We start from the raw sequence: 144,179 nt of genomic DNA, 5'->3' as shown, positions 1-144,179 counted from the left end.
TCCCCTTATCAGTATGTTGTGGGACGTAGGGGCCAGGCATCCATTGCATTCACACCTGAAAGGAGCAACACCATAGGCAGCAAGCAAGTAAAATCCCAAATCATTCAGGAAAGTAAATATTCCTCTGTCCCTCTTTGTCTTCTCCTCAGTGGTCTCTTTAGTAATAGGTTAGTATAGTAGAATAATGTATGTGGCTGAGCATTTATGAAATGCTAATAACTTGCTTAGGCCAGAAAATGAGCTCGTGCACAGGTTGATAATCCAGCAATTGCTAATCATCACATTAGTTTCCTTTGGGAAGAAACAGTGATTACAGGAAAGCCACACCACACCGCATTAACAAAGCATTCAAAGTGCTTTTAAGAAGGAGGTAGTATTTCACAAATAGTTCTGTAAATATATCCCTGGGCAAGGAGATTCAAATTGAGACTTAATTTAGAGAACACCTCCTTTGATTAAAAAAATATGTTCCTGAGAACAGCTGGAGACATGTGCTGAGATAAATCAGATGCTACTCTCAACTTTTATGGGTTGCTAAACCCATGAAATATATGGTATGTCTAGGATTTGTTGGCTGCATTCTTGTGCTATGAACACAGACACTGTAGTTCGCTAACAAAGAAAAACGATGGACCCAGCAGGCTATGGCAAAGCCATATCTTCTGTTCTCTTTCTTACTGATTAGAGCTGAGAGAAAACTGCTCTGGTGAAACCTCTGGAGCCTTCCGATTTTTCCCATATTAGGCATGAGCTGAAACCAGGCTGGGTCTCCTACTGCCTCTTTTATCACTAGAAAGGAAAGTAAAGGAAATATCACTGAGGTTTTTTTAAGGTAGAGAAGAAGGTTCACTACCTGTTACAAAGACCTGGAAAGAGTAATTGATTTTTTTAGGAACGCTGCCTCATCAGACAGTCTTAGGGACCACTAAGTCCCTCATGCATCTAGCATATCCAAGTTTAGGATAAACACATCTTCTTTTCAGGACACAGCCAACTCATCTAAAGGGAAAAAAACCAAACCACTTATCTTAAAGATGATCAACAGGTTGCAAAAGCAACAAAAGAGGAAATTTATTGCATTTTCTTTCCTCCCTTCTCCCCTCCCATGCAGGATAGAGCATCTCCACAAAAATATTTCTCACAAACAATTGCACCTGAAGACTTTTGGCCAGGGAGCCATGGGGACATGATCTGTATCATCCAGTGGTGAAATTATTTTGGGTGCTGGAGAAAGAAATGATCAAGAATGAGGATGATGTAAGAAAAAAATACAGGCATAAATTAATAAATACAGAAGGCAGGTCTCAAAATACATATGAGGCATCACAAATATGTAATGAAGAGGCACCACAAAAGGAAAACAAAATGCTTTGCTGCTTTGTAATGTAAGTTCAGAGCTCACAGAAAGCTCCACTTCCAAGCATCACTAGAAAAGACAGGACGTAAATGCTCTGCCCAGTTCACGTCTTGTTTCACTTGCCTGAAGGTTGTGTTTCTCGGGTGCGGTGGCTGCAAAGGTAAGGGGCGGACTGCCGTACTTACGGGACTTAACTGAGCACCAGCGAGGTCATAGAATCACAGCATCATAGAACGGTTTGGGTTGGAAGGGACCTCAAAGCCCATCTAGTTCCAACCCCCCTGCCATGGGCAGGGACACCCTCCACTAGACCAGGTTGCCCAAAGCCCCATCGAAGGTGCACAGTGTTTCCTCGTGGAGATCTTGCGTTTCCTCCTTCTGTGGTTTTGCTCAGTCTCTGTTACTATTCATGTTACAGTTGTTGTTCTGCTAATCTGTAAACTGCTTTGAAACGCTCCCAGTTGAATTATCAGCCAAAATTCAAAGTGTTGCTTTTGTTGGCAGCTAGGAGAGAAATCACAACATTGTATTATAGAAAAGCGTTTAGCCTTCTATTCTCACTCCTTCTGTTTTTTTTCCCCCTTTTCTTTGGCCTGGATAGAAAGCAATGGCAAATCTGTTATTAACACTCATGGGGACAGTATTTCCATTGTGAAGTCTCCAGGAGATATTCTATTCAATTTGTGATTTCAATTCTGAACATTCAGACTAATTCTCTTAGCAATTCCTCTAACTTAGCCTCAGGAGGAAGGGAATTGCTCTGAAATTTTTTCAAAAGCCATTTTAGCCACTTTAACTATTACACATGTTTAAAAAGAAAGCGATTTCTTCCTTCCCCCCTAACTCTCCCCATTTTATTTCAGCTGTGACAACTATGTAGCCTTTTGCTGTGTGGAAACGTGCAGTTTCCTGGTGACTGATGCCATGGAAAGTACCACAGGTGAGCTCCAACACGCCTGCAGTGAGAACATGTCTTTCTCCACTTCTGTGCCAAACACAGAAAATTCCCACATTAAACTAACGACACTTTGAAAACAAATAGTATTGTTTAGACCAGTCAAGATTTAACATTAGGGATGGTTTTAAAAGTAGGGTGGATTAAGTTAGAGAGCAATCGCCCAGTTACAGAAACGAGCTATCCGTTTGGTACCTTGTGTTGAAGTCATTAGCATAATTAAAGTTTCCAGAGAACCTTCTAGTGCTAATGGCGCTGTGTAGGGTACGTGTGGACCTGCCTGCTCTTGTGGAGGCCAAGAAACAGGGTGGACTGCACACAGGAAACAGCCTCAAGAAGATAAATCCACACATCTACATTCATACCATTTCTTTCCCTCGTCCACTTGACTCCACTTTCACGAACCAACACACGTGCACGTTCTTCCACCCTTTTTACAAATTGCACATTGACTTATGCTGACAGCAAAGAGAAGCAAGCAGTTCAAACGCTCAGAGAAGTGGTGTATTTTTTCCACCTAGTGGAACAAGGAAACTTAGGAAACACCCTAACAATCCATGCTAACAATAGCAAAGAGTACTAACAATAGACTGCATTCTCCAAAGAAAGATCAGGGCAAGGGGTGTGTTTTGAAGCCTGTGTAGGATGAAAGAAGAGGAGCATTTTGTAAGCCAGATTGTTTCTGTGTTGTGATCATTACAGAAAAGGTATTTTTTCAAAACTCTCGGAAAGTAGGAAAAGGGAAATCTCCATATCCTTCCCACAGTTCCTCCTTCTAGACTGGAAAAAACCCAACATTTGACATGTTTCTAAGCATGAGCTGTGTGCAGTTGTTCTCACACGGGTACAGTGACAGCACCAAAAAGCCCAAAGCAGATGGCGGGCACGTGGGTGGGGAGTGGATTGCTGAGATTCCAGGAGGAACAAAGGGAGAATCGCTGGTTATCAGGAGAACTGCAAATGTGCGCGGGCACAGCGTCACGCGTGTTTAGCCACCCTTTGCTGCACAAACGTGGGACATGAACACTCTGGAGGGCTATCAGCTAGTGGGAGGAATGTGGTGGGACAATAATCTGAGATGATGTATAGGAGCATGGTGAGAGTTGCTGTTTATATCTAGTTATTCTTCTCCCCTGTGTTATGAATCATCTGATGCACCAGAAACTGAGAAGAGCCTGCAGAGGAGTATGAAGCGCTCATGACTGGGTACTGCTAAGTCAGCACAGGCCATGCTGGCACTGCGGTGAGCCCTGCAGACCTGCTCTCCTCCTCTCTCAGTTAGAAGAGCAGTCAAAGTGTGTCACTGCTCCTCTCTGGCCAGCTCATGCAGGCTTTGGAATTTGGGGTGTGGGGGCAGGAGGCTGGTGCATATCCAAGTCTTGACTCAGCCCCAGATCTGGAAGCGGGAAGAATGCGCACACAGATCCAGAAGCTGGGAAATATGCCTAGGTCCCACAGTAAAGACACGGATTTGAAACTGAAATTAGTAGATGGATAGATGAAACAGTAATTCAAACAGCTTTTTTAAAGACTTCCCCAGCATTCCCAGTAGTCTACTTTTCCACCAGTACCTTCGTCAGAAACCTATAGCACAAAGCAGCTTGGGACGGTCTATAGAGCCCGCTGGAGAAAGATGCATTTGGGGCAAAAGAGTGGCCTTCATCCAGTCTAGCAAGAGGGAGAGGAAATCATGTTACTGTCTGGTTTTATACTCCCGTTGTCAAGATGTTTGTGCAGGAGCATAAAAACATAGACATCACAAAGAGATCAGGAATTGTGTTGGAGGTAATGTTCTGGTGGAACAACTGGTAAGGAGAAAGAGTTGAGAGCCTAATCCTGTTTTATATCCTTTTTTCTCTGTCCTCAATGTCTAAAATATCCCATGTGGAGTCCTAGGCAGCATCAATGTCATCCTCTGTCACCAGAGGCAGCAGGAGGTACTTACACACTAAGACCCAAAGACTGGGATCACGACTCTGCGTACAATATCCATTGTCGTGTGCACACACCTGTGCTCAGAGATCTGCCCCTGAAAAAAACACTCCAAATGAAGTCATTGTGAAGAAGATTAATCCAAGCACGGCCAGCTCGCAGTGATGTGGGGCCACTCACGGCAGGGTCTGTGCTGCAAGGCACTGACTTTTTGGGGCAGTGGGATCAGGGTGGGCTACCCTTACACCGGAGCCCAGAGTCACATTCTGTAACATGAAATGTCCTTTTTTTACTTTTTTTACTCTAGCTTTTGCTAGAGGAACTCCCACTTAATACTGTAAATTCCTAACACCAGGAATGTGCCTGTCAACAGGTATTTGAGGAAGGCATATATGAGTCCCAGAGGCACATTGTTTCTGATGATGCTATTTCAGAAGATCCAAGGATATGGACAATATGCAGAATATTATTCCAGGAATATCAACAGCACCGGGGCCAAGAGGTGTCCTGAAACCACTTAGAAGAAAATAAAGGCAATCACTCATTTTCTCTTAGTGCTCATACCTAGTTTATGTAACTTCTCCTGGTCACTATTATTTCTGTCTTCCCATCCTACCCCCACAGCAGATGGTTCATCTTGTGTTAATTTGATTCATAAGATTTCTGGGATAGAGGATGTATCTCGCTGTGCTTGCAGTGTGTACATCTGGCATTTCCTAACTTTCAAGTGCTTGACTATGCAACCTAAATAAATATAGCTTTTGTATAGTGATATTTGTAATATATTTATATTGCTATGTTTATATTAATAATGTATCATTAAACATTGGAAGAAAGTAATTTGAAATGCAAAATGAAGAGAGAGGTGGTTATGAAAAAAATTATAATGCTGTAAAATCTAGAAAATTGCAATATATTCGCAAGATGACTGAATTAGGTGTTGCAGGGGTAACTACATACAGCACTTTTAATTTTCAAGTGTCTGACTTCACAACTTGAATCCAGTTTCTTAACATAATGCTTTTGCACATTTTGGGTTTTTTTTAATGTAATTCCCCAGGTTTTTTTTTCATATAGTGGAAAATTATAAAGAACAAATTATATGTAACTATAGCAACCAACTGCCATTGTGAGAAGAACTCGAACCACAGGCACAGATGTAGAGGATGGGACTCGGCTCCAGACCCAGACATCTAAGTTTAGGTGTTGCTAAAACAGCTGTCTACACGTGAGCCACTTACCTATCCTGCCACTGTACTCTACGGAGTCTGCAGGGGCTTCCCTAAAACGGGCACGTCTGGTGCATTCACAGCTCTCCAGGGTCTACTGAATGGCACCAAGTGGCTCTCCAGTGACAGCAATGGGAGCTGAGACACCCACTGAACCTGCAGATACCCGTACTGCAGACAACTGTATTTAAATGTCTGAAAGCGGAGATGAATAGAAGGGTTGGAATCTGTTCTCTGATTGTAGACATCTGGTCCTGTATTAAATACTCCAGGGAACCCTATTTACTCTCCAGCCACCTCTCCAGAAGATTGTGGGTCTCCTGCTTTTCCTTCAGCCCCACAGAAATTTGCAGGACAGAGGAGGACATCTGAAATAGCACAGGACACTTATGTTTGGACAACTGAACTGAGACCCGAGCGTCCCCTCCAGGCTGGGGAACGGACATATTCCGGACTGCCGTGCTCAGCCTGCTCCTTACTCATGTTCTGGAGACAGGGGGTCTCCGCGGCATGCGCGGAGTGAGGAGCTGAAGGGAGGAGTGGGAACACTTGTGTTTAACATGGTGTCCCAGGAGAGAAGGCGTTCTGCTGCTGCGTACTGGGCTCAGAAAAATGCATGACTGCACAGGGAGAGGGAAAGCCCCGGCCTGTTTTTCTTCTCATCACTGATTGCTTCAGCAGAGCTACTGGGGCATCCCAAGAGGATTGAGATGAGCAGTTTTGCTACAGCCACAGCCCATCCTCAGAAAGCTGATGCTGGCAAGGAAGCAAGTTTTCCCCAAAGATGAAAAGTAAGGGTGATTTTTTGGGGACAATATACTCTTTCACAATTAATCAGCCAAAACCTAACAAGAATTCCACTTTGTCAGCCAAAAGGCTTTGCTGCTGCTGAAAATTCAGCCCCCCCCCCAAGACTGAATATATATGAAAGTTTCTCATGAAATGTCACGATGGTCTTTTGTAATGGAAAACATTAAGCAATGTAAAATGACAGGGCCCTTATCCGCTCCTCTTAAAGTAATCAGTAAGTGGTATAGGCTTTTAAGAGAGGATAATGAGGATAGAGTTGCTTATCACAGACACGATGCCATTTAAATGGGTGCCTGACAGGCAAATCATCTTGGAACTTGTGAGTACCGCTGTGCCAAGCCCCTGCGTTGGCTTGTGTGATGCTCACTGAGTCCGGAATGCAAAAGCAGCTGCTCTAACGGAAGCCGCAACTCTGTGAGCTATTTTCAGAAGACATTGATGAGATTTTGCTTTGGGATTATCAATACATTGGGATTATCAGTACAAAATGGAAAGCCCAAGGAGGATAGAAGGGAAAATTGCTCTCTAGCAAAAATGTAACACAACTACATAGAATAGAGGTTCAGGTTTACCAAAAACTAAAAAATTTGTTAAAAATTAATTTAAATGGGGCATCACCTGACTTGATACAAATCTGGTCTCGTGTACCGGTTTTGTGTACGGACAGCCCTTCTCGGTCATGCAACAGGCAGGCTGTCTGTACCACCACACAGTTTCATGTTCTGTCACATCTCTTCCCAGCTGATGAAGACCTTGTGCCATGTTCCTAAAATGTGCACAGCTGACAGGTGGCCATTTCCCTGACTCTGTCATCCAGAAACATATCCTGATACACAGTCATGCTTGTGTCCTGTTTTACTGTAGATGACACGCTCACCTAGTTATGTTCAGTCCAGAGATGTGACTTCAGCGAGAAGTCATGCCCTCTCTATTAATGGTATACTCGGCCACACGTCACCACAGCGGCTGAAAGCCTCGGCAACTTGTTCAGAACAGGGATGTTAGTACCCAGGTTTTGATTTCTCCTGGGGTGCTAGGACTTTTAGCTTCCAGCAATCAGAGGGTTTGTGTTTTCCTACGCTGCTTCCAAACCGCTGTGTTTAAGAGCTCCTAATGATAGTTTTTTGCACCCTTGTTGCCAGACGTTGGCGTTGGGAGGCTGTGCGGGAGCCGGAACAGACTCCTGGTGGCAGAGCAGCCCGAGTCAGAGGGCACGTCCTCCAAGCTCCCTCAGCACGCCAGGCACAAATAGCTTTATTTTTCTACACGTGTAGCCTCTACACACTCAGGGCTGGAAAAAAATTGAGAAGTGTGTGGGAGGTGGACTGAACAGCGTGCCCTGGCTGGAACGACCCGTGAATCTGTCTCTGCATGATGCTGAACTCAAGCTGGGGCTGAGGTCAAGTAGTGAATGAGCCCGCTCAGGCACCAGGATGAGGATTGATACCTGTGCCTGCATTAACTGCTCCTGTGAGTTCTTTCTCCAGGCTCAGCCAATGTCCAAATACCCTTGTTCAGATTTTTACATAGTGTCATCTGAGATCACATCAGCTTTCCTGATGGACATTTCCCTGGTTTATATCCTGAAGCAATAGCCACTGCACATTTCTGCCCGTATTGTAATTAATTCGTGTCTGACTCCTCAGGAAGTCTCTGGGAAAGTCCCTGATGTTGTCTCCATTTCTACTTCTCTGCTGCCAAGTTTGAAACTTTGGAAGATGAGGCCACGTTATAATGGAGCAACTTGTTATACTGCCTATTAGTGAAAGGCCACTGTGACCCCTGAAGAAAATTACTGCAGTGCTATAAGAAATTCAATAATCTTAGTCATAAAATATGGGTGGGTTAAAAATCCATGGTTCTTTGTTTAAATATTGTGTTTAGGGCAGAGCACAGACTTGCCCATAGTGTGCTATTAAAATACAGTTAGGCAGAATATATACTAATGGAAAACCATAACAGCGATAGCAGAAGAGCTGTGGTATGGAACCAAATCAAAACATGTATTTTGTAACAGCTCAAATGCACCCTGACTCTAGCTGATTACTAAATTACTGCTGTAGCTGCCGCATGGACATGCTGGGAATATACAGAGTTGTTCTGACTGTTACTCAACCCCTTTCCTCTGTGGAATGACAATTTCCCATTTTTCAGTCTCTGGTACTCCTTTCTCTCTGTTCAGATGTGCTTAATTATTCAGACAGAGGTAATTATTTGTGTTACTGTAGCATGATTCATACCCCAAGACTCAACACGGTAACTGTCATACCAGGAAAAAAACAAGATATCAGTGGACATCCTCTTCTGAACAGGTTATCCCTTCTTTTTCCAGTGAAAAACCAGTTTTATCCTCCCAGCAAGATGTGGGCTTTGGTTTTTCAAAGTATTGTTTCTTTTCTGTAGCTAATGGATAAAGTATACAGCTATTTCTGTATCCTGTTTGGTTCCTGTCCTTTACATGTATTTCTCCTTACAAGCAAAGCCCCGCTGCCTGCCATGAGTTCTCCACGTCTTTACTCCTCAGCTGTCACTATTCATCCAATATGAGGGTCTCACGCCTCCCATCCCATCGTAATACATGTGGATATGCAGTATTATACAACAGGGTTTCCTTTTTTTGGGCTCCCATTCGCAGCTGCCTCACTGAGTTTCTAAACACCATCTTGCCTTGTGTGCAGGGCTTCCCCTTTCTGCGGCTGACTCCTCTTTTGCTCGCCGTTCCCTTGGTAGGAGCCTTGCTCGCCAACCTCCGTTCCTCACCCTTAGTATGCAGCGATCCTTCTTCAGTCACGTTCGTCCTCAGCACAACCACTGAAGTTTTATGAAAGACATGACTATGCCTATACATGCACACACAAACCCACGTTAGACTCCACCATCAGTACAGTCAGTGCTGTCCTCGCTGCTGAGTCCAATCTGCTCCAGCATGAGTTTGCAAATGCACAGTGTTGTTATTACACAAGAAATTACCTCCCACTCAGTAAAGTCCCTGTTGGTATTCTGGGTTGCATTAAGAAGAGCGTGGCCAGCAGGTTGAGGGAGGTTATCCTCCCCTCTGCTCTGCCCTGGCAAGGCCACATCTGGAGTGCTGTGTCCAATTCTGGGCTCCCCAGGTCAAGGAAGACAGGGAACTACTGGAGAGAGTCCAGCAAAGGGCTACAAAGGTGATGAGGGGACTGGAGCATCTCTCATATGAGGAAAGGCTGAGAGAGCTGGGACTGTTTAGCCTGGAGAAGAGAAGACTGAGAGGGGATCTCATCAACACTTATAAATATCTAAAGGGTGGATGTCTAGAGGATGGGCCAGACTTTTCAGTGGTGCCCAGTCACAGGCCAAGGGGCAACGGGCACAAACTGGAACACAGGAGGTTCCATCTGAATATGAGGAAAAACTTCTTCACTGTGAGGGTGACCGAGCACTGGGACAGGCTGCCCAGAGAGGTTGTGGAGTCTCCTTCTCTGGAGAGATTCAAACCCCACCTGGACGTGATCCTGTGCAACCTGCTCTAGGTGATCCTGCTCTAGCAGGGGGGTTGGACTAGATGATCTCCAGAGGTCCCTTCCAACCCCTACTATTCTGTGAATCCGTGAATGTGAATCTGAGTCTTAATCTCCTTTAGCCCAGGAGAGACCTCATGTCTCTCCCCAGAGGCTCCATTTCAATGTCCCTTTGTATCCAGGAGGGCCTCAGTGAATCCACTAACCTCGCTCAGAAAAAGTCACATGTGGGGTATTTCAAACCAGTATCACCCATCTGTTACAGGCTTTTCCTCTCTCTAGCCTCACCATTCTCATCCTTCTCAGAGCCACCCCTCAGTGGAGAGAAGAAACCCCTTTCCAGGTATTTTGGCTTTTCTAGGACAAAAAATATTATACAGCTCCCATTTTTTTTTCCCCCCAGAAAAATAACTAACTTTTGGCTTTCTGCATGAATCAAGACAAGGTTGAAGCTACGGCCATTTATCTTGGTCTGCCTCTCTGGCCTCCTCTTCAGGGACTAGGCCAGAAGAACCAGTTGATGGCTTCATAACTTACTACATTTGTGTTTTCTTCCTACTGCTCCTCTGGAAAAAGATGCTGCCTGAGGCAATGAAGGCTTTATAACATTCTGAATCATGCCTCACATGAGGCAAGATCATCTCAAGGGCAACAGTTAGGTTAGGAGACAGTCTGAAAAGCCTCATGGTGCTCTCTCCACTGCAGTATAAACATACTGGTCTCCTTTTCCCTAGGTTCATTTGCAGCAGAAGTTGGTCACTGAGTCTTTTAGATTTTATCTGGTACTCCCTGAACAGTTACTGGCAGTGCACAGATTTGAGAATTTGAGAAACTGCGGGCATTTCTTGAGTTAGTCTCTGTAGACTCACCAAAACTGTCCATAGAAGAGAAATATCCAGTAGAGAAACTTATTATAACCTTTTGTTGCCTGAACATTGATCCTATCTGGTCATAAAGATGAGCAGCTGAGCATGCAACTCCCACCCATTTCCTTAAATCCTCACTATGGCTTTTGGAGTATGATTTTTTTTCTTTTAGCTGGCTACAAATATGAGGACCCTGTTCTCCCTGATTGCTGTAGACACGGGGAAGGAGGTCCTTCTGAATTCTCCACAGAGCAGGAGTCACTCTTCTCAAGAGTGTGAAAACAACCCAGCATACGTCAGACAGAAGAGGCATAATAATGACAATAATCTACTCAATGAGCAAATACAGTCTCCTTAGTGGTGGTCCCCACGGACCCCATAGCACAGGCACTGCTTTTTCTCAGTGTTCCTGAGGGGGCAGGTCAGCACCAAGTGAGTGAAGTGCAGCTCTCTGCCTGTTTCCACCAGTGGACACGCACATGCGCACATACACACACACACACACACACACACGGTCCATGTCATGAGTCGGTGAAGACAGCCAGAGTCCGAGCAACATCCATTGAGCCGAACCATGACTGACTCATATCTGACGACACAGAAACTCTATCATCTGAGCCGTGCACGTAGAGTTCAGCCAAACCCTCAATGAGTCTCAGTCATAAATCATTAAAAAACCAGAATTTATTTTCCTTAGTCTAAAACCTGAAAAGATATGAACGAATTAGCATGAGATCAGAAGACAGAAATAAAATGAGTTTTGAAAATAAGATTTGAGACAGATTAATCTTAAGACCAAATAGTTTCCAGACGGGCAGAACCTCCAGGTAGGTTTAATGTAGCAACTGGTGGGAAAACCACACCGTGCAATGCTAAGGAAGGAAGAGAGGTAACAGGGAAGAAAGAAGGTGCACCAGTGGGTGCACAAGACGGTGCAAATATTTATTGGGTTTCTAGGCATCTAGAGAGTCTCATATTTCTGTAGCAGCCAGCTTCAAGACATATATACCTTTTGCTGTTAACAGAGCCTTCTGTAGACTGAAAGAAATAGGTATGTTTTCTGTACAGACTAAGAAACAAGAGCTAAAAATAGCCCTTAGATTCAAATAATTCTGAATATTCAATAATTAAATTACACTTAGTACTCGCACAATACATTAATTTCCAAAGCAGTGCAGGAACAGTAATTAATAGTCATCATAACAGTTGAAAGTGTGTATAAATATTATCCTTGGTTTATAAATGTGAGAAAAAGGGGAGGGACAATAAATGAATGAGTTCTTAGGAGAGGCAAGATGAGAAAGTGGATATCTGTGGACCTCATCCTCCACTGGTCAGCAAAATGGGTTGTTCTTCACAGCACTGAAAGGCGATCGCAGACTATCACTGGTGGAGAATGGGGGAGCATTACACAGACTGCTGGCTGCTTTGAACGGCTGCAGGCGTGGTAGGCAGCGACACATCGGGTTCTTTGTCTCCTGGTCCCAGGTTCAGATATAATGTCCCCATACATTGCCCTTCTGCAAAGGAAGTATGGTTCAGTTACCAGAAACTCAGGGCAGAACTGGAATCAGTTAACTCTACATTAAAACTGAAAAAAAAAAAAAAAAATCCATGTTAAACATTAATACTGGGAAATATTTTAACTATTACACAACAGCAGAACACAGTAGGAAAGGACTTTATACACATGGGCAAGTTTGTGGACATTAAGTAAAATCCATGACCCACTGAAGTCAGTAGGATCAAGATTTTACCTGCTTGGCTTTAATGAATTTAGCAATTTGCCCACAGGTTCTTGGTCTGAAGACTGTAGAGGACACCATATGGTTCACCACTCCCATTATTAAACAACAGGGAGAAGGAAAAGGATGGAGGACTTCCATTTCCTAGGATAGGTTAGTAATAATAAAAATATTTCCATCACCCTGCAAAGAAGTGACATGAGTGCTTCACTAGCCATCCCTGCTAATCCACACGTTTCTCCTTCCACGCTGTTCTCAGAACTGTTATGGCAATATTTATACTCTGCCAGAATCGCTTCTCTATAAGCAAAAAATGGTTATACAAGCGGACAGCACAGCAGCTAGATGTAACTGTGAGCTCCTCTCCTTCATGTGCGCTCCCAACATTTTATTTTCAGAGGCTGGCTGCGGGGCATCTCTGGCAGATTTCTGCTCTCACGTGAACATGCTGGTGGCCCCGACCACCAAAGCTGAGACCTGTGCAGACAGAGCCCAGCCATAATTGGGCTTTCTAATTTTACAGCCGCACTACATTACCACTAGCCGAATTCTGCAGGGCACTGAAATTGATCTCAGCAGTAAAACTGCACCCACGGATGCTGCCTGTATGACCCTGTTTAAATTGGAGCACTGCAGAAAAGACAAACTATTGTGATTGCTTTTATTCCAGTCTCTACAGCAGATATTTTCCAGCCTGGTGTGTTGATAGGAGGGAGAAGAAGAAGAATCCTTGACTGTCTTAGCTGTGTCAGCAGAAGCCCCTGGTGCAGATCCAGCTATACTGGCAAGAGTTCATGTTTGCTGGGATAGTTTGGCTTGCTCATAAAATACAGCTTTGCTTTCTTTAGAAGCGCAAAGAACAGAAATGGTGATACAGCTACACACACCCAAGCGCGAACCATTTTGTTCAAATCGGTGTACCTACATTACTATAAAGTCCTCCTAGGACCAGGGCAGCTTACGACTGCCACACGTGAGCTTTGAGAAACTTGAGCGCCTGCTTTAATATGTGACCAGCTCCAGCTGTCACTCGCTCCCAGTTGCAAAGGTTATCATCCCCTTAGTAATGTGAGGAGAAGGAAATGTCACCCTTTCCTTGGTTGCTCCAAATTATGGTCCACAGCATTAGCTGAAGGTCTCAATGAGCGGGACTGTGAGTGGGAGCAGATGTAGTTGGGTGCACATCCCCTTCTGCTGACTCTTACAAAGTCATGACTTTGAACAGAGGGACAGAGCGGGCAGCTGGAGGCAATAACATCTTAAACTGCTACAGCAAGGGTTACCATCTGGCAAAGCCGTTTGTAATGAAACGGTATAAACTGAATTGAGAAATATAAATATTAATAAGATATCAGCTGCCAAAGCCCAAGAAATAGGGGGAATATGTGGGAAAATTCCTTTGTGTGCCAGCATTGTCCCAGGATTTCTGTGTCTGAAACCAGGATCCAACCCTGGTGCTTTCCTTTTTGACTCAGTCTCTTGCAAGAGACGGGTGATGGCTTTCAAGCTTTCATGTGCTTGCTGGTAAGGAAAGCTGCAGACTGGAAGGTTTCTGGTGCCCACGCGTGTGGGCAGGGTACAGTACACCCCTGGGACCTGTTCTGGTAGACACCTAAACACGCAAAGACCCTCACTGCTGACCCTGACCCCTCTCTGGCTGGAAGGTGAGGGTGATGGAGCTAGAAGCAGAAGAGGCAAGAGAAAAATGGCTCCAGTTAGCCTTCAAGAAGGTGCAGTTGGTGTCTTGTCCCAAAACACCCTGGATCCTACTCGGTGACCACTTGTGTTATTACTGACGTATTGCAAGGAGCAGAGCCTCCTGCCACTTCCCAGATGGGACTCAGACTCCCTCTGGCTAGCTTTCCTGCTGAGCCCCATGAGGTTTTGGGAGCTAAGCCCCATTAATGATTGCAGAGGGGTCCCCTGTCAACAGGAGAGACAGAGGGTTCCTCATGCTCCCTCCCTGGCTCCCCTCCATGCTGAGGTCGGCATATTCTCATATCAGACAAAACCAGATCTTCTTAGGCTGAGGAAAGCACGGAGCCACGGCTGCTCAAGGCACATTTTACACCCCCTAGTCTTATTACATGGCGAGATGGCAGGGAGAGATAGACGCAGAAAAAGATGTGCTACTGCCACTGCCTTTTCTTTAAAAAGCTGCTGATCCTCCTCAGAAAAGCAGTACCGCTGGTGGAATGAGTCATCCAGCATTTCCTACTCATTTCTTAAATGATCAATGGGGAGAGACAGAGAGATGCTCAAAGATGCTGAATTTGTATCTGGAAGTTTCCAGGGGCATGTCTTTCCGTCTCTTAATGATACAGAGAATTTGCTTTAGGAAGGCTGGAATAAACATTTCTACACCATGGGCTAGAGGCCTAAAAAGTAGACTTGTGCTGACCTAAATTAAATATCTTTGGGTGCTTGTTTGTGCTTGGACAACACTAACTCAGGAGACACAGGAGTACATCTATGGTGCTCCAGTCACTGAAGGAACCTCAGGTCATGGGACAAGTGCAGAGCTGAGCAAAATCCCTGGAATTCATGCAATAAGGATGATGGCTCCTTGGTGTCAGAAGACCACCCCTCAGTCTCCAAGGTCTGCCTCTGCTGCTCCTCCTCCTTGGCTGATGTGGACACAGCCTAAGTCAGCAGTGCTGCAGCTGCAGCAGCATTTATCAGGCAGCACGCTCCCTTCCCTTGTGGCTCATCCTGCTGCTTTTCTCCCTCTTTTACCACTGTCCTCCTGCTCGCTCTTCTCTCTTGCTCCCACTCAGCAAGCTGCTTGTCTTCCAAGGATAGATTTGCCCTCCAGGTCAGAGCTGCTGCTAGTAACTGCTTTATTTCTTATTAGTGTTTGAGGAGTTCCCTCCTTGCCTCCTAGGTCTGCCTGCAATGGCTGTAATGACATATCTATAAAATATCTGCACCTCCAGTCTAATGACACAAACTAGATTTCAAGGCTATTGAACTAACAGGGTATCTTAGCAACAAATATTTATTTTAATAATAGTATTCCCAGCCATGTTAAACAAGCACCTACTGCAACAGTCAGAATGCCCTAGAGCATTTTATTTTGTCCCACAACCCATTTTCTGTTAGCTTACCCTCACTTAAAAGAGTTACTGAAGTCAATTCCATTGTCCCAGAGAGGTTATCTTCAGTGCCCTCCCAACTTTTTAGAACAATATCAGAAGAGAAGCAGACCGCTGTGCTCCTGCTAGCCACCCACACAGCCTTGCTGCGGGGGCTTTCCCTCACCACCTGCTAGAAATTTCTGGTTGTTGCTTGTGGGGATCTGCTCAGAGGAGCGACGTTGAACTGCTTTCTTGCATTGTGTGTTTACTGCATATCCAAAGACTGCAGCACTCCAGCTGCTTCCCCAGCAATGACAGCCAGGCTGATGCCTGCTCTCTTCAGAGTCAATCCTTGACTGATATCCTCTCCCTGAAGTTGTCAGGAAGCAACAACCGACATATCAGCTAACTTCCCTGCTACCTATCGTTCATGCTGCTTACCCAACTCACCACGAGGTTCCCCATCCATTTCCTCTGGCCCTTATTAGAATTCTGGGAAGGATTTGTCTTTAAAAGAAATTTTCTTCTTGAAAATTAGATATAGTAGCAACATTCACACATCAGGAATAATTGCTAACATAACCACCTAGCTTTGCTTTTTTATTGTCGTTGTACATTTTGCAATTACCTTTTTCTCTCCCCTGCTAGCTAAACCATGAGACTGCCTGTGACATCAAACCATAATTTGTATGGTCACCGTTATACATTTTTGAAAGCAAGTAATAGTTTGTCTTATGGAATAAAATAACACAGCGTGAAATTATAGTAGCTTATCTTCGTATTCCTTGGGCAGCACATTGTTGCTCTCTGACGGGTTGAAAGCTCTTGCTTTTGATAAAGCCCACTAGTATCTGCCTTTGAACTCTCCTAGCGAGATATTTTAGTGAGAGAAATACCCAGAGACTTTTTTCTCAGCATATCTCTACGCAGGATAAATCCAGCCCTTCTTATCCCCAGCACTCGCTGGGGTTCAGCTTTGTTTCAGGAAGGGAATACTACAGTCATCAGAAAGCACAGCCTCTCCCAGCACGTATTTTCCTGGGGATTGTCGAGCAGTACATTCTCCATCCATCCTTATTTTTCCCCACATTGCCTCCCATTAATCTGCGTGTCAGCAGCAGTGGATCAAGTGGCGCCTGAGCAGCTCTGCTCCAGGGACTCAGCTTGGGCCAGCCCGGGCCAGCGGGCACTTGCCCGGCTCCTGGGCATGGGCCAGCCCTGGCCAGTGGGCACTCGCCTGGCTCACAGGCACAACCGCTGGCTCCTCGCTCAATCGTTCTTCTGTCAGGCTGACTTCAGTCTAATTATTTCCTCTCTTCCTCCTGCCACCCTCCTCCTCCAGTTACAAATGAGCATTTGCGTACAGCTCAGGGAGAAACACCTTTCACAGTTTCATAAAACTATATGTCAGCCTGCCACTGAGTTAGTCAGGAAGTTCTGATGAGGTCGAAAGCTGTTCAAAAGCTGCCATCATGCATTTATTTAGCAATCCCATCTGTGGTAGGCAGGTAGATCTGCTGTCCTACAAACCGTGTGCATGGGTAGGGGAATTGATAATGACACCCACCACCCCAAAAAAGCCACAAGACTGTAAGAAATGTTACGTGAAGAGTTATTGTGTGCACCCAGATAGCTGCACATAACTTAGGTTGAAAGAGGAGTATCACTCACGTCAGTCATTCTTGCTTGGTAAGGGTCTAAGCCCAAACCAAACACGTGATGTGACCTGTGCTGCTCCCCAGCCAAGCGACAGGAGTGTTTTGGGTCGGATGCCGGATACTTTTGGTGTGAAAGCAAGCAACTCTTCCTCTGACTCACTCAGCACAACTTCATTAGTGACAAGGACTGAGAGGGAAAGTGACAGCCTCATCATTTGATTTGATTGCTTATTGTGTTAGTTGGGTACGGAAGCACTTCGAAGCTATTAATCTGTTGATTCATTCTTACTTGAGAACATAATTTGATTACTGTATTTTTTGCATTTTTATTAGTTTTGTAAATAAACTAAGTAGCATGCTTGCTTCAGTTTATGTTTACTCTATTATTCATTTTGATAAATTCTATAAAAAAGGCCACTGAGCTGGTTTACTCCTTTAGACCACACCAAAGGCCACCTGCCTAATACAGCAAAGGCAAGCCTAGCCGTGTGGGTCTTCTACACCATCTATATACAGTATACACGGCTGTACTCAGTGTCCAGCAGCACTACTCACTCCCCCAGGATACCCTACTCATAAAGCACAACTGGCTACTCCAAATGCATCACGGTCCTCCTTTTTTCCGATTTATGAGCCACATTTTTTTGCAGTTGCATTAACCAACCTTTGCCAGTGTCCCTCCAAGCCTGTAACAGCCCCAAAAGACACGACAGTTTTTCTAGGCGGAGCTCTTCTTTCCATTCACCCAGAGTAACTGCGCATACATACGCACACGCACGTACATCCATATAAACTAGGGCAACCTGAATTCATAAAAGCAGGCAAGCTGTTGGTGGGTTTGTCTGTTTTTAGCACCGCTGCACAGCTGAAGCGGGAAAAATTGATGCAGGCTAGCCATTTAACTTCCTGCTCTCCAAACACAAAGCAGTTTTCACCATTGCAGAGATGTTCATTTCTACAAGAATCTGACACCCGTGGTAAGGCAACACCTCTTGGTATAAACATGCTTTTTATGGGTCTCAAAAGAGGAGATGCCATGTAAGCCATAGTGTTGAGTGCTGCTTCATAAACCGGCCTAAATTTAAGTTTCTTTATTTACAGCCAGAGCAGCAATGCACTTCAAAGCACTGGTCAGATTGTACCTAGGAAATGAAAGATGAAAGATCTGACCTTTAAAAATGTGACCTCTTTGTCTAATGAAAATACAGCCACCTCTTCCTCTCCTCCCTCCTATGGAAGGCACACCTTCACCCTCCAGGCTTTGCAGCATTGGCACCTTCAGTTTCACCCAGGAGAATAAAACATCCTTCTCTCTGGAGACTATAGGTATTCTTTGATCATAAACGCTGACAGTAGGTGATCAGTCAGGTAAGCACTTAAGTAAGCTGGAAATTAGCTGAGAAAACGATGGAGAAAGGTCCCTTCAAGTATTTGTGCCTAAGCGGATAGATGATCCTGCTCAGCCAGGCGTGGATCCCCTTCCTTTGCTTTTCAGCAGACATTTGCACTGCTGCTGCTTGTTCGCAGGGATATTTGGAGAGGGACTATAGTGCATCAGAGCTTGTACACAGGCAAACGAACGCTGTAGAAATTGGTACCAGTTAGGTTTAATCCTCGCCATGAAGGCAAGGGGGTGTTTGGGAGAACGTAAGGAAGCATGAGAAGACCAGGGACCAAAGCAGCCAACACTTTGAGCCCAGACCCACAGGACTGATGGCTGGCAGCAGTGAAGAAAAGGAGGAATTCTTGAAATGTGGTGATGTCCTTGACCAGAGACGAGGTGTTTGTGGTCCAGCTGGTCCAGCCCTGGCGCACAGAGTGAGGTGTCTGAGCAGGAGCTGGGCAGAAGGGTGCAGCTACAGACAAACTCCTCACGTGAACAGCTCTGCTCTAGCTCTGACCTTAAAGATAACTGAAATGGGCTTGTTTGGCTGGAAGAGGGAGAAACTGATAACTATTTAGTACATGGTTCAAAATCTGACTATTCACTGAGCAAAACAGACAGCGACCGGATCTGCTGTCCAGAGGTAAGCGAGGAAGGAGAATTGGGCATCTTGGCAAGATTTCTGCTGGAGCTGAATTCAAACTGCAGTCATTCGCAAACTCTTCAATCCTTATTACCCTCTTTGCTATGTTGAATCAAGGTCCTCTGTCTTCCTGGAGTTCAGTTCTTTTAACTGAGACATTTTATCTGAAGAACAACTCTCCAAATTAGGGGCATGTAATAAATTAATAAAATATTGGTATAAATCATCACTCGTGACTTGGAATAGCTCTGCAATCATTTGAGTCTGTAATGTAATGTTCTGCCATGAGATTTAATTTACCTTGTACAAGCCATTTAGTAATCTAAGCACAGATGTAGAGCCAACTAACACCTATTAAACCAGTATATCCACATCCAATGGGGTGGATTTGTCCATCGCTAGATATTATGGCAACACTATACAGATGATTTTGGATAGATAGCCTCAGCTCTAAACTCCATTTAATTACATTTGCTGTTCTCTTATTGTATTTGTTTTCTGTTGAGCCATGTGCACTGTGAGCTCTCACGAGTTTTCTGTTTACAAACAACTAATTTACATTAAGTGTTTTCTTAGTCATCTATCTGTTTTGTTGTTATCTGGACAGAGTGCCACACTAAGGACTGGCCATTTTTCCATGGACTTGGACTGGGTAGTCATCACTCCAAGAGCTTATGACTGATGTATAAGAAAGGATACCACTGAGGTCACAGAAATCATAGTAGGATGCAGCCACAATTACCCTATATTCAGTTATTTTAATTAAATTGTCCATGACATTCCCAACATACCTTCATGCACTGTCCTTTGTGTGTGTTAGAAATGATATTGCACTTCTCATAAGTTAATAGCAATTAGCAGTATCATGGTTGGCAGTTACTTGAGGCAGTATTATCTCTTAGGTAAGCTCTTCGTTCTCTTCTCAGCAGTCATCAAGGTGGACTTGAATTACTGCGAATTACTTGAATTACTTCTCTCCTGGTTACATCGGTCTTTGACTACAAAACTGGTTAAAACTGGCTTGAGCCCAAAGTAACTTGCTGTAAAAAAGTTCTTTCAGTCAAAAGCAATGGGAAAGCACCCAGTGGTTAAAGAGAAGAATGTAAATGGAATTGAAAAGCGAACCCTAAGAGGGGAGGGTATTCAGCCAAGACCTGACACCTCCCGTACCTAATCTGTGTTTTTCTTCACCATCTTTCTCCAGATAGGAAAAAGTGATACGCTTCTTGCTGTATCACCTGCATGTTACCCAGGGAGATAAAATTCTTCAGTAAAAAAAAAAATGAAAAGCAAGGCTGTGTGCTTTCAGAACTAAGCCTCATTATTTAAATTCAAACTCCTCTCATCTTCAGGAAAAATAGCATGCAGTATTTCATCCACAGACTTATTCCCATGTTTTGAATTAATATTAAACACGAACAACTATATTCCTGGAATAAAAGAGTGAACACCAATGTTGCAGAACGAACTCCTGGATGTGTACAGGTTCCAGAAGAGATCATCAGCATTTCCCTTCCTTGTTTTACTGTGCCTAACTAGAGGAAACTCCCAAATGCTCAGATAAGCCTGGCACCGTATGGCCCTAAACTTGCCTTGTCATCTACCTTCCAGATTTAATTCCTCTCTGCCCTCCCTCTACTGCACTTTAGAATAAAACAGAGCTAAATAACTTATTTTTAATAAGTGTTGATTACAAAATTGCGTGCTCCCATCCTGCTTAGGTTGTGTGAATAGCCTGCTGCTAGACTGTTCTGAACTTGACCCTCATTCTGCATCCAAATTCAATGATGCAGCCATTCATCAGCTTGATTTTGGCAGTGTTATACATGCCCTCTGAAACATTATTTTTGGCAGGCTCTCAAAGCACGAGTGACTTTCAGCATACAAATCTCACTGACTTGCTGCACAGTCTCCTTCACGATCCTTGATCAGCATGAGCTCAAGACCTCGGCTGACTAGCCTAAAACCAAAAATAGGGTGTTTGACAATGCAAGTCCGAGTAGCAATTAATATGCAACCGCAGTGATAGCCATCGGTGTGTGCATCGGCTGCTCTGTGACCGCTTTTCTCAACCTCTGTTCAGCTGAGCTGGTCGGCAGGGAGAAGGTGCCCAAGAGGGACCTGCAGCTGGTCCCTAAGTGAAGCAAATGTTGCCGTAAGTTGACTTGTCCCACCAAGAACAGTCTGGAAATGGTAACTGCAAAGAGCAGGCCCCTGAATTAGCATCTTTTTGGTTAGAGAAGAACTAGTAATGACTGCATATTTCTGTAAGCTTTGGAAAATTTTAGAAGCATTTCTATTCTTTTTGGCTGCCTCTAGTTGAATGTTAGTTAGCCCTGGGCTACCAACAGGGAAATGGCAGCACAGAACAGGGCAGGGGCTGTCCCTGCCACTCAAGTTTAGTACCTGAGGACCAGTTCCCAGGCTTTTTCTAAATTCACTGGATCTCATCTCTTTAAGTTTTCAAAGCCTCCAGAGAAAAGTACAAGGTGCCCTGGGATCCTGGTATGCAATGTGTGAGTGTCCCTGCAGCAGTTCTTTGGAAAAGCAGCAGGAAGTATTTGATTGCTGCAGTGCTTTATATAACCCAGCAGCTAAATACCCATATGCAAAGGCACCTGGCCCACCCATAACTGAAGTGTTGTTGGGACCTGCTCAAGTCCACAAAGGCATAATTGACACCACTGCACCCCAACCACCCTTCTTCAGAAACCCCTGCAGGAAAAAACTGGAGGAGCTACCTGGACCCTGGTGCCATCCTCCACTCCCTCAGGGGGAAACCTCAGGACCAGAAGTGATTCAGCAGAAGATGATGCAGCACAGAACTGATCTGCTTGGCAGCCACCCCACTGCAGGTTCGCTAACGCTGTTGTACAACATCTTTCACTGATAATGAGTAAAGCCAAACCCCTTGCCTTTCATGGAAGGGAGAAACTAAATGTGATGCAGTTTAGCGTTGTCTTCCGAAGATGACATCCTCACCTAGCAAGTAGGAGCCATCCTTCATAACAGCAACCCACACCTCCATTCTTTCAGCCACACCAACCAGATTCTTTGTATTTCTCATGGTCTGGGAGCAGGATCCATCCTTGGCCAGAGCAGGTCTTCCTGCCCCTTTAACCAAAGAGGAGACGTGCGCTCAGACTACAAGCCTGATCCTTCAGTCGGTTGTGCGTATTTCATGCCACTAAATAACTGTAGTGAAATCTGTGTTGTAAGCCAGATGTGATGATGAGGGATCGGGCTCTGTAAAATGTATTCAGAAATTAAACAAGTAAACCAGAGCAAACAGCTCTGGCCTATCAAGGTAATTTATATCCTGTTAACCAGAAAAAAAAAGAAAAAAACAGGCACGAGAGACATCTGGAAGTGAAAATTAACTAAAACCAGACTAATGACATAAACAAGAGAGAAATACAGCCTCCAGATCTGTGTAGCTGAGCCTGATGGATATCACAAGCTAGATCGCTAGGGTTTTTTATTTTTAAAAGAAGACAACAAATCAGGGAGGAAATTTTCCATTTAAGGCCATAACTATTCGATTCAGAGATTTGTGAGGGCATAAAAGACACAAGCACAGAGGAAAAAATTGGCTGCCAACAGTTCTAGATGCGTGTTGGGCCCAGAACTAATTGAATAACAATAACCATTATTTAAGAATCATTTTTGTTGCCAAAATTCATAACTAATATTATTTACAGTCTGCTGTATGACCACCTGGAGATCTAACTGGATTTAAAAAAACCCCACATACTCACATATACACACATAGAGTCACAAACAAGCATTCGCAAAAAATTAGCATAGCATATGCATGTAAAAAAATGCCAGTTAAGCAAGCAAATTCTCCTCCTGTTGCAATACTGTCTTGCCCCGAAGGCATTTGCTCCTGGTAGTGAAGGAATTTCTGGGTTGGTGCATTTCCTTTAAATGTGTGAGAAAGGCTGCACATGCTCCTAGCTGAAGAAAATCTGGCCACAGTTCTTACCTCATCACTGACCTTGAAACCACTTTACTGTTCTCTTGCATATCTAGCTATGAAATCTTCATCCAAACTGCAGTGGGCTCTGCCATCTGTTTGATTCCTCTGCAGATCTGGGCAGAGTCGTTTTATGATCTGCTTTCATGTCTATATAATAGACAGTATTTTTATAAGGGTGACAAATGCTACTACTTAAAAAAAATGGGGGGAGTTGTTTTATTTTTTCTTTTCGATGTTGGCAACAATATCTTTATGAGCTTTTATTTGCTCATATTACCCCCAAAACCCAGCAAAGCAATCATTTGCTAAAATAATGGTAAGCTAAGCAAAGCAGAAATGACCAGGTTTTGGATTATATGCTGTTATATCTTATGCATCAACAAAACTGCTTGCCAAATTCAGAGTCCACAACATTTCTAAGCACAAAAGTAATTTTCAAATCCCAGGCTAGGTTTGCAGTGCTGACAGCTTAAAATACTCTCTTTCTTTACTTAGAAGTTGACCCAATTTGACAGAAAAATCTTTAGGAGAAAGTAAATGTAGAACTCTGTCTTTTATTTGATACCACTTTACCCGCTACAGCAATGCTCTGAATGTCAGTGGTGTTATCCAGGTGCTAAAAGCCGAATCCAGCATCAAAACATGTCCCTGAAACGCGTACCCGGTTCTCTCATTCCTGTATGGAAATGGTGAAGTTCTTTCCCTGTGGTATCACCTCCGTGGTGCATCCACCATGAATCTTTCTTGTCCTGCTCCTGCGCAGGAATAATATCCTGTCAGTGATTCATAAGTATTAGAGAGGCCCTTGCTGTGCTTCTGAAATCACCAAAACCTTGTAAAAAACCAGTATATAATTTAGTTTGGCTTCATGTGTCTTGTGCGGTCCATGTGGCTCCTTTACTCACGTACGTTGTGCAACTGCCACGTGACAACCTCCCCAAAGGTGGCCCGTGGGAGACAAGATCCTGCGCATGTCTGCAGGCTGGGCTGCGACTTGGAGAGGACTGTAAAATGCAAGCTGGAAGGAAAACAAGCAAATTGCTTCCCTGAAATGGAAAAAGAGGAGAGACAGAGAGACCTACTTAATTTTCTAAAGCCTCTAGGTTCTCAGACACCAAAGTGATGAATAAGAGACTTGCTGAGTTCTTCTTCCCCACGGGGGACATTCACACGAGTGTCACTGTGATGCCTGCAGTGACTCCCATGGACTGATGGCACACTATGCTCCCCTCATCCATGAAGCCAGCACGATGGCAGGAAGACACGGGATGTTCTGGTGCTGATCTGCAACTCTTGCGCACAAGGTCAGAAGCCCCAGGAGAAGGTGGACAGCGTAGGGAGGTCTTCAGGGATCGTTTCCACAGTGTGTTGTCATGCTGATGTTTATGCAGCCCCTTTTTTATGTTTCCTTTTGTCATGTGAGATTGAGTACTATAGAATCATAGAACGGTTTGGGTTGGAAGGGACCTCAAAGATCACCTAGTTCCAACCCCCCTGCCATGGGCAGGGACACCCTCCACTAGACCAGGTTGCCCAAAGCCCCATCCAACCTGGCCTTGAACACTTCCAGGGAGGGGGCAAACACTTCCAGGGAAGGGACAGGGAGTCACTTATGTTGAATATAAGTAACTTTTACATCATTAAAAATTCTTTCAAATGAGTCAATAAACCCTTTATCTCAGTTCCTAACAGAGGTGTATTTCTGTTGGTTGCCAGTAAAAAAAAACATTAACAAATATATACAATTCAGGACAAACATGGAAAAGAACCATACATTTCAAAGGCAATCAGCCGTTACAAAACATTGTCAGTCTCAGCTATACATGTTAAAAAAGGAAAGCCCTAGTTGATTCCGTGTTAATTAAAAATCTGCATATCTACAGCCTAAGTCTGGTTCCAGCAGACCCAGCATGTCGGCAACCTTTGTGCCTCGTGCATCAGTGACAGCGGCACCGGGGCTTGCCTGCCGTGCTCTGAGCTGGGGACAACGGCACACGTACAGGACCTGACCTCTTTGCCCTGACGCTTGCTGCTGACACCGCTGTTGGTTTCACCTGCACAGTGGGCTGAGCAGGCGGCTAACACAGCAAGGGCCCAGGAGGGACTGTAAGGCAAAGACAGGTGGGGGTGATGGGGGCCAAAAGCGCTAAGAGAGAGGGGAAGATGCCTATAAGCAGCAGCTGCCTCGGGGGAGGATGTCAGAAAGTGCAGTGGAAGAGGCACCCCCTCGGAGCTGCAGGGAGAGGAGGTAGCTGTGCGTTACCCACCAGTGCCCCATAAGGAGGAATGGGGGAGCATGAAGCAAGATGTCCCAGTGACTTTCCTGTGCACCTCCCTTCTGCTCTCAACTCCCTTTCCCTTGAGCTCGTCCTTTTGCTCCTGCTGCTTGAGCATATGGTGCTTTGTTTCCAGTGCCAGGGAGACTTTGCAAACAGGCTGCGTGTGCTTCTTGCATTCCTTGACCTGAGCCCACCTACAGTGGGTGGCCAGCTTGGAGCACAGGCGTCGGCATGGGCACGGCTGCAACGTTGCTGCAGCGTAGCTTAGGCAGAGAGCATGGGTAGAGTGCCCAGCTTAGAAGCACCTCCTGAAAGAAGGGCAGCCATTCCCACCAAGGCTCCTCTGTTTGGAGGAACGGAGCTCCTCACACAATGGCTTAGGAAATTGTTGTCCAGTTGTGGAGGAAACGAGGCTGTGCACTGAAGGAACCTGAGAAGGATAAGTAAAGGGTGTCTCCAGGAAGCAGTGCTGAGATTGCTCTTCCAGAAGGAAGGGATGTGGGTGCAAAGCAAAGAGTCCTCCGCAAGGGAGGAAGAGCTGCTCTCGTTCCCCTCTTAGCTCATCCAAGAAACAAGCAGTGTCTGAGTGAGCAGTTCACATCCGCTTCGCTCCCCAGCATCACAGGGAAGGAGCCTGCTCCAGAAACAACAGCTGGGCCTCTAAGCTGGAGCTGCATCTTTTGCACGTTCACGTAACAGACACCGGTATGCAACATGCTACAGCCTGTCTTTAAAAATCAAGATCTCTGCCGAGAAGGGCACGGAGGTGGGCGCAAGGTATGCTCTAGGTACCACTCTTGGTTCTTTCAAGATTTGTTGTCACTATACTTTATCTGTAATGAATTGTTTTTTAAATGTTATTGCTTTATACATCTTAATTCTATTTGCCAAAACATGCCGACTATTAATTTGTTGTATTTTTTCTCTCTTTGTCACTAGATAAATGGCTACTTTAAAAATCAATCTTCTTGTTTTCTGAAGGCATGAAGAGGAGTCATTTTTTTAGAGGAGGAGAAGGAAACCTAGGCACCACATCAAGAGAAAACACATTGGTTCAAAATTCACGCAGCGTACCTCAAAGTTCCTTCCACTGTGTGCGTGGTGCCATTTTGCCACCTCGAATGTGGCTATTTATGGAAGAGCTCTTGGGCTGACCATGGCCTCTGTGACTCTCTTCACACTGTCTCTTGTCCTCCTCCACACTGTATAAAGTAGGGATTCCTCTGGGTCTCCCAGGGCATCTTCTTTCCCACTGGGAATCAGGTTCCGCCAGTGGTTCCCTGAAGTTAACGACAGAACTAGCAGGTCCCTGATGTGATCCTCTTCCTACGGTGCTTCACCTCATCCTACGCTATTGTGTCACACTAACGTAATATCACTTTCCATTGCAGTAGAAGTTCCACATCCTGACCTCCTTTGGCAGCATCCGTGTTGTCCATAGTCCATCAGCTGCCTCACACCTGAGCTTTCCCAATCCCTCTATCCATAAGCTGAGGATATTCAGGATTCCCTTTCTGCTTAAAGAGCTGCGCAAGGCTTAGGTTATGGTTTCCCTTCCTCTGGAACTAGGCCTGAGATGCACATAAGGAAAAGCAAGCCTCAGGGAAAATGAGGCTTTTCCAAAAGTGGGGGATAAACACTGCCAATCCAAGCAGTTGTAACTGTTTGGAGTGGTCCCTGCTAAAAGGATGCGAACACCGTTGCTGCAGGGCTTTTACGGCTGGCACAAATAATCCGGTGTCTGCAGCTGGGGCAACAGACTAGGAGCCCCCCAGGCTAGCGTGTTGTTGGGGTCCTCCCCATACACCTACCGGTGGCTGCTGTCAGAGGCAAGGGATGGGGATGGGCAGATCCTTGCAGGTGGCCAGGATGACCGGTCTCTCACCCTGGTGTTTTGCCGGGCAGAAAATACCGCACAATATGCAGATACTGAGATGTCACCCAGGAGTCTCCCCCTGTCACATAAGGGGACAGCTGCACCCACATAACAGAAAAGCTGGAATTTGCTTGCTTGCCCCTACTTCTTATGTGAACACTTACAAACCCGCGATGACAAGAGGTAACTCCTGCCAGTGCTGGAGAACAGGCCAGATCCCCAGCGCTGCCTGCACTTGCTTCAGGGCAGACTTAGGAGAAATCTAGCAAAAACAAATCATTGCACAGTCAAGCAAGGAAAAGGAGGAAAATGGAGACGGTATTGAACACTGGAGTGTTCAAATTTTAAGGTGCAGCTCTACCACGCTTCTTGACAGAAGCTAAATAACTGAAAGCCATGGACAAGGAGGACCGCACAGATACTTGTTAACCTCTCGCATTGATCTTTCCAGAAGAATAAATGATCTAATTCCTCCCAAGGTAATTGCAAATTACCTACTGACCTTAAGAAAATGTCCAGGTATTCCAGGGACACCAGGACAGCATTTGGTGCTGGTATTCAGAACTACAGAGAAAGAAAAAAATTTTAAAAAGAGAAACCACAGAGTGTGACAAACCAATCTGAGTGACTTGGCAAATGTGCAGGGTTAATTGTCACTTTATTGCTAAAGATGAAGATTATAAAGTTGTATGGCTCCAATTTTCTTGCTGTGTGTCAAAACTCATATCATCTGGAGATGTAATAATGCTTCTTCTGAAATAATATAGATATGTTCTTTGTGTATTTTTCTGCTTTCTGACCTCTTTATCTTTTCCAAGTCCTCCACCCTGTCTCTGTAAATGCTGGTGATCTTAATTTACCCTGTTATGGTAGTTACACTTAGTCACAAACGTATTTCTATTCCACTCCCTTCAGAGAGGGCCTTTTGCATAGCTTTGGAGTAATCAGGAAAGTCATCGCAAACCATCAGAAGTGCCTGCCTACAAAACAGCTAGAAACTTCCCTTTTAAATCAAGGTATTTGCTGAGAAATAGGAAAAATGATGAAAAGCATATTTGTATCGACATTAGTGATAAAAGCCAGATATGACATGCCTGGGAAGGGTATAAATGGGACAAAGGACATCCCTCCGCCACACACGCTCTCCTGCCTCCACACAGTTGGTCGGCTTCTGGGACAAAGCTGCTCAAGCTTCAGAAGTAAAGCTGCAAAAAAATCAAGAATTTCATTGTCCCCGTAGCAAGGAACAATCCGGAGCCAAAGGAAGATCACAGCACTGCAGAGCCCTTACTTTATCATCTAATAATTCTTATAAAACAACACTAAAACAAACATGGCAAGTGGATATACTTAGTTGCCAACTGGCTTCCAGGAGGACAAGACTGTAACCTTTACCTCAGTTTTGTTAATCCCTGTACCAGTTTTGATCTTGTAACTGGTTAGTTTGTGTTGTTAGAGGTATAAAATTCACTCCATTTACCACTTTTCTCTCCTAAAACTACTTCTTTTGATTCTTATTCCCCTGACACCTCTTTTTGGCTTCACACAAGCCAAAAGCCTTAATTTACTGGCCATAATTGATAAAGCGTGATGTGCATTCCTATAAAGCATCCTAAGACATTCTCAAAAGGTCTAAGAAAGTTTCTTAGTATTACTATTTCTTCCTCTGTAAACACGTACCACTCGCTCATCCGTTTGAGGTGGCACTATGTTCTCAGTACTGCAGATCCATCCCACAAGCCTTTTTTTACTGAATTGGAGCTGAACCTGTGTTTCATCCTAACTCATACTTGTTGCTAAACTACTAAAGCCGATGTCTGCATTTGCTCCCTTATGTCTGTGCTGCAGGAGACTGAATCTTCTTCATACGTGGTTGTAAATGGGCAGACCTTAGTTGACATCATCAACGCTACACGTGCCTCCTTACAGGGTCTTTTCTGACAAACCATTCTCTGAGATCGGCTGCGTACCCCCCATGGCTTCCCTGGGCACATATAAAGCCTGAGGCTTCCTTAGAAAACACATTTTGGGACTTGGGCCTGACAGCTTGGTCCCGTTGATGCACCTGCCAAAAGCGTGCAGCTGCCAGCCATGCAAGGAATTCGCTGCCATGCAAGAGCTCTGCTTTCTTAGAGCCAAATTACCACGCGGAGGTGTTGGTGGGACCTGCACGGAGCCACCTGAACTCACCTGAGCGCAGCAAAATGATCATATTTTCATTTTTCCCTCTGCTTTCTGCCTTTTGCCAAAAAGATTGTCTTTGCTCCGCAACGGACTGACGCAGGCTGCAGGTACTGCCAGCTGAGGACAGCCGCTGGCAGGCAACGTGGAGAGAGAAGGAAGGAGAGAAGGCCAAAAAACCCTCAAACCTCTGCTCTCCAGCAAGGCTGAAGCGAGTGTGGATTATAAACCTGAATGCCCAGTAAAGGAGAGCAGAGGTTGCAGTCTTTACCTTCAACAGCACCACAGGCAATCTGGGGAAGGCCGGAACAGGCATGAAGAGAAGAAAGCACCGCGTTTCGTTACACCTGCTATAACTGCAGAAGGGTGCAAGCCTTATCACACTCGATACAATGGCTGTTTACATCTTTCCATCACTTTCCCCAGAAAGTTTCTATTTAACCACTAAATAACCAATGTCAGCTCCAGGTAAGGACAGAAGTGCTCGTTTTCACTTTCTACAATGAGATGCTCTCCTGTTGTGGGATGATGGAGCTCCTTCTAGATCGATGTGCTGCAAGTAGACCTATTAAGAAAGAGGATATTCCCTGTGCATTTTGAAGAAAAAGGAGCTCACGGGCACTGATTGTCAGAAGAATGCCTGCAAAATGCTAGCATTTTAAAGAAATATTTTTCAAATGACACAGCTAGGCAAAAATGTCCTGTTTTGAATAACTACAACAATGTTCTCTCTGCGGGGAGATGTGAAGAGCAATTATATTCTCAACTTTGCTAACTGAAAATGCATTTTGCTTTAGAAAGACTTGCTTTGATTTTGTTCAAGAAACACGTGAAAATCTGCACTCCCAAATCTGCAAAAATATGATAAAGTAATTTTGAAAGGTAAACGTGTTTCCAACACACATATGAAGGCTAGCTATTGTTTGGTAATTCCATTTAAGCCTAAAATGTTTGACGGCTTGGTGCTATGGTCATATTTTAATGGTATTTGCTGTAACCAGGCAGATTTATGTCCAGATCCATTCTCATTTTTAATCCAAAATTTGCATCTACATCCAATATAGTATATGCTACTTGACTGAATGTCAAAAAGCAACTCATTGTTCCTCCAAATACAGTCTCGGCAGGAGACTGTAGGTTCAGGTGGAGATAACATGGAGTCTCTGTTTCTCATTTCTCAGGACCCTGTAGGGACTGACATTTGTAGAGGAAGGAACCATATTTCCTGATGTGGACTTCTCTTCTTGCACCTCCGTTTTCTCTCTGGTTCCCTGGTTCAAAACCCTTTGCGTTTTAGCGAAATTGTAAAAGGAGGCTCTGTAGGCATTTATGGAGTTTAAATCCCCAACACATCCTTGTGAGAAGACTCAGGGGCTGTATCTCAAATTAGGCGCTACAAGATGCAATGACCTAAAATCATGTGCTATTGGCAAAAAAAGTGTGAATTTTTGTCAAAATCAGCATCTACCAAAATAGCCATACATGCTTTCTATTGGCTGGATACTTAAATTATGGTTGATACTACATTTTGCTTCACAATTCCTTAAAAACACGTGAAGGGGAGGGGAGGTACAACCACGGCTACTGAAATAAATGGTTACTGTCCCCTGGCCTGTGACAGCAGCATTTATCTTTTCTACAACCCATGTGTGAGGGGCAGGAAGGTAAATCTCTCCTGTTCTTGCTTAGCTATTTTCTGTCAAAAATCTTACTGTAATTTTTGTACAGTGAATATTTATAACTGTGGTTAGTGTCAACATAATTTTTTGCAGTTACTGCACTTATTTACATTTTAATGGCCAAGTCAATAAAGATTTATGCACCTGCCATCTCAATTTTCCACAAAAATAGTGAATGCTTCAAAAAAACCAGTCTCTCCTGCAGAATAATCCCCCCTCCAAGCATCCTTTAAATGCCTTTATTGTTTTGGGAAACAGTAGGCTATCCATTAAAATAACCAACTCTTAAAGTCATAAGTCAAACCCAGCAAAATCTTGCTGGAGTCTTCATGGCAAAACTTCTGCATATTACAAAAGCACTTGCTCAGGGACCATTTTTTCTCTCTCTGTTTTTAAACACTGTCCCGTGAATGGCAAAGTCTGGTTTATCACTTTGATATGTCTCAGCTGCACAAACTACATTGTTTTTGTAGCTTGAGGAGATACGCTGCTTAGCATTGACCTTGTTTCAATTTTAATGCAGTAAAAGGTATAGTTTGGAGCACTGCTTTGGGGGGTGCACAGGCACACCACTTAGGAGGGGCATGCCGTGCATACCCTCCTCCAAAACATGAGCTACAGAAAGGAAAACTTGAAAGCGTTCCCTCCACACCTGCTCATGGGCTTCGTGCAGCAGTTCTGGCTACCGAGGGACACGTGCACGCTCATTCTGGCCGTGCTCTTCTTGAAGGCAGACATACCATGAGCCTCTTTTATCCCTACCCGGGGGAGGCTGGCAAGACCCACACCATTGCTCCGCTGCCAGGGCTCTGCAGGATCAGCTCCTTTTCCATTCCTGGACTAATATGGTTATTTCTCTGCTGTCCATCCCTTGCTGGATTTCACGGTGGGCTGGTAGCTGCAGTGACAATAGCAAGAAGCAGGCTCTCTCCAGGGCTCTGTTCTCTCTCCAGGGTGTGTTGCCGCTCAAGGCCCGTCCTAGCCCGGCAGAGATGAGCCAGGTCTGTTCCAATTGAAGCTCAGGGTCTCAAAGACATACAGAAGTACAAGGTTTCTCATCAGTTTAGGCTGGGGTTCAATGTTCAGATTAGTTTTAGGAGAGAGTTAAAATACGAGGCTGAGGTGAAGCCAAGGTTAGGGACCAGGCTCCAGCAGCATCCCGGCTTCATGACCTGCTCTTGAAAGGCAACACTGATAAATCCCGCTGCCTCAACGCGATCAGGTGCACGAGAGCTGCCCACGAGAGGTATGTCAGAGGTGCAGAGCTGGAGGAGCCCTGGCCCCTCAAATGGATTCGGTGCGGAGCTCTTGCTCTTAGACACAGCCTGGCTCACCCCCATTATACGGCTGTAAGCGAAGCGCTGCTCAACCTGTGGTACTTGCTGTGGTCTCTGGATCCTTGCGGCTCGAACATGGACATAAATTTTCATCATGACGCTGAAAGACATTTTCTCCCATACGGTCAATTCCCTCTCCAGCTCCGACTTTCCAGCCCCACCTGCCCAAGGAACTGCGCAGGCCAAGTCATGCCTGTGAGCATCTTCACAAGGAAAGGGGGCTGCCGGGGGGGTTGGGGGGGGACGGGGGGGACGGGACGACGCGGAAATGTGTCTTTCACTTAATCTTTCAAAACCAGGCTCTTTCTCCCCCGGAGATATTCCAGCAAATGTCACCCTGGGGGCACAGCCCGGTGCCCTGCCGTCGCCCCCCGGCAGATGAAGTTTCAGCCGTTACGCGGTGCTGACAAGAGTCCGCAGCGGCAGCGCAGGGGCCGCCGCCGGGCCCGCGTGCCCCCCCCGCCCCGCGGCCCACAGAGCTCCCGCTCCCCTCGGCGGCGCCCCGCGGGCAGCGCCCCCTGGCGGCGGGGCGGGCGGCGCTGGGGCGCGTTCCCTGCGGCGGGGGAGGCCGGGGGGCTGCGGGCGGCGGCAGGCGGCGCGGTGAGCCGGGCCCAGGCGAGCGGCGCGGCGGGGCGAGCCCAGCGCTGAGCTCACCTCCCTCCGCCCGCCCCCCCCCCCCCCGCGCCAGCCCGCCTCCCTCCCTCCCTCCCTCCCTCCTCCTCCTCCTCCTCCCGCGCCCAGCCTGCAGCCGGGATCTCAGTATTATGGCATCGAGGAGAATGGAGACCAAACCCGTGATAACGTGTCTGAAAACCCTCCTCATCATCTACTCCTTCGTCTTCTGGGTGAGTGCGGCGCGGCGCGGACACCGACCGACCGACCGACCGACCGACGGGTAGGGCCCGGCACCCCCGAGGCGATCGCGGCCCCCACCTGCCCGGGGCGGGCGGCGGGGTCGGTAACGGCCGCCTGCGGGCTGCGGGGGCTCCGCAGCGCGGCTCCGCCGGGATGTCACCCATGTGCCGTGTGCTCTGTTGATGCCGGGAATATATATGTGCATACTCACATATACATATACATATACATATGCGCGCACACACACACACACACGCACACACATATAATTTTTTTTTTTTTTGCCTCTTCTTGCGGCGAGCAAATACCCCCGAGCCCCCGCGGGGGAAAGTTGCAGGGGTCTCCCCGGCTGCCGCGATGGCCGCCCCCCTCCCCGCCGCCTCCCCGGCCGGCTGCACCGGGGTGGGGGCGCTCCCCGCTGCCTGCCGCATCCCTGTCCCGCCGCGGGGCCCGGCGGGGTGCCCCCTCCCCGAACCCCCCTTCCCCGGTGCTCGGCCCGGCTCTTACCTGGGGGCAGCGGGTGCTGACCTCCGCCGCCGCCCGGTATATCCGCCGCGCTGCGTTTCGTAACCCGACTCAGGCTCCCGTAAACCATTTTTATGACCCAGATACATTAATTGAGTTGCAGTGATTGAGTGACGGGGAGCCGGGTTCTTCAGGCGACCCCGGAGGCTGGAGGTTTCCGCAGCGTCCTGGCCTGTTACTCAGCAGATCCCTGGCACGAGCAGCGTATTGTGGCGGCAATCTGCAGATGAAAGACCTTTTAATGGTACACGGTGACAACATATGAGAATGGCCCCGCTGTGTACTGTTCGAGATGGTAATCTGCACATCATTGATACAATATGCTGAAGCGAATTTGTCACTCCCTAGCAAGGGAGGCTGATTGTGTGTTATCCTTTTAATAGCTTTATGCTGTGAAAAGTGTCTGTGAAACAAAGTAACTCAAATTTTCATCAGTCTGCTTAAAAATGCATTCTAAACAAAGAATTGCTTATTCATGGCAATAATGTTTTACATCTTTATAGTGAACATATGACTTTTCCTGTTTCAACTTTATAGGCTTTTTTAATTAAAAAAAAAAAACAAAAAACAAAAAACAAAACATAACCAAAAGTCATTTTGCTACTCCATGCTTATGGTAGTACTTCTGCGTTATTGAACCCCCCACCCCCCAGCATTTAACATACACACCCCCCCCCCTCTCTTTTTTAATGATTTAACAATTTTGGCGGTAACCGCAGCAGATGTGTCTGATGACCGAAATGGATAGGAAGCCGGAATCATCTGTTGTTTTTTTGTTGACAAGTAGATCCTTCACGCTAGTCTCAAGGAGGTAGGTTGCTAAGTTTTTACACTTGCCACAATTTAAAGGTTCATCCTTTCCACTGCTCTGTTCTCAATGGATCTACAAGAAACCCCTCTTCCTGTGATTAATGAGCAACTGCAGGAGCTCTGGTGAATTCATGGTATCTTTTCAAATTACCTCTTTTTAAAAGTGACCGCTGTATCTGCTGTAGCCTGAATAAACAGAGGACTTAAATCGGCATGCCCGTCAAGCTAGCACATTTCATGAACGCTAATCTCATTAAAAAAGAGAGAATTGTACATTAAGCCAAGCAGCTGGCCAAGGGCATTTGCGCTGTAGGCTGCCGTGATGCCAGGCCAGGTTGACAGCTGGGACCTCACAGGGTAAATAACACAGCTGAGCTCTGGTTTGGGCTACAGCAATGCGTCTGTGCTGGTGCGATGCTCTAGTGCAAATTCTTTTCCTCCGAATTGTCTCTCAGGTTCCCCTGTGTCCCAGTCTTCACCAAGGCCATGGCCCACTAATGTGGCTCTTCCAGTTACTTAACACCTGACAGCCGGCAGGGTGTTTGTTTGTCCTCTTCCTCAAGTCTGGTAAAGGAGGAAGAAAATAAATGGTTGGAGACAGAATCCTGCAACCATGAGCAAAAGAGAACGAATTTCTTTTCCATCATGCTTGCTGTTGCATCTGGTTTTCCGAGGCACCAACCTAGGGGAACCTAGGCAGATCTCAATAGGAGAAGACAACAAAGGGCTTGGTAAAGGTCCAGAGTAGTTGACAGCAGACCCTAAGTCTTCATCAGTTGTCCCTCCTTGTAGCACAGAAGAACAAAAAACTAATTCACATTTTTGGCCCCTTCTGGGCTTTGAATCAACCCATTTAGTATAAATTGGAGCAACGCTGCACCTATTGCCATGAGTAGAGCAGAAACATGATGTGCTCTGGCCATATGCTCATTTTCTTTTTACAGGCAAGTTTGAGAGCTGAGGGATGCACAGAGTTGTCTCAGCCCCCCTCCATTATTTTCTGGGGTGCTCTTTGTATTCTCACAAGCTGCTGGCTCCAGAGTCAGCATAACTCAAATTCAGTCCCTGTGAATCCTCAGAGCTGAAAATATGGGAAGGATTCAATAGGAGGAACTCTTTCAAAAATTTATTTCTTGGACTATCTAAATACCAGAAGGAAAACATGCCAGTGCCACAAATGGCTGGTTTGTAGAATTTTATTCTGATGGCTTACCCACAGTTTTTTGAGAGGCTGTAAGCTAATTTCTAAAAGAGAAAGCCCTGCATTGCTTAGCTGCAGTTTGTATGGGTTTTTTCTCACTGTGGGGATGGAGTTGCATTATGACACATGGAGGAAAGTGGTCCTGTGACAGGGAGGTATGTGGTGGAAATCCTTCGGATATCTGTCCAGGCAGTTATGGATTGTGGTGTGAGGGGATGGGGAGAGAAGATGCTTCTTTGAATCCAGTGAGCTCTTTTGAAACATCCAGAAGGACTTCTCTGTGTTTACGTTGTTTATAAAGGAAGAAAATCTCTGTACGCAGAATGTTCCTATCATGCGTGATTATTTGTCAGGGTTAAATATGAATTACATTTGTATCAATGGGTGAGATGTATGTAGATGAAGGCTTTTAGTATAAGCATTAAATGAGGCTCCACTGACTACATGGGAGCTGCAGGGCGGTAATGAAGAGACATGGTTCGTTCAAATTTTGTACTGCGTAGCTTGTTCCTTTCCAAATAGGTTTTATTTAATAGTATTTGTTATTTTGCTAGCTTCCTCCCCTCCCCCTCCTCGTACTTCCCAACTTCTTTCCATAAATGTATCAACGTGGTAAAAAAAATCCATAAACAGAGATAACAAGCTTTTTATGTGCTCATATGTATTGTTATTCATAGTACACATTAAATGCCTAGGGTTACCGTTTTTGGTCCTTAAGGGACATAGTTATAAAAATTCAACAGCCATTTTTTTCCTAATCAGAATTCTGTACTGAATGCATGTGGTTTGGAACTAGTAGATTAAAAAAAGGCAGTAAAAGCACTGCTTGGCTGTTAGCTATTTTTATTTTTTTTCTTTTGGGTATCATAAATTGCTTGCATAGAATTCCAAGATATAACCTGTCTTGTTTTTAAGGGAAGATAAATTTTAGATTAGAATTCAGAATAAATTTTTTATAGAGGACTGAAACCTTTAAGCACCCCTCAGTACCTTATATTTATCTACTTCTTAAGTGTTCTTATGTCTTAAAATGTATGCATACTTAATATTTCATTGTAGGCTTTGAAATATATTTTGTTATCAAATTAACAGCCTGCCTCGATGTGTTTTGGGAGGGAGCTTTAAGGGTCCATGCACTGGTCCTTAAAGTTACAGGGCTGCACAAAATGGGTTTCATCTTCCCTGCAAAGCTTGTTGTTGCCCCAGCCAGGCACCGTAGCAAGGTGATTAGCTTCCGATTTTAGGCCCTGTGAGACACTTGGCACTCGAATGAGTGCTTTGTGTGTGCTGTCCTGCTGGTATGGGGGTTTCTTGCTGTTAATTAATGTAATAAAAGTGTGTAAGTAGAGTTTCCATTCAGGTACTTTTCCAAGGTGGGTCACTGATCTGAAGAGCATCTTCCGACCAAGATTGATGTTTTGGATACTAAATTAGGTTCTTAGAATTTGGCTTGTCTTTTGCTATGTAATGAAATCAGAATGAAGATACCTATTTGCAATAGTAGTAGTTTAGTTTGCCAAGTTTTTATCACTTGGAAAATGGACCTGTGCATCCTGGTTCGACCCCTCGGAGGTTAGCAGGTGGCACCGGAGTGTGGCCGGACAGGTAAGTGTCTCTTGGCTGCGAGGCCACAGCCGGTGCTGTGATTTTAAAACAGCTTGAAATTGCATGTTTCCATATCATTCATCTTCTTTTAGCCAGTTCTTCTGGCAGCCGCAGGAATGCGGTGTCATCGGCGTGGAGGGCTCAGGTGGTCAGAAGATGGCTCCGTGAAGGATGAGGGGCTCGGGCATGGGGGGGGGGCGTGAGGAGAGCCGATGTCTGCTTCGGAAAAGTGGCCCCTCCATCTCCCTCTTCTCTCAAGCTTCCCCAAAAAGGAGGTCCGTGTCAGGGGGCTGGGAGCAGCTGCAGCATCAGGGCGGGCAGCTCCCGGTCCTCACACCGCAGTGGCATGGCGGAGGTGGCACTCACCCACCGTTTTGGGAGCTCACAAAGCTGTTTTCTGGGAAATGCCTGAGACAAAAAGCCAGCGCAATGGCCTGCTCTGTAACACAAATTTATGGCTGAACTGCTGACCCATCTTCAGATGCAGCCGTTCAAGCTGTGCATTATAATACAGGATTAAATTTGCGTGCCCCTTTGAGTTACTGCTGGCATTAGTCATCTTCGCTATGAATGTCCAGCTGGGTTGCTGAAATTACTGGTTTTCACCCCAGAACTTCTTTCCAGTGCTTCTGCATTGGTTTCTGCATATGTCTGATCTTTTTAATATCTCTTACTTGCCATGCCTATGGTTTTTTTCTTTTAAATTTTGTTATTATCTGTTAGAAGACAGTTTTAAAGGAAATACTTTGAGAAATGTTTCAGCTTTCCCATGTGGCTTAGATTGCTCTATCTTTTGGTGCAAAAGTCTTTTTTTTTTTTGACTGCAAAGTCATCATTGCTATATTTTTGCAAAGAAATGTTATTGTTCGTACTTAAGCTACCTGAAATCCAGAAAAAGTACACTCTCGAAAATGCACAATATCCCCGTCATGATGGATTCAATGTGTGCCGTTGCTTGGGCAGAAACCTCATGCAGTTGCCTCCTTAAGTCAGTTGTTTCCCATTCTGTTCTCATAATGACAAACATGAAAGATTAAAGATAATGGTGTTTTCTTGTGAGCCTAGCCCAAGGTGAATTCTGTTGGCTAAATAAATAACTGAATTAAAAAAAAAAAAAAAGAAACTGGATGGTGTTTAAAAACATAGCTCCAGAGTCAGCTTTGTAAATTTTCTGTTGAGGTACTTCCCCAATTTGGCTTACTTTTGCAGGGCTTTTTTGTGATCTTTTTTTTTGTTTTTGTCACAGCTGTGGTATAAAACCCCCTTAATGGCAGTCCTAATGGAGGAGAGCCATGCCAGCATGACAGGTCCAGAAAGTGCAAGTAAACAGAGAAGATAAAGCCGTGACATCCATGTGCACTCTGTCGCGAGTGCTGGGGCTGTTTCTCACAGGAGTGCTGGGAGGAGGTGGGGGAGCAGTCCACACCTGTCCCTGGGGTCACCAGGGGGAAAGCTGCCATGGGGCATCGGTGTGCCTTCAGACATCGCAAGGATCTCACGCAGTTCTCCTCATTGGCAGGGAATTGGTTTTACGAGTGCAGTCGACTTGCGTATTTTGGAGCAGAGGAGTTGGCAAGTCGGTGTAGTTTGTGCATTGCTGATGCCCGTTGACATTCTGAAAATTGTGTGCATGTGGTACAAATTAGCATTGTACACCTCATTTAAGGGAACTAATTGACTTTGCCGTTGGTTAAATGCACCTTCTTTTCTTGCTGTGTGCATAACTATCCCTACGTCTTGATGAGGTACCTGGTGCACCTTGACCTTGGAGTTTGTATCTGGACAGTTCTCTAGTTTGGGGATGGCAACTTTTTCACATTAACAGGTCAGTTTGGAGTGGTGAAGGGGGATAGTGGGGGACTCGAGGTGTTTCAGTTGTATTTGGGAAGACATAGGATGCATTCAAAAACAAGCAGCGGCAGACGTCCTTGCTCTTTCACAGGTGATGGGACGGGGGTGTGTTGGAGTACTGCTGCATGTGTAGCACCCAGTTTGGCTGTTTTGTGTTCACTCCTGCTCTAAGCAACCTGTTGTGTGGCTTAAACAGAGTAAATACAAATTCTAGGGAAGGGTGCTGTGGAGCCCTTGTTAGCACTTTTCCGTCAAGAAGGCAGTAGAGTCCTTTTTCTTGGATGCTGGTTCATACTAGCCTTGCTCGTCAAGGAAACGGAGGCAATTATCATAGGTAAACCAAGGGAATTTAAAATGGATCCAAGAATCTGATCTTATCTCTGATTATGTGACTATCAATTCTCTGTGCTGTCAGGGAGGTAAATTAGGTTACCTGGTACCGTTAGTTGTCTCTATCTCTGGATTTTTATCATTGTTTCTTTGGTTTTTGCAACTGTCCTACAAATTTATGTGCCAATGAGTTAACAGATGAATATCTAGAAAGACTCTTCGGGCATGTGAGCTTGCAGACACATCTCCTTTAATCTTTCATGTGCTTTTGAAGTCCAATGATTTTTGTTATGGAGATGCTAGCTTTACTGTAGTACCAAGTCTGTTCTGCATCCACCAAATTTGTGGGTGAAAATTCTGTTGATCTCAGTGCCTTGCAAACCTAGATGTCTGAATCTTTAGAATAAAATACAACACTCCAGCGGTGATTATAGGGAGCAGAAGTCAGTTACTGGAAGGCCATTTTTATTTGCATAATGCTATTTCTTTAGGCTCATCACTATTAATTAACATTTAATAATCTCTCAGAGGATAGATCCTTCACATCAGTAGGGCGGGCCTCTTTCCATCTTAGCTCTGTTTCACCGTGCCGGGCAGATGGGTTATACGTTCTGTCTTTATAACAGTTGTGGGTTATGAGAGGGAAGCGTTTAAATGTCTCTTGTACTAAAGGGACTCCGAAGCATGGCACGCTTGTGTCTTACTGGATTATTGTTAGTTTGTAGCTGAGCTGGTTCTTTGAGCTCTGGGAATAGGCCACAGGATTTTTAGGAGCTGTAGTAAAAGAATGGAAGCGATGCTGTTAATATTAATTTTGCTGTAATTTCTATGTAGTGTTTTGCAAGATATTTTCCAGATGTTCTTTTTTTCATCTATATGACTCTGGGGACAGTGCTAAAATCCTTAAAGGAAGCAAGAAGCCCCCCTCCTCACTTTCCCCATCTCGCTGAACTGCCGTGCCGCGCTGAGGTGGTGACTGGTCACCGCGCAGTGCCCGCCGTCGCCCCTCGCGCAGGCCGGGCTGGAGGCACCACCGGGCAAGAGCGGCCAGGCTGGGCAGGAGGCTGGAACTGCGTCTTGTCGTCGTGTCCTTCTGGGAGTGATTCGCTGTGAGCTTTGAGAAAAGGTTGGGTTTGGTTTGTGTCCCGGTTTTGGCTAGGACAGAGTTAATTTTCTCCATAGTAGCTGGTATGGGACGACGCTTTGGATTTGTGCAGAGAGCAGTGTTGATAACACAGGGATGTTTTTGTTATCCCTGAGCAGTGCTCACACAGAGCCAAGGCCTTTGCTGCCTCTCACCCCACCCCACCAGCGAGAGGCTGGGGGTGCACAAGGAGTTGGGAGGGGACACAGCCGGGACAGCTGACCCCAACTGACCCAAGGGATATTCCATACCATATGACGTCATGCTCAGCGTGTAAAGCTGGGGGAAGAAGAGGGAAGGGGGGGGACATTTGGAGTGATGGCGTTTGTCTTCCCAAGTCCCCATCAGGCATGATGGAGCCCTGCTTTCCTGGGGATGGCTGAACACCTGCCTGCCCATGGGAAGTGGGGAATGAATCCCTTGCTTTGCTGGTGTGCGTGGCTTTTGCTTTACCATTAAACTGTCTGTATCTCAACCCACGAGTTCTCTCGCTTTTACTCTTCCGATTCTCTCCCCCATCCCGCCGTGGGGGGAGTGAGTGAGCGGCTGCGTGGTGCTTAGCTGCTGGCTGGGGTTAAACCATGACAGTTTGGGCTGTACGTGGATTTAGATGGATCAGGTTGAAATGTTCTTTCTTGTTTTTTTTTTTTTTTTTTTAATATTCAAGCAGATTTTTTAACACTTTATTTGCTAGGAGAATGTGATGGTATGAATAATGAGGTGATGAACTTAATCTGCAAAAGTCTGTGGATCTTGGGAGCAGATGCAAGGAAAAGGTTGCAGTGCTTATATGGTGCAGCAGAGAAAGAGGAGAGGAGAGGAGAGGAGAGGAGAGGAGAGGAGAGGAGAGGATGGAACCCTGTGAGCATCGTAGGAAGAGGAGCACTTACATTTCCCTAAAACTGGGAAGTGAAGGAAGCCCCTGCTGTATGACCATTATAACCAGTCAGTGCCTTAATGGCTTTGAATAGAAATTAGCACCTCAGACCTCGTGACACCACAGGATTACAGTTATCAGTGAAGTTAACAAGTTCTTCAGGATCTTTTTCCTGGCTAGATTACAGGTGCTGCTTCAGAGAATATAGCACATGGGAGCAGAAAATCGAGCTGAACGCCAACAGCAACGTATGTTTACAACTCACCCCTAGCGCACGAGAAATTATTCTTATTGCAAGGACCTAAGTGCATTCCCTGCAACTGAAGTTTCAGCTAGACCATGCTGATTTAATCCTTTGGTAAGTTTTAAAACCATTTATCATTTGGACGGAGTTTCCAGTGGGTTGGTCTCCATCTGGCAACAACTTTGAAGCGTTTAGAATATTCCTTTCAGCATTTTTTTGGCAACAGAATATGAAAAAGTGCTCATTTTCTGTTTCTAAAAATAAATGGGAACTATATGAAAACCTGAAATTTTTGATGGAGGTAGTCCTCTCAGGGATGGAAACTGTTGGTGATTTGGGAAATCCTAAAAAATGCATTTGTCAAAGAAACAATTTCCTGAATATGCCAGGTAATGTCAATGTTCTTTTTTTACAGCTGGACTTGCAACTTAGGCCAGTTTATGGCATCATAGGTTGTGTCATGACATACGTCAAATCAGTCCAGTTAGGCAGAACCAAGACTTGCCTTTTTCAAGATCTATTTGTTGGCTGCAAAGCCGTATCTGGGGCTTGGGGCCCAACCAGAGCTGAAAGTCTGTGGCAGAGATGGGAACCCTGGCGTTTGCGGACCCAGGCAGTCTGCAAGGGTGTATGCCCGGATTGGGATTTCTGTCCGTGTTAGAAGGTAATGCAAAAGTGCGTGACAGCGTGCAGCTTGCCTGGGGCTGTCCAGATGCTCTACTCTGACCTCACCAAAGAAAGTATGAAGGACATTGTATACAGTTTATGGAAACACGTGCAGATCAATTCCAAAAGCTATTTGAGGTGGAGGATTGCTGCATATTTTCTGTGGTGAAGGGGAGGGGGAGAAGATCCCATGATTTTCTGTTGTCTCCTGGCCAAAGCATTTTCATTATAACTTGCTGTTGCCACCACTGCATCAAAAGACAATCAAAACACCAGAAATCGGTCAGGAAAGTTGTGGCTTTTATTCTTGCAAGAATAGGTTAAGATAAAAGAGCGGAGACTTTCCAGGTATGTATTAACAGAAGAAAAGATGGAAACTCAATCCTCCTGTATGTGGTTCGCTTCAATAGTACTTAACATCTAACTCACTCTAATTAGGCTTGGAATGATAACAAAGAGGAAACAGAAATACAGATAGGTTACCCTCAGTACCTTAGCGCTCTCCCTGATGACAGAGTCTCATCGCTGGGATCATTGTTACTGGTGCAGCTGCCCTGTGCTGGATGTAGGACTTAATGCTCTGTGGCGTGCACTGATTGTAGACAGAGCATGATTCAATTTACCTGTGAAATAATGTCTTATAGGAAACCAGCAGCTGATATTATTGCATCTGTAGAGATTTTTTTTTAACTTCCTCTTGGTTTACAGGTCATTGATATTATGTTACAGCTGCTTTTTTTGTATAGTTCATAGAACCATAGAATGGTTTGGGTTGGAAGGGACCTCAAAGCCCATCTAGTTCCAACCCCCCTGCCGTGGGCAGGGACACGCTCCACTAGTTGCATCTCTGAGTCAGTTGAAGCAGACCCAGTTTGCAGTTGCTAGCTAATGTTGAGATCAGCTTGCGTAATATCTGGGAATGAGTTTCTCTTTCCAGTATACTTCAGGAAGAACTGCTGAGTTAAATTATGCTGGTCAAATGACCTACAGGCTTAAATTGATCTCTCTTGCCCCAGAACAACTTACAGACCATCTATGCATCACCTGCAGACTTCAGGGCTTTTTGCTCATGCAAGTGCAGTTTAAAAACTCCTGAAGAAAGAACCAGGACTTTGAGACGTCGGGGAGCTAGCTGTCAGGAGTATTTCTGTATTATTTCCTGGAACACACAGGCCAAGCCCCAGTGTATTCCTTGCTGCCTGTTCTCATAAAACAGGGGATGATGCAAAGGGATTGGATCAGGATTTACTAACAGAAGGTCACACCTTTCAAAAAGAAAAAAAATGTAGTTCATGGGGATGGCATTACGGGTTTATTTTTGTCATGGCAGGTAAGAGTGGGGACACATACAGCCTTTCTAGGAGGCAGCAAGACCTTGCTGTATTTACTGAGTATACGCAGGATCTTTGTGCAGCTTTCAGAGTGCTTGTGCAAAACTCTTGCTGGCAGGATGGGGCAACTGTTGTCTTTGCCCATGGCCTTGTAGGCACATACTTCCTTATGGAAAAATACGCCTTTTGAAATCTTTCCCCTTTGGTGTCCCTACTTCAAAGTTGTGCTTTCGCTGAGCATCCTCCCAGCATGGAAAGGGCAGCTCAGTGCCCTGCATCCCCCTGCGCAGTGCTGAGCTCACCCGCCCTCAGCCGTGTTTACCAGCACGCTCACCAGAGAGGCGTGCAAGGCAGGACCACTGGTCCTTGCCCCATGCGAGGTGGTCCCTGCCACAGCCGGGGATCAGCCAGCAGCCGCCTGGCCGGAGCGAGAGCACAGCCGGGGTCTGCCCTGGGGCGGGCAGGCGTGGGGTGGGCTGTCCCGCTGTGCTTGCCGGCCTGTGAAATTACAAGCTGCAGGAGATGTGCTGGACCAACCAGCGTGGTAATAAACTGAGTATTTCATCCAGCAGTTGTGTTATTTTCAACTGAAACCAGCAACAAAAATAAAACCTCCCACTTCCAGGAGTTTTGTGTTTTGTAAGCAACAGCTCGTTGCTTTCTGACGTGAAAGGTGGTTGTACTTAAAATAGGTACATCTGTGGGAGAGAGAATTTTCAGCTAGTGAAATTGTTCAAAGTGATATGGAAAAGTTGCCTCAGTTTCTGTGAGCTGGCATGATACACATGTAATACTTATGCAGAGAAACGGGTGCTCTTTAACACAAAACAAACCCGGTCCCTGTCGTAGGGAAACCTGAGTGTGCTGCATCATAGCTATTTTTTAACAGAAGTATCGGATTTAAAGTGTTCCCTCCCCCCTCGCTTGCTGACCTCAGATCACCAAGGGACGAGACAGGTTTAACCCCTGTACCCTGAAGAATATCCAGTACTAAAGCAAGGAACTGGGCTCTTTCCTAGAGCAGTGCAGTCCTCAAATGATCAAGACTATAATCGAGCCACAACCACTTAGTTGATTTATTCTTTTAATTTCATTAAGTGCTTGGCTTTGCAGTTTCATGCCAGGTGTTAGACCAAAATGACTTCCTATTTTTTCCAGCACCATCCAATATGTAAAATACATAAGATGGCAGACCTCTAAATCTGAAGGATATCGAGAAGAATTTCATGCTAAGTCTTTGCTCTTAGGCAATCAGTCAAGCTAGTAACGATATAAAAATAAGAGCCACCTCATCAGCAAGAAAGAGACAGTTAACCAGTTTTTCTTCTAGTACCATTCATCAGCTGATCAGTTGTGCACCCAAGCCCGAGTCTGTGTGGCAGTAACATTTGCCTTCTGAAAGTGTATTTGCTCTATATCATATGTTAGCGCAATACTGGTAAGCAAAAGGATATGACAGAAAAAGACATTTTAAGAAGAATTAAATCAGCTGAGGTTGATGAGTACACGTGGGTGGGCTGAGCTTTGTCCATTTGAAACGTATAAAATATCTTGCAAAGTCATCTTGCTCTGCTTAAAATCAGTGGGAACCATATATGACCAGACTGTCTTATGCAGTCAGCTGATTGTTTTTGAAACTCACCCATGCTTTATATTCAGGTTCGGTGAAACAGAAGGTTATTCTGGCTTGGATCCCACGGAATTCCCATAGAGTTGGGTTTGGGAGGGTTTATCACTCGTGCTGGATATTTCAGCAGGATAAACCTTTTTTCCCTTCCCCTGTCAAGACAGAAGACCTGTTAAGTTCTGCCTCCTGTCTTTAGACTTGCTTTGGTCGCCCTTTGATTGTGCAACACAACGTCATTTCACAAGATGTGCGCTCCTCCAGCGCGGTGGTTCCACTGAAGCTTAGATGGACCCCAAAAGAGGTAGAATTGTGTCTAAAATTTTGCAGCTTCTGTAAAAACAAAGCCTAAACTAAAGAATGGAAGAGCAAAAGACTCGATCTGTAGATGTGTTGATGAGATAGCATACTGTGATATCACACATGAGTCAGCTGGTGGATAAATAAATGCTGAGTATTATGGCTGGCATCAGAGGGCATGGCAGAGTGCACGTTGTTTGGATTAAATTCAGAAAAAAATGGAGCCTGGCTACTCCCTGTATGTTGATAAGGTGGGGTTTTTTACAATATTGACAGTTGTGTGTTATGTTTTCCTTGTTCTTCAAATATTGTTGTTCTTAAGAACGTTGTGTAATTATTTAGGACAAAACTAAATCTTCGGATTTAGTTACCAGTAGTAGTCCTTAAAAACTAATAGTTAGCATGCCCATTTTATAGATGGAGACACTGATGCAAGTCAAACCATATGTCTACGGAACAGTTTGGTCAAATTTGGCACAGCTGTGATTCGGTTATTTTAAGTCCCTGACTATAATAATTATTACATTGTAACACTCACTTTTACATCTTATTTCAGTTGCAGGAATAGCAAGCTGAAATAAAAATTGCATTCTACCTGCTGTTAAGGTGGCTTGTAGAGTATGGGAATATTTCTGAGAAGCCTCATGAATACCGCTGGTGGAAAGAGATTACTGGATGGAGCAGCTGGCTGTATCTGAACTATGAAATTGGTAGACCATAATGCTTTTTATTCTGAAGTTGCCTACACAATGCACTAGAAAAAGTGTCTCAGTTTGCCCAATATCTTGGGAGAAGGACAGAGCTGCCGGTGCGTGACAGCAGGCCCCCAAGTGAGTGGGCTTCCACAGCTGTGAATGATGCAGGCAACTTTCCTGACTTCATAGATCAGGCAAGCCCTTTTGTGGGGAAAAAAAAAAAATAATTTCCCCTCATGCAGGGCATTGGGGGAATAGTTTTCTTCAAGGAAGTAAGTGCACATTTCTGTAGATGGGTGTCCACCTCTGTTTTGAAAGATCATTTGGCTGGTGAGCAAGCATGTTGACACGCTTACCCCAAAGGAAGGAAACTCAGTGTGCCTGCTTAAGAATGTCCTCATCCTCTTTGTGCTAAGTGCCAGTGATCTGTTACCTCCATGGTATGTACCAAGTGTGGCAAGCAGGATCACGTTTAAAGGTTGACCTCCAGAAGAAGCTAGTTTGCTTGCTTTTACCCTGCTGTGGACATGAAGATACAGAGAAGGATTTTGTTAACATGGAGCTCTGGCTAATGACCAGTTTGCAGAATTTTGTGATTTGTGGATTCTGCCAGAATTTCTGAGAGAGATTGTCAAGTGCTTCTGAAGAAGTGGACTGACTTCTTAGCTAAACGAGGATTTCTCTCTAATTTACTCATGTAGTGGATGCTGTGGCAGCTGTGAAGACTTATTAGTAATTTTCTTTGCTAAATTTTATTCCGACAGCTACAAAGTAGAGTCTGCCTGGGGATGGCAGCTCTCAGGAGTCCGCTTTAGTGCAGGAAAAGTGCACTAGCACCATCGGACTGGGGCTGCGTTGTGCTGGGAAGGACAGAGTGAGCTTCCCAAGCTGCCATTTAGGACTAGAACATGTTGGGAGGATAAGGGTTTCAGGTAACTTATTGCTCGGAGGAAGCACTTACTTTGGGTGTTTCTTCAAGAAGAGGAGAGCTTGTACGTGCTGAGAGCCTATTCTTAGCCTGCAGTGTAGGTCTCTGCATTCTCCCACACGCCCAGTGAGGTGCTTCTGGAAGAAGTTAATGCAGGCTGCCCTTGGTTTTGTGTCAGAGTTAAATGAAGGGTCTTCACTAGCCGTAGGTTAAGGTGTATTTTGTTGTTTGGTGGGTGTAGGCAGGGACAGCTCATGGCAAGAAGTGACCCTTCATCCTAGTGTGCATCTTGATGCTGGTTTGGGTGAATGGCAGGCCGGTTTTCTTCTCGTGGTCCCTGTGTGGTTTTATCCTCCTGTCTCTAGAAATGGCCATTGCTCAGCTGGTCAGGCTGAGAGCAGAGCAGAATAGTTTTGAGCAGCCACTGTTTTCTTCTTATCCTCTTGTATGGTCTGGTGAACAGGAAGGAAAAGGGTTCAGCAGGGACTCAGCAAAAGGTCATTAGTTTCTCTGGCATTCCTGGACCTTGCTACCTAAAAAAGGAGAATTTTCAGGTAAGCTAGAGCATGATTTCTGTTTCCTGCTTCTCCTTCTCCATAAGTGGTATCATGTAGAGACAGAGACTGGCCTGTGGCTTAGTTCATGCTTCGGTATCTTTTATCACCTTATTTGGCGCAGTTTAAATTACAGTTTTCCGATGGTAAATTATGAGTTGGTTAGGAAAGACTTCTTAATGCCATTTTTGCTGGCCATTTATCTCATCCTTTTCATTTAAGTAGTACCAATCTAATATCTAGTGAGACTGCCTGCTAAGCAGTAACAGATGGCCCATGCTAGGTAGGACAGGAAGGATCACAGGGGTAGGAGCCAGTGTTATCTACATATTTGTTTTGGATATCAACACAAATGTTTCCCAGGAGGGAGCGCAGCTGGCACTAGAATTGTGGAAATTTGATTTTTGCTATTCTTTATTCCAAGTCTTGGCATACTTTAAAATTAACGTATGTGGTTCATGTTGGGCTATATCAATAATATTGAAATTATACCCTTCTTGGATAAAATCGCTGTGTTTGCTGTTTTTCTCCTTTTTTTTTTTTGGCTTATCCTGTAACCAAAAGTACTGAATGAGAAAGTATAGAGAAGAGAGCAGCCAGTTCCATTATGTAACCTTGCTTCCATGTACACTGTGCCACTGGGTGGCCTTAAAACGTAGTAACTAATGCAACGCTGAAGGAGGAAAAACAGAATCAGTCATAGACATTTCAGACCAGCTTTTCCCCTACTAGCCTTGCTCCTGCGCTAAAATGCTTCAGTACCATGATGGGCAAAGAGCCAAAGAAGAGACGGGGATGTGTCAGAAAGTGGCTGCCTTGCAGAGCTCCTCTTCTGGGGCTGTCTCTTCTTAACGCTGGGCTGGCAGCATCCTCCGTGCTCCAGCTTGGCTTTCATCTGTAGTAGTAGGCACATCTCCCAAGGGGGCAGGGGAAAAACATGGATGAAGAAAGCTGTGGTGTTAAACACAGCATTGAGGTAAGTCTTTGATTCGGCTAAGGTGGCTAAGGCTTAGTCACAACCACTGAAATTACAACTTGCTTTGTGTACTGTATCATGTTGGATGTTTGTCAAGGGCTAGCAGGCAAAGGCCAAGAGATCCTAGACGTGGCCATGTGAGTGTGATTTGGTAGATCAGGCCTTTCAGAGTGCTCTTACAGTATATGGTGGTATCTGTCTCCTCTTGACACTGAGAAAACACATATCTGGGAGGCAGAAAACTGTCCTTTTTCACACAAAGAAAAATGGCAGAAACTTCTTATTGAAGAATTCCCTGTCAGATAAAGGAAAATCTTCATTTTGTGGGTTTTTTCTTCTTTTTTTTTGTTGTCCTGGGAGTTTCCCATGCCATCCAGAGGGACCTTGACAGGCTTAAGAGGCTGTGCGAACCTTATGTAGTTCAACAAGGCCAAGTGCAAGGTCCTGCACATGGGTTGGCGCAATCCCAAGCACAAATACAGGCTGGAGAATGGATTGAGACCAGCCCTGAGGAGAAGGACTTGGGGGTGTTGGTGGATGAGAAGCTCAACATGAGCCAGCAACGTGCACTGGCAGCCTACAAAGCCAACCATGTCCTGGGCTGCATCAAAAGAAGCATGACCAGCAGGTTAAGGGACATGATTCTCCCACTCTGCTCTTGTGAGACCCCACCTGGAGTACTGCATCCAGCTCTGGGGGCCCCAGTACAAGACAGACATGGACCTGTTGGAGTGAGTCCAGAGGAGGGTTACGAGGATGATCAGAGGGCTGGAGCACCTCTTCTATGAGGACAGGCTGAGAGAGTTGGGGTTGTTCAGCCTGGAGAAGAGAAGGCTCCAGGGAGACCTTCTAGCAGCCTTCCAGTACCTAAAGGGGGCCTACAGGAAAGCTGGAGAGGGACAAGGGCATGGAGTGATAAGACAAAGGGTAATGACGTTAAGCTGAAGGAGGGTAGATTTAGATTCGATATTAGGAAGAAATTCTTCACTATGAGGGTGATGAGGCACTGGAACAGGTTGCCCAGAGAAGCTGTGGATGCCCCATCCCTGGAAGTGTTCAAGGCCAGGTTGGATGGGGCTTTGGGCAACCTGGTCTAGTGGAGGGTGTCCCTGCCCATGGCAGGGGGGTTGGAACTAGATGGTCTTCGAGGTACCTTCCAACCCAAACCGTTCTATGATTCTATGAAATCCAATTTAGAAGATAACATTTAATTCAGTTCTTCCCCTGCCACAGTTCTGAATTTAAATCCTTTTCCTTCCCCCTGGCCGGACAGAGGCAAAGCATTCCCTGCTTCATGTAAGGTAACTAGAGCTTATGTCAACCATGGGATGATGTAACGTTCTGACTTCTTTTCTCTATAGTAGGATGATAACCAATACTAGATAAAGCACGTTAGAAGTGCCCAGAGAATGCTGCTGAACATGACCTAAGGTGATCTTGTCAGGCCGTGACCTAATCCTTGGGCAGCTGAGCAAAGGGAAGTCACTTCACCTCAGCCTGGCCTGGAAGCAGTTCTGTCTCACAACTTGGTTTATGAAAGTTGTACTTTCATAGTGCTACATCACTGGGATGGCAACAGTTTTTGCTGTCTTGACATCTGCCTTTTGAGCATAAGCAGAAAAGGTTGGCAATGTGTTAGGAAAAGACCCATGAGGTCCGCCTCTGAATCGCCCTGGGAGAGAGGAGGCCAAGGAAGACAGTGAAAACTCCTCCTCTCCCCCCACCCCATGTACACACACTTGCTTGAGTCTAGGGTAAAGCCAAATTCTGTGTGGGCTCACTTAGAAACTTTTCTGGTCTTTCAAGAAATATAGAGATACAAGTGGTACATCTGGAGCCTCTTTCCAAATTAATGCAAGACTTCTTGTTTTAGAAACTGCCTCCCCTCCATTTAAAGCATCTTTTGCTTCATTTGGTATTAAAGTAATCTCAAAGGCAATTAAAGCCGCCTTTGCGCCATTCTGTGTTTGTGAACTCATTTTCTTCTGCAGAACGTCATTTTCCTTGAAGCAGTTGCCTCACCTTATAGAAGTGAATAGCTTTCAGGACTCCAGTGACCCTGTTACCTCCTGCTGAGTTTTCAAGGAAGGGCTGAGATATTTTGGAAATTTCTCTTCCAGGTGGTTACAGGATTCCACCACAAAGATCTGTCGTTCTGTCAGCTCTCTTCCCACAGCTGCCTGCTTGCATTAGCAAGACTCTTCTCCACATATTTGGCATTAGGAAGTCAGGGGGGCTCTGCCCATGGTAAACTAAAAGCATTTCTTTGATATGACATGAGTCTCCTTATAAACTGACCACGTTAAGAACTCAGATGAGTTTGCCTCTCCTGAGAGAGCTGGGATTGCTGCAGGGTATTTTCAGAACAGTGGACATAAATGGTTGCCTCAGTCCTGTGCCCTGCTTTTTCACTGATGGTCTCCTTTGTGGAGATAGGACTGGAATTACATTGTTGGTCTTTCGGGGGAAGAAAAGATGAGTTTATCCCCACTTGCTCCAGGAGCCACAGAATACCTGACTGTGCAAAATGGTCCTATGCACTTACCCTTGGTGGAGGTGACAGCTGTTTTTTCTGGCTCTTTTACTCTCTGTTAGCTCTGTGATGGAGTGCCGTGGCATAGCTTCTGGAGAACGACCAAGGAGGGAGCACCTGCTTTTGTACCTAAGCTGCTGAAGGGGTCAAAGTATTTAATGCTCACTCTCCCTTGCGCTTGCCTCCTTAAGCTCTGCTCTTGAGAAATAGCTCATTAATTTGTTAGCGGCCTGGTAAGGAAGGAAGGGGCGGAAGGCCATTAACAAATGAATTTGGTCCAGGTCTGGTCTCCCCGTAGCAGTCAGGAGTCTGCCCTTCCCCTCCTTGTTCCGGCCGAAAGGCCAGGAGCTGGATGGCAAGGAAGGTGCTTCCCTGTTGTGCTGTATACTTGTTTGGTTGCTGCTCACATGCTAGCTGCTATATATAAAATGTATTCTTGATGGACATGAGATGTTACATAAAAATTATGGTAAAGGCTGTATAGCTTACACAGATTCCTGATTTAACCACTACCTTTCCTCCCAAAACCGCACACCAGAGTTTAAATGTAGTACCTTTCTTTCCTTTTCAAATATTTCTGTGTATATCACAAGTTGACAGGCAAAAAGATTTTTGTAATAATACTTTGACCTCATAAGTCATTCTTCCAGCTAGATAGAAATTGGCAGGTTCCTTTTGTGTGGGCTTGGCAAGCACTGCCAGAGGAAAAGACAGCTCATTACCTGCTTAGGAGGGAGAGTATCAGTCCTAACACTATCCATTGCTATCCTTTTCTCTACCTCACTGGTGAGGTCTGTGACAATGAACCACAAACTTTTTACGTGACTGTGAAACCAGCAAGATAACCACAGACAACTGTTATGTGTAAAAATTTGCACTTGGTTCCCGTTTGTAGGAAGACATTGTGGATTTTCGCATTTCTAATGCATATTTCAAATTCGTGCTGAGTTTGGGCAGAGGAAGTGAGGATGCCTGTAAAGACAGAAGATTTTACTATGCTTTTTATTCCAGCAAACAATATGTGAAAGATGATTTATCTAGAAAAATGGGAAGATTTTCGGTAACTTGATCTCTGATGACATAGAAAGATGAAGGAAAAACTCTAGCATCACTTATTTTGAAACTGTCTGTAACGCTTCATAGTGCTATAGTCACTACTGAAGTTTTAGATGTCTTTGTTCCTGACAAACCTGCCAGTGTTTCTACAGCACACCTGGGTTGCACCTTCGAGGCTGCCAGTTTCAGGAATGAAAAGACAAACGGTGAACAGTTTATCCTGAAACACCTGATAATAAAATGGTATTCTTATGTATATCTAACCTGGATAATAATAATAATAAAACAACAAGCATTAATATTGTACATCCTGGAAGTGATCTTGAAGTTCAAAATTCACTCTGCATCCAATGTCTGTAGCTTACGTTCTGGTGGAATAAAGCAGCAAAACATTTGTCCCGTTCATAATACTTTTCTGAGGCTAACCAGCAGGGTCCCTCTGTCCCATCAGGTGGTCCCTTCCCAGAGAGCTGCCGTGAAGCTTGCCTGGGACGCAGCCCTGGTGTCAGTGGGGCATGAGCGATGGATGGACTGCAGCATTTGTCTTTTGATGTAAGGGTAGCCACAAAGGTTCCTCAGCGGTTGCCAGACCACTGTTTCATGGCAGCAGCTTGCTTTGGGTCTTTCTGATGCCTCCTCTGGCAGGCACTATTTGCCCTGTACTTCCAGGTGGATATGTCTAAGCAATCTTCCCACATCCCTCAAATGTATCATCACGTTTAGGGCTGCTTGTTCTCTTTAATTTCATTTCAGACAAGCTCCCATGCTTTGGGATCATTCTTTTGGAGAAGGGCAGTGGATTTCTTTGGCTTTTGTGATGGCCACTGCTACTTTTGGTCATCATATTGCTAAGGCAGTGCTATTCCCCCACCAATATGATCCAGTTTCTCTTTCCTAGGTAATAATTAGCTTGTTTTTAAAGAATCCCCGTACTATCTCCCTTTCACCAGATTCCTGATGTTGCTAGCATGTTGGCATCCTCATTTAAAACCAAACACTTCGGTCCCCCCGCCTTAGTCTGCATCATGTGTTTTAGACTTCCACCACATTGTGTACAAGTATATACGTTTGTCCTGGTTCCGTATTTTCCCATGTCCTTTTTAAATGGGACAATTTATTCAGACTTCTCTGTTTTTTCCCCTCTGCATTTTGACAGCTCCTGTCCTGCCCCCAGCTTGAGGCTGCGGAGATTTTATGACGTGGTCTGCAGAGAATGCATCATTCTAAACACTGTGTGCTTTTGCACTTCCCTGTTGCCTTTGGTTTAAAAACTCTTGGTGAAATCATCTCTCTCTCTTTTTATTTCAATTTTTTTCCCCGCTCAGTTTAAAGGTTTAACATCTGGTTTTGGTTTGGTTTAGATGAACCTGCCTTCCCCTCTGCAGGCTCCCTCTATCTGAAACTCTACCCACCTGGTCAGGAGTCCAAATGCTGCTGGCCAGGCTTTTAGCCTGTGGTACAGTCTGCGGGTCCAGGTGCTCACTGTAGGCTGTTTTCCCGGTGATTTTACCCTTGTTCAGCTTTTTTTGAGAGTTACGTGTTGCAGCAGATCTGCCTCTTGGGCGCTGCTAACACAGGGAGGGGACAGCTGCGCTGCGGTGGCAGGGGGTCCGGCCGCAGGGCAAGGGGGGGCTTTATGCCAATGCTGAGTACCACAACCACGCTAAACCTGTCCTGTGCCAGCTGTGTCTTGGATTTGTAATGCTTTCCTAATGAGGCCACGGTTATTTACTGTGCACGCTCAGTACAGCCGCCTGCCCTGCCCTCCTCGGCACCTGCGGCCGGGGGGGGCAGCTGCCTGCCTGGCTGGGCACCCAGGCAGAGCTGCTCTGCCGTCGCATTAAAAAAAGGGAGGGGGAAGAGTGAGGAGAGGTGAAAAAATGGAAAATGAAAGTGTGAAGGGGAATGCAAAAGCATCAACTTTGGTGCAGTGCGTGCTGTGGGGCAGCAGCCCTTTGCTTACCCCTTGGTGTGGGGCAGGAGCCAGGAGACTGGCTGCATTGGGGGTCCCTGCCCTTCACCCCATGAGGCCATTTTAGGACTTTCTTTAAGGCCATGATAACCTTTGGTGTGACGGTTTGTCCTTTCTTTTCTTTGGACTTTTCTTCCTTCAGACGCCTTCACCCGCCAGGAGCAAGTGTGGGTGTTAGTGCTGTCAGCTGGCTGTTTCTAGCTGTCTGAAATGTGGACACCAACAACTGACGGAATTTGGTTGTGCAGGCAAAGATGTAAAAGCAGAAAGGCTGGGTTAGTGGAAAGAGAGGAGGGGGACGTATGGAGGAAGAAGGTAAAAGTTAATGAAGAAGAGGAGGGCAAAGGGAAACTGATGCTTGAGGTGACCAACCAGTCATTTGATGGCTAGTAAAATAAATAAGTGGCTAGACAGAATAAATCGGGCAGATGGAAGAGGAGATTGGGCTGGCAGGGCATGCAGTTTCATTGCCCTGTGCCCTTGCTTTTTGGGACATTTCACTTTTCCTAAGGTTGCCTGCCTTAGTAGCGGCATGCCTATATACATGCAATGCAGGGCAATATATCGGTACTATGGGAGTACTGCTGTTCTGCGTGTGCGTGATACCAGGTAACTCTAAAACGCTGTAGTGCTCGGTGCGTAGCCTTTGCTGTGGGGCCGATTCATGCCACACTCTATTTCCCCTTCAGTTCCCCGTCCCTTGGGGTGGGGAGCTGCTGCCCCGCTGACCCCACTCTTTGGAAGGGGGGACACAGGGGAAAGTGGGGTGGGGGCAGGCTGGTCTGTGGGATCAGCAGGTCTCAGAGGGGGTTGTGTTGGGATAGAAGAACTCCTGGGAATGGGTAGGGGAAGACATCTCTGTGCTGCCTTGCAACACAGCATCATGGTATAAAACCTCTATATCTGCAGGTCGGGCCCTGCTGCAGAATCGGAGGGGTTGACAGGAGGGAGGGCAGGCAGCGTGGTCGTGAGAATGGGGAGGGAAACCTCCGGTTGGGTGGCTGCAAAACTCCCGTCAGCCCCTTTCCCAAACAGCTTTGTAATGTCATGGCTCTTGGTGGCACCAAGATTCACTGAAATATTCCATGGCACCGCGTGCTTCCACTGAAAAAGAAAGGTGCCAATGGCGTTGGCTGTTGGCACAGTAAATGTGCAGGCAGAGCCTGCTGCCAGGGCACCTGTGCCTTGAGTCAAGCCCCGCGCCTTTGGGTATGCCTGTGTGACTGTATTTGGAAGCTGCATTTTATATCCTGGCTGCATAGGGAAGGGGAGCGTGTATCAAGGATACTTAGAAAACATCTCTGGCTGCAAGGACTTATGTCACCTTCTGGGGTACTTGTCACAAAGCCAGCTACAGCGACATCTTTGTCCGTCAGTCATGTTGCTATTAGTAAGTGTAAACACTGAAACCCCAAACATGCCCAGCAGCTCGCTAGCTGCATTGCACGTGGCTCTCTAACACGCTGCTACTAAAGGTGTTTGTGCTGTGGGAGTGGGGCCGTTAGTGTAATCCTAAAGCCAAAGGACCCCACATGTCCAGTTAGCTGTACAGCTGAGCAGGCTCCAAGGGTCTCACTTTCACCCCACGCCCATTACAATGCCATTTCCTCCCACTTCTTTGTCTTCTGTTGCATTAGAAAGCCAGTATCACTAAGAATCCCGGTTTTAAAAATAAGTTTCAGTAATTCATGAGCTGTCTGAGGGGGACAGAGCATCTCTTTTGGTTACAGGAGCGAATCATTAGATCTTTGCCAGACCGTGCCCGTTGCGAAGTAACTTAAAGAGACATTTCTGGTGACAGTAAGGGTCAGAATATGTTGAGACACCCAATAATAGTGAAGCTGCGCTTATGGTGAGCAAGCCTGTGCTGACAGCAAAGGACTGTTTCAGAACATTTGTACTAATAAACTTTCTTTGTGCTCCGCTTGTTTATCTGCTTTGTTCCCTTAAATGATGGTGCATTTGTGGATAATTTCCTCTGCTGGTAAGCTACCCCCATCAAGTTGAAAGTTGTCTATTTTTAAAATGCCAGCTGCCTCTCGCATAAAAAAGCCACTGCTGATGTACCGTTGCTTGCAATGCATTATTCAAAGTCCTTTTTAGACTCTCTCAAATAAAGAGCTTCATTAATATTTCAGCACTCGCTGTGATTCTCTCCAAGGGGACTCCGTTCCTTTTCTCACTTGACACCCCTATATTTTTGTGTGTAGCAAAGATGCTTGGACTTTGAGTTACCTTTGGTAGAGCGAACTCATCGTTTTCTGGAGGAAGCAGATCTTAAAAGAAACTTTGACCTTGAGATTGGTGCCAAGCAGACACCTGGTATACCCAGCGTCTTACCACAGCCTTTGGAAACAGGAGTGGTTTGGGGGTGGAGGGGCTGCTTTCGTACACCAAACGCTGACTGTTGTGCTCCATTACACGAGCTGGTGTTTCTAGCTGGCTTTGCTAACTTAGAGGGGAAATAGGAAAAGGGATTGGAGAAGGAGAATCAGAACAGACCGGACTTCTTTACGTAAAGATTTACTTAGTAAGGTTTTCTTCTTTAAATATTAACTGCATTTGCACTGATTTCAAAACCAGACTGAGGGCTATTTTCTTCCTTCTCTACATTAGGTCCAAAACCTGTGGTAAGGCTGGGCTGTTGAGAATGAGCACAGTGATTTCCTCACCTGAGGTACTGGTGGAAAATCAGTACTGGGCAGGTCTGGAAAAAATGCTTTTGGCTTTAAAGAAGAAAGGTTGAGACATGAAGTACCAACCATTCAGAGCCACTGCATGAGCCAGTTTTCCTGATCCATAGGAATCTTGCTTCTTTCCTTCTGATGCCATGATAAAAGATTCCTTTGGCTTGATTGTGCATGACGGGTTTTGATACTGGGAGATAGAGGTCTAGTGATACAGAGCTGCATAATAATTTTTAAAGGTAGTTTCTCAATACATCAAGCAATTAAGTTTGAAGGGAAGACGAGTGTTCAAAGCTGTTGCTCACCCATGAAATGAGAGCGATAACGCTTGCTAAAAATCAGCACTGCAGTCCCCCGGGTATGTGAGAGCCACGGGCTGGAGTCTCCTCTGCAAATGGAGGCGGCGGAGGAACGGATGCTGGAGAGGTTGATCTAAGTAGGGTGGGGACCGTCAGTTAGCAGAGAAATAAAGCAACCGCAAGCGGCGAGGGGATTCAGAGAGCGGGTAACCGGGTGCTGTATTGCCTATTGCCTGCCTACAGTGTGCCGCAGTCGCACCTCGGGCAGTTCCTGCAGTGCAAGGCCTCCCGTCGGGACAGTGTGCAAGTGGAAGTCTGGGGCTTTGCTTGGCAAAGACTAGAAATGCTGTGAGCTGCAGTGGTTGAGCATCCAGAAACTTGAATGCTGGCTTGCTCTTGAAGAAAATGAGTCTTAACAGGCTTGTTGTGCATACCTTAATATTTCTCTCCCAAATCAGCAGTGAAATGAAATTACGGGCAAGAAATAAGTTTTGGGTTTGTTTTTTTTCTTTTTTCTGTTGATGCTGCTATGCTTTAAACTGCAGTTCATATTTAGTTACCTTATTCAGTGTGAAATTAAATTACACCTTTAGTTTCATGAGGTAAATAGTTTTAAAAAGTCCCGATCCTGCTCTCCCAAAATGTACAGAGGGATTGTTTATTCCTTCAGGAGGGAAATAACAGCTGTTGCTCTCAGAAAATAAAGATTTTTTTCTCCCACTTCACTGGAATCATTCATGACTTTTCTAGTGTAACTTGGTTAACATTTAAAAAAGGAGCTTGGCTTACAAGCTGTTCAGAAGGTACAGGAGAGCATATTGCATGGTGCTGGGAAGATGGAGGGGGTGCCAAAGCAATGCCGGTATATTTTGACTGAAATACTGTGTCTCTAGTTTCTGCCGGTGGGGAAGGTGGTGGGGTTGGACAGCAGACGAGTCCAGCAGCCCGTGGAGGTCATGCGGACCCCGTGGGCTTGTGCTGCGTGGTCGAGCGGCTGAGCTGCAGGACTCTGGGTGGAGGTTGCAAGCTTCGGCATGGCCGTGTTGTTCACGGCAGGCGAATGGTGGGGTACATCCCAGCCGGCAGCACCCGAGGAGCGACCTGAGCACGCGGGAGCTGCGCAGGGGCTGGCTGGCACGGCGGCTATCTGCGGGTGCGGAGCCGGGGAAGGATGTGTGCCATGTCTCTGTCACAGCCCCTTTGGCACCAGCAGGAGATTATGGTGTCACGCGCTTACTGGCTGACCTTAATCTTCTAATACGGGATCGCCCTCCCTGAGAGGGACAATAAACAACCCAGATTTCCCCGCTGATGGCAATGCAGTAAGCAAACCCAAAGAGCGCCCTGGGGAAAAGAGAGGAGAGATGGGATTTCTTCCTACTCCTACTTTCCCTGCTGCATGTCCATCAGGGCTTTTGGGATTAGCATTGTCTGATGGGAAGTTCCTCCTTCTCAGGTTGCTTTTCCTGGCCAAGAAACCTTTTCCCCATTACACTAGGACTCCCCAAGGTGCTTTGGCTGCGCACTGCTTGCTCTTTCAAATGAGTGGAGACCTCAGCTTCTTGTTCCCTGTCCCGGGAGAAAGGGGAAGTGTCTCTTTCCTTTGTGTTCTGGCCCTGCTACGGCTGCCTTTCCTTCAGCAAACTTAATTACAATTAAATGTCTGTTACCGGTTCCTGCTGTAAGTGTGTAATAGGTGGCTTGCTTTTGCAAGGGTTACAGAAGGGTCCCAGCCCAAGGGACCTGTCTGAACGGTGTTTGGAGCCGTTGCTCCCATCTGCTTGTTAAGCGCTTGATGCTCATTATTTTACCGGAATGGTGGCTGCTGGAGAAATTGGGGCCATTGTGTCTGAGGACTGGCCGGTGTAAGAGCAGATGCTCAAAAAGAAAGATAGGTGCTCAGGTCTGCCTGAATTTGCAAATGGCTTAGCTTGGGAAACATGAGCCAAATTTGTTTGAAAAGCTCTTACAATTTGCTAACAGTAAATCTTTTTTCTGACATAAGAAGGAAGAGCTTTGTGCGGGAGGGGGGAAAAGGCAGGGACCAAAAAGCAGAGCAGGAGTTCAAATCTTCCAGGCAGGTATTTGATCCAGTGTCTTAATGGATCGGGTTAGCACATGAAGATGCCTTTTTGTAGCTTTAGCCGCTTCTTTTCAAAGTTGTGTGTTTTCTGGAAATGGCCTTCGGCAGTCAGTATTGGCACTGGTTAACTTTTTCCCCCAAAATTTGGAAGGTTAAGATTTTTTGTAAAGGGACAAAGATGAGATACATGGATCTCTCTTATTCCTGTCCATTTTCCTTTCCTTCTTCCAAGTCAGTTCTGAAAAAGATCTCCAGGATTTTGTTGCTGAGTGCCTCTCCCAGTGGGCAGAAGACTTTCTGCAAGCCTCCTGACTCTTATTTGCTCAGAAAGGGACCAGGAGATTCAGTCAGAAAAGCTGGTTTGCTTGGAGGACAGCCAAGCAAACAGGCAGTCGCACAAATCGGTGCTACTGATAGAGTGAGATACTGCTAGAAGTGACTCAGAGGAATCGGCTAATATGCCCTGCGGCTATAAAGAAGTGTACAGAGCAAAATGTTGTTGTCAGCAGAACATCTGATGATGCAGTAGGTAAACTTGTTTTTAATGGAAACTGGGAAGCGAGGCTTGGAAAAATGTCAGGCGTAGCCTTCTAGGTAGAAATCAAATGCTATATTCTTGGATGTTTGCAAGACTGTAATGCTTATTTAAGAGAGTAGAAAGTTAATTTGTTAATTAAATGTTCTGTCAGCTTACTCCTCAGTGCCAGCCTGTCTGAGTCACCACTTATCAGCCCAGCCTTTCTTCCTGCAAGTGTCACAAGCTTAAATTTTTACTGCAGCTTGATCTACATGTGCTGGAAACTGAACTCGCGTTTAAACCTGTGCAAATATAAATGTTGCCTGTAGCATACCCAGCGTGGTTAAAATTACCTCTTTTGTGGGAAACATCAGAATTGTTGAGCTGGCTCGGGTTTTCTTCTGGGAACAACTGTCGTACTGCTGATGGTACTGCAGAAATGCTGTTGGGTTGTACCAACGGGCGGGTAGAAAAGGAGAGTGTCGGCACGGTTTGGCATGGCTGTAGGAGCACTAGGGAACTGAACTGCTGCTGTGCGAAGCAGAGAGATGCCACGTTGCAAGTCTCGGTACTGCGGCGTCTACATTTCCTTCTGGTTTTTGCATCCTTGCCCTGGAGTTGGGGGTTTTGCCGGACATCAGTGCAGTCCCGCGCAGCTGCAGCCATTCACAGCCAAGTTTTTGGTGGGGGTCCCAGCAGGGGAGGCTTATCGGACGCTCAAAAATATAACTTGGAGGAATGAGAAAATCCACAAAGCACCTGTCGTGCTGCCTCTTGCATGGACAAACACCTGGTTTTAGATCTCTTTAGGAGGGTGCCACTTCATAGCTGAGCTCTCCCAGCTTCAGGGTACTTGGAGGAGGGAGCTCTGGCTCAAGGTGCTGCGATCGTTCCTTGCTGGCGCAGGGGACAAGAAGGGAGGCCCTTTGCTTCTGCAGCTGCCCAAGGCTAGAGGCTATTGCAGAAGGATGCTGAGGAAAGCCTCCCCTTCGGCTGGCCGTCCCGGTGGGAGCTGGGCGGCTCGGTGCCATGCAGAGGTGTCAGCGCTGCTGTAGGCAGGACCTTGCTCCGCTCTTCTTGCTGGCTCATGTCCTCTTGCAGAAGCAAAGCCCTGCTTTTTTGCCTTTTTGGTAGTAGGTGAGGTGTTAGGCAAGTATGCGTGCTGCTGATTTACAGCCATGTGTTGGGTTTGCGTGGCAGGGTTTTGGTAGCGGGGGGGCTACAGGGGTGGCTTCTGTGAGAAGCTGCTAGAAGCTCCCCCTGTGTCTGATAGAGCCAATGCCAGCCGGCTCCAAGACGGACCCACCGCTGGCCAAGGCCGAGCCAATCAGCGCCTCTGTGATAACATATTTAAGAAGAAGAAAAACACTTAGAGGGAGAGAGCTTTTGCAGCCGGAGAGAGGAGTGAGAAGATGTAAGAAACTCTGCAGACACCAAGGTCAGTGCAGATGGAGGGGGAGGAGGAGCTCCAGGCGCCGGAGCAGAGATCCCCCTGCAGCCCATGGTGAAGACCATGGTGAAGCAGGCTGTCCCCCTGCAGCCCATGGAGGAAGGATGAGGGGGTGTAGAGATTCCACCTGCAGCCCGTGGAGGACCCCACGCCGGAGCAGGTGGAGGCACCTGAAGGAGGCTGTGGCCCGTGGGAAGCCCACGCTGGAGCAAGTTCCTGGCCGGACCAGTGGACCCGTGCAGAGGGGAGCCCACGCCAGGGCAGGTTTGCTGGCAGGACTTGTGACCCCGTGGGGGACCCCACGCTGGAGCAGTCTGCTCCTGAAGGTCTGCACCCCGTGAGAGGGACTCCATGCTGGAGCAGGGGAACGATGAGAGGAGTCCTCCCCCTGAGGATGAAGAAGCGGCAGAAACAACGTGAGATGAACTGACCGTAACCCCCATTCCCTGTCCCCCTGTGCCGCTGAGGGGGGAAGGTTGAAGCCGGGAGTGAAGTTGAGCCCGGGAAGATGGGAAGGGTGGGGGGAAGTGTTTTAAGAGTTGATTTTATTTTCTCATTCCTCTACTCTGTTTTGCTTGGTAATAAATCAGATGAATTCCCTCTCTAAGTTCGGTCTGTTTTGCTCGTGACAACAATTAGTGAGTGATCTCTCCCTGTCCTTATCTCGACCTACAAGCATTTTGTTATGCCTTTTCTCCCCTGTTTAGTGAATGAGGGGAGTGAGAGAGCGGCCCTGGTGGGCACCTGGCCTCCAGCCAAGAGCATCAGCAAAAGAGCGCATGTAATTTCCCTAAGCTTGAGCATAGCTACCTCAATAAGAGGTTCAACATCTGAAAGTTTCTTCAAAACAAGACAGTGAGGCCTTCCTGCAGGCTTTTCAGTAACGCCTTAAAGGGCATATTTCACTGGTACAACACGAAATGGCTCTTTCTGCTAAGTACAGTGACAGTGCTATTACTACATAGTAAATTAGGTCTTGGGCCTGAAATTATGCTATTGGGGCTCTTTAATACTATTAATAGGAGAGATTCAAAGGTTCATTTCCCCTTTTCTTTTTCTGCTTTTTTCCCCCCTCACTTTCCCCTTCTTGCTTTTAGATCTGAAATGATGTAAAATTGCCCCAGATGGACCTTCTGGGCAGAAATATCCAAAACTGCCTAAACCTGGGCAGCGTAGAGATTATCTCCTTGCACTTGTGCCCATTACTCTAATGGGAGCGAGGAGTGAAACTCTTGGCCAGGCTTTGCAAATATACCTCTGTGCTTGTTTGTTTTGTGGCCTGTAGAGTCTTCACCTTCCATGAATGCCTTCTGCCTGTGAAGGGACAGCTCACTGACCAGGCCGAGCAGAAGTCTCACGTACTCAGACTTGGGCTGGGAAAGGCAATTTGCCTTGCAAAGTCACTAAACCAAGTACTCTGCAAGTCGGTCAGCCGTGCAAACCGAATGAGCTGTGTTTCACCTTCTCTCAGAAGCACCTCTTAGCCTAAGATGTCCAGAGTGAGCCAGCTGTAATACTGTGCAAGGGAAGGCTAACTTTCCATGATTGAATCAGAGGTTGGGTTTTATAGTTGTTTTTTTCCCTCCTGCCCTCCTCTGGATGCGCGACTGCTGCTGATTCCTAACGTGCACAGGTCCTTTCTGTGCACAGGCCATTCTCTCTAGCTTTATTACCCTCAGTTTATGGAAACACTTGTGGAAATGTAGATTTTGATGAGTTTTGCTTAAATACTAGTCCCTGAAGCACCAAAATATTAAATTATTTTTAAAATGACTTTTGAATCATTAAAGAAAAACAGAGAAAATAACTTTTCTAGAACACCTATCAGTTAAACAGGTGGGAAACACAATAGTACAGCTAAGGAGAAGGAAAAAAATAGTTGTTCTTTGTTCTGTTGGGTTTTTTTCTTTTTAATTTTATGTCCTTTGTGTAGTTCTCATATGTTCAGATACAGAAGAGGCTAATTTAGGAATGCAAGGTGTTTTACCTCTTTCCCAGTCTGTTTGGCTATGCAGCATCCTTCCCATACCTCCATTTTCCTCCCTGGACGTGGGGGAAGAGGCTGTGGCAGGTGAGGTGGGGCAGTGCTGCTGGATGGGGCTGGCTCTGGGGCAGGCTCCTGTGCTGGTTGCTGTGCCAGGAGCGGGAGAGCTGCCCAGGGGTGGACTGGTTATCACAACCAGGCAGCAAGCAGGGTTCTTCAAAGAGGACTCAAAAACTGGGTATCCCTTTGTCATTGCCTCCAGCTCCCTCTCTATTTCCCTCTCTCTCATGCCCCTGCTTTTTTTGCTCTTTTTGCTTTTTTTTTTTTTTGCCTTTTTTTTTTAAGGGGGGGAATTGTTTGCTTGGGGAAATTTTCTATCACCTTCCTCTGTAAGAATTTCCTTCCTTTTGCAAAAGATGTAGTGCTTCCTAGCAATTCTTGTTGACCTAGAGAGCCTCGGACACTGATTGTGCAACTGCTGATGTCTCTGTGTTTTGCTGGTTCTCCAGAGGACCACTAATGCGGTAGATGGCATCTCAAGGCATTGAGCTCATTTATCGAGAGGACGGCAGTGCTGCTGCATGGGCTCTGGCCCACAGCATCTTGCATCACATGTCTTTTGGAAAATGTGGTTCCTTGATTATGGTAGAGAGAGGACTGACTGCCTTAGAAAGCTGCACGAATGTCTAGCTGGAAAGTACAATTTATCCTCGGTGCACTTTTCTGCAAAACCATACTCCCTGGCATAATTTGTCCTCGTATGACTAGTGCCATTAACTTCAATGGCTTGCATAATCAAGTTCTCACATTATCCTACCCTTCACCGTATTTTACTTTGCTTCTCATTCTCATCCAAGCCTCTGAGGAACAGTGTGTACAGCTGTGGCTGGGACAGACCCGTGCCAGTTGATGCTGAAGCGCACAGGCTCCACTTCTTGTGGCCACTCGGCCACCTAAGAAGCAAGGGTAGCGAGTTTATTAATTTGCCCTAAACAACCTCTGGAAGCATGTTTTACATTGTAGTGTAATTTCAGGGTTCATATTTCTGTTTTCAGGCACTGTCAGCGTCAGTAAGAAATAAGGATTGAGACCAGTAAAGGATTTGTGCAATATGTGCACCCAGCACTGGGGAATAATGGGAGCGCTGGCCTTAGCCCAGGAGAAATGTGACCCAGTAAACTTCTTAAAAGACTGTTCAGTTGCTCTCTTTATTATGCAGGACCATGCAGGCTGTATACAGGATGAATAGCATTTTCTTAACTGCTGCCAAAGGAAACATTTTCTACGCTGCGTATAGTAATTTTCTCCACTTCAGTGTCTCAGCTGGCAGCAGAAGAGAGCTGCTTCACACCTTTTCACAGGGGTGATTTGTAATGGTGCAGCTTGACGTGAGGCATAAGGGGACCCTTCATAAGTGTTTTACGTCCTTCAAGTTTAAGCACAACTCAATTGGTCAGTATCTTTGCAGAGGAATCTGCTGCCTTTCTGGAGTCGTATACATCAGGAGTGAAATAAAACAGGAAAAAAATATTTTTGAAGAAAAACACCATAGACAATGGATAGGTGGTTGGGAACTCAGACACCTGTGAGGTATATTTTACCCCTGCTTGCTGCTTCCCCACCCTTGCCATCCCTGTTTCAGGACACGGCAGGAGGAGGGGGAGACCTGCCTCTGTTTCCCCGGGCACCCAGGCTGCTTAAAGTAAGATGTGAGGATGTGAGGCTCAGGATGTGAGGCTCATTCATCCCTTTTCGGCAGCGCTGCTGGTGAGCAAGCCCTGGCTACGAGAGGCTGGCCGCGAGCAGTCTGCAGCGGGCGAGTCCTTGCGTTGGGCTGTAGGACGTGTGGGTGGTGTTCCCCGCTCCGCCGCTGATCCGTGGCTGGTGAGGGCAATTCCTTTCACCCCCATTGCAGTTTCTCTGCAAAAGATGATCCAGCTTTGGCTGCTCTGTGTGAAAAGTACAATCTTTGAGAATCAACATTACCATTTGGCACCTGCAGTGATGATGCAACCAAGCAAAAATCCTCAATAATGTCAGAAATAGTGCAGTGTCTCCAGGTGGTTTTTTTAACGCCTCTAGCCTTTTCTCTAGCCTTTGCCCTTCCCGGTGGTTTATTACTTTCCCAAAATAGGTTTCCTCGGAAAAAAATTTTCCACTAGATTCATTCTGAAGTCAGAGTGACAAGCTGTTTATTTATTTAATTGGTTTTATGTCCCAACCAACAAATTAATCTTCTCTGTGTTTGATTTTTGAACAAGCAAAGCTAAGAGAAGGGGGAATGCATACCAGAGATGTGGGGTTTTCTTTTTCGTGTTTTATCAGTGCTTTCTTTAAATAAAAAGCTTAATTAAGCATACCTTTCTCATTACAGTCTGTATAAATGTGGCGCCTAAAGAACATGAATTGGGTTTGAGAGTAGTTTACTGTTCCTCTGTAGACCATCATTTTCTTTACAAAACCAATTCCTGCATATAATTATTTGGTTATCCAAATATATTTATCTTTTGCAACTTCATACATGACTCTCAGAGATTTTCCTGGCATTCTGACAGCCTGAGCTTCCCCAGCACTCAGGCTATATTTTTCTCCCAAGCTTCTAAAATTGCATTAGAGCGGAGGGGTTTTTTCTTACTTTTTAAACCTAAATTTGTTTTTTATGCTTCATAGGCCACAATGCTCACACTTGTGTGTACAACCCATCTGCACACAAAACGAGAATGAAATATGCAGGGTTCATTAGTCAGATGTGGGGAATGGCTTGACGTGTTTAATTAAAGAAAAAACACAAGAGGCCCAGTGAATCAGATGTTCACAGAGTAATAGAGGTGAGGAAAAACTTTGTGAATAATATGCTGTTTGAAATGTAGGCTCCCTCATTTGCCCACAGTTAGTTCCCACCCATGTCTTTCTGCAAGGAGAACCAGCCAATAAAATATATGACATCCTCAACTTTTTATTTCTTATGGAAATAACTGCTGTGTTAATTCTTTTGCCTCGATGGTAGACTTTTTGTCCTCGATCTGGTTTAGAGCTAGGCATTTCTCCAGTTGACAATGTACCTTTGTTTAAGAATGAAATGCCGAAATCTTTCCCAGCAATGGCACTGCCCTTTTGTCTTAGAACTGAAGCTTTGGAAAAGTCTATTCCCACTTAATTTTTACAAACTAGCTTGCATAGTCAAACTTGTGACATCTTTGCTAATCAGCACTCGCAAGATTAAAAAAAAAAGCACACAAAAAAGTGCTTTATTTCTCTTGCTGTTGCTGTAAAATTTTGGTGTATTTTTAAACCTTTCCTGATGATGCATGCTTCTTGTGAGCTTCTCATCAGTAGAAAAGCTAAACAGAATAGAGGTTATTTCAGTTAATTACAGGGTGACGTTATAGCTCGAAATGGCGGATAAGGCATGAACAAGCACTTTTGAGTGCTCTGCCCATATTACGTTTTGTGCAGGCATGTTAATAGCTGTATCTGTTAGTGTATTTTTAAGGCTGTGTTCAGTCTCAATAGGGTGATGTTTGTCTGTGGGCCTCCCTCCTATTCTGTTTGCAGCCAGCGTGTTTCTGACAATGCCTGCGCTGTCTCTGTGCCGTGAGCCGAATGGATGGCTTGTGAAGGGGGCCGAGATGTTACGCTGGCTCGTCGGTGATGCTCTTCATTTGTATTCCGCTCAGGGGGCCAAGCCACTGAGGAAGAGACGTGCCAAAACGCTCTCCTTACGAGAGCCTCTGCCCTCTTTCACGTTCCCTTGCGCTACTTTACCTCGGTGAACCCTTTCTCTTGCAAGTTGTAGCAGTTTCTGCAGCACGGAGCTTGGCTTTAGACGATGAAACGGAGAGGATGTGCAGTACCTATAAACCTGTGCGTTGTTTTGGGCTGGTTTATTTTTAGCTGTGAAACACAGCATTAGGAAACAGAAAGCTGGGCTGAGAGCATCTGGTGCCTGCCATCTTCCTGGCTGCGCGGGGAGTTCGCCTGGGCAGAGAAAAACAAAGTATATTGTGGGACCGTGACCTGTGCAGAGCTGCTTCTGATGCAATAGCCAGTTCACCTTTTTATGGAACGGCACATGCCCTTGGAAACTCGTGAATGGGGAGCTCCCAAACTGCTGTTGTTTTAAATTGAAAGAGCTGGGTTTGCTGTTAATCTAAAAGGCTGCACGTTTGAGACCTGACTTGCTAATACAGTACGTTTTTCCTAAAATGATGCGGCGATGCATCCTCGGTGATGAGGTAATGTGTAGACAAAGTGTCCTCGCTTCCTCTGCTGCTTGAGGTAGTGGCAGCCTTCAGGGAAAATGAAAGACGTTTTAACAATACGAGGTAATTTTACTCCCGAAGTCTTGAGTACCTTCTTATTAAAAGCCTTCTAGTTTTGTTCTGTGGTTTTCTGGAAAGTGAAGGGTGCTGGGTTACATGCTGTCATCCTTTCTTGCTTTAACTGCAGCAGTTTCCAAGTCTGTTACGCCATGGTCCCATTTTCAGGACTGCTGATGCAGCATCCCGCCGTCGCAGGAGAGACCAGCCGCCCTTGAGTGATATCCCTGCGCACCGCGCTGACAGGGGCCAGGCAAATGCTGCTCGTCTCCCGGCAGCCCGTGACTAATGTAAAGTTCAACGGCACCAACTTTCACCTTCTGCCGTGCGAGTCATCCCCACCGACAAGAGAAAGGTCTGACTGTTTTGGCATCAGCTCCTGCCTGTGCTGTTGTCCACAGGCTGGTGTGATTTTTCTCTCCTCCATCCTTTCTGCAGCTCCCTTTTGCCCTCTGCCCTTGAAGACTCCTGTGTAAAGGCCAGATCAAACGGTCACCCTGGGAGGAAAATGCAGAACAGAGAAAAGGCAATTTTGGTTAGGATTACAGGTCATACGTCAGGTCAAATCAGTCCCCGATGGAGACAGCAAAGAAAATGTAACATTGGAACAGCAAATGCAGTTTGCTGAGGCAAGGTCCGTGGCTGGTTTTGATTGCTTCAGGCTCATCTGCACGGCTACCTACAAACTCCCTCTGCACTTAAATTCACACAGTGCTGAACTCTTTCAAATGAGGAAAATGAAGATCGGGAGGAGGTTGGTGGACATTGGCCAGGGTGAGTGCCTGATCATTCGTGTGAGCCACGTTAGGAACAGGACAGAGCTGTTACTATCTGAGAGTGTCAGGACATGAATGAAAATGCCCATTTCTTGTGCTGTTCTATTAATTTCCTCTGAGGCTCTCATTGTCTGCCTGCCTGTCCTGGAAGACAAAGATCTAATTCTAGATTTAGACAATCACAGGTCGAGTCAAGGTCAGTAAAAACTCCTGGATATATTCCTAAAGGAAACATTTTTCTCAGTCTCACTTCCCTGGTCCTTTCACTATGTACTGGAAGCAAAGGTCTTGCTTTTTTCCTGAGTTTCATGAGCTTTTGATATGGTAGGTGCTTCAAGATGCCTGTTATGTTGCTGCTGATATTAGGAAGAGGGAAATTTCTTCTTCTTGAAGAGCATGTTGATTGAAAGCCTGGTAACCAAAAGAAAGTTCAAACAAATTCAGTGAATAACGTATCCTGGACCCATGCTAAACAAACACATGTGATAGCAGAGAAAGCCCTTATCTTCCTGGGCTGTGAATGAATAAAAGTGGCTCCTAATTTTGAAACAAAAGTGGTTGAAAAGAGAAAAATAAGTGCTGTTACAGTCAGAAAACTGGTTATTTATTGTATCCTAGCAGGGATATGGATCCTATATAAAGAGCTAGAACAACAATACAATATTCTCACGAACCCCTACCCAAAAACTTTCATTACTCCTTTGCATTGTCATAGACTGATGGAACGTAAAGTCCTGTTACCTCTTTTCCTTCATCAGCGATGGCTGCAGGGAAGCAGACTTAAAGGAAGCCACGTCACAGCATGTGAGGGAAGAACAGTTCTTTGCCGGGTAGAAATACTGGAGGGGCCTGTTTGGTCCCTGATTCATTTGGAACCGGGTATCAGAAACAGATCACAGCATCCTCTGAACGGAGTAGAGTGATCTCTTGAGGTCCCAAAGCACTGTTGTTTCTGTGCATTGCGGATATGTTCTTGTTGTGACAATCGCTGTGTCAGTGGACTTTTCTTACATAATTAGGAGGAACATGATCGCCTTCAACCCTGAAAGCAAATGAACTTAGAATCATAGAATCATAGAATGGTTTGGGTTGGAAGGGACCTTAAAGATCATCTAGTTCCAACCCCCCTGCTACAGGCAGGGACACCCTCCACTAGACCACGTTGCCCAAAGCCCCATCCAACCTGGCCTTGAACACTTCCAGGGATGGGGCATCCACAACCGCTCTGGGCAACCTGTTCCAGTGCCTCACCACCCTCACAGTAAAGAATTTCTTTCTAACATCTAATCTAAATCGACCCTCCTTCAGCTTAAACCCATTACCCCTTGTCCTATCACTACACTCCCTGATAAACAGTCCCTCACCATCTTTCCTGTAGGCCCCCTTCAGATACTGGCAGGCCGCAATTAGGTCTCCCTGGAGCTGCCTTTTCTTCAGGCTGAACAACCCCAACTCTCTCAGCCTGTCCTCACAGGAGAGGTGCTCCATCCCTCTGATCAGCTTCGTGGCCCTCCTCTGGACTCGCTCCAACAGCTCCATGTCTCTCCTGTACTGGGGCCCCCAGAGCTGGACGCAGTACTCCAGGTGGGGTCTCACAAGAGCAGAGCAGAGGGGCAGGATCACCTCCCTTGACCTGGTGGTCACACCTCTTTTGATGCAGCCCAGGACACAGTTGGCTTTCTGGGCTGCAAGCGCACACTGCCGGCTCATGTTGAGCTTCTCATCAATCAACACCCCCAAGTCCTTCTCCTCAGGGCTGCTTTCAATCCATTCCTTGCCCAGCCTATAGTCGTGCTTGGGATTGCGCCGACCCACGTGCAGGACCTTGCACTTGGCCTTGTTGAACTTCATGTGGTTCGCACGGGCCCACCTCTCCAGCCTGTCAAGGTCATCTGGATGGCATCCCTTCCCTCCAGCGTGTCGACCACACCACACAGCTTGGTGTCGTCAGCAAACTTGCTGAGGGTGCACTCGATCCCACTGTCCATGTCGCTGACAAAGATGTTGAACAGTGCTGGTCCCAGTACTGACCCCTGAGGAACGCCACTTGTCACCGTTCTCCACTTGGACATTGAGCCATTGACCACAACTCTTTGAGTGCGACCATCCAGCCAATGAACTTCAGCAGCAGCAGTTCCCAACACCATGCAAACTGATGGCAAGAAGAGAGCGTGACTCAAATTGTTATTTCATAGGCCTTCTGGTTTTCTCTCATATAGGAATTTTGCTATTTCAAAGCTAATCTTTCAACCACAACTAGGAATGTGCAAAATTGATAAACAGGTAAAGCAGTCACCCTGCTTATGAGTCCCAGCAATAGGCCAACAGATGTAGTCTGTGGTACTGGCTAAGCAAAGTCTGTGAATTAACTACATTTTAATCAAGTGAATTGTAGCCTGGGGTTGCTCTGAGACAAGTGTTTGAGTAAAGGATCAAGTCTCTGTTCTGCAACATTTTCAGTAGACTTGGGAAGACATCTTGGAATTAAATAGGCAACTTTCCCCAAAACGCTCTCCTGACTGCGAGTTTTCAAGACCCTTAATGGTGGTCTCACCACCTCTTTCTAATACTTCGACTTCTGACTAGACTGAGCCTCTAATGCAGATGTCAGCATGTTCCCAATTATTATGGCAACATCCTTGAGTGCAGCCATCTCCAGTCAGACAAATCTGTACTGTTGAATATAGCAAAGTGCTGTTTCAACCCCAGTAAGTGTTTCTTCCAGCTGACAGCATTTGTTCCCAAAGTCAATTCCAGTACAATTCCTTTTTTTTTTTCTTCTCTCTTTTTTCTCCTTTCTCTATTCCTTTTTCCCAAAGCCATTTCAGGGAAGAGAAGTTACATATCTTGTATTGGCATCTGAAGGACACTGCTGAATATGAATTCACGGTTGTTTTTCAGTTGATGTTCTGTGCCATTTTTGGCAGAAATCTTTTCCACAGGCTCATCTATGGGAGGAGAGGGGATATATGAAGGCGCTTTGTTTGGGATGTTCACATTTAAAAGTTTGCCTTTCTTCCCCTTTAGAGCTAGCTGAGCTGCCTGACTGGCTGTAGAAATCCTGCTGTAATATATCTCTTGACATGATTACACTGAAAAACAGGAAAGTGTGTCTGTGCTTGCCTGGTAATGTTCTTTCCTTATGAAGAAATTTTGCCAGAATCAATCCATCTTCTATCGCCATATGAAGTTTCCAGAATAATAATGGATGCTGACTTCCAAATATTTAGAGTTCTCTGATTAGAAGAAGTTATCTCTGTGCTCCGCAGTAGGGGAATTATGTGTGCCTTCCTTGCCCTCCCGGCCCCAAGGGGGCTGGAACGAATGCTGCGGTGTGGGATAGCAACTGCTGATCTCCTGTACCATGCGAAAGGCCCACGAGCTGTGGGATGGCACTGCCCCGGCTTTGTAATGTTTTCCAGAGAGGCCGTGCCCTGCCAGGACAAAATCCAGTGAAAATAGGCAGACCCCAAACCTGAAACATCATCTGAAAGGTTATGCTTTTTTTACTTGCAAGAAGTTAGTCCTGATGGTTTAGTGAGGATATAACATGAACTGTTCCTCTCCGGTAGCGTCCTAAGTTGTGTTTTGGGAAAAAAAAAAAAAAAATGGCTCTAGAGCCAGGGCTAATGATACAGTTTTCAAAGAAGTGTTACTCTAAAAATATGCTGATGTCCCATATGGACTCACACCAGTGAGAACCCTGAAGCACGTTGGGATGCTGTGCTCCCTTATGCAGTAAAGGATGTAGCCAAAATCTTTTGAGAAGGCTGAAATCCATCTGAGACCTCATGTACCAGTGCTGTAGAGCATCTTCTCTTTGTGGCCAGCTGCATTGATCAGGAAATACCTGGAAGTGTAAGCATGGGTTTCTGGGTGAGGTGCAGTGTACACAGGTAAATATTACAGTGCACAGGTACGAATCTTACTGTGTTATCTGTATAATAAATTTCGTGATTCCAGCCGAGCCCTGAGCTTGCCTCAAGGCTGCCTGCCCAGCCAGCAAAGAGCGTGCCCTGACACAGCCTCACAGCCTGCTTCGTCCCAAAGCAGGCACCGACCACGGGCGTTTCTCTCCCTTCACTCTGCTGGGGGATGAGAGCGATACGTGGCTGAAATTTCTTTTGTTCTGCTGAAATTTCTCTTGTTCTGCTGAACTTCTGTCAGTTGAATCCTGTCCTTAGTAAAAGGCACTTCCCTGCCATCACATTGACCAGATAGCACAGACCGTTTGTGGGTTAATTTTCAGTGTTAATGAGGTACTTCACTGGGGTTTGTTTTAGCTCCGATGGTTATAATACTGTTGTAGCTCTTAGTGCTTACAGTTGTAAAGCAGAGATTCATGGAAAACTAGTGAAAAATGGGTTGGAGGGGGAATGCCAGGAGGTTATAAAGTTCCTCTCCCTGCTCCTGGGTATAATCAGCAATACTTCAGTCATTCATTACTGGTATTAATCTACCCTGTGTTTGATGAACTCTTCATAAAATCTGTTCCTGTGCTTTTTTATCATTATATGTAGTTTTTATAATGTTTGGTGTGAGTCATTCTTGCTCCAATTTCAGCCCATTATTCCTTATCTGCCGTGGCTATGGAGAACAGATCATTCTATTGACTTTTGTAGCACGTTTCTATGTACGCAGAAGTCCATTACCACCCTGCCCATAGCATTCTCCTCTCTAGATGAAAATTGTGAAAACACAATTTTCTTTAACCTCTCCTCACAAGTCATATTTTCTAGATATCTTTCTTGCTCTTTGACTTCTCTTCTTTGGTGTCTCCCCTCCCTTTTTTTTTTAAAGTATTCAGTGCAGGAGATAATACTTCATCTGGGGCCTTATGAAGCCAAGCAGAGCAGAAGGGTGACCTATATTGTAGGAGATGTGCACTCCTGTTTATACATCCCAGTATGTTCAGTTTTCATAACAGTATGACTTCACTGGGTCACGTTCACCTTACAGTCTGCTCCACCCCAAATCCTCCTCTGAAGAGCTGTTGTCTGAACAGTTTTCCCCAACCTCTATTTGTACAGTTGGTTGTTTCTGGGTACATGTAATAACTGTACTTCTAGCCATGTTGAATTTCAAAGCATGTCTTCAGATGAAATAATCTCATCTAATCTTGTCCTCCGGTATAATTGCATTCCCTCCAGACTTGTGCGCTGCAAATTTTAATAAGCCTGTCCTCTACTTCCTCCTCTCCTTTACTAATGTCAGTGTGGAATAGAACCAAGAAGAAGAAAAAAAGGGGGAAACCTATTTGACATCTCTTTTTGCTTTTACAGTGATCCATTAATGACACTTGTATGGGTCCTCCATTCATTGCTGGCTTCATCAAGACTGTGCTTCCTTGATTGCTTACAGGAACATCTGTGGATGCAGCATCCAAAGAGGTGTGGCTATACGGGTAGAAAAAAACTATAAAAATATTTTTATACAGAGGGATTGGAGTTTTCCTGCAGAAGTGAAAACTCAGGGAAGGCTAATGTACTAACTTGCTCTTCAGTTTGACTATAGTCAAGTTGCAACAGGGAACGATTGTCCAAAACGATGTTGGTATAAGTGCAGGTTCCTCACTTGAAATCTTCATTTCAGATAAAAATCATGCAGGGAAACATAAATCAGTCATAAACATAAGGATTTTGGAAGCTGGTAAGTAGCAATTATTGGTATGGCCGCATTCCTGGCTTAAAATGTTCAAGAACATGTAACTAGATGCTGGCATTCAGGAATGTTGGCATTGAAAGCCCCCATGTTAAATGGCCCCATAGACTTGAAAGCTAATATAGTTCATAGACTGAAGGCAAATGTACGTTCAAGTACTATATATATCCCCAAATCTCTTGCCAACGTGTGGGTTTTACAGTAGGTACTTTTCATAGTACTTTTGCACTTCTTTATGCATGTCTTAGATGAAACAGCTGGGGAGAATGGAGATAGCATGTATGGCACTGACAAACGCTCAAACTGAAATAATCCAGAAACAGAGAGTCTTGTGCCACTTTGTCTTTGGGTTTCTGATGATAATAGCAGATGTCTGCAGTGATGGAAGATGCAGACTCCCGCTGTCAAAGACTGTAATAATGAGAAGCATTTGATGAGATGACTCTGTTTCATTCTTACTGATGAGTTGATACTTTAAGGATACAAGTAATTACAGCAAATTTGATCAGATTTAGTTTAGGTGCAACTGGAATTGATTCCAAGAGAGGCAGCTTGCGTGGACTGAAAAGTAACTAAGATGTGATATGGCTGGGTGCACTATCACTCTGGCTTTATTTTTCATTCCTTCTCCATCTCTGTTTCCCCATCTGCTTAGCACTGATTTTATGTTAAATATCTCCTTAGACGTGACTTGTTGTGCAGTCTTTAAGGTTGTGTGGCATCATTTTGGTTGCATGATTATCAGAAGTATAGAGAAAACAGTCGTCTTATTATATATGAGTATTACAGTGATGCACGAGCAGAGTCAAACTGAAAAACTACCTGCCTATTGCTGCAAACCATGTGTGCCTCATCGCCTGCTTCTGACTGTGCTGGAAGAAACCTGAGGGACCCGCACAGGATGAGAAATGCAGTGGCTGGGGCTGACGCTGCCCTTCACAGCAGTCATTTGGGGCTGGTGGACTGGAACACTTCCAGGGAAAGGGTACTGATACCAAAGTATCTTCACACATCGCTGCTAATCATGGGAAGGAAAGTGCCCGAGGGAAGGACAAAACTCGATAAACAGCTCTGAGATGGAAATATGTGCAGCAGCCCTTTCGGTTGTTTTGACCAAGGGTAGGCCAGCAGGAGGTCTGTAGCAAGCCATTGCTTTCTCCAGGTCAAGGAAAACATTTTAGGAGTTATCTCCCCCTGCTTTGTTTTGCTTTTCATTCTTGTGAAACATTGGGGGTTGAAGAACGAATGGGCAGCAGTTATTGTTTCATGGCCAGCGCCCCAGGGAAGCGGGTGCAACCTGGTAGCTGTGCTGCTCGCCGGTCACCTGCCTTCCTATGGAAACTGCAGGCAGGGACCGCTGCAGGCAGCAGGTGCCCTGCCTGTTCCCACAGCTCTGTCTCCACTTTCTCTGAAAGATTCCTCAGATCTGTAGTGAGTTGAAATAAATATCCCTTTCCCCTGCTGTAAGATCTTGCCCTGAGTTTGCTTAACGTCGAGAAGGACCAGGTATCACCTGTGCTACCTGTGCTGTCAGCCAAGCGCAGCTACCGAGACGTGGGGGTGGAGGAGCAGAGATGGGCCACCGCTCTGGGAGGGCGGACCGCTCCTGCCCCGTCTCTCCATGCGTGGTGGTCGGCAATTAAATGGTGGCTGTGAAATGGAAGCGGGTGGGAGCGGGTCATTTTTGGCATGCTGCTGGTGAATGTGTCGTGGAGCTGCCTGCCTTCACACCGCCCCGGCAGCGGCAGCCCCGTCGCGAGAACGGCGCTATAATTAGCTGGTGGCATCAGCAGCCGCTTACTTCTGTCGCGGGGATCCAGACTGTCTGAAACAGTAAATGCGCAGAGGTTTGGGGGTTTTTTTGCTTTAATGACTGTAAGTGTCTTCCCCGTGCCAAAAGCAACTGGCTCCCTTAACCTGGATTTCAGACTGATTTGTGGTTTTATTTTTGTAGTTCAACAGTAGAGTGGTCTTTGCTTTCCCCAAGTAAATTGTAGGAGATGGGTTGAAGCATTAAGAGGCCTTATTGACGTTTCTGTGCAACCCCTTCAATTTATAGTAAGCTTTCATCTAATTAAAAGACCTCACGGGTTGGAATATGTGCAGATCCCTTTCTGGAGACAGTCTCAGTGCATCCCTTTAACCCTGTCCTTACCCTGTTAGTCCGCTCTGCCTGAACCACTTGGGAACCCTTGCAAGGTTGGAAGCTCCCTTTTCACTGAAGGCATTTTCTTTACCCAGTGTAGCAAAATCCGGGGTCATTTTTAGCTAAGATTGCTTTCACCACTGATGGATGGGCAAAATTATGTACCCCCCAGTCTCTTAAGTTGCACCATTTACCTGTGCCTATCTCATAGAGGAGATTGTGACAGTGTACGCTGCCAAATGTTGCTTTTGCTGGAGCTAAAGCTAGGGGAGGAGGATACTGCGTCCTGTTCATTCTATTTTTCTTTTTATTAACAACATGATAGGTCAGTACATCAGGATTTGTTCTGTTAACTTAAAAGGTTTGGTACCTGCTTCATATGGCAAGTTACCCATTTCCATTATTTTTTTCCTGTGGTAGTAGGAAATGTGCTTCAGGGTGGATCTCAAGCTGGTGCAAGTTGGTGGCTTCACTGAAAGTTCTTAGTATTAAATCTTTCTTTCACTTTGTTCTTGCATTGAAAGCTTTTGGTCTTTAAAAGAAAGCCATAGAAAACTCCATCAACTGGGAAAGGATAGGTTCAATTTTAAAACTGCAGTGTGCTCATGAAGATTTCTTTTCCCAGATGAATGAATGTATCCTCTATGAGATTCATTGTAGTGCTGCTGTATTTTTTAAAGTATTTCTTTAATTTATGATACAGCTGCTGAAAATATCTTCATCTATATGTCAAATATGTGAATACTGATTTCTATACATATTCAATTTTGTATTGCTTGTTTTAAGAACAGAAGAACAGCTCTTCTTTGAAAGTGAAAGGCAAAAGTTTGGATATAGTGTTGAATAAGATGCCTTAAATCACACCCTCTCGGTCTTACCATCTGGTTTAATGACTCCAGCTGTTGTGTTTATCTTCTTGGTGAAAGCTAGGAGGTGTTTCTTTTATTTGCAATGCAGAGGCCAAGAACTGGCCTAGACTCCCTTCCCCTCTCTGAAAATATTCACTGTACTTCAAGGTTGGATTTTTTTTTTTTTTTTTTTTGTTGCTCGCATGTCATCCTACGGCACTAGCACTTCTCTGGCAGTTTTTAACAACATGACTCTGGGAAAGGAGAATGAGGTCTCGCCTCTTCTTGGTTAGCAGGGTAGGATCCAGAAGTCTGCATCGTATCAGACTGAGCAAGACTGATTTTGACCTGATTCTATCAAACTCAAATGCCGGCAGTAGGAGCTTGAAACGTGAACTCCTTTTGGTGTCTGCAGTCGCAGGGCACAATCGACCTGCTCTGCATTTGGTTAGAGCAGGACAAACAGCGTCTGGAAGTATACTGGGTACTAAGGACCTCTGGGGGCTTTTCTTCAGGGTTTTTTTTTTCAATCTATCGTATGAAGTGTTCAGGTTTGCTTATCATGGAATTTGTGTTCTGTCCTGACAGCCCTTTTTTGCAGCTGTGATCAGCCCTTGGAGCACAGCTCTCCAGACTTTGCCTTGAATTCCAGTTACTGGCCTGCATGCAGTCTCATCTCATGCCTGCGCGCCTCGTACAGCCTCCCGCTCTCTTACGCAAAGATAAGGCCATTTATATGAAAAAGCACACAGCAAACTCAGCGGGTCTGTGCCTGCATCTCTGTGGTGCGGCTCTGAACCATTAATCTCTCCTGTGGTTGCTGATGCACGTTTGGAAGCATGCAATGACATCACAAGGCTTTAAAGCTGATGCTGTCAGATAACTTTGCAGTCTTATCTTTCGAAGTCAAATGTTTTTTATTCAAATCCGTACATACGTTATAATCCTGAGCACCTTGTTTGTCCCCATCTCTTCCCTTTGTTTGCCCTCTTTCATGAATTATTCACTGTTTCATAAATAAATAAGGACGCAAGTACATTTTGGGAGATTTTGCAAATGCTGTTTATAGAATAAATTTGTTCAGTACAAAAGATAGCTCTAAAAAGCATTTGGCATCAGATAACAACACTGTAATCCTAAGCACCTGTTTCAGACCCAGGTTGCCATAACTGTAAGGACCAGATCAGGAATTTTTAGGAGGAAGTACTGCTTGCAGTGTAGGATACTGTCAGTGTCTGCTGCCTGACATACGGTGGAACTAATGCACAGCCTTAGCGGCTGTATTTATAGCATGCAACAGCCAGATACACCACAACAAGCAGAACTGCTCTTCAGTGTCATGGGAATTCCCTAGTGTTATGGCTTAACAGAAGGATGGGGCCATCTCCTCGCTGATACATTCGGTACTCAAACCCTCCGAAGCAATTTTCATCAGACTGTACCATGTGCCTCACGTACTGAGTGTTTTATACCGAGGCTGGCACAAACCAATTTGTTGACGCTCTGTTTACCTTGTACTCCATACCGCGCCGTGTTCCAGATAGCAAAGGGAAGCATCGCGTCTGCTGCCCTCATCGCCTGGGAGAGGGATTAGGACGGGAAGCAGAGCATCCACTGTAGCAGGAGCTGTTGCCCATATATCTGCTGCTCACATAACCGATAATCTCCTATGTTCAGCGCGAAGCATCCGGAACAAAGTGCTACCCGCGCTGTTCCCCTGCTGACATCCATCGTTCCAGTTTCCATCTGCTCACAGGTTTCCAGGGTATCAGCTGTGTTCCCAGCTGCTGGTCCTCTCACGTATAGCTCAGGTCCTGGGACAGGCTTCCTGAGGAGTTGCCCAGTAAATCCATCCTAAGGGCTGGCAAATTACCCTGCCAAAACGCGGCTCCTTAGATTTTTCATACTTGGACGTAGATGTGTATGTATATTCATCTAATGCAATGTATAACATCATATATGTGGAATTTCTAGAAAAATAATTAAGTTGCCATATGCTATTGGCTGCTTTGCCAGGCCTCTCTCTCCCCACCTGATGAGCACCCTCAGCCCTGTTTCTGTCCTTGGATGTCTTCAAGTGTTAGACATGTTTTTCAGTCACTCAATCTGCCATAGAAATATTTTTCTCCTCTGGACCTCCAAATTTCTCTGCCTGAAGCCAGTCAAAGGTGGAATTTAAACAGCCGTAGCTTTAATCACATTCGTGGACTCCTCCTGAACAAGATTTGCACTGCAAGAGAAGTGGGAATTTTTCCTTTCCCTTGGGACTTGCAGGACTTCCATCTTACCTTGGAAAGTACCCAAGATACCAATTTTTAACATTCTTACTCTCTTTACAAGAAAGTGTAAGTATTTTACATCGTGTAAGAGGCTTCAGCATCCTCCAAGCCTTGTATCCGTCATATTGAAAGGGTACAAAAAATAGTTGTAGTAGGATTTGAAAAGCTGGCTGATGTGTTTCCAGAAAGGTGACATATGGAGGATGCAGGGCAGTGGAGTGTAAGGGTAGCTTTTTTTTAACATTTCTATCTCGCCATCCAAATCCAATTGTGGCTTTACCACCTGTGTACAATCCATGATTTCAAACGCATGCTGCAGTCACCTCGTATGCCCTCCTTCCCTTCACATATTCCAATTCATACCCTCAGATTCTGCTACAGACTGACTTAAAGGGACTCCAAATTTGGCAGGAAGAGTGTGGCTGCTATAGAGTCTCTAATGTATCCATCTATATTTTATTCATCACTGACAGCGGATTTGGAGAGGGTGGGGATCTGAATAAAGTGTGTAAAATTTACTGCCAACAGCATGATAATTAAAAGAGATAAGCTAACAGTATATGTAATAATATTGTTACACATGCACAAAGCAGGGCTGATCTTAATGTTGGAAGTTGGGTATTTCTGAGCTATGTGCCTTTAAGACCTACCTAATGCTGCTGCATTACCTGAGGGTTTTTCTTTTGAATTTCCATCTTTAGAAAACCAAGCTTGCTTTTTTTTTTTTGTCCCCCTCCATCCTTCCCCTGACAGCACTTCCAAAATCTAGGGATGTTTATTTGAAAGAAGACTCACTGCATATAAGATATTATGGTGTAATAAGACCTGTTGAAGTAAATAGGGGTAGAATCACGTGGACATCACTGTCATAGAGATAGTATGGTTGAGCTGACTTTGTTACTTCTCCTTTATAATGCCAGCTTTTTGATTTAGGATAGCTACAACTAATTTTTCTCTATTGCTCTCTGACATCTGGTGGCAGCAGCAGGTAATGCACTTAATTTGCATAAAATCTTGCCAAGGGGGTAACTCAGACATTAGATTTTGAAGCTTCAGTAGCTTTGCTGGAAAAGAAGCTAACCTGGCTCTTAGTATTGTATTTTGGAGTGGATTTCCCCCCCTGGGTAGGAACACTTCTAGAAGGATGGGATTTGAGCAGGCCAGACCTTTCAATAAATTGTGTTTATATATATACACATACATCACATTAGAAATTAAATGGTGAACTTGCATTAACATGGTGCATCTTGATTTAAAAAGTTGCCAGTGAAATTTCACTAAGAACTGCTTCGACGCTTAGAGAGCGTAAGGTTGACGATAGCAACGCTGCAGAGGAGGCGAAGGCTGTTGGCTGGTTAGCTCTGAGAAAATGGCCAAGTCTGGAAACAAAATTACGCTGTCATTCTCAGCTGGAAAGAGACTTCTTTTTGCTTTTGCTAGAAATGACTGAGTCCTTTCTGTTCCTTTCTTCCCCTTCTTAAGTGCTGAGTAGAGACAGAAATGAGGCTAAAACAAGCAAGATGGGCAGCGGACGCACATACGCGTGTGTCGGGTGCAGCAGTGCCTGAGCTCGCTGCAGTTCCAGCACAGGGGCTTGAGGCTGGTGTGTGGCTGCCGGTGAACCTCCCCCTCATGCTCAGGTGCACTGCCACTAACGAACAACGTGGTTTCTCTGTGAAGGCCAGGTAGCAGGAATAGACGGATAAAGTGCTGTTAATAGGAAGGGCAGCTTGCTTTGTAATGGTTTGTTTTCTGTTCACGGGTTCCCCTTGTAATACCTGTTTCTGCCTTCTCGCTGGGTAAGAGTAGCGAGACCTCAGTGGGGATGTAAAGTGATAGTGATTAATTTTGTGCGGCATACTGCGGATTGCACTCCCGTTCCAATTTTAGGCAGTGTGCTTGAAAATCTATGTTTCTTTTCCTCCCCAATTTCCAATCATAAGATAAGAAACCAGCCAGCTAATACTGGGAAGCGTAATCCCCACAGCTTCTTAGCTGCATAGTGAGAAGCGCTGTATTCAAGAAGGGGCTTTCTCTGCCGTGATTCCTGGTTTTGCACTCAGTGCCATCTTGCCAGTTCTTGTACATCAATGGCACGGCATTATCAGCAGCTTGTCCCATGTTTCTTGGGCAATCAAATGAGCCGATAACTACAAGTATCTTCTTTTTATTTTCTTCCTTGGTTTTTTTGTTTGCTTGTTCCAAAGCCCCCTCCATACTGGATTTTGTCTAAGATTGCCCAGCTTTACTTCTCCAGAACAGTTGCCATATATTCATCACTGTGACTTTTCTGGCAGAGTACATGGCTGCTTATCCTGGTTCCTGGTGTTTGGTGGTAGACGCCCTGGAGGCAGGGCAGAGCAGGAACAGGGATGGTTCTTCAAACAGCCCTGCTGGCTGCCCCCCAAAAAAACATGAGGCAAGTGCTAAGGTTTATGTCCATCGGTGTTGCAGGGCTGAACTCTGCGTAGAAGAGGCTTTAGGAAAGATTGGCCATGTTCAGCAGATGGAACAGTTTTGTGGCAGCCTGAATTTCACTGTAGCCCTGATGCCGATGTATGTCCTACTGAAATACCCGTGGAGCCTTGGTCCAGCTCATAGGAAATGCGAAGCAGAGGGGCTGCGGTGGACTTTAGGCTGCCTTGAATGTGCTCCTTGGCAACTGGCAGACGATGCTAAAGACTGCTTTGGACTTCACAGCACAGGAGACTGTTAGATGTCTTATGGTAGAAGAAACCTGTTGGGAAGCTACTGTCCAGGTGGAAGTGGATTTCACCAAGGTGCTCAAGGGCTTGAGCTCTACGTGAACTGACGCTGATGAACTCTTGCCACAGCCTTCTGCCTTCTCCTAAACAGGTGAAGTCCCAGCCCTGTGAGCCATAACATGCTCCAGCCATGCAGTACAGATGGGATCACAGAGGGTGATTTGGGGAGAACAAAAATGCTGCAGCACAGTAGGAGTTACGGTGCCTCTGGACCAAGCTTCTTATCTTGAAGGGCAGCTGCATGTTGTCGCTCCTGCTCTGGCTGATGGAGCCAGGCTGTGACCAAAAGGGCTGAGAGCTCCAGAGAAAGGTGTCAGGGCAAAAAAAGAAAGGAACATCAGGATACCTTGAGCCTGTCATCCCCATCCTTTGTGGTTTGCTTTACAAAGTTTCAGCAGAAATCACACCATAGGAAGGTGCCCAAATTAGTACTTCCCTTCCCGCTTTGTCCTGTCATTGGTAAGACTGTGAGTATAATCCATTATTTTGGAAGTATTTTACACAGGGACTTTGGTGATAATAGCTGCAGAGGCTTTCACTAGTTAGACTGTTAGAGACGCTTCATCCTTGTTCATAGTGTCAGTGTGCCATCCCATGTCATAGAAAAAAAGCCCCTAACGATTAAAACCTGCATTTTACAAGGATGTTTAGTAGTCTGAATTATACCCAAGCCCATTATAGCTTATGCGGTAAAATATTTACCATATGTGTTTTCCCACTGTGAAAGACAACTAGACTTGATTAGAGGTTTAAATGCGCAGATATTTTAAATGAGGAATCGAGATGAAGGTCTTGGTTGGTAGCAGAGGCAGCAGGAAGGACAATATGAGCCCGTGAACTGCCGCAAGATCTCCCAGGTAATAAAACTGCACTCTGCAATCTTTTGTGTTCAAGATGACTTCATCTTAACCTACACAGGAATAATGTCCTGCTCACCACCGAATAAGTGATCAGCATATGAAAGTCTGCTCAATCCTTTTGTGGGTAAAGAGCAAGTGCGTAGATCTTGGGATTTCAGTGAACCCTGGGGGAGTCTTGGTCTACCTCCTGCCATGGAGAATGGTGTCCCCTTCATATCAACTACCATCTCCTCCGTGTGGCAAAGAGTAGTTTCTGCTCTCCTTCCTGTCAGCTGGGGTTTGTGTGGGTGGGAAATAAACTCGGTGAAGTTGAAATGTTGGGTTTCATGTAGTGCGGTGGCTCCAAACTCTTCTGCAGTGTAGCCCACACCTTAGCAGAGGGGTTGTTTCCCAGAACTTCAGTATCGTGTAGCACCCCCGCAATAGTTACACCAGTCACTTCTGTATGAAAGTACTGATTTCATGTATTTTAGCTGCATTTACTGCAATTTAGCAATTGGGTCTAAGTAGTAGCAGAACAGCTCTCTGCTTGTTGTCGTACATGGCAGATGACTTGAGAGCCAGTAGCACAGCTTGTTTGTAAGAACGTCCCAGTACCACTTGCTTTTAGCATCACTCTGGGGAAAATGAACTCGAGAACCTGCCACCACAGAGCCAGGAGGGGTTTGCAGTTACTTCCATTTGCACAGAAAATGCCTCTGCATTGGAATGGAAGATTTTGATTTAAAACCTTCATTTAACATTTGGGAGAAATTTTTTTCCTGTCCAGTTATAATTGTTAAAATAGGTCAAGGTTGAGATCCAGATCATCATAAATCATTCCCCCTTTAAAAGCAAATGTTTTCCTATGTGGCCTGAGGGACCGAAATCAAGTCTGACAAGGCGCACAGACCTGCATTTTATTCTTGGCTTTTCCACACTGCCTTGGTCGTATTTTTCTCCATCTGGAGAGCAGTGCTTACCTTGCACTGCTGTTGTGGGGATTAATTAATCCCTCTATTTGCACAGCGCTTTGAACATGCCCAAATGAAATGCTGTTACTTTGATTGCCTCGTGGCTCTGCGCAGCCAGCTCCCGTGGCAGCAGGCTCTGAGAGCCAAGCGGACGGGCAGAGCAAGGCCCCTCTACCCGGCCAGCAGCCAGGGCCACCCAGCGTTCTGAGGTCTGCCTGTCCCACCTCCCAGCCAGCCCAAACGGAGGGGGACACCATCCCTGCCGCGGGGTGCGCCCATCCTCTGGGCTGGGCACAGGTTTGCCAAGGCTCGTGCAGGCTCCTGGGCTGTTTTCTGTGCCCCGTGGCTGGAGCAGCCTCTGGAGGAGGAGCTGCCTGCGCTGGTGATGAGGCTGCCATAGGAAAGTCTTCTTCAGCAAGACCAGCTTTCAGGTTGCAGGTTACCATGCATCTAACACTGACTGGTAGAAATTTGGACCTAAATATAACAGCCAAATGGTTATATTATCTATTGGTGTTTGGAACGAAAGAGGAGATTTGGCCTTTGCTTAGAAGATGCCAGACCACCACAGGATGACGTCCTATGTCATATGCAAATTTCTGAGGACAAAATGGTCCCTTAGCCATCTTAAAGCGATTATCAACTTTATCTGTAATCTTCCAGGCATTTAAGGCCGTAAAAGAAATAACTGGTGCTGTCTTTAGAGGGCAACAGGGTTTGTGCATTTTTTTGGCAGAGGGCTGTCTTACCTACTTGTGGTCTCACCTACTTGAATGTTCTTTGTTAAATGGCTGACCATATTGTTTTGGAGGGGACGGTTGGTTCACAGTACAACAGGGGCAGGTTGAAGGCATAACAAGGTTATTAACTAGTTGTAGTTACAGCAATAAGCATTTGCATGCCAGTGATTCATTTTCTTTACATCTCCTCTTACAAAAGAGATGCAGTAGTAAAGCATATAGGGCTTCACAGATGGGCTGTAAAATATCAATAGAAACATTGTGGTGGTGTTTGCTGTTTCATTTCCTTCTGTCTCTTCATTTGCTGTCTTACTTTATCATTCTTCATTTTTTGTCTTGTCAGTCTCTATTATTTCCTCTGTTCCTTCTTGACAAAGTTATTTCCAAGTGGAACTGGCTGCCAGCACGGTGATGCTCGTGCAGTAGTGCCCCCACCTGCCAGCGGCCCATAGTCTTGGCAAGGTTGGCTATATGGGAGCAGCAGAAAATGCAGTCCACAAATGGACAGGGGATGGTAAACCAGAAGACAGAATATACTTTGCTGTCATCATGACGGTTGATCCTTTTCCAGTGATACATTCAGGACACGTGGATGCCAGTAGGAGGAAGTGGAGTATAAGAGAACACAGAGAGGGAAAGGCCTCCGGAAAAACATTTGAGATACTAATCATGTGTCAGGAAACAAATTTAGAATGACAGTGCTGCATGGACAGTGGCGGCTGTGGTCAGCCTGTGGTGACCTGCTGGAGCAGCGGTGTGGGCTTTCCCTTGCAAGGAGGAGGAGGAAAAGGACATCTTTCTTAAGTTACTGAAGAACTGCTGCATAGGTGTAGCCTTCAGACAATTCAGCTCAGACATGAGAGAGGAGCTGTGGGAAAGGCTTGAATTACTCCACTGCTCTGAAGAAGAAAAACAAAACACGATTGTAGCTACAAAAATCCACCCAGGAACACCACTGTGTGTCAGTATGTTTCTTGGTGTGAATGCTAGTCTGGCCATGAACATGCTTACTACACATTGCCTGAAAAGATATATTTTGGTCCCATAAGAAAGAACTGAATTCCACCCATCTTTATTTTGTCAAGTCTGTGCTGCATTAAGCATTCCTGTTAAATGAAAGATTTCTTGGTGACTCACAGCAATGGGAACTGTGGTGCAAGACCTGTATGTTTACTGGAAAATCAGAGTTTGGAGCTGACAGACTCAGCCCGAATCTCACGCTGGAGTGATACCAGTGTGTCGTGAGGTATGGTTTACTGTCATTTCCATCTTTCTCCATGTGCTTTGCCACAACGGAAAGGGCTTATAGATGGCATTTGATACAAAGCAGCATCTGTAAGAGGGTGAAGGATAATGATTGATTAGCAGCACAGCTGACTGCCCATGTATGTGTCACTTCAACATACATTGATCTGCCTTCTTCAGTTAAAGCTGTATGCCTTTTGCTTTCCTCCTGCCGCAGAATGACCCAAAGCCTTCTCCAGGGCACTCCCTTAGTCATCAGGTTCCTCTTGGCCATCCCTGGAGCTATTTTATAACTTCTTGACAGTGTCCACCATGCTAGCTACTCTGATGCGAGCTCCTCCTCCTCAAAAAAAAAAAAAAAAAATTAACAGTTGCCTTGGGTAATGTTCATTCTGCTAATGTGCTTTGCTGCGATAAGAGGAATGACTGTCACTTGAGATAGCTGGAAAAGGAAATGAGGAATTTATTCAGGAGAGTACAAATCATATTGCTTTCTCTTTCAGGGAGCCAGCGGGTACCAGTGGTCAGTGTGAGGGGGAGGATTGCATGGTATTGGAGACATGATTGTGATCCACACCATACACATGCTGCGCCATCGTCATTCATTGCTTGCTCCCGTCTCCCATTTTCCCCCAAAAGCGAGAGGATAGAGGCTGTTGTCTCTTCTTCCCTGGCCGATGGAAGAACAGTCTTAACACTCCTCTTCCTACGCATTGTGTCCTCGCTGTCGAAACCCCATGTAGGGGCCTTTCTTCTGCCTTTCCTGCTCAGCCGAAGAGGGGACCAAGGCTCCTTTCCATCGTCTCTGACCGGGCTGGGTGCCATGTCCCCACTGTGCCAGGGCCTTGTGCTCTGGGTGGTGGGAGGCTCAGCTCCACATTCGGGTTCTGCTGCCTCCACCTGAGGGAAACCAGTACGCATGGGCAGCTGGGGCCTCTGGGGTGGGGAGGCAAGGTGTACATCTTGGCTTTCAGCAGAAATGCTCAGGCACTCCTACATGGCTTTGGCTGCTGGCTCAGCGTTCACTGCCCTGATTTTGTTTTGGTTTGTCTAGGGGTGGGAGGAGTCATCCTCTGTGGCCAGAGGAGTACCCTTCCTCTGGCTTTACTCTTTGATGTGCTGCTTTTCCTTGGCTTCTTCAGCATCTTCTGCCCACGCAGCTGGTGGTGTGGGAGCTGCACAAGCAACGCTTGGCTGGGCAGTCGTGGCACTGCAGCCTTGCTGTGTTACCCAGTGCACCCCGGGACCCAAGCAAGGCTGCAGCCTGAGTTCCTTACCGTCAGCCACCTGGTGTAGCTCCATACCTGCAGGGGTCCATCGTGCACTCGCTCAACCCACCAGAGCCTGATTTAAGTCCCCAGTTCCCAGGATGCAGAGCCTTGGTCAGATCTGTTTGGCCTGGGGACCATGTGTGACCTGAAGAAGGCAACTGGTGACACCTGAAAGTCATGGGTGGGCAGTCTGGGAACTTCCTCTGGCAAGGTGCTATTTTCACCTTGAACAGGGTAGGGGACAAGGCACAGTCTGCTCAAGGCTCCTCCTCACCAAAGGCGACGCTAAATGTTGTCACCCCAAGGGCCCGGCCACTTTTGTTGTGAAGAACGGGACAGGGCAGAGTGAGGGGCGGCTGGGGGAAGGCTGGCTGCTGCTGCCGGAGGAAGGGGTCAGAGCCATTATCGCCCTTCCAGCAGGAGCAGCCCAAACTGCGGCTCTGCAGGGTCTGGCTTGGTGGCCCTGGTCGTTTTGACCTTCACCTGGGTCTCATCTCTCCTCTGCCCTGGGCAACTCTATGCTTTGTTTTGCTGTCCTTCTGGTGGCCATTGGTGTTGGAGATGATGAGATGTGCTGGTGTTGCCTGGTACAGTTGCAGCCTCTCTCCTGCTGCCCCATTTCTGCCTGCCTCCTCATTGTCAAACGAGATGCACACTGTCAAGAAACTAGGCTTGTGCTGCTTTTCCCTTGCTTTCTTCTTCCCAGGAGTCATGAGGGAGAGGAGAGAGAAGAGGCAGAGAGTGGTGAAAGCAGACTGGTGGGCTACCCATGACACTGCTGGGAGGATGGGCAATTTTTGGTGGGGAACGTTTTCTCCCGCTTCCCCCATGCTGCCCGGAGGTGCTGGTGCAACAAATGCAATCCCCTTGGGAGCTGGCCTGGGGACGGAGGATGGGAAGCACCTTCTTGTTTTTCAGAGCTGGGTCCAGAACCGAGGCAGGAGCTTACGCCACTTGAATATACTCATCTGGGGTTTTGCAGGAGAAAGCCATTTGAGCAAAACGTATGAGGTTTAGTTGTGAGTTTGTATGGGGTGTATGGCTTCGTGTTTAGTTTTGATCAAAGCATTTTTAGGAGCAGGTCAAGTGACGTAGACTATTCCTGGGTTTTCATTGCCCTGCTACATGATGCCAGTCAGTCATTAGAAATGTTGCATTTTTGTTGTCTTTCACCTCTAAATTGAAATAAAGGAAATAATTTTCATCAGAACTTCTGCTCAAACGCTTACTGCGCTCTCTCACTACTTCTTAAACACTTACAATTGGCTCAGAACAGAGTACTAATAATGGCATTGTATTAATGTATTTTTAACTTGACTCTAAGCCTGAAAGCAACCAAGCAGAAAAAGTATTTAATAACCAAGAAACTTAGAGGAATGGTACACGTAGCCCAGTGCTGTTAACATCCTTCAGCAAAAAAGATTAAGTGCTGCTCTCGTCATTTAAGCTTTGGGGGTGGGAGGGAGTGGGGGAAGGGAGAAGGGAGATGTCTGATCCACTTAATGCAAAGTATAAATTGATGTCGTTTTAATTTTCTTCTTATAAGATTTACCACTTTACATGTAAATACCAGCGAGCGATGTGGCTATGTTGGATTTCCTATTCATATGGAGAATGTGTTCATCTACTGGAACTTAACTGATCACACTGAGTTAAGGGGAGGATAATAAAAAGCTATGGAGTGAATAATGGAAGGATTTAAAAATGAGGCATGGGGGGCAGAAGATAGAATACAGCGCAATTTTGGAGGTAAAACTACAGTTGAGATTAACTGTATATTTCTGGACATCTGGCTGATCTAAAGTCTGTCTGACGATTGTCTTGTAATTGTTAAACCTGCCACCTTTATGTAGCCAATTAGGTCTGTTTAAATATGTATGCAAAAAGCAGAATGGTTATCGATTCTGTGCAGCCTAATTTCTGTGGATCTTAGTTTGGAGTCGGTTTTATTTCTACTTCAGTTCATGTGTGTTTGGTTCTTGTTTTGCTTTTTCTCAAAAGTCATGTCAAAACAAGAGCGTTTGTGAGAAGCTTAGCGATAGGGACGAGTTGAAGATAAAAAACTTACAATTTTTAGAGGAACTGATTTAGGAAGGAAAATGGGCATCTTACTAGTTACTAAAAATGCATCTTCTGAACAATTGGATGAAAATTAGCAGCTAATAATGCTGCATCTGTATTTAATCCCTTTTACTGTTACAGATTTTTAATTAAAGACTCTCTTTGTCTTTACGCCAATTAGTTTGCGATCTTAGCCTTTGTGCTAAACAAAAATGGTTGCAGGAGCTCTGCTGACATCCTCAGCGCTATTTGTAAAGAAAACTACTAGGAAAAACACATTAATATCAGCTCCCATAGAAACACTCAAGCATTTCATTAGCAGTTGTAAGCTGGAGAGACAATAGGGAAGGCTTTATTAGGCGAGAGGTGGTAACTGGAAAATTGGCAGTAGAAAATCAAAGTTTGATCATGAATAACCCCTCACAACTGCAACATCATCTTACTGTTCATGTGTTTGCATTTCCATCATGCCCTGACCACAAGTGTCTAAAGGCCAAGTAATAAATAAATAGATAACCCAACCTTCACGAGCAAGAAAAACCAATATGATGGCTCAGCGCCAGCAAAAACTGCTCTGCAGCTATCTGCTCAGCATCAGCCCAGCACCAGCCAGCGTGCTGTGAGCGGGAAGTACAGATCATACCTCAAGGCCTGATGGTCAAAATGTCACTGGTTTTATATTCTTTGCAGAGTATATTTAATTTGACCTTTTACTTACGGGAACCATCTTCGCTGGTGTTTCTAGTTACACATCTATATTAAAAATCCACTGTAAATACGTTGTGTCTATATGAAAAGGCTAAGGGTAGGGAGTTGAAATATTGAATATTTTGGTATGTTATTCTAAGATGGCTTAAATGGAAAAAAATGAACACATGCCAAGGGATGTGGGAGAAGGGACAGATTAATGCAGGCACAAGAGTGGTCAGAAAAGGCAATGTTTATGTAGAGACAGGTTTCTCAGGATGTTTAGGTACCTAAAGGTGCAGATGGGTCCTGGGGTTTTCAGATGGTCTGGTTGCTGGACCTCTGTGCGATGAAAGACAGTCTTTGGAAGTTGGGTGTCTACTTTCTCCTGCATTATCCCTTCTGAATATCTTGGTGCTTTTGAAATTTTTCCTACATACATGCTGGGCTTCTTACAACATCTGGTAATCTGGTTTATAGTAGTTATGAAAGCTGCTGCCTCTCTATTTTATCCTCTGCCCTGTGATGCCCATTCTTGGGTGCAATCTTCATGGTTTAGCAGTGTTGACAGCCAAGTGTCAACACTGGGTTTTTGGCCTGACAGACTGACGAAGGGAATAGAGCACATGGGAGCCCGCAGCTCTGGCTTAGTGTTTACATACCTAAAATCTGTTAAAATAAGCGACCTGTAGTCTACCAAGTGCCTCTGTGGATGGAGACTTCTGAGCCTTTATTTCAGGGTTTCTGCAGAGTCAGGCAGGCATTATTATGTGTCTGTGGGTGCTCTTTGTACTTGGGGGAGCTAAACACTCACTTACATGTTAAAAAAAGCAATAGTGTGATCTGTAAATTTTTCAAGTAACACTGGACAGGTTTCCTTAGGAGCCATTTGCTTGCTGCTTCAGAGCAGGGTGTTGAAAGTTTAGAAGACATTGTCAAGTTGGAATATAAAACCAATAAACCAGAAGGAGATCCTCCCCACAAAAATACCTATGTTCTTTTTTCCAGCCAGCTCTAATTTAAACTGGCTGTTTAGCCAGTATTATGCACGACCCAGACAGTCAGATGGGTCATGTGCGCTTGTGAAAAAGGGTTAAGAGCATGACTGGAAACTACCCTTAGACCTTGCACTTGTACAGTCATGAGTGTGGCTCGTGCTGCTGCTGGAGGAAGATGAGGAGCCCACTGGGCAGTTTGGGAAACTGTGGTTTCTGCAGCAGTCATGGTGTTGGTGGAGGCTCCCTGTAGACACCGGTGACCCTGACGTGGAGTCACACGCTGGAGCTTGAGAAGCTTCAGTCTTCTGATGAAGATTTTAAAGAAAAAAGATAAGAGCTTGCTTTCTCATGCTGCCTTTGATCCCTTTCTAGGTTTTGCTGCCAAGAAATATATATGTTAGACTTGGCATCCAAACAGCCTTGTGGGCATTCACTGCTGTGCATCTTGAATGCAGGGTTACCAGCGCTCCTAGGCAGTACGGACCTCTTCAAGCTTTAGTCCTCTTCAGGGCTCAGGTTCTCTGTCCTGAGTGCAGGTCAGGGACAACAGAAATCTCTTGCTGAGAGCTAGGATTTGGGGACGGCCAGCCAGCCAGCCAGGTTAAAACGCTGATTATTGGTGTGTTTTAACACTGAATAAGACCTAATGTGAATATGGATTTTGTGGTGTGTAGATACTTCTAGAACTGTAGAAATGCAGGATGGAAAGCACCTCCTGGAGGAAAGAACCTGGCTCCCTACTACCACTAGTAGCTACATGGTCTGATGCCTTCATGTATTGACCAAACTCTGTCTGAAAGCTAACTGGCTGTTGCCTTCAACAGTCCTGTTGAAAGGCTATTCGGAAACTCATTTGTATGAGGGGTTAAACACCTAGTTTTATCCTGAGACAATACAGTTGTGGTTTTGTAACCATGCGGTTCTCTGGGAAAAAACAAGGGAAGCCAGCTTATGGTGAAAGGCAGTTGGACTCAGTTATTGCTGCGTTCAGCAGAGCAAGCCACGTTCTTCTGTTCTTTCCTCACACAGTAGTAGGCTGATCAGAAGTGGAAGAGCTGAGCATTTCTTCTCTAGATCTTCTGCACTCTCATTTTGTTGTATTTGAACATGGACAGCCAGAATCATACTCTACTCCAGAGGAGATTTCAACGGTGCTTTGTTCTGTAGCACTCATATTTCCACGTGCCTCCTGGAAATAATCATTTGGACAAGCATTTTTCACACCTGCATGACATTGGTAGCTAATACTCACCTTCTGAGCAGCTGGTACAAGTCTTTCATCTATAATTCCCGATGACCGAGACCAGCGTATGGCAGAGATCTGTATTCATATGCTGAGGACATCACACAATTAATCGTATTCCTTGTGTTTTGGTGTGAAACACCTCCATTTCCTCCAGTGTCCTCTGTGTGACAGTGTTGGCCAGTTTCATCACCGACATACTTTCCGTAGGATATTCTAATTTTTTGTGATGCTCGTAAAAATAAGTCAGCTCCAACGCTTGCAGAATTTCTCTAATAACTCCTATCGGCAAAGGCTATTGCAGCTTCATGTTGCCAGCTCCTATGAGAATCACAGAGTCACAGAACAGTAGGGGTTGGAAGGAATCTCTGGAGATCATCTAATCCAACCGCCCTGCTAAAGCATCATCGGATTGTTTCTGTACAGCTTTTTTTGTGTTTTCCACATGGTGCTCAGTCAGCAGGTTTACTGAAGGGAACTCAGATGGTTCCAGAGGTATTTCTGTTGTATATAAAGTGAGTCAGCTTTTCAGAAAGAGTTATTTGGGTTAATTTGCAATAACTAAGCTTCAGTAAGCCATGCTGCATGGCTTTATACCATTTCCTACTCACTCCATGCCTTCGTCTAATAAAGCTATTAAAAAAGGACATCTGTTTAAATTAATAAAACAATTTTTTGGCTTCATTTAGCAGCAGTAATGCAGGCAATGCTGCTAAAGATGTGCACTGGTTATCTTGATTTGAAAATTAATGCTGGTTTTAAGTTTTGAAAGGACCATTTTCATAATATTGTTGCATTTTAATGGGACATTACCAGTTTAAGAAATAGCAGTGAAGATAATACCTTGCTGATGGCTTGCTGCCAGGTACCAGCCATTCCAAAAGGAGGAGGCAATGGTTCATACCCAGTGGTATGCCTGATTGTAACTGCTGCAAGAAATTTTTTTTCCAATAGTTGGGGCTTGGTTTTCCATTTCTGTTGGCACTTTATCAGCTTGAACAAGGAAAATGCTATCAACAATTTCCAATAGGTTTGAGTTTCTTCTTATATTTGCTTTCTTAAACAGTGTAATCCTGTAATGATGCAGCAGGGGAGTATTTACTTGTGTTGACTTTAAATTACCATTTGAACGAGAAAGTTTTTTTGTTCAACACATGTAATGTGTTTCAGAAACCCTTTCAGATCTGTATTTTTCAGCCAGTTTGATCAAAGTAAGTTCAACTTACTTTGTCAGGTTAGAACAAAGGGGAACTTGGCTGTGTCTGAGCAGTCATGTTGGCGGAGAGAGCAAAGTATGTAGAAAGGACATTTTTTCATTATAGTTTAAGCATCGCTTTGCTTTGAAAGATACTCTTAAGTATTCTTTATACAATCTAAGAAACTAAGTAATACAGCATAGTGGACAGCCATAGTGCTCTATCCTTCTGTAACCAACAGATCACAAGTGGCTTTTGAATAGACCTCCATGGAGGGAGGAGATCTAGAGCCATGGAAATGTTTGACAGCTTCCCCGTGGTTTCTGTGGGCTTCCCTTTGTGCTGGGCTGGCATTTAGAACAGAGCAAAGCTACCTCTGGGCTGCAGACCCCCAGTGCCTGGCAGGCGTGCCTAGGAGGGGACATTCAGGCACCTGTGAGGAGTATAAAACACAGACATGGAGCAAAATAGCAGCCAAAGATGAAAAAGGATGAGAGAAAGATGGCAGAGCTTCCTTAAAAGAATTTTGTTTATTTTTCATTGGTGAAGAGAAAACTGTTCCTGATAGCAAACTTCAGCTCATTTTCTTCAGAACACATTTTTGCTTTTGAAGATTTGCTTTGTTTGCACGTATTTATGCTTTTTTCTCTGTTTATGTTTTCCTGTATTCTTTCTTTCTTTATCTTCTTTCCATTCTTGCTCTCTCGGTAACAGGGTGTTCTGCTGTGCTGCCAACTGTAGCACAAAATAGCTAAGGTGAAACTTCTCCCAAGACTTAAGTATTGTAGAGCCAGGCCTTGAATTGTTCTGGCAATAATATTCATGTATAATGGGGACAACATACTTGTATTGTGGGAACATTATCACTTTCTGACTGCCCAATCTAAATTGGTCATTTTAGTGAAAGGAAAATTAACTTTTCAGAACTTGACATCCTTTTATTGTATGTTTGGTGTACTCAGTGAGCAGGTAGCAAGAACAGACCAAATACATCATAACTATTCCAGACTTACCAGGCTTCCTTCAGGTTTGTTTTCAGCCTTGTCTAGGATGTGCTGATGAGTTTTTCCCAGTGAGTGCGAAGGGGACACCCACACTAGCTGCATCCAACTCCCCAGTGCTGCCCTGTGTGCAGTAATGCGACATGTATTGCGTGGTGCTTGCTTGTTCTGGCTCCCATGAGTAGTGTCTCCGGTTTCGCAGAGCTGTGACCCTTGCACTCAGTCAGAGAAAATAATTTTCTGACTAAAGGGGAGGCACCTTTTGGGGCGTGCACTTGCCTAAGCTTTGTTTTGTAGGCAGCTTCATCTCGCAGCGGCATCATTTATCCAATGTGAAGTATTCTTGTGATGTGTTCTTATCTGGAGACTCATTTATCCGTTTGTGCCTTAGCATCCAGCCATAGTTTTTTTGGCTTTATGAATGGCACGCATCTTAATGTTTAAATAAGTCCGGGATGTTTTACTTCTAACTAAAGTGTGCTCCTCTCCCCAAGCCAGAGAGAGCATCCAGAGTTCCCAACCCTCTGTCTTCTGTTGCTGATTACTGAACAATACCACACTGCTCTAGGAAGAGATGCATCGAGTCCCTTCCCAGTGTCTCGGGCATGGAAATGGTTGTTTCTTTGTTTCTCCTGTAGTTTCTCTAGTAAGATCTAAACTAGGAACCTGGAACCTGGAGCCTAGGAACCTGGTGGCCTGAGAGTCAAATCTTGTTGCCTGGTCTGTTGGGATGGTGTAATGGTAGAAGGGGTTAGTTGTAAGCGATTTGCATTGTGCAAAGAACTCTGTAAGTCAGATTCTTTTTCCTTCTTGCTATATTACAGAATGGTACATTTTTTCTTTTAATTGAGAAGGGATATTTCATTCATGTCATGGATGTTATTTGAGTAACCTACAGGTCAGAGTTTCAGCCTTTCTGTGCTTAATTCACAGTGTATCTGAAATATCTTTTTGAAAGTCTGGCCCTTTTGACACAAACAAAAAAGATTCATTCCTGTTAAGTCTAGATTTTCATGTTTCTTGATGTGGCATGTTTTGGGATGCTTTGTACTGATAATGAAGGCATCTCTGCAGCTGCAGTGCAGCAAAATGCACTGCAAAATGCATCAAGTCTTTGCAGTGTAGAAACTTGTAACTGAAGTACCAAGATCAATGTAAGTGAAGCATGAATGGAAATGTCTATGGGTGAAACCTCCATAAGAAACAGCAGAACAAGGGTTAAGGGAACAGCACGTTTTGCTGTGGAGCACCCTTTGTATGAGTTCAATCAAGGAACCAAATGGCAAGAAGAGGAAGAAAAAACTGACCTAAAGGCAGAGTAAGACAAAGAACAAGTCTGGAGCCGTAAGATGCCCAGATAAAGAAAGCAAAACAGCTGTGAAATTCAGGAATTTTTGTCTAAGACTTCTGAGAGGAGTAAAGCAAAATAATGAGGGAGAAGTTTCTGAACAATATTCACTCCTAAATGATACGGAAGATGAGCCTCAAATCAGTTTTTTATGTCCCATTGAGAAGAACTCAGAAGATGTTGTGAGGACTATGTAGCCAGCATCTCCTGACCTCTGTGGAGTGTGTGGGCAGGTGGTCCTGGGCAGACTGCTTGGTTGGACATGTGTGTCTTGGTGCTGACGGGTATTTGAATATGACTGTGTCAGTAAGTAAAATTAGCTTTGGAGTTTCATAACATAAAATCACCTTCCACTTCCATGAAGTCTTACACTGAGTTCTGTTACACTAATCTCCTACACCTGCAGGCAGAGTCTTGAAGTCCAAGAGAGACTTACAGGCTGAGGAAGCCAAGGATGATGTAGACTGTCTCAGAGAAGGTCCTGTGAGTTGTTGGGCTGTGTCTTCTTCTCCAGACGCTGATCTTGGAGCACTCCTTGTTGGTAACACTTAGATGGGAACAACATGTTTTTGAAGAAGCAGAACATACTGGAGCTGTTTGTCAGGGCTTTCACAGCTGGAAGCAGCCTTTGTTGTGTATTTTCTCCCTGTGAATCCTAGGAAAGTACACAATTCCCTAGCTTTGTCCTCAGCAATGTTCAGGCAGGAGAGCTCCCCAACAGCCTGGCATGCTTTGAAGCCATGAGGTCCACCTGTTAATATAATCCATATTAAAATGCAGGTCTTTATATTTTTATATGTTAATTAAGTAGGAGGATGTGCTCCTTTTGTACATGCCTGGAGTTTGGAAGTGAAAAGCACTGTAATGTGCATTAACAACATGGTTGGCAACATGAAATGGAAAAGGTATGTCTGGTCTTTTCCCATAGTGTTTTGTGCCAGGGCTTTTATTTTATTTTATTTTTTCCCTACCTGGAGCCAGTCACAGTAAAGTCTTAGTGACAGCTGCTGGCAGTGTGTAGTAAGAGCTGGTGAAGTAAAATAGGAAAGCTTGGTAAATGCGTGTAAGAGAGTAGTCAACTAGGAATTTGTATGGCTCATGCTCAACCTTTTAACGCCTTCTATTTTATCTCATTAGTAGGTGGCTCCCCAAACTGGAGCCTTTAGAGATCATAGATGAGGCTTGAACAAGACTGACTGGCAACAGCACAAATACGAATTTTACAACAACCAGTCAAATGAAATAAAACAGAATGATGTGTATAATGATGGTAGCATTAACTTGCCTTACTGCTAATATGAATGCTAGTAAGATAAATATTGAATATCTGTAAATAAACTATCATTATACTAGCATGAAACCTCCCTTCAAACTGTAATTCTTCTTGAAAAAGAGACGATGGTTTTCTTTAATCTCTTCAACAGGCGCTCTACACTGAATCATTTCCTTTAATTGCTGTTCTAAAACATATAACAGGTTTTTTAATGCCTACTTTTTATATTTATCTTTTTGCTTTCCATTAATTGCAGTACTTCCATTCAAGCTTGAAAATTAAATTGCTTCCTCAACATATTTCTTCTCTGCTGTATGTAAACATGGGCTTTTTTTATTAGCCCTATTTCCCGTGAAGCTGAGAGTGCACTAGCACCGAACGCACGGAGAGGCTTTCGCCAGTTGTCTTAGTTACAGGCGCTTTAAAGGAAACTCGGAAGAGCTGCCACGCAGAACAAACCTCATCTCTTTCTCTTACTGTGGGGCATTTATCTCGTGTTTGGGGGACTGAAGAGCAGAACCAAGAGCCAGAGGGATGGCTGCTCACCTCTGCCTTTCCAGTGGCTGCTCTGGGCAGGGCAGCAAGGCTTTGCAAGTCTGAAACTGTGTGTGCCAGAGCTAGGGATCGTGATAAAGTCCCCCTCTCTCCCTTCGTTTCAACAATCCACCTACTTCATATATTTGTTTTGATTGTGGATTTGGTTAGTATGTTAATGGTCTATCAAAACCTGATTAGAGCTGATGAGATGAATAGGAATAAAGTCTTAAAGTATTTAAAAATGAATCATCTTTCATATGCAAAGTCCAGTACAATTTGGTCCGGCTGTCATTTAGGACATCATTGTAGCTGTTTCAAGAAAAGAACACTTGAAGGAGGGAGGAGCAAGTGAGTCACCTTCTGAAATCTTTCACTGCATCTCAAATAGCAGGAGCATCCCTGCTCAAAAATTTTTAGGTATTTCATTGGTTTTGATAAAGGACATTTTAGAGGCCAGGTGGAGGTACGTCAGCAGGGATGAGCGGTCTGCAGATGAAAGCAGCAGCTGTTGCCTCCTGAAGTTCTTCTGAAGGGACTCACAGGAACTCAGCTACGAACAATGAGGGCGTTAGTCCCCGTGCTCCCAAGGAGTTGTGGCAAAGCTTCAGGGTGGGATGAGGGAATCCTGCATGTGTCCCACAGCTTCTGGACCCACACCAAAACATAAGCTCAGTTTAAGTGGTGGGAGACCTATGGTTACAAGGCTCTTCTGGTGGCCTGACCGTCCTGATGGAGAATAGAGTTGCAGGTTGGTTCGTGTCTCAAACGAGCACTAAAGTACAAGCAGTACAGTTACATGTGTGTTATCAGCAAGCTGGTAGTGTCACCTGGTATTATGATTATCTGATATTTTCTACTGTCTGTTTTGGGGTTTTTTTTTGATAACACCACACAACTTCACAACTGGGTTGAAATTTTTAAGGTTTTGCTCCTGCTCTGGCTGACTTCTTTTGGTTTTTTTTCAGCTGGAATTTAGCAGTTGGAGTGCAGGGCTAGATAAAAAAGCGCAGGGGTTTTTCTGACATGAGAACACACAGAGTCACACACACACTCAGAAATGTCAGTATTTTCATTAAGTAACTCTAACATGCAGCAAAACACAACTTATATGTGAGAGTGTGTTGGGTTTGTGTGGCAAGGTTTTGGTAGCGGGGGGGGCTACAGGGGTGGCTTCTGTGAGAAGCTGCTAGAAGCTCCCCCTGTGTCTGACAGAGCCAATGCCAGCCGGCTCTAAGACGGGCCCGCCGCTGGCCAAGGCCAAGCCAATCAGCGCCTCTGTGATAACATATTTAAGAAGAAGAAAAACACTTAGAGAGGGAGAGAGCTTTTGCAGCCGGAGGGAGGAGTGAGAAGATGTAAGAAACTCTGCAGACACCAAGGTCAGTGCAGAAGGAGGGGCAGGAGGAGCTCCAGGCGCCGGAGCAGAGATCCCCCTGCAGCCCATGGTGAAGACCATGGTGAAGCAGGCTGTCCCCTGCAGCCCATGGAGGAAGGATGAGGGGGTGTAGAGATTCCACCTGCAGCCCGTGGAGGACCCCACGCCGGAGCAGGTGGAGGCACCTGAAGGAGGCTGTGGCCCGTGGGAAGCCCATGCTGGAGCAAGCTCCTGGCAGGACCTGTGGCCCCGTGGAGAGGGGAGCCCACGCCAGGGCAGGTTTGCTGGCAGGACTTGTGACCCCGTGGGGGACCCACGCTGGAGCAGTCTGCTCCTGAAGGGCTGCACCCCGTGGAAGAGGCCCACGCTGGAGCAGTTCGTGAAGGACTGTAGCCGATGGGAGAGACTCCATGTTGGAGAAGTTCATGAAGGACTGTCTCCCATGAGAGGGACTCCATGCTGGAGCAGGGGAACGATGAGAGGAGTCCTCTCCCTGAGGATGAAGAAGTGGCAGAAACACCGCGTGATGAACTGACCATAACCCCCATTCCCCGTCCCCCTGTGCCGCTGCAGGGGGAGGAGGTTGAAGCCGGGAGTGAAGTTGAGCCCGGGAAGATGGGAGGGGTGGGGGGAGGTGTTTTAAGATTTGATTTTATTTCTCATTCCTCTACTCTGTTTTGCTTGGTAATAAATTAGATGAATTCCCTCTCTAAGTTCAGTCTGTTTTGCTCGTGACGATAATTAGTGAGTGATCTCTCCCTGTCCTTATCTCGACCTACAAGCGTTTCGTTATACCTTTTCTCCCCTGTCTGGTGAATGAGGGGAGTGAGAGAGCGGCTCTGGTGGGCACCTGGCCCCCAGCCAGGGTCAACCCACCACAGAGGGATATGCCTTTATTTTCAGACCCATACAGATGTGCAATACCCACAAACACAGGCACTCCTACATCTCAACTATTTAAGCAACAGTATGTGTATATGTATAGAAATGCAAAACACAATTCAGTTGTTTTTTTTAATGTAATCCAGGGACTTTTGGTGAATGATTACAGGTCACAAACTATTTTGAAATAATATTTGTAAACTATGGTGTGTCGGCTGTGGGGGACGATCATTTTGAATTTTGATTCTTGGAAATATTTTTCTATTAATAAGATGCTGTACTATAGTACAGTAGTACTACAGCAGTTGTCGGCCAGTTCACTGCAGTCTTGTGCTAAATGCTAGGAGCATGCTAAGGAACCGTAGCTTCTCTTCTGCAGTCCTTCAAAGCTGCCTTGTTGTCACTTGCCCCTTTCTACCAGTCTGGCTTGTGGAGCAGTCATCTTTTTTTCTGCTGAGGAGAAGGATATTCTGATGGCATAGCTTCACACGCACAGCTGAGCATCACCTCACTGAATATCCAACTTGCTTGCAGATAAAGAGATTGTATCCCAGATAAACCTGCAAAGAAGGAGCTCGATGGTCACTCTCACTGGCAGCTGGTCTCACCCAGAAGGCTGCTGACATCCACAGAATTGTTTCAGGGGGCTGTGTGTCTGATGTATCTGTAGGCAGTTGCTGATTTTAAGGATTGTGCGTTCTAAAAAGGCACACCTGCACATTTCACAAAACTTTTAGGAGTTAGGAACTGGCTGCACATGGTGTCTGTTTACCGTGTGGGCTCTGGAGGAACTGACAAATTTTAATTTCTTCTTCCTTCTTTTAGCTGTTAGGAAGATAAGAGTTCAGAGAACAACCGTGGTTATTAAATCCATCTCCCAGCAGTGCAGGAGAGCACACAGAGCATCTGCACACCACGGTCCATGGGAATGCCTTCCTGTTGGGGTCTGGGGCAGATATTTCCTTCCTCTCTCTAAAAAAACATTTGAGTATTAAAAATGACTTCTGGCATTGACTTTGGCTTCTTTAGTAGGAGCAGCACATGAAAAACAGCCGCACACAAATGAAAAACAGAGCAGCATGAAAACCCGTCGCGTAGATGCAGAGCCAGAGGGCTGGACCTTGACCGGGACAAAACTGGGTTATTTTAGAGTGGAACAAACCATACTTTGGCCCTCGTTAGCCTTGTTTTGTTACTTTTTTCGCCTCTTTGGCAGCATTGCTACTTGTGTTTGGGAGGAAGGGCAGTAGCCAAGATGTAGGTAAGAGCAAATACAGATGGTTATAGAGAACATCATTGGTTTTGAAGGACTGACTTGGGTACACTGAAACGAGAATGCTTGCTTTCTCATGATGGCCCACGTGTGCCGTACGGCAACGTAGTGGGGAGCCGCCATATGTACACTGCCTGCCGAAAGCAGACCTGTATCCACTGGAGGATTCAGTGCAGCATGCTGCCTGGAAGAGCTGGAGAGGAAAACATGGCTCCCGTGAAGCAGAAAAGGAAAGAACCAGACATTTCAATTATGAAAGAACCGTATTATTTCTAGAAAAAAGCAGTGGGAATGGCAGCTCTTCAGCTCCTTCTGAGTATGATTAGGAGAATGTAAATAACCGATGATTTTCCATAAAATGGGATCAGTACATTAGGGGTTTAGTTGCAGTAATAAAATCCTTTTTAAACTTTAAACAAAGCCCTTAGCAGATGATTGCACGTGCTCCCGAGCTGATTTTTGCATGGATTGAACGGATATGAACGCTGCAGCTGACGATCTTCTTGGCAGAGGTGGCCTGGCACTGCACGGGTGGAGGCTGTGAGCCTCCCCGGCCCCCCGCTTCCTCTTCACAGGCTCCAACCAATTAGTGGTTTTAGTGGAGCCCTGCTGCTCTCCACTTGTGCCGCTGCCCAGCAGTCCCTTCCCGTGGGTGAAGGGATGAAAGCTGCCCAGCTGTCATCTTTGCAGGCAGCGGTCGTGTTTGCGGCTTCACCTCCTTCCCTCTCACCTCACTGTTCCGCGAGGAGGGGGCTGCTCCTAACCTCATTACTCTCATTTCCACCCTAAACGCACTCGTGGCCAGCGTGTGCCCCGCTTTGCTCCCAGTGCAGTTGTCCTTTGCCTTAAATAGCTCTGTCTCGTCCTCTGTGTGTAATCCCCTTGCAGGCAGGTTCACATCCCCTTACCCCTCTTTATCCCACTCCACGCGAGGCTTTGAAAGCCACGTGTCCTGCCTCCTGCTAGAGAGACTCTCCATTGCCTCACCATCCTGGGAGCTTTTCTTCGTACCTGTTGCAGTACCTCCTCACCTTTCTTGAATGGGGATAACTGGACTTAGGCCCATTACAGATTGCGTTACAGCATTGCGGATGGGGCTCACCGGTGCCTTGTGCAGCGGCAGCCCATGCGCAGCCTCGTCTGGAAACACCTTGCCTGTGGAAATGCACCGCTGGGTTGCACCTGCCTTTTTCTCTACGTGTCTGCCATGAGCGGTTCCTCATAAACACTGCGGTCAGCTGGCATTCAGAAATCCTTTTCCTCCACTATTATTTGAAAATTTAGGACCTTGAAACTTCTGGCATTGGTCCTAGCAGCATGACCTTGAATTTGGTACTATTGAATTTCATTGCATATCTGTTATCGCACATTTCAATGCCATATTCTGTTATTTCTGAAGGTTATTAGGAGCATAGACGCTTGAATACAGTGTGGTTCAGAGAGAGTTTCACACCACTGCTGTTGTGTGCAGTGACTAATGAGCTTGTAAATCACTTTTTAATTCTTTTCAAGTTTTCTTACTGCTAAATCCTACAAAGACCAGCAGATAAACAATCTGATAGCTCTGTTTCTCCTCCAGTTCCCACAGCCAGCAAAGTGAGGAATCACCCTGGGTCTCATGCTGCGGTGGATGTCATTACTGCCTCTCATTATATTCAGAAGGAAGCTGTGAAAGATCAGCGAAGTCATAATTACAGAAATATAATAGCCACATGGACGGTAGCAGACTAGTGCCTAGTTAAGGATGGAATTGGACTGATACTGCTCTGCATCTGCCCAAGAGTTTTTGCCCACCCAACAGGCCTGGTTGCTACCTTTGCCCTGCCGGCACATGGCTGGTGATGGTGCAATGGAGAATCCTTTTTCCACACTCTAACTATGCGCGTGTGTTAGATGGGAGCAACAATTCCTCTCCCAAACTGCATCGCAGGAACTCCCGTTCAGAGTTGTTTTGCAGAGTCTTTGCTGACTGCATCTATTCTGACAATTTTTATGGTGTCTGCTGTCATCCAGCACATGTGCTAGTGCAAAAGAGTGCATTTTTTTCTGTGCATTTGACTCAGGATGCACACATTATATTTTCTTTCTGTCCAGAGCTGGATGAACTGCACCATAAGGTCACTATATGCTCACTACATGTTCTGTTTTTTGTTTTATTCCTGTTGAGAGATGAAGAAGTTTTGTTGATTCACTTGGGTTTAAGATGGTGTAGTATGATGCTGTAGTCTGTTGCTACATGTCTGAAGACTGTTACACGTGCAGGGAGGAATTCCTCTGCTGGCTCATCTGCTGAGACTACCAAAACTCCATCATCAGAGACTCTCTCAAAGTCTCTTCCCTACCCTGGTCAGTCCTGAGGTACAAGAGAGTCTTTCTACTGAAGTCTAGATCATTCTTGTGCCAGCATGGGCTCTGAATGTACTGCTAGCCTGATGGCCATGGATAGCCCTAGAGGCTGTTTTTGAGGGTGTTTCATTTTCTTGCTTTACTTTCTTCACATAGGGATTATAGAAGTTTAGATTTTGCATGGATTTATTAGGAGGCAAGCAATCAACAAGAGTGTTTAAGAAACAGTAAAGGATTTAAATAGGGGATATTCCTGTTTCAAAACATCTAGTCTTGATTATTGTACATTTTTTATCTTTTGAAGTCTCGTATCTCAGTAAAATTGGAGAACTGTTTTAAAGTTTGAGGTCAAACTATATTATGCTATGCAAACCACGTTTCTGTCATCTTTGTGTATTACTACTGCAGGGATTTCAAAGTGTGAATATGTGGGACAGCTGCTGCATTTAAGCTTCCAAAAACTTTCAGGTCCCACAGGTAAATATTCTTTGGGTATATCAGTTTGCTGATGATCAGTTAGTTCCTTCTATTGCGCTGTATATAGTACTAGACCTTCAAAACAACCACTGTTTCTTTGGTTGGGAGTGTGCTTTCTCATCAATAGTGAACAGAGTACACACGTGTTGTGTTTAAAGTTATACTTGTTGAAGACTTGGCAATTTTCAGTATCACGTTAATCACTCCAAAATAGGTTTTGACATTTTTAAAAGCAGGGAAGTTCAGCAAAGAGGGAATGACATCTCTAAAAGAGAGGGACATCTGGAAGAAAGTAAGCCTAGCCTGCCCTAAATATTTGTTAAACAAGCAAGTAAACAAAAAAAAGTCACGTGGTGGCCACAAATTTCGGACATGCAAGGAAACTCATAACTTTGAGGAGGACCTGCTGGTTTGTTTAGCCAAGCAAACATGGAGGTTTAAATCATCTGAAAGCGTATGGGTTGGTCTGTGTCCACCTTGACAAGCTGTTGACTTGCAGTGCTGCACCAGCAGTGCCATCCTGTCTGCTCACAGGCAGGGCAGGACAGGGCAGGGAGGGCAGAGCAGGCAGGGCAGGGCAGGGCAGGCAGGCAGGGCAGGCAGGCAGGGCAGAGCAGGCAGGGCAGGGCAGCGCTGCCCGTGCAGCCCCATCAGCTCAGGTGTCGAGAGCAGCCGTGCGGCAGGGCAGTGCCAGGCTGCAGGCGATGCTGTGCTCTGCTCTACAGGCTGTTGTTGGAGGAGAGCTGTGCTAGCAGCTCTGAGGTCATCGGAGGACAAAATGATCGACTCATTTTAAAGGACAGGCTGTTACAGGGCTGCTTTGTCTGGCTATCAAAGTCTTCAAAGGGGCAGGTTCCCGTTCATCACTGGGGACCAGAAGGCAGAGCCTGGAAATCCGGTGCTGAGACTGAGAGGCCACCACAGGAAATGGCTCCACCTCTTGAAGCTTGTCAATGAATAGCAGAAAGGCAGAGTTTGTAGAGGGCCACAAGTCTCCTGGGGTGTGGCTCCTGTGGAAGAGACTCCTCCTGTAATCTGGGATGGTAGTTTGCTGGACATCAGGCCTGGCAGTGACTCTCAAGCTCTGCGGCAATGTTCTCATCCACCAGTCACTGCATTGCCCAAGAGGAGCAGCAACAGAGGTGGGCACTGTCATCTTTGAGAGCAGCAGATCTAAACAGAAGTCTTCTCTAGTGAAACAGACACAAACTCGGAGTGACTGATGAGGTGGGATCCTCTCCTTTCTGTGTTCATCCATACCTAGGATGCTAGGACTGTATTCCTCTGTGTGCACTCTGCCTGCTCTCAAATCTAGACAGTGACTTCATTGCTTCTCATTGACTCCTCCCATCCCAATACCTGCCTGAACCATTAAGACTGGTTTTAATTAGGTTTAATCTGAGTGACAGAAAGTTCACTTTTCTTTTTGTCATGTACAGGAACACCATCTCTGCTTCGCCATCTGTTAGCCTTTCGCTGTGCTGAAATTTAGTTGTAGTGTGGTGAACGCTCCTTGAACACTGAGTTTGGATGACATTCATGGATAAGCCATATCCAGACTTTGGTAGCAAGACTAGATCTCTAGCCAAATACCAGACAGACTAGTCCCTCTTCAGAGCAAGTACGCGATAGAGGAAGAAGGATATTCAGAAGAAAAACAGAGGAAAGAGCAGCTTTAGCTGCAGATGAGGTTTCAGCAGTGCAGATGCAGCATTTGCAGCATGTCCTGAGGATGTGTTGACCCGGTGCATGCTGCAAAGATGCTGCCTCACTGCTGCATCAGGTCTCTGTGGTTGGTCTCCGCTGTCATCGTGTACATCCTGGAAGGGGATGGAGACAGGGAATGTGAAACACCCATCAGTGCAATGTCAAGCTCGAGCAGCATTCTTGGTCCTGGCTTTGTGCCTTAGCCTTTGCCCAGCTGCTGGCCCTTGAAAACTGAGCTCCGTGAGCCCGATCCGTGACAAGGGAGGTTATGGCTGCCTGCCGTCTCTAATCACAGCTCAACAGAGGAGGTGCGAGTGAGGGGAGGTGAGGTCCAGTCCTGCTTCCATCACGGCTTGGACAAACAGGTGACCTGCAGCCAGCCAGCCGCCTGAGGTGCCTGATCCTGCCTGGTGTAGGCTGCAGCTCTGCAGAGGTTCTGGCTGCTGAGCAGGTTGAAGCTGAAGTTGTCCGGCTGCTCTCCAGAAACAACCCATGCCCCCACATGCTCCGTCCAAAGCAGTCTGGTCCCCCACCAGCCTGGTTTTTGTTCTGGTGGCCATGGACCACCGTGCAACTTCTTCACAAGTGACCACAACTGACGTGTAGGAGCCGTGGCAAGCGCGATGAATCGGTATTCGGGAGGCGTGAATGGCCGCAGGGCTCTAAGCCGTGCTCCACAAGCTAACAGTGGGTGCTGAAGGCACCTCCTTTCCCTAATTACGCGCTTTAGCTTGCAGAGTGGGATGCTGCTTTTGATGTCTCCAAACTGTAAGTTCTTTTTCCTTAGACATTGTCATGCATATTTAAAGCTACGTTTCAAGAAATTAGGTCTGAAAATTCCCAGCAGAAATGTATTTTTGCATTTTATTTTTATCCAGAGATGACCACATTTTGGTCTGCAGCCGACTTAAAAGATACATCAATTAATAGAGCCACTGGTGACTAAGCTGTAAAGCAGAATATTTTCTCTCACTTAATGAAGTGTCTTACATAAAAATAAGCATAAGCCTCATGATGAAGAACTTAATTTTACTAAGATTTCCAAGTATGTTTCTGTAAGTGCGAAGTGTAATAAAGCTGAGTTTTCACCATAAGAATATGACTGTTTATTATAACCACTCATTATGTGCATGGTCTTAGTATGGAGATCAGGTCCCAGATCTTATTATTCTTCCTGAATCTTCCTGCAAGCGGCATGTAATTAATTCTTTCCTTATAGGAAAATTCTGTAAGAATAGGTATTTGCTACTGTTTTAGCAAGGAACATGCTGCAAGGGTGTTTTCAAGCTCTGTGTTGTGTGTACCCTCCTCCCTCCCCTGCACTCTTTGTTAGTGCTTTTAGGACTTTTTGGGCCATATCCAATTCTTCATCCTACAGCAAACAAAATGACTGTGATGTTTTCTCCCCTGATGATCATTAAACGATCATTGGCCTCTTCTCCTGGTTGCAAGGAGAAGGTTGCAATCACCTCTCTGTGATTTTTAACCTGTTTTCCCTACAGAATAAGTGACACAGCCCTGGTCGCCATTTCTGCCCTAACCTGTGTGAGAAGTGTTATTTAACCTTGGTGTATGGATAGTGTATGGATGGGTGGGGGTGCTGGGAAACAGCTGGGTTGTATGTAAAATCTTCACTTCCTATCAGAGGTCATTTAACTCTACCTCCTTGGTGTCAATAGTGGCACTGTTGAAGTTAGGGATAAGTACATGCTCTTGTCTGCGGAGTCAGTGGTGAGTAGCCAGATCAACTGCATTCTCTCTGACAATTTAGTATTCACTTAGGTGTCTATATGAGAGTCAGTATTTCATTTCTTTTCATAATTTTTTTTTAACCAGCATTGCAATTTGACCTTTGAGGACATTAATCTGGTGGCAGCTCACTCATGGCTAGAATTCATGCACTTGTGATAGCGTCACAGCAAGAAAAAGCACTGAACCTTAAAAATATTTTAAAAAAAGAAATAGGATACCAGTTCACTTACAGAAAGTAGTAGTGGAAGAACCGTTTGTTAAGCTTGACATCAATGTGTCTAATAAAAATCTCCTCCACTGTATTTCAGGGCCAGTCTGGTGGCTGTCTCCTGACATGGGTGCACTTGATACTCATCTCTGACCTGGTGGAGACCTGAGAGCAGAGGCAGCGTCCCCGCTGCGGTAGTTTGCACATTGACAGTTTCTGGAGGGAGTGCATGGGCCAGTAGTTTTAATACATTGGAATCACAGTTTTGGATGGAACCAGCAAGAGCTGTGGTGGATAATCAGTTTTGTGACGGCAGCTAGTACTAGATGGAAGCTGAGCAGCAGGGATCATAACTCACACAGATTGCTGGGGCAAAGGGATGAAGCAAGACCCATTGTGCTGGACATCCTACATGTGCAACAGGAAGATGCAACCCTGAGCCCAAATTTTTGCAGTGTACCCAGCTGAGACAGGCAATGGATCACAGAGAGGAATGTAATCTAACAGGTTCATCTTATGGCATTTTTTCTTTAAATCCTTTTGGCTGGATTTTCTTAGGAAGGGATTGTTTAGATGGGAAACCCTGGCAGGAAAGGGCAGGAAGAGGAGGGACAGACTTGAGTTAGAAGAGCAGGGAGACAAAAAAATTATCATGTCAGGTACTGAGGGATGTATTAGGAAACAGTGAAGTCAGGGACTGGAAGGCACTAGAGCACTAGAGCAGTTATGTACCAGAATGGCCACCGAAGGTGTTTTCTCCTAACCCAGTGACCTTTACAGACTGTCTCTTGGTTTGCAAATGGTCCAGAAATGGTTATTAATTGGCTTGCAACTTTTTCTTGAGTAGAGTATAATTATAGTGGATTTGAAAAAAAAGACAAGTTTTACCAGAAACATTTGTTTCTATCACCAGAATTTCTTTTTTTTTTTTTTTAAAGCATCTTCATTTTTACTGGAAATACTTGGCAACACCATTGATGACTACACCTTTGGTGGTGGTTTTGTGTTTGACTTTTTTCTGTTAATGGGCATTATTTTTTATTTTTTTTCCAAAAGGAAGGTTAGGACATGAAAGAGTTGCCTTCTTCCAAAGATACAGCTCATGACATCTTCATTTCTCGTTAGCTCCAGCAGAGGTCAATCCTGTGCAAAAGGTAACCCGAGCTGGCTTTGTAAGCTTGGTCAAGTTCACCACTTGTGAGAACAGAGAATTCAGCTGTGTTGCTGGCTTACGTGCATTATGGTATTGCGTCATATCTTTTCTTATTGCTTTGCTCCTGCCTGTGAAGAGCTGACATTGAAGCTCAAAGGAAGATTTAGGTTTGTTTTAGTCACCTGCCTACCAGAGGCTGAGGCAGGAGAAGATTCAAAGCCAGCCACTGCTTGGCAGGCTGTAAAGCAAGAACATTTTGAATGTGATCCCTTGCCTATTTTGGGAAAGTTATAAAATTTTCAGAGGTAGGCCAGTTATTTTTAAGCTGCTCTGGACATGCTTTTAATGCAGGATTTGTTCTGGATGCTGTCAAGGTCGACCGTTTTCTTCATGAAAAAGTTTCCCTCCTTTGGGGAAATGTCTGGTAGATCTAATTAGCTGTGTGCCTTGGTCCTCTCTCATTTCCTCACAGCCTGCTAAACCTGTCACTAGACCCTTCGGCTTCAGCCAGGATGGATTGCATTAGTTCTTGTCCGCCTTCCCCTGGTTTCATCCATTTTATGTACAGACTTTCTCTAGCCCATTTGAGAAGATTGCAGTAGAGCTGTGCAGAGACGGTGTACTTCCTCCAAAATGCAGGGAGGCTGGTGTTTGGAAAAGGAACTATCGGAATCGAGGAGCTGAAAATATCAGCAACATGGGTATTTTCCTTGCATCTGACTCTTTGCCATCACTTTGGATCTCCTTTTAAGTTGCACACATTTTACGTTCATTTAGCAAGGTTGCAAATATGAAATGAAATAAAATAGATAAATGATACCTATAAATGATACATTCCTGATTAATGAAGCTGCCCTCCTGCATCTCAGTTCTGTGAATAACAAACCAGTCCAGGGAAATACTGAGCTCTTCCCACTGCTTTTGGAAGCGGTAGGGATTGCTGTGTGCTCTGTATCCGTCAGGATTGGGTTCCAAGTTTTATTTTGCCAGAGCTTAGGAATCAAAATGGCTAACATCTGTAATGAACAGGAGGACATGAATTATGTAGACAAATAAACTACTGATTACTGCTGCACATTTATCTTCACCTCTCTAAATGATAAACTTTAAATGTTCCATATGGAAGCCCTGCATATAAATTAGTTCCTCTGCATTTGGGCCTCTTGAATCTCTGTGGATGCGAGATGCGGTAGGTCTTCTATCTCCTATCTCAATTTAAGGCAGCAGTTCCCTTTATACCATGCTACCAATGCTCTGTGAGATTTCGAGTATGACGAGAACAGACTCAATTAGGATGTAGCGTGCATTCAGTTTAAAGGAGTACATAGTGTTTTCCTGCCTAATTGTGACAGGATTAAAGATAGTGCACTTTCAAAAGTTATTTTCTGAATCATCTTCTCTTATTTACATATTTTGTCGCTGTTACGCAGAAGGAGGGGATTGATAGTTTCATCTTTGTCCTGGCACTATTAAAAGAAGTAATTCTTTGACATTTTTCTGTTGTCCTTTATTGAGAAATGTGTGTATTTAGCATTAGTTCTGATTTCAGCAATGCCCAGTGTTACCGGAATATCACCCTCCCTGCCTCCTGTAAAGCTGCAGCGCATACCCTTGCATTAACGCTGTTGGCCATATCTTTGTCTGTGTGTCTCTTAAAAGCAGGTGGTTTATTAGACAAGTGCAGTTAGACTTAACATTCAGTTCAGTCATATTTCTGCCTGCCTGTAGCATGTTAACTTTTTCACCACACGCAGTCATCTCCAGAACTGGCAATACTGCAGATAGCATTGGAAACATCTGTACTAACGCTGAAGGAAGGCAAAAGAGCTAGAAAGCCTGCCTTTGACCAAAATCAGCGACTGGTGGGATGTGGCTGTGATACCACGCTTGAGGAGAGGCAGGACAAGGCAAGGAGAGATGCTTTGGTGGTCCATGCGCTATTTTGCTGTCAGGGGTAGAGCTGGTTGGTTGTTGGGGTTTTTTTCCCAGATTTATTTTTTTTTAAGCCAGAACATGCCAATTCATCTAGATTAAAACACTCCATAGGAACATCTCGATTTCAGTGGAGTTTTTCTTAGAAAACAACCAGGTGGCCTACCTGCTTCATTTCCTGCCATCTCATATTGGGTGAGGGTTTCTGGGGTGTGTTTGCTGAGCCTGCATTCAGATGCAGTGAAACGTGAGAGCTGCTCATGCTAAACGATGCCATTTCGAGCTAAGTGTAGTCTCTACAGTCGTTGCCCTACTTGGATGTCTCTTATGTTGGGGTTTCTTTTTAACCTTTAAAATGTTTGACCTAATTGGAGGGCAGGCCTAATAACGTTTTATTGAATGCTACATCTCAGGTTTCCTGGCTGAGGAAACATGAGTCTAGGGGCTTCCACCACAGTGAATTTTTGTAAGGAAGACACAATCTACCTTTGATGAAATCTGGGATGAAGTAGCTTTCTAATAATGTTGAAGGCTGGAGAAAGAGCACAGAAAAGAACCAGAAGTTGCAGGGTTGGGTCTTAGGGAAACGTAATGTTTCAAGGTTGCTGGTCTTGAAAGGTCGGTGCAGCAATGGTGTATCAAAGGGTGTCTTAATTTTCTCAGCTTCCCGCAGTTTGGCATGTCTCGGGCCATGAGCCTGGAGCAGGTATCAGTGACTTGCAAACCTTTGCTCTGCTGAGACCAGCAGCCACTTCTCCCACCCAGGGGCGAGCAGGAGAAGAGCCGGGCTGCCCACTCTGGCGGGGCTGCTTCGGTGGCGGCTGCTGGCAGGAGGTGCTGTGGGTGCTGTTGGGGCCGGGGGGGGGGGGGGGGGGGGGGGGGGGGGGCGGTGCTTCGGGCAGGGCATGGGACTTTCATGGCTGGGACCTTTCCTCGCTGGGTGGACTCTGAGGCTGGAAGGAGAGCGCCATACGTCAGGAGGAGAAATTAAGCAATTTGGCCTGGAAACACACACAGAAAGGGAGCATCCATCAAAACAGTGTGAAATGCTGACAAAAACCAGCACTAACAAACAGCTTGCAAGCCCCTTTCGTAGACACGAAACCTGTCCTAGTTTCCAGAGGCTCATTATGGCAGCTGAACTGGCCCTGAGCACGAATGAACCAGGCCTGCCCTGGCTCCTGGCACAAATCTCTCTCTGATGACATCATCTGTTTGGGGATGAATGCATGCTTTGACCGCTTTTATCCAGGTGTGCAGTATTACTGTTTAAACTGGGGTTCTTATAAAGAAAAGGAAAAATTCAGAGCTCTTTTCTTAATCAAAGCAGTGGGTATGTTTATGACAAGCCTTGAAACCTGATATTTTGGGGTTTCACCTGCCTGGCTCTGGCTGAGCATACTGTAGGCAGCTCCACCTCAGTGCCCCCATCATCTGTGGGGCCCAGCGCCCCAGGGGATGGTCAGAGATCTGCTTCAGGAGGGCAGGGTCTCCATGTCGGGGCTCCCAGCCACCGCGGTGAGTGAGCAAACCCTCCCGACGCAGCTGCGAGCTCAGGCGCTGCCAGCCCAGGCCTGGGAGTTGCTCCATGGGCTTTTGCACTGCAACATGGAGGCAGGCCCGTCATTAGCCGCTGGGCAAGGGCATGGTGTGGTACGTGATGGCTGGTAAATATTGAAAATGGCTGAGCTATCCAGGCAGCCCTTCCCTGTGCATCCTTCCTCCAGTTCGCTGCCTCTGTGCATATTCAGACTCTGAGCTTGAAACCATTAAAAAAAAAAACCCCAACAACAAACAACCCACAGAGTCAGAGATGCTTGAGAGAGGTGACGAAAGCCAGGGTTGCCTTCATCACATCGCGCTTGTCACAGCTGGTGTTGCGTAAAATGGGGCCGAGGCTCAGAGAAGCTGCTCTGACCCTTCTGCCCCCCAGGGCTGTGGGGGGAATGGGGTCCCAGCCCTCCGGAGAGCAGCTACTGACGGTTCTCCCACAGCTCCTTACATTTGGGCAGGACCTCTCCTGTAGTCACTTTCTAGAAGCAAACCTTATTATTTTTTGCTTTTGCTAATGCTTGTTTTTCTGTACCACTCTAGATGTTTCATTTGGGGCATCACAGGCTCCACAGCTGCCAGTTCCTTTCTCCTGTGTCTGCTGAGGAGCGGGGGTGGGGTTGTGCCCCCCTTTTAGTACAGGCTGTAGTTGTCATACCATTTCCAGGACAAATCTTAATTCTTGGAGGGGCCAGGCTTTGCTGTAGAAGTCCAGTGGTGGAGCAGGACTGCTGCAGTGTTGCTCCATGTGTGCTGGCTGTTGCAGGTATTTATAAATAAAGCTGCTCTGGATGGTGAATCTTGGCTCACGGAAGCTCTAAAAGTCAAAAGGCTCATGGTTGCTCTCCTCTGCCTGCCAGGATATCTGAAATATTTTGTACGTCTCCAGGAGAAGATGTGTTGATCATATCCATATATCTATCTGCCACCGTTTTGTAATCATTTTCCATTTTGCCACTGAACTATATGATCATGGTCTGAATGGAAACATTACAGTGGGAAGGGAGCAGAGAGACTGTGCATTGCAGGAGGTGCTCTGAGTTTCCTTTTAGACCTTTCAGATATGAATGGACCCACATCACCTATTGGTCCTGACCCACAGGGCACGCTGGACAGTATTAGGCTGGCGTGGTGGTTTCAAGTCAAATGAAGGAATTGCTTCGTTAGTCAGGTACAACCATACAGGGCTCATTTCCACAGCCTGTTAGGGCGAGAGGTAGAGTAGGAGAAGATGCGTGTAGTGATGGTGAGTAGCAGGAGCAGTGTGTGTTCCTGCTGGCTGGTTTTCAGGCCAGCACTATCCTGGTCTTCCGTCTGCCCTTGTCCCTCCGGCTTTTAAAGAAAACAACTTAAAAGCCAAACCAAACAAGAAGTCAGTACATTGATTGTTCCCTTGATTGTGTGATGGAGCAGAGAGATAGGGATAAATAGCTTATCGTGAAAATAAGGAAACAAGGTTTGCCTTCGGGTGGAGGTGGGCATTAGTCATACTACTACTTGTGCTCTGTTAAATAAAGGTCATGAAAAGATTTGCAGAGAAGTCTTCTGGTTTTTCCTCTTCACAAGTGAAATTCCAGCCGGCACTGCTGCAACCCACGGCGCATCTGCAGCATGTCTTTGGGGAAACGTCCCATCCCCTCTGCACAGTGCCAGGCTTTCTGGGGTTTTAGACCTCCTCACAAGCTGTGGGATTTCCTCAGACCCATGTAAGTCAGGGCTCTTCTGTGAAAGAGAAGGGAAATGAGCCACTGAGAGGCTTTACTCCTTTTTTCCAAAGTCTGTGTGTACCATAAATTGGATAGGCCCCCCTGAGGCATGGGGAAACCAAGCTCTTAAAATGCATAGTAAAGGCTTAGTAATTGTTTCAAATAGCCGACTAAAAATGCTTTTTATTACAAGGCTTGAGTTCTCTTTCAAATGTGAAGCTGCTTGTTCGTTTTGGCAGCAAAGGCTGCTTTTACATCTCCCTGGGGACAGTGGTAAAACTTTCAGCAGCTCAGGCACAGACACCAGCCCTTTCTCGAACTGGAGGCGAGAAACCAAAAGTTGTTCTGCGGATTTCTGAGTCCCCCACAGGTCGCTTTTGGATTTTGCTGATTAATCTGCACCCTCTGAAAAAGCAAGAAGAGGGAGAGGGGTGAAGATAGTGTTGTGTGGGGATGGGACCAGACTCAGCGGAGACGTTTGATGCCTGTGGGTACGTAAGCTACTTGGTGATGTTTTTGACGTTCAGCTGTTAGTCGGTGGGGTACAAGAGCAAGGAATCAGCACTTTTCAGGCAGTTTCACTGAAAGATGGACAGAGGCTGGATTTATTCCCATTGCTACCATGGGCAGGAGAGCAGAAATCCCTGTTAATCCTGTCCCGAAGGTGTGACAGAAATGCCGACGCCTGGCGTGGCTGGTCGGGGGGAGCAGGGGAGGCTTAGGGAGGCAGAGGGACGTGATGGGTTCCCCTGGCAGTGCTGCATGCCAGTGTGCTCGGAGTGGCAGCCAGGTGGGGACATGTCTTCCCTACAGCTCTGGGAGGTGTGGGGGGAGGAAGGGGATGAGCTGGGAAGTGCCAAAAATGCCAGGTGAGGTTATTTTCTCTCTGATATAGAAAGGATCTCCTCTTTCTCTGAGGACACATTAATTTGCTTTCATCTGCCTGGTCCCCTCTCCTTCAGTTTCTCTCTTTATTCTCTCTTTTTTTGGTTTCTTCTTTTTCCCTGCATCCCTCCCCGCCCGTATCTTTCTTCAGAGCATCTATTGTGTATCCTCCCTCCTCCTGGTATTTTCCTTAGGTGGCTCTGATTATTCAGCAGCTCTGCTGAAGGCAGTTCCCCCTCTGGAGAGGGAGAAGTGTTGCACCAGCGCAGCACTTGTTGTCACTGCCACAGACACAGGTCGAGCAGAGGACGGGCTCCTTTGCCTACTGCTAGTGCCAAGCAGCAGGACGGTGGAAGGGCACTGCAGGAAGGCAGTGATGGGGGTGCACCCTGCATAGTCCTTTTTGAGCCAGCCTAGGTAAAAAACCAAAAAAGCTGCTTTCCTTTTTTCCTTCAAGAAGGCTTTCCCTGAATTAATTCACATCAACTTGTATGAAAACTAGCTGAAAGATCTTATAACGTAGCTCAGCTGGGATTTTTTAGGTGCAACATAACTGTGAACAAGGATCCCCTCCACGAACAACTGCAGGATATAATAGTGTTGAATTTCAAGATTTCACAGCAGTATAAAGATGTTCACAAGAGAAAACTTGGAAAGCGAACAAAAGAATACTGTCAGGACATTTTTTTCTTCTCCTGCCCCTTGGCAGTGACCTGGAGGAGCTAGTAAGAAGTTTTGGTGGAATTCAGGAAGCGTTCGCAGAGCTGGCACGCATGGGCCCTTCGTGTCCCACCTTTGGTCACACTGTGGGAATGAGTTACGTGTGTACAGTCTTGAAGCAAGTGTGTCAGCATCGGGTGACGATCAGCAGATGGTGCAGGCATCATCCCTGTTGTGGCCACTGCTCCATGTCAGCAACACCATGGGCTTCCCCCGTGTCCCTGCTGGTGCTGGGTGCTCCCAGGGCCCACCGGTGTCCTCCCGCTCCATGTCAAGGGGGAAGCTTCTGCACAGTCAGGGGGATCGCTTGCTGTATAGCCTGGGGAAGGCTCACTTGCCAGAGTAACACGCTGCAAGGGATGCTTGTGTTCCTGAACCTGTGGTATTAAGAAGGACGGGACATCAAGCAGCAGGTTTTTGTGGTTCAGGCAGTTTTTGTGGCAAAACTCAGGAGGTGTGAGGTGGCAGCGGTTATTGTTGGCTTTTGGTAAGAGTGATAGAGTTGGCCATTTCTCTTAGTGTGCTGTAGGAGCAAAGAGCCTGTTCCTGCAGGCGGTACACTGCATCCTCCCTTGGCAATTGTCAGCTTTGCGGTGGTTAGTCCTAGATATTTGTCCTCCAGTGGCAGCCTTAACGTAACATCTCCAGATGCTGGAAATTAATTTTCTCTGTCCATCCCTCTGGAGTTAATGAAAGTCTTGAGGCTTCCTTCTGCCAGCACAACAGCACCAATGAATCTCTTCAGGGTCACTGTGTATTGAATTTGGATGCCTTCCCTGGTAGCTCCTGAAGGCTTTCTCCTCTTGCTTTGCAGATCACAGGCGTTATCCTTCTCGCAGTCGGCGTCTGGGGCAAGCTCACCCTTGGCACGTACATCTCTCTCATTGCTGAGAACTCCACCAATGCCCCCTACGTGCTCATCGGGACGGGTACCACAATCATTGTCTTCGGGCTTTTCGGCTGCTTTGCCACTTGTCGTGGCAGCCCATGGATGCTGAAACTGGTAAGCATGCCAAAGTGCCTTAAGCAAGAAGGGAAGAGGTTTTCTTGATGTATTGGGATTCCCGTCACCCCCCGCCAAGCTTCACCAGATGTTATCGTGGGGTTTTAGGCACATAAGCTAGATTTTATTGATCTTAATGTTCAACACATGTGTCTTTTGGACAAAGAAGGGGAAAAAATTCTTTGGCAAAACCAGTTGCTGATTGAGTATGAATGAATTTTGCTACCACACAGCATACAGGCCCATGTGTGGTTGGGAGCAGGGTGAAATGCTGCTGATGAATTACTCTATAAGTAATTCTAAAGTCGTTCTGTTTTTGTGTGGGCCAGATAGATAGGTATATTTACAATCTTAAAAATGTCCAAAGCATCATAAATGTGAAATTCATTCAAAGTATATTTTAAAGGGGTCATTTTAAAACTCTGATGTGAAATCTATGGAAAAAATAGTTCTAAATGCTTTTAAAAGCACACCAGCCTTTCTTTTTCTCCTAACATTCACTAAAATAAAACTAGTCAGCCCCAGAAAACAAAGCTCTGTATGGTATGTTTGTCCTCATCTCAAAAGCAGCATGGACTCGAGGTGCACTAAGCAGAGGTACGACAGCTATCTCTCAGTCCAGTTTCACTTCTCTCCCTTGTAAGTTTCTCTGTTCTGAGTTTTCCAGCCCACTTTAAAATGCAAACTATAGGTTAAGCAAACCTGTATGATAAACTGTGTTTCTAGGAATATTCAGGACCAAAATCCTACATGTGTAGTCATATGAAAGGTACAATAGGACTTGTGAAGCACTGAGATAGTGGAAGAGGACTTGATAGTACAATGCATCTCCTGCTACAATATTTTGGGGCTGATTTTCTAAGGAGGTAGGATGATTCTACTCCAGTTTGAACTGGATTTTTAAAAAGGACGTCTTAAAGAGAGTTAATTTCCTCAACTGATGGCACAGTAGGGGAGAGGTAGCTGCAGATCGGTCAGCAGGTCGATGCTGGTGCCCAGACGGCAGGTACCTAATGCTGTCCTAGGCGCACGGCTCCTGTGTCTTGCTGGTGATGTGCTGTCAGGGCACGTGTAGAGGCTTGTTGGAGTTACTGCAGTCCAGATGGGAAAGGGATAAAGGTGAATGAAGATATAAATCCATAGAAGATTGGGCTCTGCTCGTTACTCCATAAGCCATATAACTTTTTTAAAGGTGTAGCATGTGCTGTTCCAAGCACATGGCTTTATTTTCATTGTACACATAAGAAATACTTCAAAACTTTCTTTCTGTCCTGAACAGAATACAGGCAGTGATTTGACAGCTGCATTACTTGTAGAGAATTATTTTTCTACTTCTGCCTTCACTGTTGTCCTCCCTTCATCAGCAATCTTCCATTAAAAAATAAATTTCCCTCTTTCCACTAAATCTTGTTAGGACTGAATTTAATTTAAAATGTTTCCTTTTCAATTAACTCTTATTTAGTACATGGAGAAAAAAAAAAAATTCCCTCCAGAAGATTAATCTCCAACTTAAAATTTTACCAGTCCCCTTTGCATTTTTTTCTTTACCTTCTTTATTTCTGCTTAGATGTATTTTTAATAGTTTGCGAGTGTCTACACTGAAAAGCTCTGTTCTCCAGGTTTATTTAGCTCTGGATCCAAATACTGCTCCTAAAGCCAAACACAGGCCTTGGGTCAGCAAAGTATTTGGGGCATCTGTCTAGTATTACCATGAGAGTGTTTCCAGTGAAGTAGGTAGTTCAGTTCATTCATTGGAGAAACTGCAGGAGTCAGGCAGCAAATCACAGTCTAGCAGTGAGATAGATAAACATGAACCAAAACACCTGGAGAAGCCTATTTACTTTAGCAGAGTGCCATGCAAACATAAAGGGTCTCTTTGTATTCCTTATTGCAAGATCAAAACCTGAGTGACTTGGATCCATCTCTGGCATGTGAGTGTGTTTTTATTTGTATGGGAATGCTAAGAAATGTCAGAAAAGCCAGTAATTAGACAATACATGTAATTCGTGAGTTGTATAAACATATATGTGTATAATATATTCAGGCAATAACCTGTGTATAGCCTCCAAAAAACCTTTGGTTTATTAACATCTATAAAGGGTGTCTAGAGCAGAAAGTTAAATTTTATGTGATAACTGAGCTGTATCTCTGCTGAGACAAAAGCCTGTCATGTTCTGACTTCTCTTGCCTCCTTCCTTTTCAGTATGCCATGTTCTTGTCCCTGGTGTTCCTGGCTGAGCTAGTGGCTGGCATTTCAGGGTTTGTGTTTCGCCACGAGGTAGGTGGAAATGTGCTGAGTTTGCATATGGCAGTGCCTCCCTGGGCAGGAGCTGCTGAGAAGTTCTCTGGAGCGTGGAGAATGTGTAGGCTGCTGAGCTCGGCGGCTCCATGCACATCTCCAGGGATGCGGCTGATGTGCAACAATAACATGCACAGCTCTTAAAAACTGATATGATTCCAAATGAAAGGATTTAGCCAAAGCTCTTGGCCTCAGCTGCCTGATAATTTACTCTGGAGCTATCATTTTTTGTGTGTCCATCATCTAAGATCTTCTTTACTCTTTTACATATGCTGAGGGCTGCAAAATAGATTAAATACTTTTCTTAAACACAGTTTCTTCAGCCAGGCAAGTGCTTGTTTATATAAGGCAGAGAGCACTTCTGCAGCAGACCAGACTCAATGTTTTGTAAATCTTTTTCTCTTTTCGGGGGGAGAAGGGAGTGGGATGGGATTTTGTTTCTATCCTGAGAAAGAGAGATTAGAAATAGAGTGAGGTAGGAAACTGGGACAGGAAGAAGCTTTAAAAAAACTAGATTTGTAGTAGTACTTCTGCTTTATCCACTGTAATCAGGTCTATCTCTGGCCTTAAGTCCGTGGACCTAGATGCCACTAGTGCTGAACCAGGACAACCCCAGAGACCCTCCTTGTCTCTTCCATTTGTATTAACTGGTTTTGTAGTCTCCTCTTTTGACATGAGATTTCCCTTGCTATAGGCTTTTCTGGTGTTTACCCTTGCAAGTGGTGGAGAGTTTTTAATTTGATCCTGAAATACCAGTCCATCCACTGGGGACTGCCATTTCTTCTGACCTCACCTGCAGCAGCCTCAGCATCAGAGGCTCCCAAAAGGGAGCAACAGCCTCTTGTGAAGGTCATAGCCATGTGGGTTGCCCAAATCATCTGCTACCCAATCCCTTTACCACCCAGTCAAAGTGCCTTTCCCAGCGATGTACCTGACCTTCTCCAGCTGAGAGACCTCTTGTTCCTTACCCAAATGCCTTCAGTGCTGGGAACAAGGGCTGCCGCCTGGTCAGGGGATTCATGTCTTCTTTTGATGTCCCTGGCTTCTGTCACCAAGGAGTTTGCACAAGCTCCAGCTCCCACTAGGCATCCATGAGCAGAGAGAAGCACAAAACCTCCTTCAGATTTAGTCTAGAACAAAGTGTTTGGGGAAAAAGCATCAAAGGATATCTTTCTTATAGGTTAAGTCATTTTATGTTTTTAAAAATGTAGCAGTTTGTTGGGGTAGTTTTCTTTCTTTCCATTGAGAAATGGCATGAGTGACTCCTGACAGTTAAGAAGGAGTTCTGCCTGTTCTGAAAACACACTTAAAAATGAGTGGGAAGGGCTAGTTTGGGTGCCTTGTTAGGTTTGGAAATGCATTTGCTTCCTGCAAAAACTGCTTCAGATGTTCTGATTTTCGTTGCTCACATGGGCTGTTTTTTTCCTCGCCCTCATAGATCAAGGATACTTTCCTTAGGACATATACTGAAGCAATCCAGAATTACAACAAGAACGATGAGCGGAGCCATGCAGTGGACAACGTACAGGAAAGTGTAAGTCTAAGACTGGATATTGAAAATTAATAAAGAGACAAAGCACACATTCAGATTTGATCACAGAACATGAAGAGCGGATGGCTCAGTCTGCAAGCTGTATATTGCAAGCAAAATTAGAGGCTGGCAAAACTGATCTAAAGAAAAAGTATTTCAGCTGATCTGCTTGTCCAAGATGCCTAAGTTTTAATGAACGAGCTATGTAATAGAGACAGGGCCTGTCCCACTTGCTTGTTGTTGGTCCCAGATCTTGAATTAGATTTAGAAGCCAGTTTTATCCCTTAAGAACAAGGTGTTCGTAAGGGAATCTGTCAATAGGATTATGAAATGTTGTAAATTTGAGCTGAATAAGGCAGGATTTTATAATCTAGCATCCTGTATCGCTGATAAACTGCAGCAGTTCTCTTCACCAGTACAATGAGAGGCTTGCAGAGGAGACCTACTGAGTTAAGGGGAAAAATGGAGTCTGTTTTCTCCACAGAAAAAGGAGGTGGACAAATGTGCTGCTGAAATGGGCAATTAAAGCTGTTCTCTGGCTGTGCTGGAGAGATGGATTAGGTGCTGGAGAGATGGAAGAGCCTTTCTGAGCCGCAAGGAGCGGTGGCAGGGCAATGGGAGGTGGCCTTGCCATCAGCAGGGCACAGGGCACGACCAAATGGCCAAAATAGTCACAGGTGTCAACCACGAGGGGCCAGGTCCATCAGCGACAACACAGAGCGATGACACGCACGTTTAAATTCCCACAGGAAGCTATACCATAGCAAGAAGCTATCCTCATAGCTCACAATACATTCTACGAGCCAATTGGCTTTTCATATGATTGCAACTTGCTGAACGGCTGAAATTTTAATCTAATTGTATTGATGACTTCTAGATCTTCTTTAGAAATTACAACTGTTGTGTAGGGCCCCTCAGCGTGTTTGAAACTGTGTCTCTAACGTGGCTTCTCCCAGTTAGCAGATTACTGGGCTGACCTAAACTGAGTCTATTCTGCCGTCAAATTGCCTGTTTGTGTAATGTTAACCCTTAGTTTGAGTTTCTGATTCCTTGGAGTTGGCTGAACTAAAGAGTTTTGAGTAACTGTCTGGTATTTCTCTCGTAGCAAAATGTTAATTTAATTTGTAGCTCTGTTTTTACAGGAACTGCATTTAAAAACCCTTTTCATGCAAAGAATTCAGCACATACTCCATATCTTTGAGTGACTGTCTTCTCGCTTAGCATCTAGAGCAGGACTTCCTTCCAAACTTAGGGTTTTTACAGCTGATTTCATAGACACACGCTATGAACATATGGTCTTCTTTTATTCATGGCTCAGTGAATTTTCCTAGAAATTATTTTGGTGAGTTAGAGAGGCTTGCCTAACCTTAGCAATTTGTACTAGTTTGACCCTGTATGTGTTACATGTAATTCTATGTAATGCTTTGGATTTTTTAAGGTCTTTTTTTTTTAGTGCATTGTGAGATTCTGCCTTGAATTTCAAGGATCATTTTTAATTGAATAAATAAATAAGCAAAGGAAACAAAAAAATGGAAAAAACAACCCCAACCCAACAACAGACCTTCAACTAAAAAAGATGGCTTTATGGCTGGACCTTTGTCAGGTGTTGCAAGCAATAATTGCTCATAAAATACCTTTTTCTTAGTAGGTCGTCTGCTCCCGTCTTGTGTAAATGACATTCCTGATACTTTTGTGATAAATGGGGTGAGGGGCGGTATCTACTTTTCAAAACTGGAGATTTTGCTTTTATTTTGATCATGAGTTTATGAAGTGGGCAGTGATGATGCTGTACTAATTTTAATTCTGGTTCATTTGTTTTAAATCTGCATCTTATTCCTCGTAGCTGAGCTGCTGTGGCATTCAAAGCTACACCAACTGGAGCACCAGCCCTTACTTCTTCAAACACGGCATCCCTACAAGCTGTTGCATGAACTCCAGTGACTGTAATACTCAGGATCTGCGCAACATGACTGTGGCTGCCACTAAAGTAAACCAGAAGGTACCAGTAACGTTGTGCCAGAGGCAGTTGTTATGAAACTGTCCAGTACATCAGTGGAGAATATGGCTGCTTACAATTGCATTTTGTTTCAAATGCTTGGTCGATAACGTGTGTATTGGGCTGGAGTTAGGGTAAGGTTGGGCTTTGCCCCCTGCTTGCTTTCAAGTTCTTTAAGCTGGCCTTTCTCGAATGAGCAGGGGTAACAACATTTCTGATGAGGAAGGGATTTGTTCCCCTTCTTCACATCAGAGGTTGAGGTACGGGACTGCACGCAGAGGCAGCGCTGGCACGAGTGGCACGTGTGCTCAGCTCCCCTTGAGGGTTCGGTCAGTCAGCGCTTCTCTGCTTCTCTGCTCGCTCCTGCTGGATGCGGTGGGTTTCTGTGGAGGACAAAGACGTTGCTAGGTGAAGGGAAGCATACCCTTGCTTATGTTCAAACACTAATTTCAGTGCCAGAGCCTAACTGTCATCCCAAACAGAGAAAACACGGGTGGTGGACAACAAGCGTTGTGCTTTGCTGGTACATTTACAGTGACTCTTAAGAAGATCTTCGAACGTGGGCTGCTGCAAGGATAGCGCAGCCAAAGTGACCCTTCCCCTGGGGTCACTGGAAGGAGTTTTTGGAAAAACAAAATAGGGCTGGGAAAGCAGGTTGCGAAAACAGGAAGAAAAGGAATAATTAGAGAATAAAAATATAGAAAACATGAAGAAAGGGAGGAATAAAGAGAAATAAAGAGAAAATAATGCAGCATATATAGCAGACACTGCACTGCAGATACACAACTGAAGTTGTTGCTTTAAGTGCTAGTGCATAATCAGTTCTTTCTTTCCCACTTGAGATTTGCAAGACAGGCAACAGACTGTTTGTTGGTAAAAGGAATATTGTGGCCAAATCGTAAGTTGCAGCACAGCTTAGACTTAAGGATTATTTTCTTTTCTGTTTTCATTTTCAGAGTTGAATCTAAAAAAATAAATAAAAGTCCTGAGTAGGTAACAGGGGAAATATGGAAATGCCTTTCTGACTTCTGGTTTTGTCTTTTTCACCTCAGTCACCTGTGAATCAGGGGGTTGGAAGGGTGGCTGAGCACAGCCTGAAACATCTTTATTTGAAAACCAGTCAAGTGGACAACATTTTCTAGCATGTGTTACAGAAAAAGATACTAGAGGATTATTTTCCACTAAGCCTTTCTTTTCTGTAATAGTTTAATGAGAGCCACTCATTGCAGGCCTATGTGGAACATTAGTGATGTCCATCTGTTACGAAACTCACAGTCACCACCAGCAAAGTAATCTTTCTGGGTTGCACGAGTATGAAGGATGAGCCGCTCCATTCAGTTGCACTTCGTGAACTTGTAGTAACTTTCTGGTTTTGCAGAAGTGGAAAGAAGGTGAGGGGCATGACAGGGTGGATTTAAGCGATGTGCAGTACGGCCAGCATCCCCTGCAGGCAGAGTGCCTCCTGGGCAGCCCATCCTGAGGCCCTGCTTCTGCCCACCTTCGCAGCAGGAAAGCTTTCTGGTGTGACTGGTATTCTACCAGCAGGTCCCACCTTTCAAGTTCGGGATGGCCATGCACTCTGAACCTTTCCTGGCTACATAACTGAGTGGGTGCCATTTGCATTCCCACCATCGGTCTGATGTTTCCCCAAAGTGCCGGGCTTGCTCTGCATGCTCTGCCTGCACAGAGAAATTTCCTGTCCACTTGCTAGTTCGTCTTGGCAAAGGATGCCTGCAAAATTGTAGGAAGCAGCTGAGGGGTGAACGAGCTTGTGCTAGTCCAGGGCTAGTAACTCACTTCCAGCCGTGCTTGCTCCTAAGTGTCTCTCCTGCGGATGCATAACTTGCCTGACAGAAGAGGAATGCTGGTTCCACACGAAGCAGTTGACTTAATTACTTGATTTAATTAATTAGGGGAAATCTGATATGTCCTGTGACATCAGAAAAATTGTGTCCCATTTTCTGAGATAGCCATTTGTAATCAAAGGTTGCAAAGATTTCTGTTTAGCAGTTGTGAGATCTCAGAGTTGTCCCAAACATTTGCGCAAGGTGGGATGTTTCTGAAAGGGGCATGAGAATAAAAAGCAAGCAGGAGGAAATGTTGCATGGCCCTGTGCTTTTACTTCACATAGGAAGCAAATGTTATTGCCTCTGACCCAAGCCCCTTGCTCGTCTTGGAAATAGGCACTTTGGTCTCTGTGTGTGGGAGAAAAAGGAAAATACATATTTTCTGTGTTGTGGAAGACCCTTGTTACCGTTCCTGTAGATAATACATCTTTTTGGTGGATCTTGCAAAACTATCAGTAAGACAAGTTCTTGAGCTAATCAAATTACTAGCAGTTTATGAGGACTAATGATGAATTATCCAAAAAGGATTAAATTAAAGATGTAATTACAGGACTAAAAGACAGCATTCCTGGATTTTCTTTGCCAACTCTGCCACTAACTTGCTTAGTGACCTTGGGTAAATCATTTAGTCTCCCTGTTTCTGTCATCTCAGATGGGACTAATACCTAACTTTAAGACCTGTCATTAGGATTAGCTAATTAATGTTCATATAGTGCTTTTAATCTTCAGAGCTCATTACCAACAAATCTCAAGAACTACTTCTCTCTAAAATCTTATTAAAGGAACAGATGCATGGGCTGCAGAATGATTGGATGCTTGCTAAATTGTCACTTCTGTCCTCTGAATCAGCACCCAGATGTGCGCACACAGTGCCTCACATACTTCTGTACTGTCTGTGCAACTCTTGGGTGCTTCTTGCACGGTAAGGACTGAGCAATTAAGCCATATTTATGCAACGCTTTTCGGGAAACAGATGATTGTGATTTGGGAAAACACAGTCTTCAAATGAGAAGAGCAATCAAAACTATCTCCCTTTCATGTTTTTTTAACGAGATCTTCTGTCTCCCTCAAATTACTGTTGCTGTTGGATGTTGCATCTCTTGAAGGCGGTTGAACAGAACAGATAGCAGAAGAGCTGGGAGAACATTAAGCCATGTCAGGCAGAATGAAAGCACTGCTTGAGAAATCTAATCTCGTTTCATAACATGTAAGATACACACAACTATAGTTGCTTGATGTGTTAAATAAGCAAGCTTGAATCTGACATACTGTACACTGTTGTAAGACATAATTAAGGATTAATATGTACGCTTAAACATTTCAGAACTGAATTACAGCTGTGCTGGTCCTCAGCTACTATTAGGTTTACCACTTCATTACTCTCAGGATTAAATAAAATGTCTTCTGATATTATAAAAGACGTTAAAGAAATGATACAATGTAGTTCATGAATGGCCTGTCTCTAACAAAGGACATCATCCTTTCCTTCTAGCTGTTATTTTTTACAAGTATCTAATGCTCTGAAGTCATGTAAAGAGTTCCTAAAGTGTTTGCAGAAGTGAGGGGGGTGTGGATGGAGGGGAATGCGGACACAATTCTCTCTTATGGGACAGGAGTCCAAACTGGGAAAGGGAACTCACTGTTATTTCTGGTTTTTCCAACTTCTGATAAAGTGGATAAAGTTATAGCATTAAATAAAATGCCTTGGGACTGGCTTTACACTGAGAGTGGTGTTGGTCATTTGAGGAAGCGTGGCCAAAGGGGCCAAGAAGTGGCTTTGGGTTGTGTGGGCAGATAGGTTAGTAATGAAAGAAAAAATAGACGTTATCCTTTTTTCTCTTCAAGTTTTGTGTCACTTGTTTAGATTCATTTAGACACTACAAACTAGGAAAGCTAATTTCAAACAGTGTTTTGAGGGGTAGAGTAGGTGAGGGGAGAGACTTGGCAAAAATTATCATACTGAGGGGGACATCTCAAAAAAGCCTATCCAGGAGAAGGGCAGAAATGTGTATGAATCTTTTGGCACCGGTGTGGGCTGTGAATTGAGGCAGGAGGAAGCAAGTCAGCTGGTGGAGTCAGGGTCTGAGCTAGAGAGACAAAACTTGGTTTGGGGAGCTGGACAGAGAATTTTATGTCCAAGAGCCAGCGAACCAAGAAACTTCATACGAAGTCATACCCTTGATAATTTTGTTACATGGTTTAAAGTTATATACTACTCAGTACCTGCCTGGTGCCCTTGGACAGGCAAAAGCAAGCAGATTGTCTCACTGGATACCTGAAGCATGCTTGTATTAAATATCTGGAGTATTAGGAGATCAGCATCATTTACTCATTTTTGACTCCTGTATTGCATTATAACATTACATTGTTACTGGTTTGGTTTCAGGTCAAAGCTATATTAATGTTTTTTAAAACAATATGTGAACTGACTTTCTTTAATACGACCTGTAAAAATGAGTGCAAAATCACGTTTAGCCTTTAACAGTACTGAAATACATTTGTTTCTAAAAAGAACTGGTTTTGCCAGCACTGTGCATCATTCACTCAGTATTGCTATTAAATGAAAAGGTGACATCGTTGGAAATTACAGCAAAAATATTGTCTAGCCCAAGTCCATTTTAAATGAGAAATTTGTATGTATACATTCGTGGCAGGGAAGGTCGATACAAGGAATGATTATGTTTGTTTTCCAGGGCTGTTACGACTTGGTGACCAGTTTTATGGAGACAAATATGGGAATCATAGCTGGAGTGGCTTTTGGGATTGCGTTCTCACAGGTAAGTGCATAAACACTTCCCTTCCCCCCCCGTTTTCCCCTCTCTCTTTTTCTTTACCTGGACTTCAGGGAAGGAGGGATTATGGAAAGGGACTGAACTCAGCATGCTCATTAGTCCTGAGGTCATCTGCTCATTGATTTTCTTTTTTTCAACTTAAATGAAGTTTCTCCTTGGGAATATCAGTTACGGTTGAGCTAATGACTAGCTCAAGGAAAACAACTTGTCCCTCCACTGGGTCAAATAGAGGTTAACCCAATAAAACATTGGCTTAAATGGAGCATAAACAGCTAAGAAGACAAATAGCTTATCCATTGTCTGGATAGGCTTCTATCTTCTAAGCACTCTTATTTTTTCTTAAAGGAGTCTAGAATTCAAATAAGAGTGTACCCTTAGGCCTCCCCATCCTGGACCTGGAGCCTGGAGGGGGCAACTGGTTTTGGTGACCAATTTTATTTCTTCTTTTTTTTTCCCTTTTATCACTGAACACTGAACAGAGATCTGCCAAAATCAGATTATTAAACCAACTCCTTGCCTGCACCAAAAGGAGTTCGGCATGGGAGGGACCAGAGGAGAGCTGCTCCCTGATATTCAAACTGCCTTTACCTAGACAGGAACTGGGGAAACTAAAGGACTGGTCAGAATCTTCTGATCAAGAAGGGGCAGGAAAACACCCACCGGCATCTTTCAACAAGATAGATACTCCTTTATACTCACTTTGTGTGTGATGGCAAGGCCTGTCCTGGAAACATGCAAAAATGAGAGAAAGGGAAACATGGGCAATGCAAAAGTGCTTGCAGAATGGCTCAGCAAAAATGCACAGCAATGTGTATGATGCCTGAACCATTTCTACCTGAGCGGCTATCTGCCTTCTCTCTGCAGAGAGTACATAGTATAACTGCAAATGTCTTATTCTAAAACGATTGTGCAACTTTCATTTGTTTCATTCACACAGTATTAAAAATCCAGGTCCTGAGGCAACACTGAAAATATGAATATATCTGTTGAACGACTTATGTTTATCCAGTGGTTGGAAAAAATGAGGTGCTAGGAAAAATTATTTGGCTTTTTAAAACTCATGAATTCAGTTAGCAAGCTGCACTGGAAACAAATGATTTGCCAGTGCTGTTGCCAGTGCTGGGCAAGTGAATTAATGGGAGGGCTGCGGCTGCCCTCTTGCCCCTGCTGCCCCATGTGGTGAGCCCGTGCTCAGTTGCACGGTGTTTTAGTCATCTCTCTGAGGTTTAATTTGCTCAGCAGTTACAATGACCTCCAGGTTCTTCAGAGTAACTGACCCCAAGTTATGTGGAAAACGGCCACCACGGCCTCTCGGTCGACATACTCACAACCCGAGGGAGTCCTAAAACTGTTTGGGCTTAGACCAGGTGACTGCCCTGCCTTGGGCATATCTGGAAACCTGATGCCTTCTAGCCTAGGTGTTAGGTGTGAGAAGCCCGTGATTTGGCCTGTCAGCCTGTTTCATGTGGGCGCAAACCTTGGTTCATCATACTGGCAAGCCACCCAAAGCATGTGCGTGGGTGTTGGGTCTTCGGGATCCAGAAGCGGTGAAACCACCAGCCTGGAGCTGTTGGTACATGGAGCAGGGGGAGTTTTGGGGTGGTTTTTTTTCTAATAGGCTATTCTGGTTCTTGTTGAATGGTCGTCTTGATACTCTTCTCCAACCTTGATTATGACTTGCTTACTGCTATAGGACTGTGAGCTCTCATTTCAGTTTGGTTTCTAGACAGCCAGAAGGCTATAAAGCATCTTTTAAAATGCTTCATGTAAAACTATCCAAAAGAAGAATGGGATGAGTAGAATTTTACAATTCGTATGCTGCTGGGGCAAATGCCTCGGTCAGGACCAATGCTACCTGAAAGGCTTTAATGGCACGTGCCGGGATGTTTACTCTAGGTCATCAGTTTGTGAGCCCGACACAGGAAGGCGGGCGGGCAGCGCGGGCAGCACGGTCCCTGCACCGAAGCCCTTTGGCGCAAGGCGAGATTAGTGTGACGGGCCGCAGGCAGCACAGGGCCGGGGGGGTGGGCAGGCACTTTGCCGCTGTGGCTCCAAGACAAGACCGAAGTTTGTTTTGATGTGGCGTTGGCAGCTCACGCTGCCCGATGGCAGTGTGTGCCCCGCTGCCAGCTGGGGATGTCGCTCCCCTGCGTAAGCGCAAGGCTCTGGCACTCTGAGGAGATACTCAGCTGCTTGGGGCATTTGCTGATGTGTAAAAAAGAGAAGAGAAGGGATGCCGGGGAGAAAAATGCATCTCTCCTGGGGTGTAAAGAATAGAAGGTGGCCAGTTATCATCTACTGCCTAATCTGTTTTGCTGGACCCAATTAGGGGCGGTGTTTACAAATTGATTTCAGGTTAACCGTGGCTGGCAGTAATGCCAGGCAGTGCTCCAGCTGTAGGCGAGGTTTCACTGTTCCTACTGAAAATAGGTTTAATCTAAATAAAAGACAAATTAGATCATGTTGCTCTTCTACAGTAAAGCGTGCTCAAGGGCCTTTCCTTCACATGATTTGTTAGGTGTTGACTAGCATGGGGAACGTGCTGATTCCCAGAAATAGGGAAAGCTGATGTAATGGCATTGCACATCTTAACAGGCCTGGCACAGACCTCCCAATCAGAGTCAGAGTTTAAAAAGAACTGCTGTGTTGCTGACATTGTCTGCACTGCTCCTCAGGTTTGAAATAATAGTAATAAAATACAATTTGATTGATTTTGGAATCAGATGCCAATGCTGACTGCCAGCTAGAATAATTTCAGTTTAGCAGGTGCTCTTCAGAGCAGCAAAATGATCGCTGTGTTGTGCCCAACAGAGAATAAAATCATGCAAGCAGCGTAGATGAAGAGTTTGATAAAACTACAGCACAGGCATTAGCTTGGGGGGCACAAGAGGCAGGGTTTGGGAGGGTGGTGTGTAGATTCTGGTTGCAGTAGAGTCCCTGAGTAGGGGAGTCTCAGTGCAGCGTTAAGGCCAAATTATTCTTCTTGTAGGGAAGGACTGGAAGCCATGTGCTCAAAACCAATTCCTGAGCACGCACAGTTCCCATCATTTGAAGATACGTTCTCATGCAGCTACAGTCCCTCTCGATAGTGCAGCATCCACACACCCTCTTTACTGCTAACGCTAATGCGAGTAGCTCTGCCTGACTGTGGACGCAGTTCAGATGCAGACATCATCCGCCTCGTCTGCTGCAACTCCTGTCGGAGTACAGGGAGGCTGAGACTTGGCCCTGGCAAGGGTTAGGGAGTGGGATCCATATCAGCATCCAATATGTGACTTGAAATCTAATATAAGACTAATTTGGTGGCTTCTAAACACTAATCACTGTGGATTTAGCATGGAGATAGGACCTGTGCCAGAGGCATACCACGGCACAGGAGGCTGACTCAGGTAAGCGAATTGTGACATGTCTTCTAAAATAGAGGCAGGGAACCTGGATGCTTGAAGATCTGCATATTGAGAATATGGCAAGGTAAATCATTCAACTAAACAATTATTCCTGGTGGATAAAAAAAATCCAATTTTAGCTTACCTGACCTACTGATGATTTCCCAGTTAGTTCAACACATTTCTATTTATAGAAATTCTCTCAAAGAATGAGAAATGGTGAAGATACCAAGACCCAAAATAAAATGGAAATTCAAATTGCACTTCAGTTTCTCTTCAGTATAGTAAGATGCAATAAATATGTCATGCAGGACAGCTTCCAGTCAAGGTTAACTCCTGCAAAATAACTACATTAAAGATGTCACGTTTGTGATGGGAGATAAGATTTCTAGGAAGTTGCTGTGGATGGATTGCAGTGGTCAGATCTGAGGTATGCATGAGATGACTGCTAGAAACCATGGAGAGATGAACAACACATGCACTGCATTCTGCTCTCTGGAATGAGGTTTGGCCAACAGGACGGTAGTAAAGAAGACACACCAGAGGGATATGGGGTTCCCAGTGCTCTAAGCCAAAGAATTTGTCAGCATCTTCAAGGTTCCTGTGGTAAGACCAGAATTACTGAGACAAACTCTCGGTTTTCTGTGTAATAGTTCAGAGGACCAAAATAATCTTAGATAAAAAGAGAAGAAAAGGGAAAAGTGAGAGAGAATACAAATGCAGAACCAAATCTGGCATCTTAGCACTCAGAAAACTGGGACTATTAAAAAAAATAAATTAATAAGTGGATAAAAGTTGAGATGGGGCACTTGAGAGACAATAGGAGCGAAGGGAAATGAATGCGACTTCTAGCAGCTAGTCTCTTTGCGGGGATCCTTTTATACCGGTTCCTCTGGTTTTTCAAAGGAGCTGCAGGGACCTGCCGTGCAATAGGATAAGGGGCTTCCTCCCGTCTGAAGAGCAGAGGTTGCAAGTGATCAAGCAAATGCAGAGAGCGAGGGGGGGTGGAGAGCGCTCATTTGTGGTTCACAGACTGGGAGCCTCTAACCTGATTTAAATGCAGAGGACTGTAGTTATGACTGTAGTGAAAGAGCACCAGGAGGAAAATTCAGCAGCTTAATACAGTATCGCCTCTTCTTGGCTACAGGAGGAACAGTAGTCTTGTGGTTAAATGTGGAATTCTACACACCTCAAAAAAAACCCCACGTTTTCATATGTGTTCAAAGTACTTCTAAGATATTTATTATAGCTCTGCTACGTCCTGGTAATAGGTAGAAATGCTGTATAAAATGTGTATGCAATGGTTCAATATGCATGCCATAATAGAGAAGTTTAATATTATGGTACTATAACCACTTAAATGCATAAACCAGCATATGGTCAGAGCCAAGAATTAGTAAGCGCGCCAAAGATCAGAAAGATGCATTCATGTGTAACCTGCCATTCATCTTAAGAGTAACTTGAGTAAAACAGAACATTGTCACATACCTGCAAATGCTACAAAGCTTAGACATGCTGATTATTAGAGTTACAGCCTGTGTAAAACAGAAGAATCCCTAATTAAAGGTAGCTGGGGAGGTCTGCTACAGCTGAAGGGGAAAGAAAAGCCCATGGTTTCCTATTTGTACAGGCTGCAGCATCTTTCCCCTTGTAAACCTGATAAGAGCAGCAGATTGTGGCCAGGAACAGTGATGGCCGTAATCTGGTGCTCGTGATGGGAAATGGCACAGATATTAAAAAAAAAAAAAGTAAACTTGAATGTACGTATCTTGTTGGCCATTGTAGGATGGGAGGAACTGATTTGGGTCTGGGATGGAATTTGCTCAGTGAAAATAAATAGTCTGAAGTGCGCTGTGAAGTTCATCTTAATGCGAAATGCAGTAAGGCAGAGAAGTGACTGCTGAGAGCAGCTGAGGAAGGTGAGAGAAGGCTGAAAGGTGCCACAAACGTGGAAAAGGGATAGCGAAGCGGGTGGGACGGGGCCACCCAGAAGCACTTTGTTCTGCCTGTCAAAGCACGGAGAAATACACACCAGGGATGTGCTGTGGGAAATCTCATTCTCCAAAACTGAACTGAGCTGAAGAAACATCACACAAGTACGCAGTGGGAGTGTTAAAGACTCTCTAGTAAACCTACAGAATGTGATGGGTTTTCAGCAACACTTCCCAAATGGCCAAATTGATAAAATCAACCTCCCAGTGACTGGAATATTTAAGCATGGAAATCCAAAGCCCAGCCGGAATATATTGGCGTCCTCATCGTCACTGGTCCGTGGACTCCTGGGTGAGTGCGTGAGCATGCCAGCTGCCAAATAAGTTTCCTGCTGGAACACCGATCTAGAGAAGTTTAGTAGAAAAGGCAACCAGATGGCTAAAATGTCTTCTTGGTGTCAAGTGAGTTCTTCAAAAGCTGAGGAGGGTTTTCAGCACCCACACCTCTTTTGACAACAGCCCCAAAAACCTAGTAGCTTATGTTTTTATTGGAGGTTGGTCAGGAGGTGTTATCTGTGCCCCACGTCTAGTTATAACCAAGGCAGTGTCATCATTGGTATTTGGTGCCAAAATCGGGGGTTGCATGTGTGGGACGGTAGTATTTCAGGCTGCTTTTAAAGATGACTCCAAGCTCTTTTGAGATGCCCAAAGCACTCCTGGTGGACACGGAAACAGGAGAGGGAGCGGTAGCGGCAAATCTCTGGCAAATGAAGTATGTCCTGACCAGAAACGTGACATCTTATGGGCAGAAAAGTTTATCTGGATTTGTGGTACCCTGGCTTGGTCTTGCTCTGGGTGGATGCCAGCCCAAATCAAGTAATTGGCTGGTAGAGAAGATGCATATTTTGATGATGATCGCATTAACAGGAAAAGGACGTGCAATCCCAAGCGTGAAATAGAAGGAGCCAGTTCGGACGAGCAGCCAGCCAGGCGTTATCTACATGTGCTCTGCGGGCTCTGAGGGAGCCCCGCTGCTGCCAAAAGGTTGTGAAGCCCCTCCTTAAGCACCGCTCCCTTGCGATGCCCTCTGCCCGCAGCAGCAGGAGGTGGGCAGAGGTGGTGAGCCAGCTGTGACAGCCCTCGCTCGGAGCCGGGTCCAGGGAAGGCTGGTCCAGCTGCAGAGACGGCTCTCTCGCCTCACCCTCATAAGCCAGGGAGGAGCTGTAACAATCTGGATATGCTCATGAGTTAATTAATTGACCAAACCAAATGAGAAAAGTGAGGTTGAATTATTTATAGTATATTAACACTGTTGGCATGTGCAGGAAACGCTAACAAACTGCAATAGGCAAAACGTTGAAATGACTGAGCGCTTATTGACCAGTGGAAGCCAGAGATCTGTTTTCAGTAATCTGAGTGACAGCCAAGGGAATAGCGAAAGACATTTTTTTATTATTATTATTTATTTCCAGATTTATAACGCTCATTTCTCCAGTGCTGCATCATTTGTAAAGAAAGCATAACCACTCTGGGGCATTAGGCAGCTTTTCCCCAGCACACTGTTAGCAAAGTTTGGGGGCTGCCAGCTCTCGGTGGTGGTGGGTGGTGGCGAGGGACCCAGGTGGAGCTCACGAGCGAACCCCAGCCGGCAGCGTGCCGATACCCCTGCCGGTTTACCCACTCACGCCTGGCTTGGCCAGGCAATGACAATGGGTTTGAAAAGGAGTAAAAAGGCATTCTGTCAATTAAATAAATACACTCTGGTAACAATCAAGAGGAAGATCTGACGAAGAAAGACAGGAGACTTTAATGCTATTTTTCTGATTAGAGTGGTCCTTAAAACAGGGCATAAATATGTTGTGCATCATAACTCCAGAGTGGGAAATCTTTGCTTACCATGGCCTCTCCTTTCCTCTGCATTCATTTAACTTCTACTCTACTTCTATTCTTGTCCGGAACAGTTGATCGGGATGCTGCTGGCATGCTGTCTGTCCCGGTTTATTACTGCTAACCAGTACGAGATGGTGTAACAAGGTGAGTTTTCCCTGCTCTCTGCGCGGTATGCTGTATATGCTCCAATATATTGTTGTGGCTGTGCTGCTTCTGCTGAAGATAGCGGGCGAGTTTTAGATGCTCAGTGTGCTCATCGAGAATTAAGTCTTCCCATGGGACTTTTTGTTTTAGGATTTGCATCCCAATATTCTGTCTGGTTGAAAAAAAAAGGGGGGAGGAAAACGTACCATTGAATGTTTTGTCACTTTGGCTTTCTTCATGAAAAGGGAGGGCAAAATATCCATCGTGAACACTGTTGGCCACGAAAGCAACCCACTTCTTTTCTTTTATCCTCCCCAACCCAGTCTTTCAGGAGTGCGAAGTCCAGAGCGTGTCTCAAGATCAGGAGCTGCCGAATTGGAGAAAGACTGAAACGAATGTTATAGCACACACTGTCTCTCGCACGCACGCACACCCACACTCCCCACAAGCAAGCACGTGCGCGCGCACGCTCGCACCCCACCTCCCGAACTCTGTCCCATGCGTAGTGTACCATTCTGTGAAGTACCGCGGTGCCAGCAAGAGCAGCTGGGTCCCCTTGGCCTCCGGACCCCGACCCCATCCCCACGGCTCGGCGTAGGACGGCACCGTATGTATGTTCTTGGTCACACAGTAGTTGCATCGTAAGTTAACAAAGGTAATTCATTAACAGCATTGATCGGGCTGTGCATGTAGTGACTGGAGGGCATAATTAGCCTTTCACCATGGTTAATAAGTGTTGCACACATTCATATAAACCGGTATATGAAATATATATTCTTTCGGTTTTATCTTAATTTCTTGTTTTGTTTATTGCTTTACTAAGGTTTTCATCCTTTCCCCCTTCCCCGCGCCTGCCCCCCTTCCCCAGAAACAAAGGAATCAGTAACATAACATGAAGATACTTGAAAATGATGTTAAAATGTTGTGCTTGAAGGGAACCGTTATTCCTGATGTTCTTCTACATCTTTGATTCTTACTTAGTGTTGTATGCCTAGTGCGTATCCCGGTAGGCTTTGTCTAGTGCATTTTGCCTCTGAACCTGATCCTGTGTAATACTGTTATTAAGCTGTGTTGTTGCTTACTGTGAAGGCAGGAATTTTGCTTCCTTTATTTTTATTAGGTAGTTATGAACTAATTGTACTGTGCTGTACTGCGGCCTTCATACTTTTTTCCTGTTCTTTCTTTTTCTTTCTTTTTGCATTGAGGTTGCAGCCACCAAATACACTGTTGAATCAAATCGAAATAAAAACACACACACACAAAAAAAAAATCACAAAAAAAATAACAGGCATATGAAATATTTTTGGGGGAAAGCAAAAGTTTAAAACCTTTTTAAAAAAAAAAATAGGACTTTTTTAATAATGCCTCTGTCTAGCATGCCAACGAGAATGCATTGATATTGTGAGTATTTGTGATATAAGTATTAATAAATGGAACCATTACAGATTTCTAGCCGCTTCCTTTTCGTTCTTTAGTTGCAACAAAACTCTTTCGAGGGGGGAAGTGAACGTGAAACACAAGCGCACAGCTTGGAGTGACGTGTCTTTATGCATATTTTAACAACTAACTTGCTTGTGACAGAAAAAACGTTATTGCCCTGGAAAAAAAGAGAAAGAGCTGGAATTGTTTCAAAACTCCAAGAAAAACCTTCCACAGCTGGTTTCACCATGTGACGAATGCATACCCTCTGCTTTGCAACTTCTCTTCTTGTGACTGATCCGACCTGCAGCATTTAATTATCCCGTCCGTAGCACTGCGCACGCTTTTGGCATTAAGTAGTTCTCTCTGATATTGGTGAGGGTGGGGAGAAGAGGGATTTGGGGTTGGGGGGTGGGTAACAGCTGTCTTTGCTGCGTTCGTGGAACGGCAGGCACTTCTCTCTTTCTCACTTGAATACACGAGGTGTTGAAAATCTGATGGGAAAGTCCATGAAAGTTTAAACCTGGGAGTTTTGGACCAAGGCCTTACAGCAGGCGGAGAAGACGACTTGGGGAGGGAGGAGCTGCGCAGCGTCTGTGTCCGCACAGCCCATACAGCTCCCGGAGTCCCAGCCCGTCCTCCATCCGTCTGTCCATCCGTCAGTGCCACCCACCCAGTTAATGCGACCCCCGGCCCAGGGAGGGCTGCCCTGGGTGCTGCCTGCAGCGTCAGCTCCCGATGAACCTTTGGGTGGTGCTGGCGCGGTTGGTGCGCTCTCACCCACAAGTAAAAGGGCTCGCGGCTGCACAGGCAAAAACCTGTTGGCATATGCCAAGGCGACATGTCTTACAAACCCCGGTGGCATCATTGGCTTCATTCAGAGAGCACTTCTAGAGCAGGGAGCGGTGCGACCCTGGTTGCTTTGCCAGGGGGATGGGAAATCAGTACTCCGTGTTGCTCTTGAAACACAGGTAATGGTTTTTATAGATGTGATCCACTGCCAGAATGAAAAGCTGCGGTTTGCTGCTCAGTCTCTGCTTCTGTATCTGATTACAGCTCAGAGCTTCACATTGGGCTTCTGTCACAATTTGCATTTTTCAGCCCGGCTCTAAAATGCACAACCCCACCGTATGCGGTCTTTGGCAGGTTGTGTGCCTCTGGTGCCCAGGAGCCGAAGCTCTGGCTGTGCTGAGAGCCAGGAGCACTGCAACACACCCGCGGTGAAAAACATGAGCAACTCATATTTTCTTCATCACTTACTTTTTTCCTGTTATAAGCTGTTGGTAAATGGGGACAAAAAGGCTTAGTATATTTGTGTGAGAGGGGCAGTAAGGTGGTGGGGAGTCAAGTGTATTTTGTGGCAGGATGCTGTTACAGCTGGGGATGCACTGACTTCCAGCTGAAGACCTGTTTTCCCAAGGTCTGCTGTATCTGAGATGTTCCCCTACCACTGTAGATGAATAGCGCGTACTGAAGTTTGTAGCACTTGTCCTATGGAAGTGTAAAAGTCATTTTACTGATTTATTTTTTTTTTTCCCTACCAAGCAAATTACCTCGGAGCAAGTAAGACAAGTCATCCATCTCCCTCCTCTTCCCCCTTCTTCCCCCACGTAGCCTGTCCTTGCCATTCGAAACTAATTTGAAAAAGAGATTTATAAACAAGAGAAAGCTGGTCCACAATTTTAAATCTGCCCTCAATAAAGCATCTATTGCAAGGGAGCGGGCCATCTTTAAATGTGGAGAACACGAATACAGGTCCTGTGTAAATGCTGGGCAGCTTGCGTATGCTTTGCTGGGGACAAAGCTGCTCGGCGCGGGTGGCAGCACTCACATTTGCAGTCCCTTCCGAGGGCTTCAAAACAGTCACAGCCGCTCGCTCAGTTGCTGGGGCTACGCGATGTTGGAGCGATGCCCTTCTCCCGCGGGCGCAGGAAGTTTGCAGGGGGATATTTTTCCACATGAGAAAGAACTGGCCCACCAGCCGCCCCAGTTTCCCTCCCCTATTCATCCCCAGGCAAGTCTCCCCTGCCCTGGGGAGGGGAGGGGAGGGAGGGGGGAGAGGCTGACACCTCCTTCTTCAGGAGCCACCAGCGACCTTCCGGAGTGGAAAAGCACCAGCCTTTTCTCAGTTCTCTTTCCTTTTTTTCTTTTTCCGGAAAGAGTTGTTTGTGCCAAAAGCTGATTCTTTTTGAAGATGCTGATGTTGGGTGACAGGTCAGCAGGCCCCCAAACTGCTCCGGCTTGCCTGTCCCCATTCAGTAAAGCATGTGCTCAGCTTCAAGGCGTGAGCAGTGAATTAAGTCCATTCAGCGAAGCCCTGCAGTGCGTGCTCACGTTGTTTCCCTCAGCCCAGCGGCACTCCTGCTTGTACGGGGAGAGGCTCAGGTTGGTGAAGGACCCTCCAAGGGCTTCCCCGGTGAAATTTCCCCCCTCCCCGGTGAAATTCCGCCCCCCTCCCCTCGGCTCCATCTGGGGCTGCGCAGCAGCAGCTCGGGCGGGGAGGGCTGTGCTAGCTGGCACTGGGCTCCCTCCTGGAGCGAGAAGCAAGGTGGTGGAAGGGAAACAAAGCTGGAGCTGCTGAGTGTGGGCTGAGTGTCAGCCGGGCACAGAGGCGTGAAACTTTCCCTCCAGAGGTGAAGCTGCCGCGGGGTACCAGGGGGGCTTTGCCTCAGGGGCTGGTGGCCGCTTTCTGGTATGAACTGAATCCTGCCGCGCTGGGCTGGCTCTGGCTGCCTGACGTGTCCCCAAGGAAATCACATTCGCTGCCACCACCGGACCAGAGCTGGGCAAAAGAAGGGTTGGGCAGCTCTGGGAGTCAAAGAAGGTGATGGGGTGACTGGATGAATTCCCAGAGGGGTGGGAGGAACAAGGCATGGCTGGGGGACGAGGAGAGTGGGAGATGGAGCGGGACTGTGGGAGGAGGAGGAAGGTGCATTGAGACCTTCTTGTTTTGGCCGTGGTGAGCTGCTAGCTTCGTTTGGCTGCAGTGTGGACCAGCGGCCTTAGCTGGCCTCCCAGGGCTTGCTTCTGCGGAGGAGGACAGCCCTGAGCACTGCTGAGAAGATAGCACGTTGCTGTGACGGTGATTCTTCACACTAGCATCAAACTGCGGCTCGGGGAGCAGGCCGCCATGCTGGAGGGCCTTGCTGGCTGCTGCCATCCTTGGGCGAGCGTCGCTGCGGAGGAGACTGGCTTTGCAGGACTGCTGATGGGATTTCAGCCTGTCGCTCCTCAGAGGACCCAATGCAGAGGCTAAAATGATTTTATCATCTGTGACTCTTCCCCTTGACTTTAATGGCTCATTACCATTTCAGATAATTTTAAGGTTAGCAAATTAACCTGCTGCCAGCCAAGTCCCATGCACTATTTAGTTAACACTGTATAAAATACGTGACATCCCACTGGAGGGACAGGATTGATCGGGATGTCAGACTTCTACTAGGGCTGAATTAGGGCTGCTTCAGTATGAACGTGTATAATAAAAATAGAAATCTTCATGATTCGACATAAAAATGACACTCCTGCTTTTTTGTAAGTAAAAGTGTTTTGCCCCCCAAACGTGTGAAATCTGGCCAAACTTCTGCAGGCTGCTTTTACCAGCCTGGCCTAATTTTGAAGAAAAAAGCTATTGCTTTTGCCTTTTGCTTGTCATTGCACCTGTTCCTGTTGAAACCAGGAAGCATTTTATTCAAAGGGGGTTTCATTTTTGCCTGGCATGACTGGAGATATTTGGTAGGTGCGAGCTCATTAAGAGCAAGCCGTGCTGAGGCAGCAGCTCTTCGAGCTCCAGCGCCTGTTCTGCTCCGCAGTAACAGTAGTGTGGCTATTTTTGGTCTCTGCTGAAGCTATCTATAGGTGACACCGAGTACTTATTTTAGATTGCGGTCCTTCCACGTAATCAATAACTGGGGTGTGTATACACACACACACGTAACATCCCTGATGTGCTATACAACAGTGTAACTCATAACGTGACGTACATTCCCAATGCAACTACTGAATCACCAGAATGCTATTTTTTTATTCACCATACTCATATAACACAGCATCTTGGCCAACAATTTCAGAAGCATGAGATTTTGGGCAACCCCCCGGAGGTATTTCCCAAATGCTGTAGCTTTCAGAAAGCGCTGAGCGACCTACCTTTTAGGAATCCAGCCCTTTCAAAACCTCTCAGGGCACTCAGAAGTGAAAAGTCATTTTTGAAAGCCCTATCTTCTTAAAATGGAGATTATTCATCCAAGTAAAAACCATTATTTTTTAAATCACAATTATTTCCAAAGGGAAAACAAAGACAGCTTTCTGACTTGCATGGAAGCCATGGTTTGTGTGCTTTATCTTCTTGAGTAGAGAATCAGAAATCATGATGTGAGAGGAGAACTGGATAGGTGGAGAAAAAAGAGTGGAAAATATTTAACCTTCTATTTTTTCAGTCAAAAGGGTTTGAAACGGGAAGTATTTCAACCTGATAGTGCGTCCGACACAGCAGTGCAGTGATCTCCAGCTCCAAGCTGGGCAGCTCAGCAGCTCAGGCCAGCAGCAGCGGGGTCTGCGATCCAGTCCGGAGGGGTCTGTTGCCTGCCAGAACACCCCTGATGGTGAGAGCAGCCTTTTGTGGGAGCTTACAGACATGCTAGAAACTGCCCTGGTTCACATGCAATGAAATTCGTGGCCAGCGTCAATCCGTGGCACTGCAGGAGCAGTTTGACGTCGGTAGTTTCCTACTCTGGTTCCCGTGGGCTTACTGTACTTCTGTGGCATTTACCTTTAAAGTCGTGTTTGTAAGTTATTGCTTGCTCAAAAGAATAGTGCTTATGTTTATTATTTGGTATCTTCAAGCCTGTAGTTATCTGTAATTAAAAGCAAACAAAAAATGGCCCAGAATTTTCTTCACCCTGGAGTTCACTGTGACCCAAATGTCAGATGAACGGGTACTTCTCCCAAGTACAGGAGCTGGTACATTGAGCCCGTGGGTTATTGCTGTGCACTACTCCATTTACCTTCATGCAATCCTGGTAGTCGCAGGGCTGGGGTCTGCCTCCTCCCGGCAGGTGAGGTGGAGCTCAGCCCTGCAGGGAACCAGCCCAAGCCCTGCGCACTCCGTCTGCTGCGCCAGCACCCACAGCCTACCAAAATTAATGTCGTGCTGTGAAGGAATACGGAAAACAGGTCTCCACCTGCTGTGTGAAGCAGCGTGAAGGTATGAGACTCGGAAGACCCTGGCCGGCACCACAGCAAGCTCGAGCACTGAACTGAGCGTAGACCAGCATAGTCCACCGGTCTTTGTAATGGTGGGGTTTCCTCCCGATGCATATCCGGATAACCGAGATGCTCCCTGCTTGTTTGGACTATGCATTTTTAAGTGCTGCAATGTGAAAAGGAAATCAAAAAGCAAATCAAAATCATCTCTATGAGACCCATTCAATAAAAAAGTTATTGGCAATTAGCACGGTTTTTTATAAAAAAGTAATTAGCCCTCCTGCCCTGAGAATTAATGAATGCTTTTCATTACACCCCAAGGGGTAATCAACCCAATAATAATCCACTTCAGATGAATGTTGTTCTAAAACGACATTGTTTGACAACACAGGCGGCAGGATGGTCACAAAGAGGAGGCAATCCTGCTCTGGTAAACACTGGAGCCAGTTGCTTCAAAATGAAAGGCCATTAATAATTTTCTTGGATTAGTGCAATAAACTTGACTTCTTACTCATTAAGGAGATGAAGCAAAGCATACGAAAAGAGCAGTGCCTCATGTGTCCCTGGGTGCAAAGCTTAGGAAGCCAATGGAGATGTAGTAGTGCTGCCTGCTACCTTTTGCTGAATGTGTCCGTAGAGCCTGGCAGGGTGGAACAGGACCTGGCTGCGTGGTTGTCTGGACATGGCAATTTTACTGTCTGGGAGGTGTTTGGCAGCCCAGTGGCAGAGGGTTGTGTGTCCCTGCTGTCTCCCCTCCAGTGCTTAATCCATTGGCACCAGAGGGAACGAGCACCAGGCGACAGCATCCTTTCCCCATTGCTCCCATTTGATTGGTGCCATTTTCAGCCAGATATGAGTTGGTGCAAATGCAAAAATCGCGCTGACTTCTCAATTCAGTGGCTGTCGTGCTCTGACAGCCCATCGGTAGTCATCACGGCTGCCTGGTTCTCCACAGGGTGAGAAGGCATGGCGCAGGCAGGTGCTCCTTGCCAGAGGGAAGCCCTCAAAGAGTGAACAGAAGAATGACAATTTCCCTTACCCTGCCCTGGGAGCATCCTTGGGGGCAGCGCTCCCCTCTGACCCACACGTCCTACGTGGTCCTTGCTCAGCCTGGGTCTGGTGGGGACCCAGACTGCTGCCGCCGCCGAGCAGGGGCCGCTGGCATAGCTTCCTGCGGCCCTGCTTTAAAAGCTTCCCCGTTACATTTAGAAACCTGAGGATTCGAGTGAAGAGCTGAATCCTCCCTTCCAAGCTGGGCTGCCAAATTAGGAAGAAGTGGTCCAGGATGACACTGGGGAGCTTGGCCCCCCAGGGCTTTCCCCGTGGAAGCAGGTAATGGGAGGTCTAATTAAGGAGGCCAGCAGCAAATTTACATGCTGCAGATAAGATCTTCCTTGCCCACTTCTCGCCCTGCCATCTCACGCTTACTTGCCCGGGAGCCCTTCCCACCCCAAGGCAAACAGACGCCTCCAGCCTCTCCTCCTTTCCAGCCCTCCCTGCGCTCTCCTGGGGAGCAGGGACCTTCCACCCCACCGAGGGGACAAGGACTGCCCGGAGATGGTGCTGCAGCCCCGGGGGCAACGTGTGAGCACTGGAGGCAAGCGTGGCAGCCGGCTCAGGAGCCAACACAAACTTTAATAGCCAGCTCTACCAAACGCCTCTGTGGTGGCCGCATCTCTGCTACGGCTCCATGCTGCGTGGAGCAAGATACAACACCCAGATGAGTGGTAAATGTAATGACTGCTTAACTTGCATTGCGGTGCTGCCGGGAGGCGATAGGGCAATATCAGAGCACCGTCTCACTGGATATGTCAAGGAAATACAGTCATGCCATGGAGCTAAGGCTGTAGGTGTAAGGATAGGAACAAACAGGGGCAGAAAATAAAAAGAGAATTAGGCAGCATGGAGTCTATTGGAACCAGTGCAATGAGCACAGGGCTGCATTACAGTTGCTTTAGGCAATCTCAGTTTTGGCATTTCGTAGATTGTGGGTGCCTAATTTTGCAGCTGTAAGCTTCTTAGAGGACACATTTGTTTCGATGTAATTACCTAACTTCCAAAAAAAAAAGTACATGGGGGGGGAAATTATTTTTTTCATGTGGAACCGTAACCATCCTCTGAGGGACCCTTAGCAGGGCTGCAACCCCTAAATCAGCCCCCCCCTGCTGCTTGTCACACCAGCTCTTCCTGGGATGGTGGAGCGGGGCTGCTCAGCTGCCAGCCCACAGGCAAAGCTGTCTGGGCTGCAGAGAGCGGGGATTAAGGGGATGCTCATGCGGAGCAACCAGCCCCCTGGGGAGGCCAATTCCCTTGCTGTGTCATGATTTTAGTATAAAGGGAAAGAAAAGGTCCCTCAGTTTAATATTCACTAGAATTTTATTCCCCCCTTTTTGCTGGAAGGGTTGGCAGACTTCTGGGGAAAGTTTTACGAGGGGGAAAAAAATCATTTTTTTCCAATTTAGAAGTTTTCAAAAGTTCAACTAGCTGCAGTTAGCTTTGAAACATGAATTAGTAATCACTTTACTGCCACATTTACTGCCACGTTAGGCTTGAGGATTAAATTTTTTGGTAATATAATGATATTTTTAATTAGTATGTTTGCAGTTTTCACTTTTTAGAGAGTTGCCCTTTTTTGGTTGATTTTGTGTTTTTTTTTCAACGAACTACATAGATGAAGACTTAGTGTGATCTTACTACACAGAACTGAGGAAGATCAGAGCTAGGTCTCCTATGGATTCATACAGCGCTCCGGAGTCTGTATTTTCCATCATTCATTTTCTTGCAATACTAGGAAAGGTAATTTTTGTAGGACTGTTTGAAGGTCGGAAAGGAAAGCATCCTTTAATGCCATCACAGCCACAGAGCCAAGAAACACTAGCTGCTAATAGCTGCAGCTAGGACAGGTCAGACTCCAAGGCGTAAAGGCAGCTACAAGCTCAAAACCAGGCTGTGCTGGTGGCCTTTCAATGGAGTTCCAATGGGAT

At 45.6% G+C, this 144,179-nt stretch overlaps 1 protein-coding gene across 1 annotated transcript; it reads left to right on the top strand.

The window, feature by feature from the left end:
• The first annotated feature begins 33,070 nt into the window (after positions 1 to 33,070).
• Positions 33,071 to 136,026, top strand: TSPAN7 (tetraspanin 7). The gene is made up of 8 exons (XM_054813727.1): positions 33,071 to 33,332; positions 116,573 to 116,761; positions 118,965 to 119,039; positions 120,499 to 120,594; positions 122,435 to 122,590; positions 127,128 to 127,211; positions 134,505 to 134,577; positions 134,901 to 136,026. Exons 1-7 carry the CDS (start codon positions 33,252 to 33,254, stop codon positions 134,571 to 134,573), a joined length of 750 nt encoding a protein of 249 aa, XP_054669702.1. The 5' UTR covers positions 33,071 to 33,251; the 3' UTR covers positions 134,574 to 134,577; positions 134,901 to 136,026.
• The last annotated feature ends 8,153 nt before the right edge of the window (positions 136,027 to 144,179 follow it).

This window comes from Grus americana, chromosome 1, assembly GCF_028858705.1.
Source record: "Grus americana isolate bGruAme1 chromosome 1, bGruAme1.mat, whole genome shotgun sequence".
In the NCBI taxonomy this organism is placed as follows: Eukaryota; Metazoa; Chordata; class Aves; order Gruiformes; family Gruidae; genus Grus; species Grus americana.
This window is presented reverse-complemented; position numbering and strand designations above follow the sequence as displayed.

Coding starts and splice junctions, on each gene's coding strand:
- TSPAN7 (XM_054813727.1), top strand. CDS start 33,252: ATGGCATCGAGGAGAATGGAGACCAAACCCGTGATAACGTGTCTGAAA. Junction 116,762..118,964: donor GCCCATGGATGCTGAAACTG/GTAAGCATGCCA, acceptor CTTCCTTTTCAG/TATGCCATGTTCTTGTCCCT. Junction 120,595..122,434: donor TGGACAACGTACAGGAAAGT/GTAAGTCTAAGA, acceptor TATTCCTCGTAG/CTGAGCTGCTGTGGCATTCA.